At 49.4% G+C, this 121,896-nt stretch overlaps 1 protein-coding gene and 1 pseudogene across 1 annotated transcript; one reads left to right on the plus strand and one right to left on the minus strand.

Moving 5' to 3' along the window:
- Window positions 1-6,386: 6,386 nt before the first annotated feature.
- LOC143655489 (leukocyte surface antigen CD47-like) lies at window positions 6,387-7,896 on the minus strand (annotated as a pseudogene).
- A 38,147-nt stretch (window positions 7,897-46,043) lies between these two features.
- Window positions 46,044-121,682, plus strand: SMAD6 (SMAD family member 6). The gene is made up of 4 exons (XM_077128286.1): window positions 46,044-47,920; window positions 55,481-55,537; window positions 59,436-59,513; window positions 120,675-121,682. Exons 1-4 carry the CDS (start codon window positions 47,110-47,112, stop codon window positions 121,214-121,216), a joined length of 1,488 nt encoding a protein of 495 aa, XP_076984401.1. The 5' UTR covers window positions 46,044-47,109; the 3' UTR covers window positions 121,217-121,682.
- The last annotated feature ends 214 nt before the right edge of the window (window positions 121,683-121,896 follow it).

Genomic DNA, 121,896 nt, shown 5'->3' on the forward strand with positions numbered 1-121,896 from the left:
CTTCTGCCTTTTCTAATTGATTGTTGTAGGTTTCCATTGTTTTTTCCATCTCTTGCATTGTGCCTTTCATCCTCATAAGTTCTGCAATTTGTTTTTCCCGATTTTTGAGTTCTTTATGTTCACCCGATGTCTTTTTTATATCTTCTCTCAACTCATTGATTTGATTTTTTATGAGATTTCTGCATGTCTATTCAAACATCCCAAATTAGTTGTTTCACCTCATGTATCTCATTTGAAGCATTGACTGGGTCATATCTTCGATCTTCCTTCGACTTGTTATTTTCTGCTGGCATCTAGATTTTTATTTCCTTAATTAACTTATTCTGGAAGTTGCTTGCACTCTCTTCTCTAGGGTTTTCTTGCTGGGTGGCTTTGTTCTGTATCTGTAAATTGACATTTAGTTCAACTTATTCTGGACCTTTAACATAGGTTCTGTTTAACTGATCAGAATTTTTCAGTTCTTGTTTTTCTGTTTATTGTGCCTGAAGTCTTTTTTTTTTAAGAGAGTCTCCTCAGATATCATCAACCCCAGTCAGATTTTCCCAGACTGGACAGGCCCACTTCTCAGGAGGAGAGATTAGCCACTATCAATTTTCCCTGACAGTGAGATCCAGCAGGTTGTCAGACTTTCCTTTGGAGCCTTTAGACTCTGTGCTTTTCTTATTCTGCCCAGCATGTGGTGCTTGCCTGCCTGTGGCTTCCCACCAGTGTAAAGTGATGCAGTGCCTTTAATTCAGCAGATTTTCCCTGCCAGGAGCAGGGTTGAGACTCAGGCAGTCCCTGGGGCTTGAATTCCTTGAAGGAGGGATTCCACTTGAGCTGGGCCCCACCCCCCCCCTTTCTTGGGGAAGATATGCTCTTTAGGGAATTAACCATTTTCACCAGACTGGTTACTTTTGCTCTCAGACATGGCTTGAGTTCCACCCTTGCCTGGGGCAGTGCTGGAGCCTGACAGTGCTTGCAGTTCTATCTAATCAGCGTTCTGTGTACGATCGTGGCAATTCCACCTGGTCCAGACAGGTGTGTGTTGTGTGCTCAGTCACTGATATTGCTGCAGCAGTTGTTCTGTACCATTCCTGGCTATTTACTAGCTGCGCTCTCAAATTGCATTCTAACAAGTAATTATAGAATAGATTTCAGAGTTTCGTATGTGTTACAGTTGTACAATTTTAAGCATTTCCTTCTAGGTGCTCCAAGACACTGGAGACTAAAAGAAATATCAATATAATGATTCAGCAGTCATACTGATTTGTTAGATTCTATCTCCTCTGTGTAACTCCTCCTTCTCCTTTGATCCTTCTCCCAGTCTTTCAGGGTATTAGAATGGGCATAGCCCATTCTAATTTTTTCATGTTGGAAAGGGGTGTCAATAAGGATGGAACTAGTTGATGTTCTGGAGAGACTGGTTCTTCTGGGTTTCAGGATTGATCTGGTCTAGGAACCCATCTGGAGGTTGTAGGTTTCTGGAAAGTAATCATAGCACGTGGAACTTTCTTAGAATCTCAGATAGAGCCCTAGGTGTTCCTCTTCACTTTTTAAACAAGGTCCTTCAAAGTACAGAAGTATTTGATTTTGAGGAGTTCCCATCTATTTTTTTTCTTTGTTTGGGCTTTGAGTGTAAAGTTTCAGAAGTTACCTCCTATTACTAAGTCTGGAAGCTGTTTCCCTATATTTTCTTCTAGGTATTTTATGGTGGGGTCTTATATTTAGATCTTTGATCCACTTTGAGTTTCTTTTTTTTTTTATCATGAGCAGGCACCAGGAACTGAATGCGGGTCTGCAGTATGGTAGGTGAGAACTCTGCCACTGGGCCACCATTGCACACCCAAGTTCATTTTTGTATATGGTGTAAGGGAGGGTTCTGTTTCATTGGCTATTGACATCCAGTTCGCCAATGCCCATTTATCGAAAATACTATTCTATCCCAATTCAGTGGCTTTCATTGAGTTACCTCCTTGAAGATTAGTTGGCCATAGGCTTGGTGGTCTAGCTTTGCACTCTTGATTTGATTCCATTAGTCAATATTTCTATTTTTGTGCCAAGACCATGCTGTTTTGATCTCTGTGGCTTTATAATAAGCTTTAAAATTAGGAAGTGTTATTCCTCCAACTTCGTTGTTTCTTTTTAGAACATTTTTAGCTATTAGAGGTCTCTTTCCCTTCCAAATGAATTTGATAACCAGCTTTTCCAAAATTTCAAAGTAGGCTGTTGGAATTTTGATTGGAATTGCATTCAATCTGTAGATCAATTTGGGTAGAATTAACATCTTAACTACATTCAACCTTCTTATCCATGAGCATGGAATGTCTTTCCATGTATTTAGATTTTCTTTGATTTCTTCTAGCATTATTTTGTAGTTTTCCGTGCACAGGTCCTTTACATCCCTGGTTAAGTTTATTCATAGATACTTAATTCTTTTAGTTGCTATTTTGAATGACATTTTTTCCTAATTGTTGCCTCATTTAGGTCATTGCTTGTGTATAGAAATATTACTGATTTTTTCACATTAATCTTTTATCCCACCACTTTGCTCAATTTGTTTATTAGCTCAAGAAGCTCTGTGGTAGATTTCTCAAGTTATTTCAGGTATATATCATGTGATCTGCAAACAATGAAAGTTTTGCTTATTCCTTTCCAGTTTAGATGCCTTTTAATTATTTTTCGCACCTGACTGTTCTAGTAAGAACTTCTAGTACAACGATGAATAATAGTGGTGACTGAGGGAACTCTTGTCTTATTATTGATCTTAGGGGGAAGGCTTTCGGTCTGTTACCATTGAGTACGATGCTGCCTATGAGTTTTTTGTATATGCCCTTTATCATATTGAGGAAGTTTCCTTCCATTTCTATCTTTTGAAGTGTATTTATCTGAAAAGGATGCCAAATTTTGTCAAATGCTTTTTTCAGCATCAATTGAGATGGTCATGTGATTTCTCCCTTTTAAATTATTAATGTGCTGTATTACATTGATTTTCTTGTGTTGAACCATCCTTGAGTTCCTTATATAAAACCCATTTGGTCGTGGTGTAAAATTCTTTTAATGTGCTGTTGGATTCAGTTTGCTGGTATTTTGTTGAGAATTTTTGTGTCTATGTCCATTAGGGAGATTGATCTGTAGATTTCCTTTCTTGTAGCATCTTTATCTAGTTTTGGTTTTAAAGTGATGTCAGCTTCATAAAATGAGTTAGGCTGTGTTCCTTTTTCCTCAAATTTTTGGAAGAGTTTGAGCAGGATTGATGCTAGTTCATTTTGGAATGTTTGATAAAATTCCCCTGTGAAGTCATCTGGCCCTGGGCTTTTCTTGGTGGGAAGATTTTTGATGACTGATTGACTCTCTTTACTAGTGATTGTTTTGTTGAGATCTTCTATTTCTTCTCAAGTCAGAGTAGCTTGTTCATGTGTTTTTAGTTTTGTTTATTTGCATGCTCTTTCTTTTTTTCTTTGTCAGCCTAGGTAGGGGATCTATCAACTTTACTGATTTTTTTTAAAGAATCAACTTTTGGTTTTATTGATTCTTTCTATTGTTCTTTTGTTCTATAGTTCATTTAATTCTGCTTTAACCTTTGTTATTTCTCTTCTACTTGCTTTGGGGTTAGTTTGCTGTTCTTTCTCTAATTAAGTCCTTGGTTTTGCTCTTTCTTCCTTTGTTAACATAGGCAGTTAGGGCAATAAACTTCCCTCTCAGCACAGCCTTTGCTACATCTCATATGTTCTGATATGCTGCATTCTCATTTTCATTTGTCTTCAGATACTTCCCGATTTTTCTAGCCATTTCTTCTTTGACTCATTTGTGGTTTAAGAATGCATTATTTATTCTCCATATATTTGTGAACATTCCGGTTCTTTGGTGATTATTGATTTGCAGCTTCATTCCATTGTGATCAGAAACAGTGCTTTGAATAATTTCAATCTTTTTAAATGCATAAGGTCCTGTTTTGCGCCTCAGCATATGATCTATCTTGGAGAACATTCCATGAGCACTGGAGAAGAGTGTATATCCCGGTGTTTGGGGGTGTAACAATCTATATATGTCTGTTTGGTCTAATTCACTTATTAAATTGTTTAAGTTCCCTGTTTCCTGGTTGAGCCTCTGGTTGTTCTATCTATGGAGGAGAGTGTGTACTGAAGTCTCCCACTCTTACTGTTGAAACGTTGATTGCTCCCTTCAGTTTTGCCAAAGTTTGTCTCGTGTGCTTTGGAGCTCCTTGACTGGGAACATAAACAATTATGATTGTTATTTCTTTTTACTGAGTTTTCCCTTTTATTAATATTTAGTTTCCTTCCTTTTCTCATGACATCTTTACATTTAAATTCTATTTAACCTGATATTAGTATGGCCACTCCTGCTTTCCATTGGTTACAGCTCACATGGAACATCTTTTTTCATCCTTTCAATTTGTTTGTATCCTTGTGTCTAAGATGAGTCTCTCATAAGCAGCACAAGGTGGATCATATTTCTTAATCCATTCTGCCAATCTGTATCTTTTAATTTGCGAGCTTAGTCCATTAACATTCAAAGTTATTACTGTAAATGTATTCCTTGAACCTACTATCTTACCCTTTGGCTTTTATTTGTCATATCTATAAATGATATGACATATAAATGATATAAAATATATCATGTCATATTCTCCCCCCTCCCCCCATTCTCTTTTTATCCTTTAAACTACCCTCACTGGTACTCTTCAATTCTGTGTCTCCTCTGGACTTCCTCTCCTGCTTTTTTTTCCATCTAGCAGAACTCCCTTTCATATTTCTCATAGGGACAGTCTCTTGTTAAAAATCCTCTCAACCTTTGTCTGTCTGTGGACAGTTTAATCTCTGCCTTACTTTGAAAGGACAACCAATCTGGATAAGGAACACTTGGCTTGAAGTCTTTCTCTTTCAGGATCTTCACTGTATCATATTACTGCCTTCTCGCCTCCACAGTGCCCGGTGAGTAGTCTGAACTCAGTCTTATATGGGTCCTTTGTATATAGTGAGTTGCTTTTCTCTTGCCACTTTCAGGACCTCCTGCTTCTCTTCAACATTTGAGAGACTGTTTAGCATGTGTCTTGGGCTAGGCCTGTTTGGATTTATTCTGTTTGGGGTTCATTGGGATTCTCTGATTTGCATATATATGTCTTTATAAGGTTGGAATGTTCCCCCCATTACCTCCTCAACTAATCTTCCTAGCCCTTTACTCTTCTCTTCTCAGACCTTCTCAGTGTCCTGGGACACTGATAATTCCTATATTTGTGTGCTTTATGTTGCCCACCATTTCTCTGAGATCCAATTCAAATGTCTCCATCTTTTTTTCCCTTTATTCTTTTGTACATTTGAATTCAATTGTCTTGTTCTCTAGTTTGCTTATCTTTCTTCTGCTTTTTCAAAGCTGCTGTTGTGTGTCTCTAGTGTATTTTTAATTTGGTTTATAGTATCTTTCATCTTGGTGATATCTGCTATTTTTCTACTTACTCTTTCAAATTCTTCTTTATGCTCTCTAGTGTCTCCTTGATATCCTTTATGTCATTAGCCAACCCACTGAACTTATTTAGAAGATATGTACTGTGCTGGTTTGAAATGATGAATGTACCCTAGAAATGCCATGTTTTAATCCTAATCCCATTTTGTAAAGACAGCTGTTCCTTCTAATCCCTATTCAATACTGTATGTTTGAAACTGTAATCAGATCATCTCCGTGGAGATGTGATTTAATCAAGAGTGGTTGTTAAGCTGGATTAAGTGACGATATGTCTCCACCCATCCCGGTGGGTCCTGATTAGTTACTGGAGTCCTATAAAAGAGGACACATTTTGGAGGATGAGAGTGATTCAGAGAGAGCAGAGCAGAACAACATAGCCATGAGAAGCAGAGTCCACCAGTCAGTGACCTTTGGAGATGAAGAAAGAAATTGCTTTCTGGGGAGTTTCATGAAGCAGGAATCCAGGAGAGGACGCTAGCAGATGATGCCGTGTTGACCATGTGCCCTTCCAGATGAGAGAGAAACTCTGTGTTCACCATGTGCCCTTCTACTTGAGAGAGAAACCCTGAACTTCATTGGCCTTCTTGAACCAAGGTATCTTCCCCTGGATGCCTTTGACTGGACATTTCTATAGACTTGTTTTAACTGGGACATTTTCTCAGCCTTAGAACTGTAAACTAGCAACTTACTAAATTTCCTTTTTAAAAAGCCATTCCGTTCCTGGTATGTTGCATTCCAGCAACTACCAAACTAGAACATGTATGAACATCTTTGGTTAGTTGTTCCAAAGTCTGTGACTCCTCCACTGTTTTAATTTGGTCCTTTGGCTGGGCCATACCTGTCTGCATCTTCATATGCTTTGAGATTTTCTGTTGTCTTGGAGGCATTTATCTTGTTACGGTTATTTTGAAAGTTGATTTCCCTCAGTCGTCTAAGGTTCTGCATTTGCTTGGGTTGGTGCTGAAGGTCTCCTCTTGCTCTTGGTCTGTCAGTAATTCCCTGCCAAACCAAGGCCCAGACCTCAGGCAGGGGATGCAACTCTACTTGAGAATCTGTTTGAAGCTAGACAGATAGGCAGTTTGTGATAGTCCAATATTTCCATTTCTTCCCAGCAGATGGTGCTCTTGGGTCACTTCTTCCCCTCATGCTCACCTCTCCCTGACCGCAAGAGCCAGGTGAGCTGGATGGAGACCCGGTGTAACTCCAGCCAGGTCCACTGGTCCCGGTGCATGCTGAAAGCCAGACACCCTAGGGCTAGGGGTGGGCAGTTTGCACCTCAGTGGAGATTCTGCTTATGGGCCCAATGGGTCTGAGAAAGTAGAGAATGAACCACGTGGGAACAGTGCAGAAAATGAAGGTTTTGTGCTGGCTATTTAATAAAAAGAAAAAGAAAAACTTATAAAAATCTGCAATAAAGGTTCCTTGTCATCCTCAGGCCTGACCATCATCATTCCTTTTGACTCTTTAAATGTACTAAGGTGTCCCTCTAAAGCTTTCCTAGGAGGTTGTATAGTCTTCTGATTGGAAGCCACACATTTCACATAAACCAGTACAAGTAATTCTGCTAGGGGTATGATGCTCAAACCTGAAATCAGAAGAGGGCCCCACACAGAGGCTTAGTCCAACTAAAGGAAGTACATAACTCAGCACTTGAATCACCAACATATCAGTGACGAGGGAGGACATCCCCAAAGCTGCCATAAACACAGAGTACTACAATTTGTGTCACAGTAGGGATTACAACTAAACCAAGCCCAGACGCACTCTTTATTGAATATTCACTTTGTATGAAAAGACTGGTTTTAACAATGCAGATTTTGGTGAGCACTAGTCCAGCAACAATTAAAGGAATGGTTTTCTCATTCAGAAGAATGGATTTATATTTAAGTGTCACAATACCAAACTATTCCCAGGACAGAAGTATGGTAAAAAAATTGGGAAAGTAAAAAGGAGACTATTTTCTTTTGGAGAAAGCTGTGCTTTTTTATTTTAGTTCCATGATTGTTTTGCCAATGTTACTTATTTCTGTTACTTCACAATGTAGCTCCCAGAGGTGGCATCACTCTCTTTCATTCTCAAAGAGCAATTCCATTTAGTAATTCTAGTCATGTGATTTCGGCACTTTTAAATCACTGCTGGCAGGGGCCATTTGCAGAACTCCATCAGAGATGGAAATGCCTTTTCCTTTAAATTTTCATTTACTGTACATGTTTTTAATGTTTTTCAGCTCCACGTTATTATCGATGAAGGGGAAGGTAACAGTTGCAAGTGGTGACTTCTACAAATTAGTTACATGAAATGTTAGCTGAGTTGAGTAGCAGGTTGCCACCAGGAGCCACATCTCTGCACCTGTGGCGCGATCACCGCATGCCCCGCCCACCGCTGCAGGTGTCTGAAGCAGCCGCCACCGGTGTCACAAAGAAGGCTGGCCATTGAGGCTATTGCACATCTTTTATCAGATTTATCTGCGTTTAATATTTTTTGATGGCTTTATAAATGGTATTGCTTTTACTTTTAAATTTCAGTTTCTGATTGTCAACACTTCCATTTTCAGCCAAGATGAAGTATCAGGAACTGGATTTACCCTACTGATGGAAAAAAACTCACATACACATACAAAAAACTGTCAAAATATCAGCAATGATGGCTCAAGACGCTGGATACCAGGCACTGGTGGGCAGTGATCCCTAATTGATGGGGAACAAGTGATTTAAGCCCCAGTTGCCCCAGCTTACTGCTTGGAGACCCTTTCCCAGCCATGCAAAGGCAGAGTGAGCACAGGAAGAGTGCAGCAGTCACTTTGAGTTGAGGAGATGGAGGAGAGTCCAGAGAAGTCCAAGTGGCTAGAATTCACAGAGAGGAGTACTGGAGAAGAGATAGCTACACACAGAGAGAAAATCAGAAATCTGCAGAGAGCCCTTCAAGAATTCAATGAGTATATATCAGCACATGTGTGTGAGAAAACTATCTGAGGTTAGGAAAGAGCATCCCCAAAAGATTAGGGGTTACAGTGTCTGGAACTCTCACGGGGTTCAGAATATTACCTGTTCCCAATGACCATAGGGAATGCATCATAGCTTATAGGCCATTGGTTAGAGCACTATGGGAGGTCTCATCTTGGTAATGGGAAACTTGACTCAAGACTAAATACTATGCTAGTTCAGCCAAGTGAAGCTTACAATCAAGACCTAAAAGGAGCAGATTATTTCCAGGCAACTTTAACCATATCCTAGAACAAATCTCAAGAATAATTTTGGAAATACCCAACAGGCAAAATTTACAATCTCTAGCATCTGATAAGAATTACCAGGCATGCAAAGGAAAAGGAAAATACAATGCATAATGAAGAAACAGGACATTAAAACAGTTATTACTGTATTCCATAAGTTTGGAGAGCTAGAAGAAAGATGGGACATGTTAAGTAGAGCCATAAAGTATTTAAAAGGCCTAAATTAAACTTCTAAAGATGAAAACCACAAAGCCTGAGATGAAAAATACACTGAATGGGATTAATAGCAGATCTGACACTGAGGAAGAAAAGAATAATGAACTAGAAAATGTAGTAAAAGAAGCTACCCAAAATAAAATGCAGCAAAAAAAAAAAAAAAAGAAAAAAAAGAAAAATGAACAGAGAATCAGTGAGCTGTGGGACAAGTTCAAGGCATCAATTATATGTTTAACTGGAATTCCTGAAGGAAAGGAGAGAGAGAGGGAAGATAGGACAGATAAAAGATTTAAAGAAATAATGGCTTGAAAATTTCCAAACTTGATGGAAACTATATATCCACCGATCCAAGAAAGGCAACAAACTGCAGGCAAAGGAAACATGAAGATAACTATACCAAAATACATCATAATCAAATTGCATAAAACCAGTGATTAAGAGAAAGCTTTAGAAGCAGCTAGAGAATAAAGACACATTACATATAAATAAACAAAGCTAAGGATGACAGCAGATTTCCTATTAGAAACAATGCAAGCTAGAAGATAGTGGAGCAACTTCTAGCATTAAAAGAAGGAAAATGCATTAAAAGAAGGAAAAGAAGAACTGGAAATCTTTACCAAGTGAAAACATCTTTCAAAAATAAAGGTCAAATAAAGACTTCTTCACACACATAAAAGTGTAAAGAATTCATCACCAGCATGTCTGCCCTTTAAGAAATGTTAAAGGAAGTCCTTCAAGCAGTACGACTAGCCAAATTAATACATTAACTTAACCATCATAAATGACAATGGAAGTAATTGGAAATCAACAACAGAAGGATCTCTAGACACTTCCTGACTACGTGGAAACGAATCATGAGTCAAAAAAAAGTCAGGAAGTATTTTGAACAGAATTAGAGTGAAAATACAACATATTCAAATTTGCGGGGTACAGCTAAAGCAATACTTGGAAGAAAAATTATAGCATGAAATGCCTGTAGTAGAAAAGAAGAATAGCTCTAGCAACAAAAAAAGAATAGCCTCAAATCTATTACTTCAGTGTCCATCTTAAACCATAAAAGAAAAGCAAATAAAACCCGAAGAAAGTAAAAGGAAAAGAATGAAGATCAGAATGAAATAAAATAAAAAGCAAACCAAAATCCAGTAAATAAAAATGACCAATACTAGAATGAGAGGAGTGACATCTCTTCAGAGTCTATAGTTATTAAAAGAATAATAAAGAACTGTTGCGAACGATCAATGCCGATAAATTTGACAACGTAAGTGAAATGGATAAATCCCTTCAAAGACACAAACTTCTAAAACTCACTTAAAATGAAACAGATGACCTGAATACCTATCAAAGACACTTCCACAAAGAAAACTCTAGCTCTAGATGGGGAAGTCTAGCCGACATTTCAGGATGAAATCATACCAATTCTACATAAAATCTTCTAGAAAATTGAAGAGGAGGCATATTTCCTATCCCATTCTGAGGCAACCATTACTCTGATACCAAAACCAGACACAGACACTACAAGGAAACTACAGACCAATATCCTTCCCAAACAAAGATGCAAAAAGTAATAACAAAATTTTAGCAAATTAAATCCAGCAATATATGAAAAGTGTACTACATTATATCTGAGTGGAATTTATCCCAGGAATCTCCTTGGACATTTGGCAGACATGACCCCATGTCTGACCCCTAATCTCTCTTACATCCCAGGATCTTTCTTAACAATTCAAATGGCTTTTGCTCATTACTTCATAATATCTGTATTATTTCATAAATAAAGGATGTTTGGGGTAACTCGCCCCCAGGGAGAAGTCACTGCTGCGGAGCAGGGTTTCCAGGACCCTGATGATGTGCTTTTAGGCTGTGGGCAAGGTCTTGGGCAAGTGACCACACCTGTCCGAACTTGGTTCCCAGCACTTCGAAGTGGATGAGCATGTCTTCATGACCTCCTGGCCAGGGCTGGTGAAAACGCTGGGGCTGCTCCCCTCTTGCCAAGAGGTTTATGAGTCCTTGTCCGGCCATGTGTTCTCCTGTCGCTGGGTGGTGAGTGACCTCCCTGAGGTCATATGCTTCCCGCCCCCTGCCCCTGCCCTGGAGCCCTGGAGGAACTCAGCCTCAGGTTGTCCTACTGGGCAGGTCTTCAAGGCCACTCTAGTGATTTCACAGATGTTTAGGGATGGGGAGCTTGGAGGAAACAATCTGAAAAACTACCTGGATGCTGCAGCCCTGCCAACCCTCCCCATTGTCATGGTTGAATCGTGTCCCTTTTCTCCCAATACAACCTTATTTAGAAACAAGGCCTTTGCAGGTAAGATTAAGGTAAGGATCAGTATGAGATTACATTGGATAAGGGTGGGCCCTAAACCCAATGATATCCAACATGCATCCTTTTAAGAGACAGAAAAGAACACAGTGGCCTGGGGAAAAAGGCCATGTGAAAATGGAGGCAGAGCTGGAGCTCTGCTACCACAGTCAAGGGGTGCTGGGAACGCCCAGGCGTTGGAAGAGCAAGGAGGGATCGCTCCGATAGCCTTTGGAGGGAACTGCCAACACTGATTTTGGACTTCCGACCTCCAGAATGGTAAGAGGATAAATTCCTATTGTTTTAAGCCAGTTTTTGATGATTTATTATGGTAGCTCTAGGAAGCTAATATACCCATATCCTGGCGACTGCAGGGAAAGTCTCGCAACAGGGCTCCATGTGTTTGGCTTCTGGCCACTGATATTCCCTGCAAGCTTGCTGGCCCTGTGTCATCAGAAAGAGATGCTGGCCAGCCCATGGGGAGGCCAGAGTTAGGCCCAAACCCCAGCCCCACCTGGGGCCCCAGGGGGGTCACCAAGGAAGGAGGGCAGCAGAACCAACTCAGCCCTGCTTGCTGCTGCATGAGGAAAAGAGCAATGATTTTAGAGTCTGGAGAGCTTGAGTTCAAATGCTGAATTTGCCCTTTACTAGCTGTGTGGCTGTGCGCAAGTGACTTAACCTCTTTGTGCTTCAGTTTCCTTATCTGTAAAAATGGGGATAATGTTACACATCTCACAAGGTTAAATGAGTTCATACACATAAAGTGCTTAGAATAGTGCCCGATGTGAATTATTATTAGTATTGTATGTATTAACATGACCGTGACAGAGTCGCTGTCTTTAGATGGCAAACAGTATACAGTACTGTGTGCATGGCAGCGGGGAGGGGGCGAGAAGCGCATGCTCGTGCTGGCAAATGTGCAGGGAGGGGGGTGGGGACACAACGCAGAAGGAGGGGTCCTTTCTCTTGGGATTGGGTATTTAGGACAGAATATAGAACAGGTAGGAGTGAGTCTTGAAAGGTGAGCGGGTCTTTGTTGGACAGATGAGGGTAGGGTGGGGGCAGGTACTCTTGGCAGAGACTGCTGCTCCAGCAAATGTCTGGAGGTGAGAATGTGCCTGGTCCGTCAGCAGGGGAGCACTGCTGGAAGTCGCGGTGTATGTGTGGGGCGCAGGGTCTTGCAGGAGAAAAGTAAGGCGTGGGGCTGCAACCAGCTCATAAGGTAGCTAGTAAGCCCATTAAGGACGTGGAGACCACGGAGCCCTCTGGAAGTCCCCTTGGAGGCAGAGTGGGCGGCGGATTGGAGTGGACAGACTGGAAGCAGGAGGGTCCGTGAGAAAGCTGAGGTTACAAGCAGGGATTGGAGGAGGGGGCCTGGATGTGGGGAGTTGGGATATGAGATGGGACAGATTTAAGGCTATTTAGGAGGGAGACTCAGCAGGTCTTGGTGGCGGCTTGGATGGGACTGGGGTGTGGCAGGGAGGATTCTGAGTGCCTCCTGATTGCCCGCCCTTGCCCAGCAAAGGAGACGGTACTTAATCCCATGAGAATCTCTCAGGGCTGAGATGGTCTGGTCTGCCTTCCAGATTCCAGCCCCACACCCTCCCTCTAAGGCTGATATGCAGCCAGACCCCATCTCATGCCTGCATTCTCATTCATTTATAAGTCATTCCATGAACCTTTATGGGTGCCTACCATGTGCCAGGCATTATGCTGGTTGGTAGGGCTATAGCTGTGAACAAGACAAAGTCCTGCCCTCATGGAGCTCACAACCTGGGGGGCAACTCTGATAACAGAGACCAAGAGAGAAATACAAAATGCCAAGGAACGACAAATGCTGTGATAAAAATCACAAGGGCAGATGGTGGTGGGAAATGCAGGTAGGGAGGCATTTAATAACGGGTGAGGAAGTGAGGGGCAAGCCATTCCACCCCTGCTCTGCCACTTACTGTGAGGCCCTGGGCAATCATTTCCCTTTATGTATTCCTCAGCTTGCCCATCTGCACAATGGGGATAATAGTAGTATCTCTGTAAGATTGTGGAGAGGAGTGAATGAATTAATATATTAGCAGTGCTTAGACAGGGCGTGGCACGTTGGTAGGTGCTAGAAGTGTCTGCTTCTGCTTTTATTTTTCTAGCAAAAGAAACAGCGAGGGTAAAGGCCCAGGTTGGAAGGGGCTTGGCATGTTCCAGAAAGGGCAAAAAGGCCAGGGGTAAACATGGGGAGTGTGACAAGAGGGGAAATTAGAGAGGGAATTAGGGGTCTGGGCAGGCTAAGGCCATTTCCTGCCTGCCCCGCTGTGGCTATGGGAGGGTCCACGGGCCACCCTCACCCCTCATAGCCAGTCACCTTCCACACGTTGGTTTGTTGATTCTTCCACAGCTCATAAGCCTACCATGGCTCCCTACTGCCTGCCCCAGCAACTCCCAGCTCTCTGGCATGGTTCTCAGGAATCTCTCCTGTCCAGCTGCTTCTCTCCCCTCCAGTCTGCTCTCCGTGCTGCGCCCGGCACCATCTGCCCCTGGTCAGTCTGAACCTTGCACCTTTCTCCAGAACTGCTTGGTGGTCTGCTCTGCTCATCCGGGCCCTTCCTTTCACAGGGGACCACACAGCCCCGGAGAGGAGTGAGACTAAACCAGGCCCACACAGCAGGTTAGAGGACAAGCTAGGAGCTCAGGTTTATGGGATCAGTGTTGCTTGTATCACATTGTGCCTTGAGGTGGGGGAAGGGGAAAGAGGCAGGGTACGAGGGTGGGTGGAATCCATTCACTGGAAATGACTTCTGTGATGCAGAGGCGCCTGCGCCCTTTGGATGCTAAGCACACTTCAGAGAGAAACCAACTGCAAGGCGGGGCACGGGGGAGTAGGTGGGGTCCAGCTGCCTTGGCGGGTGTCTGCCCATGCCTACCCTGGAGAGCAGAAGAGCTCCTCTGATAAGGGCCCAGGGTCACACTGGGGAGCAGGGTGAAGCCTGCACAGGGGCCCCAGGAGGAGCGAGATTCAGAAAGAGGAAGTAGAGATGCCAGGAAAAATCCAATTAACCCCTAGGAAACCAAACATCAATGAATGCTTAGTCCTGGCAGGAGTGCAGAGACTCTGAGCTCCCAGGAGGCAGGCATCTTCATGGCCTGGAATAACCTGGGAAGGAGGAGAGAAATGTGAAGTTTGGGTCACCAGGGAATTAGAAGGAAGGACACTCCAGGCAAAGGGAGCGGCATTAATGGAAGCAAACAGGCTGTGTTTTGGGGAAGAAAAGTTATTTAGTCGTCTAGAAGAGTCACGGGGGATCGTTGCTCTGGGGAGCAGACTGAAAGCGGGAGTTACCTAGAAAGGCCTTGGATGGCAGAAGGACTCGGGCTTGATTCTTTGGCAGTAGGGAGCCATTGATGGTATGTGAGCATAAGAAAGATGGCACCAGAGGCAGGGAAATTAGATTAGCGCCGTGGCTCTCAAAGTTGAGCTGGCGCATACCAGTGTTCACAATTTGGCTATTATTCACAATAGCCAAAAGGTGGAAGCAACCCAGCTGTCCATTACCGATGACCGTCTAAACAACGTGTTGTATACATGCAAAGGAATACTACTCAACCGTAAGAATGAAGCTCTGATATATGCCACTACATGGGTGACTCTTGAAGACATCCTGCTGAATGGACTCAGTCAGACACAAAGGGACAGGGTATGAATTCGCTTATATAAAATGGCTAGACTATGCAAATTCATAGAGGCAGAAAGCACAGAACACGTTTGGGGGAGGGGAATGGGGAGCTAATGCACGGCGAGTGTAGGGTTTCTGTTGGAGTGATGGGAAAAAGGTGGAAAGGGCAGCACAAAACTGAATGCGAATAACCCCATCGCAGGGCACGCCTGGCCGTGGGTGAGAGAGGAGCTCTCACGTGGTGTACGTGTCCACAACCTAGAAAACAAAATGAGCAACTTAAGAGACAAATGACAATTAAATGCAACACACGACCGGAACATAGGCTGTAAGCTTTATATCAAAATTAAAGTTCTTGCACTTGATAACTCTATTTAAGAACATATGTGAATAACCTTGGTCCTAAGAAATGTGCATGGAAGTATTAAGAGTTCAAGGAACTTGATGTATAAAACCCACTCTCAAATGTTTACAAAATAGACGGGATTCAGAAAATGGGGCAAATATTAAAAGTTGGTGGATCTGGGTATGTGGGGCAAGGTTATGTTGGAGTTCTCTCTATAGGTTTTGTATTATTTTTACACCTGTCCTATCAGTTTGAAATTACTTCAGAATAAGTGTAAGAAAACAAAACTGACATCTGGTGGAGGTTACATGGATTAATACCTGAATTAAAATGCACATAACTTCATCGTATGGTAAGATAAAAAATGTCAAAACACACACAAAAAATCATCCCTGAGCCTGCATCAAAATCGCCTGGAGAGCCTGTTAAACCATTCAGCGAGGCCTCAACTCCAGATCTCCTAGCTGAGTGGGACAGGGTGGGCTGCGGGATTTGCCTCTCCGACGCAGGCAGCTGTTCCTTATCTCGCCGGCGAACCCACTGCGGGCTGCGCCGGAGGGTAGGAGAGCGCGGGGCGCGGGCGGGGAGTAGAATGTGCGCGCTCCCGGCAGCCTCGAAGCACCAGCAGTGGGGAGACCCCGGCTCCATGCTTCACACCAGGAAACTGAAGCCGGCCAGGCGAGGGCCGCAGCAGAGGGGCCTAGAGCCCAGAATCTCGGGTCCCGGTTGCCACGGCGGTCAGCGCAGGGAGGCTGATCCGGCTCCTTCGGGCCTCTTGGGCCACCCGTCCCGGAGCCTTGCGAGGGCACTGCCATTTTTAGTTGGTAAAGCAGGCCCCACGGGGCCAGGCCTCTCGGAGGGAGCAGGGGCCGGCGAGGATGGGCAGGCTGAGAGCCGCTCTGCATGCGGGCAGCCCTAGGGGCCCTGCGGCCGCTGCCACCCCCGCCCCGCCCCGCCCCGCCCCGCCCCCGGCGCAGGCCACGCCCCCACGCTCCCACGCTCCCCTCCACTCCCGACCGCAGCCCCGCCCCTCGCGGCTCCGCCCCTCCTCCCCGCGGGGGAGCGCCCTGCGCCGCTGGGCTCCGAGGGTGGCCGCCAGCCTGGCTCCGCTGGTCTGGCTGAGTCAGGCCCCGGCTGCCGGCAGAGTGACCCGAGAAGCTGGGAATGGAGCCGGCGAGGAGCTAGGGAGGGAGGAAGGGGTGCGGCCAGGTTGGGGAAGGAACGCCGGAGCAGGAGCCGGCCGTCCTGGCTCGGGTTGGCGCCAGCCTCGTCGCGAAGGGCTGTGTGACCTTAAGGAGCTCACCGAACGTCTCTGAGCTGCACTGATTCAACGAGGACTCAGTGTGAGCCTAGCTTGTGCCAGGGATGTGCGCGTGAACAGGACCCACCAGACAGTACAACTCCCGTGTAATCCCAGCTCCACTTGTTACTGACTGGGTGACTTTGGGCAGGACACTCAGCTTCTCTGTATTTTATTACCCGCACCTGTCATTTGGTGAAAACACGCTCCTTATAGGGTTGTTTTGTGAATTAAATGAATTTATATATATATGACTTTCCTAGGAATGGTGCCTAGTGCATAATAAGCTTCTAAGTTAGTCTTGGAGTTTATATTGACTCCATCTTTCTTAAAATTTCCTTTCCTTATGCCCCAGTTCAGACATATTAAAAAGAAACTAACATAAATACTGTGTCCCTGCCACCCAGTTTAAGAAATAAAGCCTTATAAATATATTCTCTCTGCTTGACTTTAGTCAGGCCCTGATATACTGTGTCCTTAAAGCCTCTAGAATCTCCTGGCCACAACCCAACCTCTGCACTGCTCATAGGCTGTGAGGAATCTTGATCAAACACAAATTGGATCCTACTATAACTCTGCTTGGAAAAGTTCACCCAGAAGATAAAGTTCAAATACATCTCTTTGACATCTAGGCCTTTCACCTCTGACCCCACTTTGCCCTTCCTGTTTGGTTTCTGCCACTAGAGACCAAAATCTCTTTTAACATTTCTTAAGCATCCCCTGCTCTTTTCATATGTTGGCCCCTCCACTTAGGGTCCACTTTCCTCCACTCTATCCAGGAGCAGCAACTTTGGCCTGCCAAGATGTAATGGTAGGTGGGTAAGTGTGCGTCTCCTTTCCTAGAGTGTGAGCCCTGAGGTCATGCCCACAGCTGACTCATCTTAATCTGCTCCTGGTAAAGGGAACGCATGCACTGTACTACACAGGGGTACTCGAATGTGTTTGGGGCACCCTGCAGAGGTGTAGTAGGGGCTGATCATCTAGAGTGGCTCAAACCCCATTCTTTCCTTGGGGGATTTATAGTCTATCAGCTATAAATATAGGGGTCATTAAATGGGGTCCTTATTTTAAAAAAAGTCTGGCAAAGCCTGATTTCCTCTACATTTCCCAGCTCCCCAATCCCAGGCCCCTTCTTCCTCATTTCGCCTTCCCCCACCCCTGTTTCCTCTCTCTAAGGCTGGTGGTTCCTCATGATGAGTGACTCTTCTCCAGGGACTAATGTGTGGGGCATACGGTGACCACATCATGGACCTTAGGTGCTTGGGATTTGGGGGAAACCAAGTGGATGCAAAGCCTGGCTCCAAACATCCTAAGCTCTGGGACCAAAGAGCAGAGGCCCCTGGCTTATTTCCATCCACTCAGACTTATTCGCGAAGCAGAACTTCACCGAGACAGGGGAGCCAAAGTCTCTATCTAGGTGAAGTGGAAATAAACTGATAAGCACACTCATACTCTGGGGAGAAAGCTGGGTACCTGGGGGAGAGAAGGAGACGGGTGCTCACCTCTGTGGACATTTTGAATTTTGTTCTATGTTCACATCTGACCTATTTTTGAAAACCGGAAACAAAACATTGCATGGGAATCAAAAGAGCTGGGTTCTAGTATAGCAAGTACCAATTACCAGCCTGTTCGCCCTGGTCTCTCTAAGCCTCATTTTTATAATAACTACCCAGTTCTCAAGGGAAATAGGCACAAGGGAGACCTTTGTCAACTAGATGGGCCTGGACTCACTTAATTATTATTTACTCTTCCTTCAGTTCATCTCAGTAAGCAATAACTGTGGCCTTCTCTGTTGGGGCTAGTGTGTGTGAGTGAACATGTGCATGGTTCTGCACATGGCTGGGTGTTCCCAGGTGGATATGAGTGTGAAGTTGACCATTACAGGTCCCCGCCCAGTGCTTGGTGCAGCAGAAAAGGTGGCCTTCCAACACTCTTGAATTCTGATAAGGGTCAGAATAAAGGGGATGGAAAACAGGGGTGCACAGAAGACATGCCTCCGAACAGGCACCTTCGCACTGACTGTTCCCTCTGCCGCCGTGCTGTTCTGCCGGAACAACAAGGGCCCCTCCCTCGCCTCCCTCAACTCTTTGAGCAAATGTCCCCTCCTCAAGGCAGCCTTGTGGAGCATGCCGTTTAAAATAGCAACTTTGCCTCACAGCCCCATTCCCACCCTTACTTTATTATTATCCAAAGCACTTTCAGTGATAGTAAAGTGACCTAAAATAAAACTAACATAAAATGCTATCTGAGGGTGGTGCAACGGTGGCAGAGTTCTTGCCTGCCGTGTCAGAGACCTGGGTTCGATTTCCGGTACCTGCTCATGCAAAAAAAAAAAAAAAGATGCTATCTGACTCATTCATTTATTTGTTTTATTGTCTGTTTTCCTCAATAGAATATAAGCGCCATGAGGGCAGGTCCATGTCTGTTTTGCTCACCATTGGGTCCTCAGTGCCTAGAACAGTTTTTGGCTCATAGTAGGTGCTCAGGAGGTATTGTGGCTGTGGTGGGGATGGGGCGGGTGGTGGGGAGTGGGTGGCAGCAAGGGCCATTGCCGGGCTCTGCGGCTGTGGTGGTGGACTGAAGGGACATCCATGATGTGGCATAGGATGGTGATGTGGATGATGGGGCAGGGACACTTCAGAGGGGACAGGGAAGGAGATGTGGCCTGGAGAAAAGCGAAGACATTTTGGAGGGCCATTCTGTATGTCCCAAAGGGCACAGTTGAAGGTCTGATGTCCCGTGGACGTGTTTGGAGGCTGAGCCCTGCTGGTTTGTGGGGGAAGGTGATGGTGAATCCGATAGCCATACCCCAAGGGCCATCTGGAAGTCCCTGGGTTAGGAGAGAGGACCTGAGAGGGCACTTAGAAGGGAGGAGGCAACAGAAGTTTCTGGAGTGGTGTCTGGAGTGTGGACTCAGCGAGGGCAGAGATGTTTCTCTGAGCATTGGAGAACAGAAAGCAAGGCCGAGGGTGCTCATGGGACCAGGATGCAGGGAAAAGGCTGGGCAGGCATTGGGACCGGGCTGGGAAGGGCCTGGAAGGAATCACATCAGATTCGGAGGGCCCCAGGGAGCACGGGAGGATCTGGAGCTGAGAGTAGGAGGCAGCAAAGGAAGGAAGTTGTATTCAGGAAGAATTCCCACTCAGGGGCCTGTCCCAGTGTGAGCAGCGTCAAGGGGAAGGCTCTCTAAGGCTTCCTGTGGACACAGAAGGGGAAGCAGAGGCACCATGTCACTTGAATAGTTTATTCATTTACTCATTCCAGTTATTAAGCACAGCCAGGTCTCAGTCCTGTCTTTGGTCCATGCCAGGGAGAGGTGCTGCAGGAAAGGCGCGGCAGCTCCGAGGAGGCTGGGTGGTGCCCAGCTGGGAGAGCAGGGAGGGCTTCCAGAAGAAGATGCATCTGCGCCAGGCCCTGAGTGATGGTCAGGAATTTGAAAATCAGCTGGTCAGGAAGAGAGCATGGTCGACTCAGGAGCTCTGAACCAGGGGCAGTTAACATTTACTATTTCATTTAATTCAATCTGAGCAATCTGAGGTAGCCAAGGCTGAGGAGGCGGTTTGTTTTATAAGTAAGAAAATAAGGAGTTGGGGACTAGGCCCAGAGAGGGTAAGTGCCCAGCCCAAGATCACCAGCCTGGAAGCAGCAGAGTCAGGACTGGAACCCAGGACTGTGAGTCTCCCAGCCAAATGCTTGTCCTGCAGGTTCAAGCTGCCGGTGGTTATTTCAGAGTTCCATCCATTGCCACTTTCCAGGGCACTGGGGAGAAGCTGTCAGCCAAACCTCGACATCAAGGACCTTGCCCTGCCCCCTCCCTGACTCCAGAGAGGCTCCAGGACGTGGACTGGTCCAGACTCCTCCTAGGTGGTCGGCCCCCAGCAGGCAGTGACCCGCATGGACTTTGAGTCCGAGGAGTGGGTGCTGGTCCCCGCTCTGCCACGTCCTGACTTTGCAGTTTGGGGCAGAACGCTTTACCTCTCCGGATGCTTCAGTTTCCTTCTCTGACAAATGGGGTTGCTCTTCAGTCCAGTATTCCCCACCTCGGGGAAGTGGAGAAACTGAGGACCTAGTGGGCATGGCCTTACCAATCAAAGTTGGCTATTGTTATTTCTGAGGAGCTGGGGGTTGTCCTTTCCACGAGATGATGACATAGGACAAGTACTGTGGTGCTCCCCTACCACAGGCTACCTTTCACTGAGCCCTCCCCAGCCTAGTGCTAAGTGCTTTACGTGCACTAACTCATTCAATGGAGTGTGAACCTGAAAAAATTGGAGGGAAAACCATCATCAATATGCATGGTCCGTAAATATGACGATGATAGAATTATCCTGCAGAGCAGTGCAACTAATGGATGCACACGTCTCAGAGCAATTGGGGAGCTTTACAGACTGCACCCTTTGGCACAACCCTGGGCCTTTGCTGCCTTCATCTGAGTGGCTAGTACTTAGAGCACAGTTCCGATTTGGATTCTGGGGCAACTCAGCTGCAGTCCCAGGAGAGCAGCCAGCAAGGGGCTGGAGCAGCTTATCGCTCTGCAGTGACTCCCCAGCAGGCAGACTGTCTCCACTGCCACTGAGCAAAGCTGATAAAGAGGACAGACCCTCGTGTTTACTGTGGCCGAGGCTGGGGAGAGTGGGGCCTCCCCGGGGCAGCCCAGTCTCCTCTGGGAACAGACTGTCTGTTTGCCGAGATACCATCGCATTCCTGCAGCCGCAGTCACCCCGGGATGGATGGGTTGGAGTGGGGGAGGCGTAGAAAGAGGAGGGAAGGGTGAAATATGACAACTGCAGCCTGCCTGGTCAGTCTCCACTGCCTCTGCTCTCTTGGAGCGCCACCGAGGAGGTCCACGTAGGGTCCTCGAGGGGTCTGTGATTTCAGGGCCTGATGGTTGAGCATTTCATAAAGTTCGTTACTAGCCAACATGGGCTCGGCACTCTACAGTTTACAAAGCATTTTCTCAATGTTTATCTTTTTTTTGATCTTCCAGATAACCTTTGATTTATCTGGAAATAAATCAAAGGGAGATCCAGCGAGGCTCAAGGTGAGCTAATGACCTGGCCAGATGTTGGGGCTGGAACCCTGAGTAGCCTTTAGCTGGCCATGTCAACTCGCATTTAATACTTATCAAGTGTTTCTCACACGGCAATGACTGTTCTAAGCACTCTAATCTTCACAAGACTTGTCATTTTTTCCATTTTACAGATAGGAAAATTGAGGCAGACACAGGTAAGTAAACTTGCCCCAGTTCACACGGGCAGAAAATGGGAGGGTTGATATTCGAACCCAGGAGTGCAGCTCCAAAATTTCTTTTGCCAAAGTCATTTGGTGAGCATGCAACCCCCTTCTGGCAAATGAGATTTGGAGGGGAAATTTGCTAGGGAGTTTCTTGGAAAAGGTTCTTTAGTATGAAGAAAGAGAAAGCAGGAGAGCTGTTCTTCATTATATCTGATGTGACACCCGGACTGTGGCAGCCATTTTGCAACAATGAGGGCAGCCAGCTGGAGGCAATACTGTCTCACTGAGGATGGGAAAGCAAAGAGATGAAAAGAACTGGGTCCTTTATGACTTTGTAGAGATGCTCCAAAAGGCTGTTCTACCTGTGGATTTCTTTCTCTTTTTTTTTCATGAAATAATAAATGTTCTTATTGTTTTAACAAGTTTGAGATGGGTTTTCAGCTACTTGCAACCCAAAGCTTCCTAAAGAATGCAGCTACTATCCACTGTCTCCAAGCCCATCCTCCCTCTTAGAGCTTTAGAAAGCACCCTCATAGAGATCAGCTCAGGCTATGGTGCTGACCAACAAAAGCTCAGAGGAGAGGGCTGGGAACAATGCTGCTGGGAGAGCCTGCCTTTGTAGGGTAGAAGGTGAAAGAGAATCAATTGAAATAGTCAGAGATAAGGTACTTACACCCCAATTTTGATCAGATTAGATATTTGGGACCAACTGTTGAACTTGACATTCAATTCATCCCAAACTTATCTTTCATTTTCTCAAACATTCAAAAAATTTTCTCTGCACACCTGTTGCTAGCACCAACCACTGGTTTTCCTTTAGGGCCATTTCCATCAAAGAAACCGTTCTTATCTTTCCATGAGAGATGTTGCATTAACTAGTAGAGAATGATGGATTGATGTTGGGATGTGAATGCTGGGCAGTAGGTAAATCTCCTTCACCAGCTCTGCTGTACAATGATTCCAATTCACACCTTAGCAGATCTATAAACAATGTGATGTGAAAGACTAGGGTGGCTTGTCAATGGTTTAAAGACAGATTTATCCAGGGATAATACGCAATAGTCAAACACACTTTTTAGGTATATAATTCTGTGAGTTTGGACAATTGGTAGATAAACCATGTGCCCACCCACAATCAAGATATGGGTTATTTTTTACCATCTCCAAAAGTTTCCTCCTGCCCCTTTGTAATCAGTCCTCTTCCTTCCCTGACAACCATAGATGTGATTTTATAGTTTTGCCTTTTCCAGAATGTCATATAAACGGAACCATCGTGGATGTGAATCTGGCTTCTTTCACTCAGCATAATGTATTTGACATTCATCCATGTTTTTGCCTGTGTCAGCAATTCAATCCTTTTATTGCGAAGAAGAATGTCATTGTATGGATATGCCAGAGTTTGGTTATTTATTCAGCAATTTATGCTGTTATTGTTGTTTGCTATTTATGAGTGAAGCAATAGAAGCATTCACATAAAAGTCTTTGTTGGGGGGTGCAAGGGTAGTTCAGTGGTAGAATTCTCACCCCCCATGCAGGAGACCCGGGTCCATGCACCTTCCCCCACCCCCAAAACAAAGCAACAAACAAAAAACAAACAAGCAAACAAACATTCAACAAATGATGCTGCAATAACGGGATACTCACATGCAAAAATAATGAAATGTGACCCTGCCATACACCATACAAAAAAAAAAGTCTTTGCGTGGTCATATGTTTTAATTTCTCTTAGGTAAATGTCTAGGAGTAGGATTGCTTGGTTGTATATGTTGAACTTTGTAAGGAATTGCCAAACTGTTTTCTGTTTTCCAAAGTGACTGTATCATTTTGCATTCCCTTCAGCAAAGAGTCAGGATTCCTGATTGTTGAGCCTTTTACTTTTTTTTTTTTTTGCCACTTAATAGCTGTGTAATGGTATCTCACTATGGGTTCCCCTCTTCCTCCTCTTTTTTTTTTCTGCATGGGCAGGCACCGGGAATCGAACCTGGGTCTCTGGGATGGCAGGCAAGAATTCTACCATTGAGCCATCCTCACACAGCCCTCACTGTGGTTTTAATTTGCATTTCCTTAATACCTACTGATGTTGAGTAGTTTTTCATGTACTTAATTGCTATTAGTATATCTTTGGTGAAGTATCCAAATCTTTTGTCCATCTTTAATGTTTCAGGTTGTTTATTTTCTCATTAATGAGTTCAAAGGTACTTTACATATTTATTCTGAATACTCCTTTTTCAGATACATGTTTTGCAAATATTTTCTCTTGGTCCGTGGCATGTCCTTTCATTCTCTTATCAGTGTCTTTTGAAGAGGAAAAGTTTTTTATTTTTAAGTCTGATTTTTCATTTTATTTTCTTTTATGGTTTGTGTGCTTTTCATGTCCAAACTAAGAAATTTCAGCCTAACTCAAGGTCACAATAATTTTCTCATCTTTTTTCCTAGATGTTTTATAGCTTTGGGTTTTACAGTTAGGTTTATGATTCATTTCAAGTTAATTTTTGCATAAGGTGAAAGGTATGGGTCAGGTTTTGTGGTTTTTTCTTTTTTTTTTTTTTGCATGTGGATGATATCCAATTGCTCTGCATTTTACTGAAAACATTATTCTTTCTACAATGAATTGCCTCTGCTCCTTTGTTGAAAATCAGCTGAAGTGTGGACAACCAAAGCTATAGGCTGAGCCCCCAGTCTTGGGGTTTGTTTACATGAAACTTAAACCCACAAAAGATAGGTCAAGTCTACTTAAAATTTAGGCCTAAGAGTCACCCCCAAGAGAGCCTCTTTTGTTGCTCAGATGTGGCCTCTCTCTCTAGCCAATATGATGAGCAGTCTCACCACCCTCCCCCTCTCTGCATGGGACATGACTCCCAGGGGTGTGGACCTTCCTGGCAACGTGGGACAAAGATCCTGGAATGAGCTGAGACTCAGCATCAAGGGACTGAGAAAAACCCTAGAATGAGCTGAGAATTAACATCAAGAGACTGAGAGAACCTTCTCGACCAAAAGGGGGAAGAGTAAAATGAGGCAAAGTGTCAATGGCTGAGAGATTCCAAACAGAGTGGAGAGGTTATCCTGGAGGTTATTCTTACGCATTAAGTAGATATCACCTTATTGTTCAAGATGTAGTGGAGAGGCTGGAGGGAATTGCCTGAAAATGTAGTGCTATGTTCCAGTAGCCATGTTTCCTGATGATGATTGAACAATGATATAGCTTTCACAATGAGACTCTGTGAATGTGAAAACCTTATGTCTGATGCTCCTTTTAGCTACTATATCGACAGAAGAATAGAACATATGGAATAAAAATAAATAACAGGGGGAACATATGTTAAAATAAATTCAGTTTGAAATAGTGGTAGGTGAAGGCGAGGGGTAAGGGGTATGGTACGTATAGTTTTTTTTCTTTTTTTTTTCTCTCTATTATCGTTTTATTTCTTTTTCTGTTGTTTTTTTATTTCTTTTTCTAAATTGATGCAAAAATACTAAGAGGGCGGGCCGCGGTGGCTCAGCGGGCAAGAGTGCTTGCCTGCCATGCCGGAGGACCCCGGTTCGATTCCCGGCCCCAGCCCATGTAAAAAAAACAAACAAACAAACAAAATATAATAAAACAAGAAAATGTTTAAAGATGTTTCCCTTTCTTCCTTCCTTCCATCCTTCCTTCCTTCTCTCTGTCTTTCCTTCCCTTCCTCCCTAAAAAAAAAAAAAAAAAAAAAATACTAAGAAATGATGAATATGTAACTATGTGATGATATTAAGAATTACTGATTGTATATGTAGAATGGAATGATTTCTAAATGTTTTGTTAGTTAATTTTTTTTTTAATTAATAAAAAAAAAAAATCAGCTGACCCTATCTGTGTGGCTCTATTTCTTGGCTCTTTATTCTGGAACTGTGACTGTTTTATCTTCAAACCCTGGTGGGCCCCTGTCCTTAGGTGTCAGCAAAGCCAACACATTTCCTCCTACAGAGAGAAATTCTCTAGTGTGCGGGTCAGTGGTGACGGTGGACCTGGCTTCAGGCCTTGGCTCTGCCAGCTGCCACTGGAAGGCCTCAGTTTACCTCCCTAAATCTCAGACCCTGGGAGTAAAGACCCTAGCTTCCTCACTGGGTTGTGGGAAGGGTTGAATGGGGCCTTTTGCATCGTCTCCTGCAGGGCTGTGGTGAGCACGTGCAGATCCTGGGGCGACAGAAGCCCTCCCTGCCCCCTTTGTTTAAAGCACTGATTCCTTCCTGGCTGGGTGCGGGGAGGTGGGAAAGTGCAGGGAGATGAAAAATGCGGGGAGAGGACTGCCTGTTTCTAGCAGCTGATCAGAATTGGGGAGATGCACATAGTTTGAGAAAAATATGCATTTCGTGTTGTCATGTAATTTCACATTTGGGAAAGAAAGCAAAATGGATTCTTGTTTTTGCGTTGTAAAAACCCTGGAGTGGGCGGGCAACAGTGGCTCAGTGGCAGACTTCTCACCTGGCATACTGGGGACCTGGGTTTGATTCCTGGTGCCTGCCCATGCAAAAAACAAACACACAAACCAACAAAAAACCCTGGAGCTTAGTATGAGGAGAAGGACATCGGTCCCCTGGAGACAGGAGAAGCAGGGCTCAGTCAGGTTTGCACAATCAGAATCCCAATTCCAGTGCATTTCGGGGGGGGCTAGGGTTTGAAGGCTGATCTCAGAAGCCCTTGAATGCCAAATTGAGAGGCTTAGACCTCATCTTGGGTGGAGGGTGTGTGGGATGTTGTCAGATTAAAGTGCTCAAAACCCTCTGATGGCAGAACTCACTCGCCTCAGCTGTCTCTTCCACCCGTATCGTCCACTGCTGCCTTTGCATCACCGTCTAGCATAGGTTTGCAAATATTTGCTGGATGAATTCATGTCTGAAAGCACGTCATATCCAAATGGGAACTTCGAGTGGACTGTGGACAGAGCACTGGATTTAGAGTGTCTGAAGACTTGGGTTCAATTTTGGTTCCACAGGAGCAAGTTAATTCCTCTCTGCAGACCCAGGGTCCTTCCTTCTAAGTAAAATAAGAGGGACAGTCCTCCTGGAATATGACACTTGAGAAATACTGGGTTGGGCCAGCGTGAGACTACCGCAGGTCATTTCTTAGGGAAGTCACCCATTTCCTCTTGACAGAGGCTTGGAAACATCACATTTCATTTATTCAACAGATGTGAGAATAATTTCATTATGACTCTCATTGGGTGCTACTCATGTTCAGGCCCTGTATAGGTGCTATCTGCTGATGTAACCCTCACAACCACCCTGTAAAGCAGAGGGGGGAAAACTGGGGCCCGGAGAGGTAAAGACCCTTGTCAAGGGGATTTTACCCAGTTATGCCTCAGTCTAGACCAGGGGTCAGCAAATTCTTTATCTGTAAAGGGCCAGACGGTAAATATTTTAGTCTTTGTAAGCTATACAGTCTCCGACATAACTACGCAACTCTGCTGCTGCTGGGAGAGAGCCACAGATGACACATTCGGTATGAGCGGGGCTGCTGTGTTCCAGTAAAACGTTACATATGGACACGCGACTTTAAATTTCATAAAATTTTGAACAGCTTTATTGAGATATAATTAGCATAGCATCTGATTCACCCATCTAAAGTATACAGTTTATCCATTTAAAGTGTACAATTCAATGGCTTTTAGTATATTCACAGATATGTACAACCAACACCATTTTCATTACCCCTGAAAGAAACTCAGTTCTCTTCAGCAGTCACTACCATATTTCCCCATTCTTTCTCTTCCACCCCCCCAGCTCTACGTAACCATTCATTTTTTTTTGCCTCCATGGATTTGCCTATTCTGGGTATTTCATGTAAATGGAATCATACACTATCTGGCTTTTGGGGGTTGGCTTCTTTCACTGGGCAAAATGTTTTCCAGGTTCATCCATGTTGTGGCATGTCTCAGTACTTCATTCCTTTCTGTGAATGAACCACGTTTTGTTCATCCATTCATCAGCTGACGGACTTCTGTGGTTTCTACTTTTTGGCCATAATGAATCGTGCTGCTATGAACATTTGTGGATGTGTGTTTTCATTGGTATGCGCCTAGGAGCGGAATTGCTGAGTCATACGGTCACTCTGTATTTAACCTGTTAGAGAACTACCAGGCTGTTTAACAAAACCATTTCACATTCCCACCAGAATTTCATATGATTTTCATATGTCCTAAAATAGTACCCTTCCTTTGCTTTTTTCAACCATTTGTCAACATAAAAACCATCCTTAGCTTGTGGGTCATACATACAAAGGTGGTGGGCCAGACCCTGTCTGAAACCCACACCTACCCATTCCTCTGCTTTGCCAGGAGCTTGGAGAACAGAGGAGGGAGAGAGAATGGAGCCAGGTAGTGTTGGGGCCTGCGGAGAGGTGAAGATCTTTGTGCTTCCAAAACACCTGCAATAGGCCCGGGACAGGGTGGACTCCAAGTCGGGGCCCAGAAGTTCCCGGATGTATATAAACTCCCAGTATGAACCGAGGAGGGTTGCACCAGGCAACAGCGATGCAAGGGGCCCAGTTGCAGCCGGGTGAAGTTGAGCAGGCAGGCGGGCAGATGTGTAAGTTCTCTTCTTTTCCACGGATCGCACACCAAGCCTACTTGTTTTCTTCTGCTGCCCACAGATTTGCAGCCGTTGCATCAGATTCAGTGTGAAATTTCAAATGCCTTTTCAGTCTGTGACAAAAGAAAGAGAAGTAGGAGATGGTGGTACTCCCTCCTCAACTGAGAAGAAATCCAGCGAAGAGGCAGTGGGGGAGAGTAAGGGCATTCATCTGGGTCTCTAGGCATGCGGGAGAGAGATTAGAGGTACAAGACTTGTTCCCATTATCTCCACTTCCCTTGAAGATGTGGTGCATTAAGAGTGATGTGAGTTCGCAGCCTCAGTTTCCCCATTCATCCGTTAGAGTGGGAAGTGAGCCTCACACAGTCTGGACATGACCCATTCACACAGACTGCCCACATAAGAGAGGTGAAAAGGCCCCTAGTTTTTCAGCTTGGACTTCCCAGCTTCGGTGCTGTTGTATTTTCCCCATTCCAGCTTTTTGTTCCAGAATGAGCTCAGGGAAGGCGGGTCATCACAGGGGCCCTCAGAGAGAGCCAGATGGGAACAGGAGAGGGAATTGCTATCCCATTGACTACACCTGGCTCCACAGAGGCAAAGCTTGCTTGGTGTCCACAGCTGCCGTGGGGGGTTCAGCTCACTCCTTTTGCCCACCATGGAGCCCCCAAAGTTGACCATTGTGGAATGACTGCACCCTTAGCCTTCAGAGTTTCCCCCTCTCCTCTGGCTATCCCTGGCCTGGCATATATTTGCCCAAAACCCATCAGACTCTTTTCCAACCATATTGTGTCATGGAAGCTCCCCCAGAGCTTGAGATCAAGAGACCCAGCTCCCAACCTCCCTGCCATTGCCCCTTAGGTAGAAGGCAAGGGACTGGTTAGCCTCTGCGCTTTGCTTTCCTTCTCCAAAAGCAATTTTGGGTACTAGTTATTTGAGTAAAGTTATTGTGAGCTTCTAATGAGATAACGGCAAAGATCTTCAAAGCTTACTCATCTGGTGTCCCATTCTCTCAATATCTGTCTCTCCACTAGAGGTCAGCGAGGCCAGCAATATGACAACGTCATCCAATGATGGTGCATAAAGATAATAGAAAGAAAGCTAAAATTTGGTGAACAGATACTGTGCACCAGGCCCTATTCTGAGCATTTTATGGCTATTAGCTCAAATAGGTTCAAGTATCATTTCCGTTCTATTGATGAGGAAATGGAAGTTAACTTGCTACAGGTCACGCAGGTGAGAAGGAGCTGAGATGGGTTTTGAACCCGGGCAGCTTGGCTCCAGGCCCTGGGCTCTTGTCTGCTGTGCTGCTCTGGAGCTACCAATACCTTCTGGTGATGGACTGACCCCTGCACAGAGAACTGTGTGGAGGCGAGCAGCACAGGGGCTCAGGTCTCGCTTGTTGCCAGACTTGGTTTCAAGTCCAGCTCTGCTTCTCTCCAGCCCTGTGTATTTGGGCAAGTTCGTTAACCTCTCTGAGCCTTGCATTTCTCATCAGAGGTGGCATTCTAGTTTGCCAGCTGCCGGAATGCTATACACATGAAATGGAACGGCTTTTCAAAGGAGAAGTTATTAAGTTGTTAGGTTACAGTTCTAAGACTATGAAAATGTCCAAATTAAAGCAAGGTTATAGAAATGTTCAATCTAAGGCATCCAGGGAAAGATACCTTGGTTCAAGAAGGCCGATGATGTTCAGGGTTTCTCTCTCAACTGGAAAGGCACATGGTGGAAATGGCGATGCCTGCCAGCTTTCTCTCCAGGCTTCTTGTTTCATGAAGCTGTCCCGGGGGCGTTTTCCTTTCTCATTTCCAAAGGTCTCTGGCTGCATAGGCTCTCATGGTTCTTGAGGCTCTCTCGTGGCTTTCCAAAATGCTTCTCTTTTAAAGGATTCCAGTAAAGTAATCAAGACCCACCTGGAATGGGTGAATTCACATCTCCGTCTAATCAAGGTTAATACCCACAACTGGGCAAGTCACATCTCTGTGGATATGATCTAATCAAGTTTCCAACCTACAGTGCTGAATAGGGATTAAAAGATGGATCAGGATTAAAATATGGCTTTTCTACGGTGCATAATCCTTTCAAACCAGCACATTTGGTATGGGGTGAATTTGATAAAGGAGAAACGCAACGCAACAAAAAACCTGACGCAACCCAGCCCTAAGAGGCTTCGCTTAAAGGACTTCACCCCTCTTTCCCTCTGTTCCCTTTCCACTGCTGGATTGTATGGAGAAAGGTTGGGAAGGGTCCAGAGGGATTTTGGCGGAAGAAACAACCCAATCAGAGGAAGGATGTGAGGTCCCTGAAAGCAGTGACTTGGCTTGACCTATAGGAGACAACCCTCCACGTATCTAAAATATGAATGCACAAATGGGAAAAAAAAGAGAGAGAGAAATGAATGGAGAGCTAATAAAAATGGGGAAATTAGATCCCCATGACCAGACAGACAATCAAGCTCGGGGAGCAGATGGCAAATTCATCTGAATCGGTCAGGTAATACCTTTGTAGCAAACACCCCCTAAGTCCCAGTGCTTTTACAACTACCATGCTTATTACTTGTTCATGTGCTACACGGTGGGTTGGCAGAGTGCTCTGCTGTTTGGAGTCACTCAAAAATCCAGCAGAAGGAAGCTCAGTCCTGCTGTGCTTTTGCAATGACAGAGGCAGGGAAAAGAGCATGTCACAACCCCCACACTGGCTCTTACATCTTCTTCCCAGAAGGGTCACACATCGCTTCTGCTCATATTTGATTGGCCAGAGCAAGTCCAATGGTCACATCCGAGTTCAAGTGTGTGCAAAGGTGGAATCCTATTATGTTCCCAGAAACAAGAAGACTGGAAATTTGTCAACAGCCCTAGATGGTATAGGCCAGAGGGCGGCACACTGGGGGCTTGGGCTGAACACAGCTCACAGACATGGTTTGTTTGGCCTGGTCAGTGTTTAAAATATTTTCATATGGATTCCAACATTTAAAAATCCAGATGTCATGTACACAGGCAAGATGTTGTGTGTATGTGTTAGGCAAGTTGGGAAATGATTTCTGTAACCACTGTTTGAATTGGAAATATGGATATGAGCATTGGGCCACGGTTAATCCAACTTACTGCCCATGTTACATTCCCCTTGATTGTTCTTATTAGGCTGTTTTGTGAACGTGTAGAAAACATGTGCTTTTTTATCTTGGAGTTTCAACAAACGGAAAGACTATGCATAGAATAATGCGTTCTATGTAGCTATGTCACTTTGAATAACAATTTCTTGCATATTTACCCATTTTGATTCCTATATTTTCTTTTTTCATTTCTCTGTTGCTGAGCAAAACTGATCAAAGTTAAGTAAACTTCAGTTTTACAATCCGTACTCCTGAAAGCGGGTACTATCGTTTATTTTACTGACTTGTTGAAATGGTTAGCTTTTGTAAGAATCAGATAGCATTATGCTTGTTGTACAATGCCATATTGGTAAATGACATAACAGGAAACGGTATTGTATGATATATTTATAAATACTATAAAGAAATTATTGTGTTTCACGCACTCAGAAATGATTGTTAAAACTCTCACAGCTGGTTTGAACATTGCAGTTGTTCAGTACAGAACAACTTGTTTGAACCTTGCTTATCAGTACAGAATATTTTTAATAGTGGATATCTAATTCTAAATTCTGTTCCAATGGAAACAATTGGCAAGTCTTTACAGTACTGACTTTTCTCTGGGAATACATGTTGACTCTTAAATTTTATTGTTGCAGTAAAGAAAAATTTAACCATGGAATATGGAAATAATATGTTCATTTTTCACGGGTTATGATGGAATTAATGGGTTTTAAAAATGCACATTTATCATTATAATTCTAAAACAAACATTTAAATATTCCAGCAATTTGCTAGAGGAAGGAATTTTACCAAAAATTATTTTAATAGTTGGTAGAGCAGTAATTTCAAATTTAAGGCTTACTTTAACAATCATAAACAATGGTCATATGCCTTATCCATAATATTTGGAAATAGAAGCAATTTATTATGAGCTTCTATAGTTTTTTATTTTTAAACAGAGTGAGCATGTTGAATTTAAAATATAAATAGCCCCAATAATTTTCAGTTTGTGTTTTGCTTTGGTTGAACTTTGGTGTGTGTTCATCACTCAATTATTTGTGAGGGTGTTCCTTCTATATGAATATTGTTTCACATTTGCTTGAGGAAAATTGTAACTAAACATTTCATTGTCCCCAGTCTGCAAAAGAAGCACAATTCTATTGCTTTATCTTGCTTATAGTTATTAAGTCATTACTTTCACACACACACACACACACACATATATATATATATGATATGTCATATATAAATCTGTATATCTGGTTAAATTTGAAAAGTTGGACTGTCTGGCAGCAGGAATCTCAGTTGTGTTAATTAGGGTTGAGCTTGGCAGATTATAACAGAAAAATCAAAACAAGAGTAGCTTAAATAAGACAGATATCTCTTTCTTTTTCATATAAAAGAAGCCTGGAGATAAATAGGCAGTCCAGGCCTACCATGGTAGATCCAAGAAGTCATCAGGAGTTTTGAATTCTCTTCCTTTCTTCTCTGTTGTCTTCAGTATATGGTTTCCATCTGCAACAGCCACCTCCTGATCTATGAGGATTTGTAGGGTTCCAACCATCACGTCCATACTGTGGGCCAGAGAAGAAGCAGAAGGCAAAAAAAAAGATGCCTCTCGGTTGAATCAGCTCCATTTATGCAGACTCTCTGAAAGTCTGACACAAGGTTTTCATTTACATATTATTGGCTAGAAAGTCACAATTTGCCGCAGCCCCCACCACTCCCTAATGTCTCCCCAACACTCAATGTCAGTTGCTATTTATCACTGGGCTTGTGCTATTCTGTTTCTTCTTCTTCTTCTTCTCTTCCTCCTCCTCCTCCTCTTTCTCCTCCTTCATCTCCTCCTTTTCTTTCTCTTTCCTTTAGTGGAATTAAGAGGAGAAAGAAATATTTCCTATACTCATGTCTCTATTAAAATCAAAAGAGTAAAATATGTACTGAGAGAATCATGTGTTTCAAGAAAGATGAGAGAGGAGGCATATTTCTTTGGGAAGGAGACAAATGTTTCTATCTGTGTATCATGCCAAAAGGTGTGTTGAAAAACTACAACTTAACACACCATTATGAAACAGCTGGCTTGCTTTACTTGTTGCTATGGCCTGGCGGGGATCTGAGTGGGTGTGCAGTTCCCTGGGCAAACAGGGGGCCTCAGCCTTGCAGATTCCACATGAGGCTCACCCCTCTTCCAGGGACGAAATCAGTCTTATTTTGTCTAACCCCTCTTACCCCTCATTTGGAAAGACCTCACCCTTCTTTGTATCCACGGCTTCTTTTGAGCAAATTCAAAATTGCTTTGCAAAGTTCAAGACCATTATGGCAGGCAAAAATGCAGTAAAATAGCACACCACTGTCAGTTAATGACTAAAAATCCTTTAATAGCTGACATTATTATAAATTATATATCCATTATAACTGGGACAATTGTGCTCTCTGTTTTCCTTGCCCTGCATTGGAAACCCAAACAATGCTGTCTTGTTGGGGAGAATGACCTGGCTATGTTTGGAGGCGAGATGGGAGTTTACATGGGCACCTATGCTGACCACGCAGCCGTGGGCCTCTGAGGACTCCCTATTCTTGGGTGGGGATGAGACTGCTGTCTGAGGAGGCCTCAGAACTGAACCTCTCTCATCCCCTCCCGCCTCCTCCACTACTTTAGCTACAAAATGTCTTCCCCACGGGACTCCCAACTTGCTCTGCCCTTCCCATCAGGACCCAGCTCACAGGGCCCTTCTTGCAGGCACACTCTCCTGATTCTCTCCCCTAAATCTCCACACATATGATTGGTTTATTTCCTTTTCTTTGGTTTTTTTTTTTTTTGAGCGGTGCATGAAGTGCACATATCTTAAGCATAAAGCTTGCTGAACTTTTTTTGCATATGTGTACTCCATGGATATATACATCCCTTCCAGAGCAAGATGTAGAGAGCATGGGTCCTCTCTTAACTCAAAAATGTTACTTTACATGAGAATCCCCTTGGGAGTGTGTGGAAATGGTCTAACCTAGAGATGCTGTCTCAGTGGATCTGAGGATGCCCAGGAGGCTGCAGGTAAGCTGCATCCCAGCTGTCAGGTAGAGGGGCCCTGTAGCACACTCTTGGAGAAATGCACTCTTTTTTTTTACTTCCTCATGCAAAAACATTTATTAATTTGTATATTTAGTCACTATCATTGTACACCGGAAGCATTCCTAGATTATACCATCTCAGTATTTATCTTCCATCTTTCCTTCTGATTTCATTTGTGCCTCAGGCCTCCTCCCTCTATCATTCTCACATTCAGCTTCATTCAGTGTACTAGCATTATTGTATTACAGTTAGGTGGTATCGTGCTATTCATTTCTGAATTGTTACAATCAGTCCTGTTGCACAGTCTGTATCCCTTCAGCTCCAATTACCCAATATCTACCCTATTTCTACCTCCGGATGGTCTCTGTTCTTAACTGAAAATCTCCAAGTTCATTCACTAATGTTAGTTCATATCAGTCAGACCATACAGTATTTGTCCTTTTGTTTCTGGCCAATCTCACTTAGCATAATGTCCTTAAGGTCCATTCATGTTGTTACATACTTCATATCTTTACTCTGTCTTACAGCTGCATAATAGTCCATTGTATGTATATACCACAGCTTGTTTAGCCACTTGTCTGTTGATGGACATTTGGGCTGTTTCCATCTCTTGGCTATTGTAAATAATGCTGGGAAATGCACTCTTAAAGCTTGCTGTAGGTCCCGTGCCTTTAGTCTTCCCTCCACTAGGCAGGGACATGCCCTGGTCCCCTTAATCTCGGGGCCCAGCAAGGCTCTGGGCCTAGAGTGGCACCCACAGGGGTGGATTCAGGCTGAATCAGGCTTGCAGCTGGAGGGTGTCTCTATGAGAAAGAATAGTCTGTTAGCTGCAGGGCCTTAGAAAGGTCCCCTGCGAGTGAGGGGCTGCCAAGGTGCAGCTCCATTTCGGCCTCTGGCAGCCACTAAGGGTTTGTGGTCTTAGAAGCTGTCAGGGTGAGACGGCATTTGCTGGAGGAGACAGATCAGCTCCCAGCTGGCTCCTTCCACCCACAGGAACAGTTAATACTCCAAGGGAGTTTCAAAAGCAACCCCCACCCCTACCCCCATCAGTTATTCTGATTAGATTGATCTGAGATGAGGTTCAGGCTTTGGTATTTTTGAGAGCTCCCAGTGAGTCTAACACAGAGCCAGGGCTTGGAAGCCCCGAGTCCAGGCCTGACTCCAAATGTTAACCTTTCTTTATCTGCTCCTGACTTCTGCTAAGAGGAAGCCAGGTGACTGCACCTCCCACTGCCACCTTCCATCTCCCCTTTGGAGGGGCCAGGAGTCCTGATCGTGGGCAGTGCCCACAACACCAACCACCTACTTGGCCTGCCTCCAGGACACCTCTTCCAACCTAGGGACGAATCAACCCACAATGATGGCCATTTGGTATGCACCATACATTATTTCCAATCCTCTTAGCATCACTGCATTTTCTCAGGGAGGAAACAGGAGCTCAGAAAGTCTAAGTGATTGGCTCAAGATCCCCAGTGGGTACGTGTTGGAGCTGGGATTAAACCCAGGTCTTATGGCCCCACAGCCCCATGCGTGTTTCCCTGAGCCAGGCTGCTTCTAGAAGCAGTGCCTGTTTGTTTGTTGAATGCCAACCACGTCCAGGAAAGAGGCCCAGGGCTGCTCTGCCCGTTAGGCTCAGCAGGCACAGCGCCTAAGGCCACTATAATTCTAAGCCCCCCACCCCAAATAATTTAATTTAAGTTTCATTTGAAATTAGAAGAAAAATGAATTTAATGATAATAATGAATATGTAATAATGACTCCAACCTGGGTTGGATTTGCCTTTATGTCAATAGACTTGTAAAATAATTTCCTTTTCTTTTTTTCCTTTTTTATGGAAGAGGAAACCCTTGAAAACAAAAGCATCTAGGGTCCATGGAAGTCATAATGTGATTCTGCATAACACCCTGCGTCCTGGAAGGCCCTGGAGACTACGCCCCACCCTTACTGCCTGCCCCATCCCAGAGCACGGGGAGAGGGGGCCTTGGGGATGAGGCAAGAAATGTTTATTCCACGCCTTGTGCAGGCCTGGCCCTGGGGAAGGAAACAAGGGCATAAAGCCTGGCCTGGCCTGGCTGGGAAAAGAAGCTGTACACACAGGAAACCAAGAGCAAGACAAGACCCCTGCACTCTCCTTCTGTCGTCGGTTCTCATATCTCATCTTGTTGTTGTCATTTCGTTTGTCACTTAGTCATGCCCTGCCTTGCAAGGGTCAATGAATGGCTTCATATATTCAATTCCCCAATCAACTATTCTTTGGTTGGTTTATTCCTTCCTTCGACAAATGTTTATCATTTTCTATTTATTATTTTAAAATATTTTATTTCATTTTCCCTGCATGTGTTGTCCAGCCTGTGGTGCAAAAATGCAGGAGGTATGGAAGGGGGGTTTATGCCAAGGAAGGCGGTGGGCTGGAGAAGGAGGGAGGGTCTTTTGTATTGAACCCTCTGTGGCACTGTTTCGATGGCGTACCATATGCATGGTACGTATGACCTATATACGGGAATGAATTAGAACAAGAACGCAAACAAACAAACAAAAAAACCCAAGTGAATGTGGGTTAAAGTTCATTTCCTTCTCACCCTTCCAGCCTTCTCCCCAAAGACAGCCACCTTTACCACTTACTGTGAGTGTGCATAGCAGGCGCATATGCTTTTTAGAAAACAAATGACACAAATTGCAGCCTAGTGTACATATTGTCGGTTAATTTTTGTCCCTTAACGTCTTGAAGATCTTTTCATACTTAGGGGTACCTCTTTCTTTTTCATCAGCTGGATGGTATACTAAGATTTATTTAACTAGACCTTCTACTGATAAAATTATTTTATTTTCAATCTCTTTCCTTTTATTATAAAGTGGCAATAAGTCACCCTTCAAATGCATCACTTCACTCACGAGCAAGCAGAAGGTATAGTATATGTGGAAAGTGGAATTGCCGCGTCAATAGGTGTGGGCATTGCTGCAGGGAGGGAGGTTGGTGCAGCTTCCATGGCGACGCCAGTCTGGTGATGTCTATAAGAAGTTGCTGAGGTACCTCTGGGGAGCTGAGCTAGGGGTGCGGAGATGAGGAGGACTCAGCTTCTGCTCTCCGAGGTGGACACATCATTCCCAGCTCTGGGAAGGATGCCAGGTAGTGCCAGGAAGATAGCTAAGGGCCAATCGCTGGATAGAGAGAGTAAAAACATTTGCTCAGAGGAAAAGGAGGGAGGGCTTTGAGAGCTGATCAGGTAGGGTGCTTTGGAGTGTCTCAGAGAGCAGGTGTTCTCACTCAGGGTTCACGAGCTGGGAGGGGGGACGAGTGTGTGCCACCCCTAGCCGGGTTGGGAAGCAGCATCCTAACCTGTTGGCCAAGAGGATGCTAAGTCTGAGAGTGTCAGGGTCAGAGAGGCATGTTAGAAGGCTCTCTCTGGCCATGGGGGAAGGAATGCTTGAATGCACATGCTTCTACAACTAAACCCTAGGCTCCTTGCATCGAGTGTGTTTGGCCCACTGTAAGAATGTAGTAGAAACAGGCTGTTGAATTACAGTTAAGCACCCAAAGTGTGCCATATCCTTGTGGGCTGGGGGGAGCCAGCCTGTTGGGGTTGTGGCCTGACAAGGCTCATGGCGACTATGACATTCTTCGGATGTCCCTGTCTCTGTTCAAATATCCATGGGAATTTTCCATTTCACCCCCTAATATAGGTAGTTTTAATACTACAAGTAGAAAATAGTACAAATACATAATAATATAAAATTAGATTTCCCCAGCAACTTTGAGTCATTACTCTTCAGGAAGATCAATTCACTGAGAGACCCCACATAACCCCGGGCTAGGTGCTGCAAACCCACAGTTCTCATCTGACCTCTCTGCACTTCCCTCCACCCCTCGGAACAGCCACGAGACTCGCCGCACTGCACTCACCCCCGCCTCTCTTCATTCATTCGTTCGTTGGTTCACTCGCTGGTATTTCTGAGAGCACTCCCTGGAGCACCCACACAGCAGGAGGACAGCAGCATCTGGGTATTTCTGAGAGCACTCCCTGGAGCACCCAAGCAGCAGAATGACTGCAGCAGCTCTAACGGCCTTGCATGGGTCTCAGTCAGCACTCACAAGACCCCATGAAGTAGGCACTGTTATTATTAAACTCATTTCCAGATAGGGAAACTGAGGCTCAGAGAAGATAGGTCAAGTAATGCCTTTGTAAGGGCTGGAGGCAGGATTGGGATTGCTTAGTCTGACCCTAGAACCTAGCCTCTTCCCTACTGCCCTTCACTGCCCAGTTGGGGTGAGAAACCTTAAGAACCGTGGTAACCAAACTGTTGAGCTGTAATCCAATCGCTTTGACTCTTGATGACCGTGTCACTATATGCCTCTCGCGGTGTGACCGTGTGATCGTGAAAACCTTGAGACTTACCCCCTCTATCCAGTGTATGGGCAGAGAAATAAGAAAATAAAGACTAAGTAAATAAACAAATAATGGGGGGTGGGAGATAGGTATGGGATGTGTTGGGTGTTCTTTTTAATTTTTATTTGAAGTAGTGAAAATGTTCTAAAATTGACTGTGGTGATGAATGCACAGCTATGTGATGATACTGCGAGCCATTGATTATAGACTTTGGGTGATTATATGGCATATGATATATCTCAATAAAATTGCATTTAAAGAAAAAAAAGAACTGTACTAAGGGGTGAGGAGCCCTGGGAACCAGGAAACTTCCACCCAATTCCCAACTTTGTGTGCAGCTGACCTGGTGACTGGGGCAAGTCACCCTCCATTCCTGGTACTCAAATCTCCCCAGGCTCCCTCTGGTCACCCCATTCTGCTCTGACTCATGAAAGGCTGTTTAGTTAGTGGATGGGGCTGTATAGCCTGAAGGCTATGACCAGCAGTACAGGGAAAAGAAGTTTCTCTTGGCTCCATTGCCCAGGTCCCCTTACTTCTCAGAGTCTCTTGCGATGATGACCTGCTGAGTCTTACAGTGTGCCAGGACTTTGTCCCATTTAATCCCTACCTCTGTCAAATAGACCCATTTTATAGATGAGGAAATCGAGTCTCCAAGAGGCTAAGTAGTTTGCAAGGTTGTAGTTAGTTAAGAAAGGCTTAACCTGGTAATCACTGACTCCATTCTCATTTCGCTAATAATAGCTGCCATTATTGGGTGCTTACTAGATGCCGGAAGCTGTGCTAAGCATTTTGATGTTCAAAACAACCTCCCAACATCAGTCCCAGTTCCGTCTCAGGCTCCCCATCGGCAATCTATAACTTGGGAATAATAGCGCCCCATTGGGGGTTGTTGCAGCGGGTAGAGGAAGCTGAGGCCACACAGCTGAGAGGTGGCTGCGCAGGACTTGAGCTCAGGTCTGCTGGACGCTGCGGTCCTAGTTCCTAACCAGTACTCTGTCCCACCCAAGTGTGGACTGCCAGGAGTGGCTTTCGGAAAAGCAGTAGGCAGTGCAGAGGGCCTACGGTAAGACCGCCCATCATTTAGGGGCAGGACCAAGATAGGGTCATTTTCTCTGAGAGAAAATAATAAAACTAAAAGGGGGGAGGTTAGTAATTGGTCAAATCCACCATCCCATATATCCTGCTGGTCCCCAGGATAAATTTAGATGATAAAGCAGATAAACATTTCTTGTTTTAAGTTATATATATATATATATATATATATATATAACTATATATAACTTAAAATGCAAGTTATATAACTTGCAGTTTCATCTCATGTTGTTGCTGCCAGCTCTACTTATTTCCCTCTCCCTTCACCATCCTGGAAACTAATCCTATATCACGACAAGAGAGAAAAAGCAGTCAGTGAAACAACTTCAACATTTTCCCAATTTCCAGTGCCCTAAGGCTCTGGGATCAGTCCCTACATGTCCAATACTGGTGCACCCCAAAACAGGCCAAGCCTAGCGAGGGTACCCAGAAGAGGAAGTGCCTCCTGCCCACAGGTCTGTTGCTAGATGGGACATAGGTGAACAAAACAATTAGTAAACTAGCTGGGATGCTGTGTATTAGCTTTATATGCTGATAAAGTTATTATCTCTCAAAGCTCTCATTCCCCCTCAACTTCATTACCATGTTGGACAGAGATGCTGTCTCAGCATACATTCTGCCATCACTTCCTGTGTTCTAGACTTCCCTATTGGCTGTGGGGTCAAGGGCGAGTCGCCCCTCCTGGCCTCGGGTACCTGTGGGCGTACTTAGTAAGAAAGACGTCTGGTTTATTGAATCCATCCCATGCCCTGCCCTTCTTGGAGTGACCCCTAAACTGCAGAGCAGCCGCTGCATATTTCACATATGAGAAAATGGTCTCATAGAGGCTAACTGTGCAGGCTCACTCGGTGAGCCAGGAAGGGGCCAAGCTGGGATTCCAACACCCTGGCTCTCATGTCCCACCTTTCCAGTTCCAGGGCCGCCCACCCCCTCCGTCCTCCCTGGGAGCAGACCACGGCTGGCGCCTAGTCTGGCGCCCCGCTCCCTGCCCCTGGAGCCCTGGCACGGTGTGTTGGTCGCCAGCCCCGCAGAGGCCCTCTGCCCCCACCCGACTCACTGTGTAGCCCTTGGGTCCGGCCTTGGCCGTGCGTCCTCCAGAAAACTGCCCCTGGTCCCCTCCCCTGGGCTTGTAGAGCAATCGCAACCCTCCCCCCCCCCACCATCCTGGCATTTGTCACATGCTGGTTCTGTATTTATTTTAATGTGATAAAAAGAACTGGCACACTTATGACTTTATGGATATTACTGTTTATGACAAAGCTTAAAAAAAAAGGTCATGAGTTGATTTAAAAGATTAAGTAAATAAACTCAATAACATGTGAACACTGTTCAGATGTTCTCTCACGCTCTCAAAGATGTGACAACAAATCCTGCTGGTTCTATCCTGAAATATGTCCAGGATCTGAGCACTTCTCCCCTGTCCGCTGCTGCTGCCCTGGCCTGAGTCACTGCTGTATCTGGGCTGGACTGGCTCCCTGCTGCCACCCCACGCCCTGAGGCTGTTCTCCACAGAGCAGCTAGAGGGAGTTTGTTAAAACAGAAGACAGACCAATGGCCCTGCCTTGCTCTGAACCCACCAGAGGCTCCTGACTCACTCTAGAGTACAGCCAAAGAGTCAGAGAAGGCCTGTACGACCTTATACAATCTGTCCTCTAGTATTCCTTGGATGTCATTGCCTCACTCACTCTGCTTCAGCCAAGTGGTCTTTCAGATGATCCTGGAACATGCCAGGCAAAGTCCTACCTCAGGGCCTTTGCACTTGCTGTTCTCAGTACCCGAAACACTCTTTCCCCAGGTAGCATCCCAGCTACTTTCCTCACCACCTTCTAGACCTTGTTTAAACTTCACCTTCGTTTTTCTCTGAACCACAACCTACTTTCTCCTAGCATTCCTTTCTCCCTTCTGTTTTATTTTTGACCTTGGTCCCTTTAAATTCCAATACACTGTACACCCTGATTACTTTATTTATGGTCTGTCTCTCCTACCACTATACTCCTTGAGCATAGGAAGTTTTGTGTTTTGCTTACGGTCGGAGCTGCTTTATCCATCAGTCTCCTGTAAAGTGAGTTAGAATGAGCCAGGTGTCCTTCCAATCCATCTGACCATGTGGGAAGTGGCCCCGCCTCCCTCCCTGATGCCTCCCTTCGTGAGCAGTGGCCCTTAGAGTCCATCCTGTTCCCATGGCCCAGAAGCAATCTCTGCCTTGCATGATTTCTGCGGCGTCTGATGCTTTATGTCTCCCAGCTAGTGTTGAAAACTTCTGAAGGGCAAAGGACCATGTTTTCTTTTGTAGGACTAGGTGTTAAGAAGATGCTCACCTCAAACAGTCCTGGGTTCAAGGTCCAACCTCTGGCAGTGTGACCAGAGAATTACTGGTCACACTGAGCCTCTCTGTTTCCTCTGAAAACAAAACACACACACACACAGGTCTGAGAAGTATACCTTCTTTATTGTGTTGTTGGGGGAGGGATTTGACGAGTTAGTGTACAGAAATGCTTGCTAAGAGCTCTGTATTATCATCTGGACACTTTTCTCATCTCTTGGCACGGGGATGAGCACAGAGCTTGGTGAATTGAGTGGTTTTAATTCAAGTATTTATTGAGTGCCAACTCTGTGTGACATACATTGTGGTGGGTAGAAGAGATGGGGAGGTACTGTTTCACGTGACTTAACTTCTCCAATGGCACAGACAGAATGGCATCACATGGGCCTGTTTCTGACTCTGTTCCCTCAGCACTGGTGTGTGTGGTCTGAGACCAGATAATTTCACCATCTCTGTCCCACTGGCACTGACATTCCAGAGGCAGAGGAGAATGGACATGAAATTGTATGGTTATAAATTATTATGAATGCTTTAAAGGGAAAGCATGGGGTACTTTGGAGGGAATAATGGAATCATGGGGAAAACAGGGAAACAATGGAATTTGAGTCTGAGGGCTTGGAGAAGGCCTGTGTGAGAGTGAGGCTGCTGAGACCTGACAATGAGCAGTGGGGCCTGACCTGTCACTCCAGTGAGTCCCTACCTGCCTCAAGGCCCCAGCCCCAAGTAACTAGGGTTTGTTCTCCATAATGGCAGCCTAGGAGGGAGGATGCCCTCAGGCTGAAGCGCCATGGCCCTGCCCCCTGGGTCCCGCCACACACACCCTCTAGTGGCCACAGAGCCTGCTGGTACCGGACTGGACCCGGGCCAGGAACCCAAAGACAGGGGGACAGCCACCGGCCTTCCCTCTCGAGTACTGTCTCCACCCAGATGCAATCTTCTGTAATGAGGGTTAACTCTGGGCCCTTGGGTCATCTAATCTTGTCAACCACCCCAGAATCATTCCCATTTTTCAGATAAGAAGCCTGGGGCTTAAAAGAGATGAAAGAAGGGTTAGAACTCAGGCCCACTGGACTTTGGTTTCTTCAAGTGTCAATCAGCTGAGGTTTAATGACATCATCCCTCTCCTCCAAATCTCCAAGTGAGCAGGAGCCTGTGTTACTGCCCAGGGAAGAAGGCACCCCTCCCTGGGAAGGTCACTGCTTCACTCTCTCCTTGGCCTGAGGCCCTGGAAGCATAACTCCGGACTCAGGGAGCTCCGGCAGGAATCCTGCAGAAAGGGATGCCCTAGTACCTCAGAGCCTGAGGGAAGCATGCTGGGGAGGCAGGAGCCACAGCTTGCATACAGCTTGTCCCCAGGGGCATGCACTGAGCACTTGGGGAAGCACATACATCCCTGCCCTGGTAGGAGGCCCTGCTTGTAAGCCCTCTCTCGTCTGCTGTCCCATTTCCTTTGCTTCCCATTACACACACATACCCCTTCCCCTAGCCCAACTGGTGGGATTCAAATTCCACTGCTGCCACTAACTGCAAGCTTGAGCAAGTTACTTAGTATCTGGTGCCTCAGCATCCTTATCTGTAAAATGGTGGGAACAACGAAATCTACCCCAAAGTGTTGTTGTGGGGAATCTGGGGACTCACCATATAACACTTTGATTTAGCAGGTTCAATGCAAATGATCCCCTGGAACACATTTTCAGTCATTCTCTGAAATGCACTGGGGACAGAGAGCTACACACCACTTTTAGCTGTTTGGGGTGAGTATTTAAGCCACCTGGTTCATGCCAGTCGTTCTTGTGCCTCCTCTGGGTTAGCATTATAGTACTCTCAAAATCATCCTCTTCCCAATGGTAAGTTATTGTGCCTCAGTTTCTTCATCCGTAAATTGAAGATGATAATACCCATCAGGGTTGTGAGAATTAAATGATTAAAGCCCATGTAATGCTTGGAACATTGTCTTGTGCATGGCAGCGACTCTGTGAGAACTATTACTACTGTAGTCCATAGCCAAGCCAGCACATACCCCGATTTAAAAAACAAAACTTAACACTTTACACCGAGTTTCTCTTTGTATTTAAAAATGCATTTTTTCCCCCTAAGGACAAGAAAGGGGCCACAAGGAGGACTTCTGGGGCACGGGTCATGTTGTTTTCTGAGCTGGGCGCTGTTTATGCGGTGTGTTCACTTTGTGAAAATTCATCCTGTTTACTTGCGATTTGTGCACAAAATGCGCCATCTCCTAAAATCGTCGTGGCTCTGAAGTATGCAGGGCAGGCATCACCGACCCCATTTTTCAGAGAAGCAGTTGAGGACAGGAGCGCTGTTTTAATTCGACTAAGTAGATGGGGGAGGAGGCTTTTCCATCGGGTCCTCCATCCGGGAGAGCGACAGCCTTTTCCAGAGAGCGCGGCGCCAACAGTACCTGGCTTCAGGTAAAGCTCAGCAAATGGTTTGAGTCCTTCCTGCAAATGTCGCCCTTCCCCCAGTGCACACACAAACTCGGGGCCGGGGCCTCGTACCGCCGCCGACTCACAGGGTCGGTCGCACACGTGGGCACCCCCGAGGGAGACCCGCGCGCCGGCGCCCCCGGGCCCCCGCCGGGGAATGGCGCCCAGCCCCCGGCCAATGAGAGTAGTGGAATTTCTTTCATTCAGCGCAGGGCCGAGCTATTGCCCGGAAAGGGGCGGGGCGCCGCGTGGGGGGCGGGGCCACCGAGCACGGGAGAGAGGGCGGTGCCCGCCCCGCGGCCCGGCCAATCGGCGCCGCGCCCGGGGGGGAGGGGGGGCCAGGCCTTTTTTCCCTCCGCGCGGGACCAATCCCGACTTTACAAGCTTGAACTTTTGCCACCCTCGGACGAGCGAGCGCGCCCGAGGAGGTACCCCGCCGCGCCGGCTCCAGGGGTAGGAGCGGCCTTAACCCTTCCCGCGCCGCGCGGCCGGTTGCTGCGTCGCACCCCCCACCCCAGCCCAGCTTTGCATCCTGCCGCAGGGGATCTTGCTTCCCACCTCACTCCCATTTTCATGATGAAACTTCGCTGGGGAAAGCGTGGCCCCTACCCTCAACCCTCTCCGCGCTGCAGAGAGGAAATTGGGGAAGGGAGAAGAGGAAGCACCCCATCTCTAGGAGTCCCGGGGTGGCAGGCGGCCCGCCTAGCTCCCAGGCAGTGCTGTAGCGACCGAGCCGAGCCGGGGAGAAGGACAAACTCCCCGCCTCTACCTCACCCTCTTTTAACTCCCTGAGTTTGGCCCAGCAGAGCCGCCCCCGACTTTGCACAGGGGTGTGGAGTTCTGGCGCGGTCACGGAAGATCTCGCTACCCCAACATATCTGCCGCCCCCTGTCCCCCAGAGGCCCAAGCCAGGAAGGCACACACGCACACCCATTTTTATTAGCCTTCCCTGGGTCGGGGGTTTAGATCAACTCGAAAGTGCACTGTGTGTTTCTAAGTTTTGTGCACATGCCAGAGAGAGGCAAAGTGCTCCGTTCGCGTCCGAGTTTCAGTGGGTCCGCCGAGCCCTCGTGCGCCCGCTCGTGGTTTGTGTAACCGGGCTGTGTGTGTGTGTGTGTTCGCATCCGTGCCCGGGGCGCAACGCGAGCCAGAGAACGGGCCTCGAGCCCTGTCAGGACCCCGGCGGGGGCGCCGAGGAGGGCGGGGCGCGGGGGGCGGGGGTTGGGGCTCGGCCCGCCCCGCCCCGGGAGCCGGCCCCTCGGAGTCTCCGGGCCCAGCAATGGGACGTGTTCTCCTTTAAGAGTTAAGAAACTTGAAACCTTGTTTGCGCAACAATCAGCGCCGCGGAGCCGCCAAAGTGTCTAGACTGGCATATGATGGGAGGCAGCCAATGACTCCGCGGCGCTCCTCCGGGGGCCCTCAGTGTGCGTTTGAGGAGAACAAAAAAGAGAGAGAGAACCGAGCGGGGAGCGAGCGAGGGAGCCCGGCCGAGAAAAAGAGCCGCCGGGCGCTGCCTCGGCAGACCTCGCAGGGACCGCGGGGCCACCGGGAGGCACTTTTTGTGGAGGGGGGAGGGGGGCGACCTCGGCCAGCCGCGGCGCCGGGAGCGTCCGAGCGCAGCGTGGGGCGGGCTGCGACCTCTACCTCGGTGGATTGCATTTTTAATTAAGGATTCCCAGCAGCTCTTTGGGATTTTTAGTTTCCACTCCTGTGTTGACAGCCGCGTACCGGAGAAACTCGCTCCGAGTGCATCTAGAGCCTGGGACCTGAGACGCAGTTGGACTTTCGTGCATGCAAATCCAGGGATTTGAGTTTTGTTATTGTTTTTTTTCCCCCCACTTTCTTTTTTCTTGCAGGGGGTAAGAAGGGAACTGAGGGTACCAACAAGCCTGTCCTTCGGATTCTGCAGGAAAAGGCCACGTAGTTGAGCGTTTGGGTTTTAAACGCTGGGCTTCTCAGACACATTTGGAGGCTTGGCGCTAGCGCTTTGTGCTCATGAACCAGCCGCGCAACTTTTGAAGGCTCGCCGGCCCATGCGGGTTCTTTCAATCGGCGCGGCGCCTGCAGCTCCCCTAAAGCGCGGGGGCTGGAGTTGCTGAGCACCTCGGCCGCCAGGGTCCATGTAGCCGCTGGCCGGGCACGGACCGCGGTTCCGCGAGCGCGGGTTTCGGCCGCCCCCTGCCCAGCGCAACCTGCTCGGCCGTCCCGCCCCGGCGAGCTCCCTCATGTTGCAGCCCTGCGGCGCCCCTTCGACCACAGGCTGTGCGCGGTCTGCACGGCACCCTGCGGCGGAGCTTCATGTGGGGCTGCGGCCCGCGCAGCCGGCGCCTCGCTGAGGGAACGGACCCCCGGTAACCGGAGACCGCCTCCCTCCCACCCCTGGCGCCAAAGGATATCGTATGTTCAGGTCCAAACGCTCGGGGCTGGTGCGGCGACTTTGGCGAAGTCGTGTGGTCCCCGACCGGGAGGAAGGCGGCGGCAGCGGCGGCGGAGGCGACGAGGATGGGAGCCTGGGCAGCCGAGCTGAGCCGGCCCCGCGGGCACGAGAAGGCGAAGGCTGCGGCCGCTACGAAGTGCGCCCGGTAGCCCCGCGGCGGCCCCGGGACGCGGTCGGACAGCGAGGCGCCCAGGGCGCGGGGAGGCGCCGGCGCGCAGGGGGCCCCCCGAGGCCCATGTCGGAGCCGGGGGCCGGCGCTGGGGGCTCCCCTCTGGACGTGGCCGAGCCGGGAGGCCCGGGCTGGCTGCCCGAGAGTGACTGCGAGACGGTGACCTGCTGTCTCTTCTCGGAACGGGACGCGGCCTGCGCGCCTCGGGACGCCGGCGACCCCCTGGCCGGGGCAGCCCTGGAGCCAGCGGGTGGCGGGCGGAGTCGCGAAGCCCGCTCGCGGCTGCTGCTGCTCGAGCAGGAGCTCAAGACGGTCACGTACTCGCTGCTGAAGCGACTCAAGGAGCGTTCGCTGGACACGCTGCTGGAGGCGGTGGAGTCCCGCGGTGGCGTGCCGGGCGGCTGCGTGCTGGTGCCGCGCGCCGACCTCCGCCTGGGCGGCCAGCCCGCGCCGCCGCAGCTGCTGCTCGGCCGCCTCTTCCGCTGGCCCGACCTGCAGCACGACGTGGAGCTGAAGCCCCTGTGCGGCTGCCACAGCTTCGCCGCCGCTGACGGCCCCACCGTGTGCTGCAACCCCTACCACTTCAGTCGGCTCTGCGGGCCAGGTGAGCGTGCGGCGCCCAGCAGGGTGTCGCCCCTCCCCGCCCCCCGCCCTTTTCCCTGGCCTCTCTACGCCCTAGGAGAGGTGACTCGACCTGGCCAAGGGGAGTAGGAAGGCGACCCGGGGAGTGAATGCCTGAGCCCACGCATCAAATGGCAACTTCATCTTAAGGCAAACTTAGAAGTGTGTATGTTGGAGTTCCCTCAGTGCAGCTTCAGGGATGTAATGCAGGATCCAACTTCATAGTGAAAGCCGAAGCCAGACCCAGAAGAGGCCCAAGACATGGGTGTTACCTGCCATGCATTTAGCCCCAGTCCGTGCCCAGGGCCACATTTGTGTGCAAAAGTCTGTATGCCTGTGTGCTTTCCTGCGTTCAAGCAGATAAAAGTGGTGGAATTGGGTGTAGACAAATCAGGGTTAGAGTTGAAAGTGTTTGTAAATTGTTCACTTGTTCCTTTGCACACTGAGGAGAAAAGTTTTTCACGGGGTGACCCTCTCGCAAAGTAGCTACGCTTTTGGCCTTCTTTTCTTCCAGGAGCCCTTGGGTGTCAAATAGCAGGGTCTTCCATCATTTTCTTTCTCAATTCATGTTTCTTGCTGTTTTTTTTTTTTTTTTTTAAAGGAGTCAGGGGTACCCCTGTGCCCCCAAGGGCCTGGAGGCGCCTCTGAGTGGGACAGAGGGCAGATATTTTGTTACCTCTCAGAACACTACCCTCACCCCACCCCTGCTTTCTTTGTTCTCCTTCTGGGATTTCCTGCACACACTTCGCCCTCAGCCTTGCTTACCTGGGCAGGCCTTCGGTGCCGGAACAGAGGTGAGAACAGGCAGAGATCGCTACTCTGATGTCTGCATTGCAGGTAGGACTCATTTTAGCCTGTAACAACTGAGGTGTGTATGTGAGTCCGTTGGACAGCCTAGGGGCTTCTGCAGGACTGGGACTGTCATAGTATTACCTGGGAAGGCTCAGTGGGTCTGATCAGCGTTCTCTGACTCCCGAAGGGGAGGGTGGGCCTGCCATTTGTCCCAGATGTCTTTTGTCTGTATTGGGGGTGGTGGTGTTAGTGTTGGAGTGGAGATCTCGTAGGTGCTTCAGTGAAGGCTCCTGAAGAAAGGGCATTGATGGGGATGGGTGGAGAAGGCGGCACTGATGAAGGCTGCCCTGCTCCCCCCACCCATTTGTTACTCCAGGCCTGGTTTAGGGGTTTTGACAGTCCCTGACCTGTAGCCCAGGCCAGGCTGGCTGTGCACCTTGCTCCTCTGTCTGCAGCTCCCCCTGCAAGTGGCTTCCTGCCACCACCTCTGTCTTCTCCCCGACTCTGGGGAAGGGTCCCTATTTCTGACTGGCTTGTCCTTGGTAATTTTCTTTTAGTGGGAAAGGGATGGTGCCCCCACTGCACTATTTTTATTTATTTATTTATTTATTATTTTTTTAAATACCAAAAAAACCCACCAAATAAACACAAACATCCCTATTTTGATCATTCTGTTCTACATATATAATCAATAATTCACAATATCATCACATAGTCCCACTGCACTCTTTTAGAAAGCCTTGGCAGGTTATTTTCTCTCTTGTCACTTCAGTCTGCCAGCAAATATTTGTGAAGCACTGACCCTGTGCCAGGCACTGTGCTTTAGGTGCAGAGAGGAAATGTGAGTAGGCTCGGACCCCTTAGGAAATTTAATCCCACAAGGGGAGATTGGGCAGAGATGAGGGGAAAAGGGAAGTGGGTCTGAACTAGCAGAAGTGCTCTGGAGTGTGTGCTAGGATCATCAGGAGATGACCCCTGGAGCTGAGCCTTGGAGGATGAGTCAGGGGAGGTAGGGTTTGAGGCGGAGAGGAGGGCCAGCTGAGAGTAAAGGTGCCAGGCGACTCAGGTGGGTGGGCCAGAAGGGGAGGAGTGAGAAAGTTGGAGGCAAAAAAGGCAGGACCCATCCCCATCACTTCTCTTTGGATTAGAAGTTGGTTTGGGTGTTGGTGTGAATTTGAGGGCTTTGGAGAGAGGTTGAGGAAGGCATGGCATTCCACTGCAGTGGAACAGTTTCTAGCTGCGGGTCTGTTTCTAGGGTCTGCTTGGTCCGTACCTGGCAGCGGCAGCTTAACCTCTTGGATCAGTTACCTCCCTTCTCAGTGCCCCCACCCGTCAGTGGGGGGTGGCTCTAGGAACCCTCCTCATTGCATTCTAGACTAAGCATTGAGGCTCTCTCCTCCCGCCCAGAAGGAGGCGCTATTGCAGGGCTTGCAGCGCTCTGAGTCTATTCCCCTACCTCTTTACCAGCCCCCATGGGGCCCCCATTCAAGCCTCCCTGGGGCCACTGAGAGGACTGATGGTCTGGGAAGAGTTTCCAGCAGGCGCCAGGTTGACTTTCTTGCTTCATCCCCTGCCTGATGGCTTGGGCCGCCGGGACCGAGAACTGGGGCACCCTTTGCTCCCCACCCCGCCCCCGCCGCCTGGCCGCCAGCCTGGCTCCCGTAGCTGCGCCGGCGCATAGCTGGCGCTCAGCCGTGCGCGTCCTGATAAGGAGACTGCGCCTTCCAGGGCTCTCGGGGAGAGGGCTGGGGTACCGGGGCAGACAGACAGACACAGCTAGAGAGTACACTGGGTCACCAAGCAGGCCAATCGCGGGACACCCACCTGGCACCCGTCACCCCAGTGCCCCCAGCCCAGTGACAGGTGGCCCCTTGCTAGGCACCGTGGACCCCTGCGCTGGCCCTGCTCCCTTCAGCAACTTGCTTTGGGTCCTTGGGGGCAAGTTTCCCCTCCCGGGGCTTCTTTTCCCATTGGTAAAGTTGAGGGGATTGGACAGAATGAAGTCTGACAGGCGAGATTCCAGGCAACAGAGACCCCCACGCTAGCCTCAGAAACTGGGGTCGTCAGCAGAGCACCCTCTCTGTGTGCCAGACTCTGCCCTGGGCACTGCCCCGCGGGCTCCTGGCCTCCCTGCCCCGTGGGAGTCTGGCCCCAGCTCTGCCTTCCTCTTATGTGTCGTTCCGTCCTGGGAAAAGTCCGTTCCCTGAGCTCGGTGGGTGCCTGTGTGGACGGAATTGTGGAGAAATACTTTAATCACAGCTCTAACCTGTGTTTATAGAGCTCCTTTTCCCTAAAAGTATCCATTAACTTTGGAATAAATCTCCTGCTCTTTGGTTCACCACTTTTTTTTTCTTCTGTAATTATATTCAGTAAATTACTATTATCCAAATTGCACCAGGGAAAGAGAGACCTAGCGAGAGAGAAAACTTATAAACGACTGGCGGAGGCCGCCTAGGAAAACACAGGGTTCCCAGGCCAGGACTGTAGGAATTAGAACGGGCTAGAAAGTTTTCCTTTTATTTGGCCTGGCATTATCCCTTTGAAATGAGATCAATTTCAAGTTGGGTTTCCCAGACCCCGCCCCACCCCTCGGAGGCCCCTCGGCCCGCCTGCCCTGCCCCTCCCCGCCTCTCCTCGCTCCTCCTTGGAGGTGAGGAAGGGGTGATAATGTGCAGTTTGCCTCTTGCTGGCGCCAGCCGGCGCGCTGTTTATCTGGCTGCCGGGGGGAATCTGGGCAATTAGGCTCCGCCGGCCTTAAAGCGCCAGGGGCTCCTTTTGGAGCTTGAGCCTTCAGGTTCTGGCCGTAGAGGGGGTGCGTGCCCGGAGGCCCCCTCTCTACCCTCGGCCACCCCTTGGGAGGTGGGAAACTTGGAGGCTCTGCGAGGTATGCCTGTCCTTTCCTAAACTCGATGCTGGGCTGCAAAGATGGGGGTGGAGGGTAACCTCCCAAACTGAAACTTGGCCAGGCGCTGGGAGAGGCTGTGAGCTCTCTCCTGGCTTTTGAATTAGGGTCTAGATCCCAGAAGATGGCTGAAATGCCCCCCTGGGGGCTAACCAGAGACATGTCTGGGCTGAACTGAGCCTAGAGCTTGCCTTCTGGTACCCTTGGCCCCTGGCTGACTGCTCAGCCTCTGAAGGCAGTTGGAGGAGAGTACTGAGAGGTTGATGCCTGAAGGGCCAGAGTTTCTGTGTGTCTCAGTCTCTCTCTCTCTCTCTCTCTCTCTTTGCTGCATCCTGTTCTTTCAGAGGATCCTGCCCAGCTCTAGGAATTCTCCCCCTTAAGTTTAAAGGATGTAAGTTATTTAAAAAGTCCACATAGCTTTTCCAAATACTGACTGAGACAACTTCTGGGAGGGGAGTGACTAAGGGCAGCTCTCTCCCTTGGTATCTCTTCTGACCTTCGTCTGTCCCATCTTGCCCACCTGAGTCAGTGTCCTGGACCTCCATCCTCCCAGGTCCATGCCTGCCATGGGGGAGCAGGGGTGGGGGTTAAGGTTACTGGTTACAGGTTACCGGTTACCGGTATATAACCTGTATACTGTTATTCATATCCTCAAAGTAGAGACAGCCCACATGGCCATTAGCTGATGAAGGGATAAATGAAATGTGGTCTGCTATACAATAGAAAACTGTTAACCCTTAAAAAGGAATGAAGTACTGATCTATGCTATGGGTGGGCCTTAAAAACATTATCCTGAGTGACAGAAGTGATTCCATTTGTGTGAGATGTCCAGAAAAGGCAAATCCATAGAGTCAGAAAGCAGGTTCCAGGGCTGTGGGGTGGGGGTGGGGGGGTGAGCGGGGTTGGGGGGCAGAGGGAGGAATGAGGACTGACTGCTAAATGGGTACAGGTTTCTTTTAGGGATGATGAAAGTTTGTTTTCTGGTATTAGAAGTGATGATTGTATAACCTTGTAAATATACTAAAAACCACTGAATTGTATGCTTTAAAAGGGTAAATCTTAAGATATGTGAATTTTAGCTTAATTTTTTAAAAAAAATGTTATCTGGTATTGGTCTGTATTGGCTCCCCAAATTGCTTAAGGTAGAATAACACCTGGTGCTACTGATGTGGGGCCTGGGGGTGGGGGGGGCACCTCTCCCTGTCTGGACTTCCATTGCCCCATCAGTTAAAAGAAGTTAAAAGAAGGAGTTGAGTTGGGTTATATCCAGGGTGCCTTCTACCTCTGACTTTCCCAATCTCCGTGTCAAGGGGTGGAGTCTCTAGACCCTCATACTTTTTGACTTGCCTGGAATGGAATTAACGATTAGCTTCCAGTCTCTATAGTTATTGAATGGTTCTGTGCAAACCGTTTGCTGGAGCAGATGGGGAAGGCCTTCTGGAATGCTTTGCAGCTCCTCATTAGTGCTCACTAGTAGCTGTGTTTGATGTTTCAAGTTGGTAGGTTTTCTTTCTGTCTCACTCACATTAGCTGGCCATCCCCCACCCCCAGCTCAGGTGTGGCCATGGGTGAGGGGCGCCATGGCTTACAGGTGGCTCCTGTGAGGGGGCTTCAGGGAGAGCCCTTCCTGCCCTCCACCCTTTGGGACCCAGGTAACTAGTCCCTGAGACAGATGCTGGGATTGAGTATATAGTGGCTTGGCTTGAGCCACCCATCACTGCCAAGTTCCACCTTTGGGAACAGATCTGTGGGCAGATGTCCAGTGCTGCCCTTCACATGTTGTCTGGTCCTCACCCCCTCAGGAGTTTGGGGGAAACTCACCCTAATACAGGAATTGCAGGCTTTCTGTTAAATGAGTGGATTATGGGAAGGTCGTGAGGCTGGCATCAGGTCCTATCGGGTCCCAAGTGTATCTCCCCAGGCCTCAGTTTCCTCCTCTGTACAGTGGGAGCCCCACCCTCCAGTTCTCTTTTCCTTTGGAGTGCCAGTCCATCCTTCATCCTGCCTCTTGTGCTGAGAGGCTGGTCCTCTCTGGGTCTGGCTTCCCTCCCCTCGTAGGCCTGAGGGCCACGGATAACGCGGCGTCTGCTGAAGCCAAGCAGCTGCCCTCCTTGAGTCTTACTTGAGTCCCCTCTTGGCCCCCTGGTCCTCCACACATCTTTCCCCACAGATAGCCGACTTGACTGTTAGCCCAGTCTGTGTTACCTTTGTCCACAGACAAAGTGAGCACTTCCTGTGCACAGGATGTGCTGGGCCTGGTGGCGAGGCGGGTATGTCAGATGGGGTATCTTTTCATTGCTTCCTCATTGGGATGTAGGCAGTTGGGTAGGCACGTGTTCAAGTTCCAGCTCCGCCATGGCCGGGGCAGGGGTGCGGCGCTAGGCTAGTCAGTTTTCTCATCTGTAAAATGGAGGTCATGATGACCATCTTATTTTTGAGAGCGGAGGAAATAAAAATAAATGCCGGAGGAGCATGATTACCCACTCAGCACCTGAGGTCAAAAAATAAAATACAATAGACAGTACTAAAAGTGCCTGGACAGGGTTAGGCATTCAGCAAATGTTCACTTCTCCCCAGTGGCGGCTCGATTTACTTTTCCTTCTCCCTAATTTCTGCCTACAGAACATTCCTTCTTGTTAGACCTCAGGGTCTTCACTTTGGGAAGGAACTTGTGGCTGGAAAGGCTGGAGTGGGCAGCAGTGAAGCCTCATTGGGTATTTGGAGCAAAACAAATGCTCCTACAACTAATTGTGCCTTCATATAATTGCAAAAAACACTTAGTACCCTTTGTGTAGTTACTGATAGCCGCTTAATAATAGTTATTACCACTTTATTACTACTGAGGGTTTGTTTTAGTTTGCGATTTGATGGGGTTTAGTTTCATATATGGAAAATGAAGGGTCATTGCATTCATGCAAATTGCTACTTAGTTTAGCAAATTGTTACTTCCCGTAAAGCAAGAGGCTAAAGAATTCTTCTGAAGGCAAAGTATATGTTTTTAAGGAGGAGTATTTCAGGCAAATGAAAGGAAACCAAAGGAAAAATATCATAAGCAATAAAGAATCAGAGGGTCTGAGCCCAGAGCCTGAGTGACTTGAGGAAGTTGAGCTGGGTTTGGTTTCTGGGTCCCAACAGTCTGTCTCTTGCCTGCACTGAAGAACATTGTTTCTAATGCAGCTTGTTTGGGAATGAGTTTCAGCATCTAGGCCTCTGTACTCACACTCAGCTCTGACTAGGGTTGCCAAATTTAGCAAATGAAAAAACAGGATGCCCAGTTAAATTAGAATGTCATAAAAACAATGCACAATGTTTTAGTGTAAGTATGTCCCAAATATTACAAGGGACATACTTATACTAAGAAAATATGTATGATTCATCTATAATTCAGATTTAACTGGCCCCCTGTATTTTATCTGGCAACCCTAGATCTGATTTCCCCTGCACCCAAGTTTCTCTTATTATCATAATAATAGTGTTTATGGAGGTATTTTTCCATAGTGCTAAGAGCTCTATTAAGCACTTTATATGCTTGATCGCCTTTTGGCCTCCCAGCAAGCTTGGGAGGTCAGTACAATTCTTATTCCCATTTTGGAGCTGAGGAAATAAGCTCAGAGAGATGAAGTGACTGCCCTGAGGTCACACAGCCAAAGGTTGGCTGGGTGGGTTGGAGCCCAGGTCTGTCTACACCCTAAGCAATCCTGTTCCAGTGGATTTGGGCAGCAGAAGTTGGGGGCAGATAAGGAGGGCGTCTTGGGGGCTGGGTTTATTGCTTGAGGAAATCAGTAATTCAATGCATGTAGACCCCACAGTTGTGAACCTGGGTGTGATACGTTGTCTTCTCTCTTCCAGAATCACCGCCACCCCCCTACTCTCGGCTGTCTCCTCGCGACGAGTACAAGCCACTGGGTAAGTGTGTCCCTGGGAGCTGTGTGCATCTGGGGCTCCCCTCCAGTTGCAGCATCAGCCTCAGAGCTGGAGGGCGGCGAAAGCTGGGCTGGGCTTCTTTGAAATGGAGTGAAGTCTTACAAACACATAGGCTGTTGGGCCACCCTTTGCAGCAGGCTATTTATTTCTTGAAATTCCGCTGCCCATCGTTAACCTCTCTGTGACCTTTAAACATGGGCTTGTGGGAGATGGATGGGTTTTGACCTAAGCCAGGCATAGAAGGTGGGTTGATATTTCTGCATCTCTTTTATTCTCTCTCTCCTCCCCCAGCCTTGGGTTATTCTCCTTTTAGTGTGTTTTAATTAGTAGTGTGACAAATGGGTTGGGCATAAGCTCTTTGGGGAGCTGTGTGTTTCCCTTTTCAAGCCAAGAAGTTCACCTGGAGAGAGACAACAGCGGAAACATCTAGAGAGAATGTGCATTGGTCCATAAAACCCCTGGCGGGGACTGTCCCCTAGGTGGACTTAGCGGAGGTGGTGATGTCATTTTGCATAATCTCTATTCAGAGAAGGAACATGTTTTCTCTACGATCACAGAGTTAAGACGTCAAACCACATTGTAGGGTAGGTGCACGTGGTTTTAACAGTAGAGCTTTCATGTTTCCCAGGCCTCTGTTTCCACTGCAGATCTGTCTCTAGTGGGGATTCAGAGCACGGTCTCTGAGCCAGAGAAGTGATGGAACCTGGAAATCCAAGTGTGGGGCGAGTTAGTTTGGCCTTAAAAGAACCAGGAGAGCAAGCGCATGACCAGGCAGTTCCCGTGGGACTCGAGCTTTAGAAGTCAGATGGCGTGGCAGTGGTGCTAGCACATTCCACTTGGCGACCGCAAAAAGTGGACTTTGTTTTGTTTTTGGTAAAGGCCTCCTCCCAGTGGAGTATGTCAGCGTCATCTGACACACTTCTCAGTGTTACTTCTTAGTGTCGTGGACTCTCAGGCATCCAGTCCAGTTTTCCTTCCAGGCCCCCCTGGCAAGTTGGCAGTGCCCACTGAGTCCCTTCGGGAGTTTGACCTCCTCAGGCAGGCGGGTTAGAGGATGGCCCACGAGGATGTGTGAGTCAGAGGCTGAATCGTGGATTATTCTAGAAGTAAGGCTATCCTCCCATGATGGGGGCACTTTGTTCAGTTCTTTGGGGAACTGGAGAGGTCATCTGGTGGGACCCTGCCACTTAATACACAAGGAATCAGGCTGAGTGAGGGGAAAGCGCTGTCTGGGCACTGAGATGTGGGGCATAGGCGGTTACTCAGGGCAGCCCCAGATTCAGGTCTGTGGTTCCACCCCTCTTTCCCTCGCAGGCCTGTCTTAGCGTTTTCTAAGTCAACATTTAGAGGAAAAACATATTCAAAAGTTCTTAGCAAGTGTAGCTCCTTGTTTGAATACCAGGGCTCATTGCCTTGAGGAATAGTGGGTCAGCCTGGGATAAAGCTGCGAAAGTCTGGACGCTGCTCAGACCTTCAGTGACCACCTAGGAACCAACAGGTGTCCCTATTATTTTACAAATGGGACAACTGAGGCCCAGAAAGAGGAAATGACAGGTGCTTGTGGTTACATACTCAGGGGGTCTGCAAACTACAGCTCGACTGCCCCCCCTTTTTTGTATGCTGTCTGGCAGGGGTCGCATTTCATTCTTTTTCCATGTGACTGTCCCGTTATTACAACACCATTTGGTGAATTTTTTTTTTTTTTTTGGGAAGTGCACAGGCTGGGAATCGAACCTGGGTCTCCCACATGGCAGACGAGAGTTCTACCATTCAACTTCCCTCGTGCCCTGCGACTGCCCGTTTTTGTATGACCCTTGAGCTAAGAATGGTATTTACATTTTTAAATGGCTAGGAAAAAAATCCTATGTCTTATTTTGTGATATGTGAACATTATTTGAAATTCTAATTCCAGTGTCTGGCAGAGTTGTACCAGAGCAGAGCCACTCTCATTCGTGTATGTTCTGTTGGTGGATGCTTTTGCCTTACAGTGGCAGAGTTGAGTAGTTGCAAGAGAGTGTATGCTTCCCATGGTCGAAAGTATTTCCTATCTGGCCCTTTACAGAAGAAGTTTGCCAATCCCTGATAACAGCTGATGGTGGAGGTGGGACTTGAATCTGGGGCTCCAGCTTCCAGACTGGGGTCCCTCACTGGGGCTTCAACAGCAACCGAGGTCGGGATTGATCTATTTCTACAACAGCCACCCTGGCATTTCACACTCTGAGGGTGTGTGTGTGACAGCCATGAAAAGTGGGGAAATGACCCAGAAATCTCCCAGCAATTTCTGTGTTGGTTCCATGATGGTTCACTAAGAAGTAAGGTTCAGCCTGGGTTGTTGCTACTTTAAACAACAAGCGACAGCAAGGCTTGGGGCACTGAGCACTGCGGGCATGTTAGGTAGGAAAAGTAAAACTCTTTTAAGAAGTTCCTACTTAGGCATTGAGGTTATTATTCTTTTAAAAAGATTTTCCATACATCCGTATTTCCCTCTTAACGTATTTACCAGCAGATAACTTTTCCATGCCCTGATAAATAGCTGGAGTTATTTTTTGAATTATTTTCTTTTTCTTGCATTGTTGCTTTTTCATAAACAAAAAGTCAGTTCACTTCTAAGCCTCTGTGATCACATGAGACCAAAAAAACAAAATAAAACCCAGAACACCCAGTCAGCATCTGGCAAGTGGGAAACGAAAAAAAAAAAAAAAGGCCAAATTGGTTAATGTTTCATCTTCCCGCTCCCCAAGCCATGTGGTAAAAGGAAAAAATTCCTGCAGGATTGAATGGAATTCTAGCCAGCTAGGGCCGAGGCTAGTGGTTTTGTCCCGGAAATCCTCAGCCTGGAATGGCTCTGCCTGGCCAGGTGGGACTGACCAAGCCAGACCTGGGTGCTGCTGGGGGAGAAGATAAAAGTGCTGCAGGTATCAGAGAACATGCTTTGGACTCCTGGACAGATCTCTCCCTAAAGGGGGGCAGCCTCCCATTGCTGGTAGCAGAGGCACAGACCTAGGAAAACTCTTCCAAGTGTACCCACCACAGAAGACATTGGCTTGTCAGGCTGGCAGCTCAGTGTTCAAGAGAAAACCGAGCCTCCGTGCAAAAGAATTTCCCTTCCTGATCTGACTACACTGCCGACAGGGGAAAGCAATGCTTTATGAAGTAGTAAGTGCTTAAAAAAAATATGAGCGCCTTAAAAAAGCAGTCCAGGCATTAAAACCTGCTCTGTGAGGTTTGAACCTCTGTGAGCAGTTTTGGGTGATAGGGGTGGGGGAGGGTTGAGAGAAAAAAAGTTAATCTGGGAGCAAATGCTTGAGCCCTTAATTAGAGGGGTGTACCCAAGACAGAGTGAGGATGGCTGGTAACTTGTTAAAACAAAGTTTCCTCAGCTTCAGCGGGGAGGAAGGAAGGAAGGAAGGAAGGAAGGAAGCAAGAAGGAACAACTCCAAGAATTTTAATGGTTGTAATTAAGTACAGCAACTATGAATTGTTTAGGGGCTTAATTTAACCTTACCCCAGGAGGCTCCAAGTTGCTACTTGCTTGGTCCCCTGAACTTGGGTTATTTCTGTGGTCAGGACAGTTGAAACTTTTTCAGGTGCCAGGGGCAGGGCAGCCAGGGAGGCAGCACTTTCCAGCAGATTTCCAGGGCGGACTGGCCTGGTCTCGGGCCACTGAGGGATGGGGTTCCTGCGCCGCTTCAGGAAGTCGGGAGGGCCATGCTACCCTCTGCAAGCACACAAATGCACACATACACACATATATATACACACATGCACACACAGGCACACATATGTACACGGAGACACAGGCAAATGCACGAGAAAGAGAAGAAAAGAGAAGGGAATGCCCTGCAGCCAACTGAGTTCTCTTTCTCTTTTCCTCCCACAGATCTGTCTGATTCCACATTGTCTTACACTGAAACGGAGGCCACCAGCTCCCTTATCACTGCTCCGGGGCAATTCTCAGGTTGGCATTTTTTCTCCTTGCATGTCGCTGTTGTGTGAAACTTACAAAAAGGGGACAGGTGGTCCGGGCCGCTGGAAGTTCCCACCCCCTTTTCCTTTTCCTTCGGCTCCTTAGGTGGGAGGATGGCCAGGGTTTTAATCCCTGGTGTTCTTGGGGTTAAGGAGAGTCTGAGTGAATGAAATCTGAAGATGATGATTTTTAAGTTGTCTTTCAACCTTTATTTTCAATCGTCTCTACCTCATCTCTCATGGAAATTATAAAAGCCCGGCACAATTCTCACTTCCTCGTTTTAGCTAAGGACCCTCCTCTCCCAGTTGCCAAGAACAGCAAAATGGATGAGCTATACAGTTATCTTTGTGGGTTTTTCTTCCTGTCCCAGGTGTGGGGGAGGGACCGATGTGAGGGGTCAGAAGAGAGAGAGGAAGAAGAGTGGGAGAGATGAGCTGGCGGAGAGGGTCTGGCAAGTGAAGGCTTTGCCAAGGGCCAGTGACCTGAGCAGGGTTTGCTGAAGTAGGAAGCAGAGAGGACCCTGGTTTGGGGCCTGCTTTCCCCGCAGTTTTGAGTTTGCCATAGGCACACTCCCACGTTTGGGGGAAGGCGCGTTAGTCAAGGTTTCCTGAAGAAGTGACAGGCTGGTGGTAGATTGGGGGACATGTGAGTGCCCCAAAGGCACAGGTGGCAAGGTCTGTGGAACCTTTGGGATGATGGGGGGGACTGCGGCGTGCACAGTGGAGATGGGGCTTGGGTGGAGCAGATGATCTTTCAGGTGGGGCTGCATCCCAGGTGAGCATGTCTTCATCTCTGTGGGTATCTCTTTCTCTCTTTGTCTGCTTCTGACTTGTCTTTCCTGAACCCCACGCATCTTATAGCAGTAACTGCAACCATAATCCTAGCTGTATATTGAGGGTTTTTCTATGGCTGTACCCTCATTTAATCTCCTTTAATGTGTTATCCCAGAACAGCCCCAATCTGAGACAGTGGAGAGTCTGAGAGGCAAAATGACTTGCTCAAGTTCACACAGTGGCAGGGCTGTTTGCCTTCAGGGTCTTAGGCACTGTGCTGTCCGCTACTTTTCTGCAAGGGTTGAATAATCCTTTCATACATTTATTTCCCACCAAGTTCCATCATTCTTGGCCATCCTTCACCCATGACTTTAAGGGTGACATGGTGCTGGCTGCTCATAGCTTTCCTGTTTCCAGAGCCCTTGCCTACCCATCCCCTGTTGTCCCCTTGACCATGGGAGATAATTGAGAGTAAGTCATTTCAGAGATGGAGAAATTGGACGTAGGAGCAGAAGCATGACTTGCCAAGGGTCACAGGGTCATAGGATGGGCTCATGGCATAGCTGGCACTGGGGTCCAGATCTCCTGGGTCCCACTCTTGTCTGCACAGGGCCCAAAGGTGGGAAAACCTAATGACCCCAAGGTCTGCATCTCAGACCTTGTCTGCCCTGTGGTCTCTGATGGCCCCTCTGTAATCAGGCCACTTCCCTACCTTTTTCGTACAATTTAAAAAAATTTTTTTTTGGCGTGGGCATGCTCCAGGACTCTTTCCTGCTTTTTGGCCCTTTCTGATTATAAGCTCAAAGTCCCAGCCAGATGAACACAAGAAGTTAACATTTCAATACCTTCTTTTTCCACTGTATTTTTGTAGATGAAAGCCACATATAATTTTGAAGCAAGGGGCTTAAGGAATGTTTGGATGTCTGAATCTACATCACTGATAGTGCTCAGAGTGTACTGAATTTAGGTGGATTGCATTGGGATTAGTTGTCTGGATGGGGAGGTGGGTTTTTGACATCCCCTCTCCTTTCCCCCAGTGTTAATGGTGGGAACTCCTGTGCGCAGAGATGCTTCCAGTTCCGGCGTGTTTGCAGAGCGGGTCTCATTTGAGCCCAGAGGGGCCTGGTGTGCCGCTTGGGCTGGAGGGAGCAGACCCCAGAGCAGCTGCAAGAGACCCCCCCCCCCAATCTGGTTCCCAGGAGAAAACCCCCTCGTTTGTGCCCTCTAAAGACCTTGGGGTCATTAGGTTTTCCCACCTTTGGGCCCTAGAGGGCCGGTGTTGGGAATTTCCTTCTAGGTATCTCAGAGCGGAGTCTGCTACTGGACGAGGAGACCGTCCTTGCTGCTCTTGACAGTGGACGGAGTCTATGTGGCTCTTCGTAAGACTTCATGTCCGGTGACCTGGGGTTCTAAGAAGCTGGAGGACGTGGGAAAAATTGAGAGGTTGCCAGCAGCAGGGAGATTGGTGTGAGTGCTGGGTAACCCTTGGTAGGCAAGTGGAGTATTCTCCATCATGGCCCTCCAGACACCCCCAGGGACAACGTGCATCCCCCCTCCCTCTGGGGGCTCGCTGTTTAGTTTCTCCAGCAAACCTTGATTGAGGCCCAATGGGCCAGAGCTGACCCCTGCCTTCTAGGAGCCCCACTAGAGCTCAGGGAGGGATGTCCTGGAGGGCAGGGAGAGGGCCTGGAGGGATGGTATGTCTCAGTGGATGGTGAAGAACAAGATGGGATGCAGGAGGTTAGGGTGGGAGGTGAGGTGCAGAGAGGGGCGGATGTTTTGGGCCAGGCCATTTGATGTTCACGGACAGAAGATGATGATGATGATGACAGCAGGCATTCATTCCGTGTCAGAGACTTTGCTGAGTACTGTCCATCCTCCATCTCACTGACTCCTTACCCCAACCCAGATGTGAACGCTGGGGCTCAGAGCTGAGCTGACACCTTGGAGGGAGTTGAGTCAAGATGGGGCAATCAGAAAGAGTCTGGGGGCCACCTGCCTGATTTAAGTACCCGGGATCTGGGCCTGGGGTTGGTTGACAAGGGTCCTAGCATTCCATGCTCACCCAGGCCACCACCGGGCAAACCTTGTGGACTACACCATGCCACCAGCTGCCCCTGGACCTCTCTGCCTCCCGCTTCCAGAGGGGCTGCTGTCCCTGAGAGCCTGGCCGCTCTCTGTCCTTTGGGATGGGCGTCCTGCTCATGCAGGGTGCCGGCTGGCATAAGGCAGAGACCGCCCTTGTTAGTCTCGCACAGTGACAGTCCCAGCACCCAGCCTGCTGGAGTTTCCTGTTTTCACCCGGCACCAAGGTCTCTCCTTCACTTTGCTGACCTGTTGTTGGAAGCCACATGGGGGAACGATAAAGATTTGGGGGCTCAGGCATAGGCCTAGGGGCAGTGGCACAATAATGGGCAGGGTGGGGGGTAGTAGGAGAGGAAACAATCTTATTTCAGCTCTCTGCTGAATAACAGCACACTCCAATCCAATCGCTACATCAAATCCAAACTTAAGACATGTGAGTCCCACTAAGCAGAAGAGAAAACTGGAGCTCAGAAGGGTCAAGTGACTTGATCAAGGTGCCTCTTCCTTCAGAACCCGGATGCTCTTTTTTTTTCTTTCCGTCTAACTGAGGGCCTTTTGGGTATGGCCCTCAGGGCATCCTCTTCCTCTCTGCAGCATCTCCACCCTCTCCCATTTCCTCGGAGGAAAGCAAGAAGACTAGCTAGTTATCGAAATTCATACTAAGGTGTGAATGGCAGACACTTCTTTGCCATTTTAAAATAGAATATGCTGTAACTCAAAGAGGTGTGGGATGGAAGGCTGCACCAGAAAGGTGGTTCTGAGAAGGACAGGGGCCCTCCTCTACCAGCAGAATGAGCATGAGACAAGAGTGCCAGCCAGGCCACGCTCCATACTGGGTGAGTTCTGGGTCATTTAAAGAGTGTCTGAAGTGGGGCCTGCATTAGAACCCAGGCCTGCCTGACTCCATGCTGTAGGACTGGGCAATGGGGCACTGGATAGGCTTCCCCAGAAAGCAACGGCTCCCATGTGATACCTGATTCTAGTGCCTGTTGGGTAACTGCTCAAGTGCTTTATTAAGCACCTTCTCTCTGCAAGCTGGGATATAGACTGCATATCGTGGGGACCAGGCAGTCCTTTCTGGTGATTTTGGCTGTGTAAGGTGCTAGTTTCTCATTCCTGAGAGCATGGTTCCTTTAGAACTATGTTAGTGAGGGTGAGCCCTTCGCTTTACCGAGAAGGTCCGCCGAAGGGAGCTATCCAAGGCTCTGTGGAGGGTTGGGGGTTAAGCTGGATGTGGGTGGTTTTCCCCCACCGCCCCACACTGTAAGCTCCTTGAAGACACAGATCATTCTATAGGATGACAAGTTTTGGAAAAGGAGGCTCAGAGAGGTTAGGAGGCTGGTTGAGGGCTGCATGGCAAGTATAAGCCCAGGTCAGCCCTTACTGCCTCCCACCTGACACCCAATGGGAATGTGCTGTCCTTTTACCGTTTCCTCTCATTGGTTCCTCAAGAGGTGGCCTGGGTTCAGGACTGTCTGATTTTCATCATCTGTGCCTGAAGAAGCCGGGAGGGGCATGCATCTGTATCATTTCTTGCTGCACTCTGGATTATAGGACCCGAGCGTTTCTCCTCCGACGTGCTCATCTAATACAGACTCTACAGCTCTGCTTTCTCCCAGGCACTCGTTTCAGTGCAGGCTGTGTGCCCTGAGCCTCTATAGCGGCGGCGGGCAGAAGAGCATGGCCTCTGCACACTGGGACCTGAGTTAAAGACCCGGCTCTGCATTTACTAGTCATGTGACCTTGGGACAGTCACTTAACCTCTCTGTACCTCAGTCTTCCTGCCTGTAAAGTGGGGATGATAATAACAACACATTCCTTGAGCTAAAGGTTAAATGTGGTGATGCCTGTGAATCAACCAAGGCCTATCATACGGCAAGTGGCAGGTGTGCCAGGTACTGTGCCTAGGACAGAGGGCCCAGGGATAAAAGTTGTATCCTCTACCCTCAAGGTAGTCACAAGCAGGTGAAGTTGCAAACAGGAGTATTAAGGAGAGAAGTGGTCAAGGGCAGTCTAGAGCAAAGAGAGAGATTAGTGTTTGACCCTTGGGGTGGTGGGAGGCTACCTGGGAAAGCTTCCTGAAAGGTGTTATCCAGGTTGGGGTTGAAGGACAAAAGGAGTCTACAGAACAGTAAGATTTAGAGGTGGGAGAGACATTCGGAGTGGAAGGAATGGCGCATGCTAAGGCCTGGATGTGTGACGACAGCCTGATGTGGTTGAGAAACCAAAGGAATTTAGAGGGATTTGGGATGTGAAGTGCCAGGTGTTGGTGGGAGATGCTGCAGAGGGGAGGCTGGGGCCTGGGCCATGTGTTTCTAAAACTTTTCCAACAGAACCATAACATACCTACAGAGCGTACATGTAAGAGTCCTGCTCAGTGACTATTCACGGACTTGTCGTGACTGGGTAACAAGCAGGGACTGCGTAACTGGTCCTGTCTCATGACCAGGCTCTTTGCCTGTGGGTCCCGGGGCTGCTGCGGCTGAGTGGTTTAGAATGGGCAGGGGGCTAGTGTTTTCACTGAAAAGAGGGTTTCATTTTGCTTCGGAGAGCAGGAAGGAAATCTTACCTGGAGCTTGGGGAAAGGGCATCCTGACACAATCAAACTTGTACTCAGGTTGGGCCCGTGCCTAGAAGAGGTAACCCTTGTGTGTTGCCTGTGTCCACTTCCCAATCCCCTGAGGTCAGGCTCCAAGTCAGAGCTGAGCAGAGCAGGGCCTGGAGGTGGTGGACAGACCGAGTTCCCAGGGCCAGGGCCAGTCTGCCACTTCCAGTTCAGAAATTCAGTCCTCTCCTTTGCTCAACATGGCGGGGAGGGAAGAGGGGAGCACTCACCTCCCCTTCCAAAATGGGCCGCCTTTGACACTCACATTTAGCCTCTGCCGTGTTCTTGCTTTTAGTTTTGACCATCTGAAGAAAAAAAAAGTCTTCTTCCTTCCTTAAACCCACCCCACCCCCACTCCACCCCAGGAACCTCACAAAGGAACACGTTCTTCCTGGGCTGGTTGCTTGAGGCTTGAGCAGAGGTGGGAGGGGGTGAAGAGGGACAGTCCTGGGAAGACCATGTGGTTGTAGGCGGCTGCTGTGAGGCAGTGTGGGGCGGTGGGCAGCACACCAGGGCCGATGCTAGACTTGGCTTTGCCTTCACCCCAGGCAAGAGCTCGGGGTACTCAGCTGTACATTGGGGCCCTTGGACCTCTGATCTCAGGGAGCCCCATTGATGCTGTTGTTTTCCGAGTTGTGAGTTGAGCCAGGGCTTCTGGCCTGCAGCATCTCAACTTCTCAGCATTGTCCGAAAGCAGAACTCTGGCCTGGAACAAGGCCAAGGTGGGGGGAAGGTGGATCAGTGTCCTGGACCCCCTCTACCCCAGAGCACCGGAGCCTAGAGGCTGGGGTGGGGTACACTCGACGGATGAGAAGCCAGAGGCCCAGAGAGGGTGACTTGCCAGAGGTTGCACAGGGGCCCCTGAAGAAAGATCCAGGGCTGGTGTATTTCCTGGCAGTAGGCTTTTAGGTGACAAGTCAATGTATTAAACATTTATTGAGAACTGCATGCCAGTGGCGGGTGATGAAAAGCAGAGAAAGCCTGAGTCTTCCCCTCTAGGAGCTGAAGGTTGAGAAGGGGAGGCAGACAGCAAGCAAAGAATGGTGAACAATTGTGCCACATACTTCCCTGGAGATGAGGGCAAGTCTTCGTCACCAGGACAGGAACAACAGGAATGGGGAACTGTGTTGGGGGTGGGAACGAGGGTATTCAGGGGAAAGCCTCAAGGAGATGATTCTGAGTGAGGTTTTGCAGGACGACTAGGAGTTTACCAAGGAGATGACAGAGTATAGACAATATGTCAGGTAGAAGGAGGGGCTTGTGCAGAAGCAAATTGTGCAGTAGTACTGTGTATTCCAAGAATTTGGTCACGGCTAGAATGTTAATCTTTGAGAGATGGGCAAGTGGGGCGAGACAAACCAGAAAGGTGGTTGTCTGAATACTGGAGGAATGGGTGGGATAGAGACAAAAAACCTAGACACACGTTCAATATCACGGCAGCCAACGCAGAGCTCTGGTGCTGGCACTGAGTCCTCCCAACAGTCTTAGGAGGTAGCCACTTTTATTAGCCAGATAAAAGAAGAAGGAACGGAGTCTCCGAGAGGTTGAATCACCTGCCCAAGGTCACCCAGCTAGAAAGTGGTAGGACTGGAATTGGAACCCAGGCAGGCTGGCCCCTGTTGAGTTCCCCCCAGTGTGTCTGGCACAGAGCCTTCCCCGCTGCCTGCATCATGCTGGACTCAGACAGCCCCTTGGCTGCTGGGGCCTCTGTGTCCCTGGTACTTGAGATAATGCATCAGCAACTTCCATCCAGGTCCCAGTGCAGCTGTGCTCATTGAAGGGCTGCTGAAGGAGTAAATGAATGAAAGAATGCAAGGAAGCAAGTTTGCTTCAGACCTGTGGACTGGTACATGTGTGTGTGTGTGCGTGCGCGCGTGCGTGCGTGTATGGTGGCGGTGGGAGTGGGGTGGTGTAGGGGGTGGGGGTGGGGGCTTCTGAGAGGAGGGGCTGAGTACCTGACCAGGGCTGCTGGACTCTGAGCTGGAGACAGATGCCCCCCACCCCTTCTGGGGGGACAGGCAGGTTTTCTGAGGAGACCTGAAATTCCGGAAAATGCACTTGGTTGCATCCAGCCTAATCACAACCATGTGTCTGCCGGGCCCCGTGGCCTGCCCCCCTCCTGTCCCAGTGACTCCAGCCCTACTGGCATGCTTTCCTCGGGCGTCGCTCACAATCGGGAGCTGCGCTCGAAAGTTCTCTTGTCAGGGTAGAGTGGCTGTTGCCAAGAGCTACTTCTTTGATGCAGAAAATATATCCTGAAGGTACTTTGTCAGATGTTTTTATATTAAACATTTTCCCTCCATGGCCCTTAGCCACCGAGGGAAGCAGAGACGCATCGCTTTTCCAGTCGTCCTTTGTGGAAAGAATTCCTGATATTCATGGGCCCTTCCCCATGCCCCCCCAGCCGGAGAGGGCAGGCTTTGGGAGCTGGCACCTCCACGAAGCTGGGGCCGCCCTGGCCTGAGGGGTGGACGCTGCCCTCGCCGCCTGGTAGAAGTTTCTGGATTTGGAGCAACAGAGGTCCTGTGTCTGGGGCGGACATCAAAGCCACTGCCCCAGACTGCAAGGTGAAAATTGCCGCGACTTTAATTGAGTTTTGAAAGGAGAAGTAGGGAGCTCAGAGATAGGAGCCTGGAAGTCATTTTAATCTCTGAGTAGGCCTGTAGAGCCGGCACTGGAAAGAGTAGGGGGAAGCTTGGCTGCCAGACCTTGTGTGCTGAGGGGGAGGTGGCAGGCAGGCTTGCTCTGTCACACAAGCTGAGACTGGGCTGGGCTGGGGTCCCTGAGTGGCTCCTCGGCAGCTCTAGGAAGCAGCTAAGGGTGAGGGGCTTTTCTGGGCACCAGAAGACTCTGCAGATGGGGTCCATGAGGAGAGGGCCCCCGGCGGGCACGACGGGGCTGGCTCCCACCTCCTTCCTTGGCTGAATGGAGTGAAACGTCCACGTTAGCCCGTCCAGGGTGTGTGTGCTTGGGAAGTCTCAGGACTGCTTCTCCCCCACCCCTCCCACCTTTGTCCATTCCCCAAGTTCCCTGTCCCCACTCGCCTTTCTCCTGGGCCCTCCTGTCCACTGTCTTATGTCCAGAGATGGGGAGAAATCTTCTCAGACTGGGTGTCAAGGCCTGGTCGTACCACCTACGTGCTGTGTGGTTTTCTGCACATCACCGCCCCCCCCCCCTCCGTAGGCCTCAGGTTCCATCCTGAGGACCGAGGGGGCTGCAAGTCCGAGGATTCTGAGCCAGGGGAGCCTTGAGGATTTGCCCCTGCAGGTTCTCTGCAGAAGAGGAGAGGCCGATTCTAAAGCAAAGGCTGCAGGCTGCCCTCAGAGGGCAGGTGCTGGGAATGGGCACTGGGGGCCTGATGCTGAGGGCAGGGCCTGAGTCTTCCCCACCTCGCCCCCAGCTCAGGGCCTGGCGTGCCCTGGATGTTGAGAGTATGTTTATGATTCACAGAAGGGCTTTTTCCTCTCGCCCAGAGCATTCAAAACCAAACAGAACAGATTTCACATGCTTCTCCATAAACCCCCAAGCTCAGATTATCTGTCTCGGGCCCAAGGAGTCTCTGCTTTGGGTTGGAGGAGCTGGGGTGAGATGAGATCTCTGGGGCCTCCACTGCTGTCTGGTCTGAGAGAGGAGAGGGAGTGTGTGTTGGGGGGCGCAGGCCCAGGTTTTTGGGGAGGGGTCCTATTCTGTTCTTTCTCACTGCCCAGCTGCCTCAGCACCCCACCCTCAGCTTCACGTGGTGGAGGTCAGAGAGAGCCTCAGGAGAGCCTTAAAGTAGCAGCACCCCTGCCCTGAAGGCCAGGAGACCTGGGCCCTTTCCTGGCTCTGTGTCCCACTCCTCCTGGAGGTCCCAAACTATTTCCTCTTGGTCTTTCTGTTGGCCTAATGCACCCATTAGAGTCCCCTGAAGAGCTTTCCAAAAGCTCAGACACTGTTCCCAGAAATGCAGATTTTTTAAAAACTCCCCAAGTGATTGTAATACGCAGCCAGGGCTGAGAACCCCAGGTCTCATGGGGCTGGAAGGGACCTGGAGCCTCCAGGACACCTCTCCCTCGTGCCAGAGTCCGTGCTCTGCCTCGTGCTCTGGACGGGCACCCAGCCTGTCCCTGATTCCTTCCAGGGGTGGAGGTGTGTGGCATCTTAGGGCAGCCTGCTCCACCTGTGGCCTGCCCTGTGTATCGCCCCTCCAGCTGTACCACATGCCGTCGGGGATTAGGGTGCTGAGGGTGGCATGGGGTCTGCCCTCTGCACTTCCCGCTGAGCATCCCCAGGCCCTTGTGCATCTGCTCCTCGCCCCAGCCAGGTGAAGGGGTGGTCATAACTGCCTAATTTCAGGTGAGAAACCTGCGCTCAAGAGCTGGTTAAAGTGATTTGCTTAGAGACCCTCAGCTAGAGCTGAGCAGCCGAGCAGCTCCTGAGTAGTGCGCTGTAACTTCCATCTCCTGCAGGTGGGTGGGTGTTCTGTGACTTGGGGAAGGCTGGGAGCAGCTCTGCCGGAGCCACGAGACCCTCCTTGCGCCTCTGATGCCTCCCTTGTGTCTGAATAGCTTTGTCACCCCCCCAAATAAAATGAGCAATGCATCTCTGCCCAGACCTGCTTCTGGACCTCGGTGTAGGGTGGGGAGTTCAGATGACACAGGGATATGAAGAGGATGCAAGGGGACCAGAGTTGGACGCCCAGACTTTGGGGCCACAGACCTGTGACCTAAATCTCTTAGTCTTAATTTAACCCTGCAAACAATAGGCTAAGCCTACTTAAAATGAGGCCTAAGAGTCACCCCCAGAGAACCTCTTTTGTTGCTCAGATGTGGCCTCTCTCTCAGCCAACACAGGACAAACTCACCACCCTCCCCCTCTCTACATGGGACATGACTCCCAGGGGTGTGGACCTTCCTGGCAACGTGGGACAGAAATCCTAGAATGAGCTGGGACTCAGCATCAAGGGATTGAGAAAATCTTCTCGACCAAAAGAGGGAAGAGCAAAATGAGACAAAATAAAAAATCAGTGGCTGAGAGATTCTGAACAGAGTTGAAAGGTTATCCTGGAGATTATTCTTATGTATTATATAGATATCACTTTTTTAGTTAAGGTGTAGTAGAGAGGCTGGAGGGAACTGCCTAAAAATGTGGAGCTGTGTTCCGGTAGCCTTGCTTCTTGAAGATGATTGTATAATGATATAGCTTTTGCAGTGTGACTGTGTGATTGTGAAAACCTTGTGTCTGATGCTCCTTTTATCTACCTTATCGACAGATGAGTAAAACATATGGATTAAAAATAAATAAATAATGGGGGGAACAAATGTTAAAATAAATTTAGTAGATTGAAATGCTAGTGATTGGTGAGGGGGAGGGGTAAAGGGTTTGGGATGTATGAGTTTTTTCCTTTTTCTTTTTTTTTCTGGATTGATGCAAATATTCTGAGAGGTGATCATGGTGATGAATACACAACTATGTGATGACATTGTGAGTTACTGATTATATACCAAGAATGGAATGATCGTATGGTAAGAATGTTCGTGTTTGTATGTTGTTATGTATAAAAAAACAAATCTCTTAGCCAATGGGCTGGCTTGGCAATAACTCACAGGATGCCACAGAGATCACACATGTGCGGCAGGGAGCAGGGGGCCTGGCACTCATTTAAGTTTCAGGAAATGGCAATTAAGTGAATTGGTGATCAAGTGTTAGCTTGTGGGTGGGATAGGATTGTATGAGGAAGTGAAAACTGTCAGTGAGCAAATCTTGACCTCTCAGAGCCTGCTATGTTTGTGGGGTGAGGAGAGGAGACCAGGCATTGTCAGGAAACCTAGAATCTAATTTAAAAGTTGGGGGAAAATCCCCTCCTGGAGTAGAAGGGTAAGTGTTGCTTCCTAACCAGGCAGTGTGGGCTGGGAGAGAGCAGTTACCCAGGGCAGCTGCGAAGGCTTGAAAGGGTCTCCTTGGCTAGAGAACGGCTGGGCAAAGGCACGGAGGGGTGAAGATGCTTGTTCTGGGAAGGGGAGGTGTCCCAGCCCGGCAGCGGGGACCCCTCCTCTACAGCATGTCAGGGAAGGGGATCCCGCAGATATTTTTCAGTAGATGGATTAGAGACTGAGTTAGCATGGCCCAAGAGTAGAGCACTTTTTCTTTTTAATGTAAACTTTTGAAATTGATGTGTAAGATGTGTCCGGGAAACTGCACACTTATCACAGATGTGCAGTGGGATGTGTAGTTTTCACAAACGAATGCATCCGTGCAACAAAAACCCAGATAAGAGATAAGATACAGCCCCCTCAGGCCCCCTTCCCTTCACCACCCCTCTGTCCCATCTTCTCACACCATAGACTAGTTTTCCTGCTTTGGAACCTGATAGAGATGGAAGCACACCCCGTGGGCTCTTTGGGGTCTGGCTTCATTAACTCAACGGAATGTTGGTGAGGTTCGCCCATATTGTTGGGTGACATTGCACGTTCATTCTCAACGTTGAATGACATTCCACTGTGTGAATACAGCGCAGTTCTCCTAGCTGGGAATATCTTGTCTGCAACGGCAGGGCACTTGGGTGGTTTCCCAGCTTGGGCTCATGTGTGTGATGTTTCCTTGAGTATTCTTGCAGAAGCTAGTTGGTGGACCTAAGGACACATTCCTCTTGGGTATTTCCCTGGGAGAGGAATTGCCAGGTTATACATTTTATGTGTGTTCATCTCTGCCAGAGAGTTTCCCACGACCACCGCATTTCAGCCAGAGGCACTTGTCGGGGAATTCTGGTTCATTCCACCCATTTTGCTGATGAGACCCTGAGGAGGGGGCAGTGCCTGTCCTTGGTCCCCCTGTTCCCGAGGGGCAGAGCTCGGCCCAGACCTGGGGTCTCCGCTCTCCGTATTCAGATCCTTTACCCATAATGTGAGGGGCTGCCCCTTTTCTAAGGATTTAGGTCGTGCACACTGGGGAAAACAAAAAAAGGAGAAAAGAGTGAAAGGAAAAGAAACATTGGAAAAGAAGTGTGTTTCCAATAAACTAGGCCTTTCACCAGTAGCCAAAACATTACATTCCGATACCCGGGAGCAGCCGCCCGGGTTTGCCTGTCCGGGCCGTAAATCTTGCTGGGCGCTGGGTTGGGACCCTTGCACCGCCTGCGGGACACACAGACAGGCAGTGTCCTTTGGGGCTTTGAGTCTGTGGGTTTGGGGGTGACATCGTAATTTTTCCAGCGGGTTGGCCTAGCTGCTGCGGGCGGAGGGAACCGGGGGGGGGGGCTCCCATAAAAGCGCGGGGTCCCCAGGCCTTCAGAGGGAGAGCTGTGCGCGACTTACCGTAAGAGGTTTCCTTCGCCTGCCCGCCCCCTCCCTTTCTTGGGTGCTTTGATGGGTTTGAGGTGTTTATAGGCTTGATTCACGACCGAGTTACCAGGGTTTTCCACGGAAATAACTTATTAAAGGGGCCGTGCACACAGCGACATTGAAGTCTGCAGGGCGGCGCGCATCAAAGGCAGGCACCGGGCGGCCCGGCAGCGTTTCACGCGGGCCAGGCCGGCCGGAGGGGGCGGGACTGGGCTTGGAGGAAAAACACTTGGGCTTAAGAAAACACTCCTCAGACAAACCCAAATTCAGGTCCATGGAAAAAAAAAAAAAACAAACCCAGGGGGTGGGGGTGGGGAGGAAAGTTAAAGGCCAAGATCCCGGGCCAGCCCCCCCCCACCCCTGTCAGACCCTCCTGCCCAGATGGTGGGGACACATGTGGGTGCGCAGCTGACGCCTGGTGCCTGCCCCTCCCCTCGAGTGGAGCTGTTCTTTGGAAGGAAATGCCAAGGACAGGGCTGCCCGCTGCCTTTCTGCCAGGCATGGGTGGAGGGATGGGCTGGGCCGTAGGGAAGAAGAAGTTGGTAGAGGGATTTTCTGGATTTCCCCTCCCCGATAGTTGTTTTCTTTCAGTTTAACTATATCTGATCTGTCCTTCGATGCCCTTGAAGAGCCTTCCTTTTCCAGGAAGCCTTCCCAGATTGCTGCAGCCCCTGGAGGCCTCTCTTTTTGAACTTTCTATGGGTTTCTTCTCTGTACTGCCTGCTCCCCTTGCAGGGGTTCGACCTCCCATTGAGTTAATTCTCCATCCTCACCAGACTGTGAATGCCTTCTGGGCAGCACCTGGGTGTACCTCTGTCCCTTGGGGTTGTGACCAGGAAACTGGGGTGGCTCTGGTCACAGGAGGACGGAGTTTGGAGGCATCCCCCACAGCTCGGGCTGGCTCCTTCACAGAAAGAACAACAGCAGCAGGAGAGGCGGTAATAATAATCATGGCCAACATTTGAGTACAAAGCATGTGGCAGGCGCTTTACTGCTTCCCGTGCTTGAAGCTCATTCATTCCCTTTCAGGTGGATTCTGTTCCTTTGTATTCCCATTCTAAGATGAGAAAACTGAGGCTCAGAAGGGAGCAGTAATTTACCCAGGGACTCCAAACTAGTAAGTGGCAGAGCTGGAGTTTGAACCTAGGTTGGCCTGACTCCAGACCTTGAGTCTTTGGATAAGTTGCTTTACCTCTCTGGGCTGGAATTGTACCTTCACACTGATGTCACTGGGTTCACATACCTTGTGCAGCTTGCTGTGGTTGTTAGTTTTGGTTTATTAAGATACAGCCTACATATAGTAAAGTTTTTTGAAAATATATTCAGTTTTATGTATTTTGACAGACTTCAACAGTCTTGTATCTGCCCTTATGCAATTAAGATATAAAGCATTTCCATCCTTCCCAGAAGTTCCTAATGCCCACTGTCTATCCCCACACCTTCTCCCTACCCCCACCTGTTGGCTATCACTGATCTGATTGCTGTCCTTATAGTTTTGCCTCTTCCAGAATGTCCTATAAATGGAATTGTAAAGTGAGTAGCTTTGTGTGTCTTTTTCCTTAACTCAGCATAATGCTTTGAGAGTCATCCATGCTGTGGCATGTTTCAGTAGTCTGTTCCTTGTTATTGCTGAATAGTATTCCATTGTATGAACGTACCGCAGGCTGTTTATCCAGGTACCATTTGATGGACATTTGTTTTCTTCCCCAATTTTTTTTCCTTACTGTTAGCACTTGCGTTTAAGTTTTTGTGTGAACTTAAGTTTTCAGTTCACTTGGGTAAATACCTAGGAGTAGGGTTCCTGGGTTGTGTGGTTAAGGGTATGTTTAACTTTGTAAGAAACTGCCAAACTATTTTCCAAAGTGGCTTTACCATTTTAAGATCCCATCAGCAGTGTGTGAGAGTTCCAGTTACTCTCCATCCTTGCCAGCACTTGGTGTGGTCAGTTTATTTTTATTTGAGTTATTCTCATAGATATATCATAGTATTTCATTGTGGTTTTCGTTTGCATTTTCCTAATGGCTAATGAAGTTGCACATATTTTCGGTGTGCTTATTTGGCATCTATATCTCTTCTTTGGTGAAACATCTATTCCTATCTTTGTGTATTTTAAAATTGTGTTGTTTGTCTTATTATTGAGTTTCAAGAATTCTTTATTCTGCTTAAGAGTCCTTCATCAAATACGTTTTGCAGATAGTTTCTTCTAGTTTATAGCTATGCATTTTCTTAACAGTCTTGAAGAACACAGGTTTTAGATTTTGCTGAAGTACAATTTATCAGTATTTTGTTTTCATGCTTTTTGAGTCATATTAAGAACTCTTTACCTAACTCAGGGTCACATATTTATTCCTGTTCTAGATGTTTTATAGTTTTAGCTTTTACGTTTAGGTTTATAACCCATGTTGAGTTAAATTTTGTATGTGTTGTGAAGTATTAGTTTAGCTTTTTTTTGTTTTGTATATGACTATCTAGTACCATTTGTTGCAAAGACTCTTCTTGTTGACCCCTTTGTCAAAAATAATTGACCATGTGTGTGTGGGTCCCTCTCTGTAGTGTTTATTCTGTTCTGTTGATTTTGAATCTATCCTTTCACCAATAACTACCCTGTCTTGTTTACTGTAGGTTTATGGTAACTCCTGAAATTGATTAGCATGAGTCTTCCAACTTTATTCTATTAAAAAATTGTTTTGGCTATGCTATATCATTTGCATTCTCATATAAATTTTAAGATTAGCTCATTGATTTCTACAAAAAGTCTGCTGGAATTTTGATGGGGATTGCATTGACTCTGTAGATCAATCTGGTCAGAATTGACATCTTGACAATGAGTCCTCCAATCAGTGAATATGGTATATCTCTCCATATAGTTATTTCTCTCATCAGCGTTTTATAGTTTTCATCATACAGATCTTGCACATATATTGTTAAATTTATCCCTAAGTAATTCACTTATCTTTTTAAATATTTTTATTGAGAAATCTTTACATACATGTATTCCAGACATGGTGTACAATCTGTGACTCACAATATCATCACATAGTTGTGTATTCATCACCATGATCATTTTTTTTAGAACATTTGCATCACTTCAGGAAAAGAAATGAAGAGAAAAAAGAAACTTGTACATACCATACACCTTACCCCACCCTCTCATTGGCCGCTAGTGTTTCCATCTACTCAATTACCCTTTTTCTCCCTATTATTTACTTATTTTTTTCTCCATGTATTTTTTTACTCATCTGTCCATACCCTGGATAAAAGGAGCAGTCAGACACAAGGTTTTCACAGTCACACAGCCACACTGTAAAAACTTTGGCGGGCCATGGTGGCTCAGCAGGCAGAGTTCTCGCCTGCCATGCCGGAGACCTGGGTTCGAGTCCTGGTGCCTGCCCATGCAAGAAAAAAAAAGCTTTATCATACAATCATCTTCAAGAATTAAGGCTACTGGAACACAGCTCAGCAGTTTCAGGTACTTCCCTCCAGCCATTCTACTCCACCATAAGCTAAAAAACAGTACCTTATATATTGAATAAGAATAACCTCTAGTATAATTGCTTGACTCTCTGTTTGAAACCTCTCAGCCACTGATACTTTATTTTGTCTCATTTCTCTCTTCCCCCTTTTGGTCAGGAAGGCTTTCTCAGTCCTGTGATGTTGTATCCCTATCCCACTTTGCCAGGGAGATTTACACCCCTGGAAGTCATGTCCCACATGGTGGGGACAGTGAGTTCACCTTCTGAGTTGATTATAGAGAGAAGCCACATCTGAGCAACAGAAGAGGTTCTCTAGGGGTGACTTTTGGGCATAATTATAAGTAGGCTTAGCTTATCCTTTGCAGAAATAGGTTTCATGGGGGCGAACCCCAAGATCGAGGGCTCAGCCTTTTGATTTGGTTGTCCCCACTGCTTGTGAGAATATCAGAAGTTCTCTGGATGGGGAATATTTTCTCATTTCTCCCCAGGCCCCCAGGGGGACTTCACAAAGACTTCTTTATTCACTGCCCAAATTACTCTGGGATATATAGGGGCACCACACTAACCTGGACAAACCAACAAAATCTCATGCCCTATTCAAGATTCAACTATGTGCTTATGGTGTTCAACTAAACTGACCGTACGAGTTAAATTAGGAAATGTATTATCCAAAATATAAATTTTGTGCCAAATAAACTAATCTCTCCTTTTAGTCGCACACAGAAGTTGAAGTTTTAAAATATGGACAACATCATCCTTTACCCAGTCTTCTGATATACCTTAGTCCTATCCAGATCAGCTTCATTCATATCTTTAGTAAATGTCTGATCCCTTTTTCAGCTTCTTAAATAGTTTTCTTATGGGGTACTGCTGATTTTCATACCTTTAGAACTCCAATTCTGAGTCTCAGGTGGCATATAAATACCCAGTTTCGATGACCGTGTTATATACACACAGTTCAGTATCTCAGAATTAAGTAATTTATTTTTCTTGGTGCTATTGTGACTTAAACTTTTTTCCAATTATTGATTACTAGTATATAGAAATACAGTGAAGTTTTTTATTGCCAGTTTGTTTGCATAGGATTTTATGCTTGCGTGCTAGTGTTTGGTACTGAGTTTCAGAGGAAGAGTTGTAAAGTGGAGAATTTTTTTCTCCTGGATTTTCAAAAACATCACTTCTGCTTATGTTGTTCCCGAAGATAGCGTGTTAGTTTTTCTGACTGAGACAGATGTGACATCTTGGGCATGTCACCTCATCGCTGTACTATAAAATGGAATACAATGTAAAATGGAAGAGAACTGGGCTAGATGACCTGGTGAGGTCCCTTCCAGCCCCGTGCCTGTGTTGAGTTCTCCTGATGCTCCCATAAACTTCAGGATGGGAGCTTTGGAAGTCACAGGAGCCCTTTCCTTATTTCACAGAATTGGCAGGATATGTGCTCACCCAGGGTTGCACAGTGGCTGACTAGAGGGCAGGTCTTGTTTCCAGACCCTGGACCCTGCACCCCTGCCCTGGACTGGGAAAGGTGGCCCGGCATGGTGACTGGGAAGTGACGCCTCAGCTGGGAAGGAGGGAAGGAGAGGTTGGAGAGGTGGCCTTTGGTGCCAGCAGCCAGGAGGGCTCCAGGCTTGTCTGGGAGCCGGGACCCTCTGAAGTAGCTACAGCTGTTGTCCAGGTATAAACACACTGTGCCTGGGAGTTCAGGTTTTGGAGAACCTTGCCCTGAGCTACCGAGTATGGAGTTTAAAAGTGTTTTGTACCTCTTTGGTTTGAAATCAGGTTCTGAGCATGGCTTGGGAAAACCCTGGAATCCATATGTGCTTGTTCCATTTACTGTGACTGGCAGAGGGAAGGAACCTCCAACCTGCTAAGTCACTGCGGGCTGCCCAGGAACCTGCAGTGGGCCCAGAGCAGAGGGGAGAGGATGGAGGGCAGGGGAGAGCCTCATCAGTCACAGAGGCCCTGGCCTTGTCCTTATACAATTGGAGCAGCGCTAAGCACTTTATACCCATTAGCTTTGCTTTTTAGAACACCCCTGTGAGTTATCTTTCCATTTCACTGAGTTTCAATGAGGTTTCACTTATCTGCCAAAGTTACACAGGAAACAAGTGAAGGAGCTGTGATTTGAAGACCCGTTTTCTCTGCACTCCAACCCTGGTGTGCCCTCTCCACCATTCTGCTGTAGAAGGCTGCTTGCGTGGGACCCAGTGGTCTTGGTGGCACTGCCTTCTGGTTGATGGGTGCTGCCAGGGTGTCAGCAGAGTGCGGGGCCTTGGCTGGCAGGATCCCCACAGCCGAGTTGGCCTTTCCAATCTTTAAGGATAGAAAGAAATGTAGACCCTGGCAGGATCCCCAACAGGATGCTGGAACACCATTCCAGAGCTCTTGATCCACACGGAAGAGTTGGGCCTGAGTTGACCACAGCCTCCTGGCCACCAAAGCCACACCACGGTCCAGGGCTGGGCTGGAGCCAGGTGGATGGTGTCGGGCTAGCTTGGATGTCTTGGCCTCTGGTCTCTGCCCCTTGTCACTGCTGGAAGTTATGACTCTCTCTCCCCCACAAGAGCCTTCTTCCCCTTTGGGAGGGAAATTGGAGAAGGAATAGAAAACCTGACTGCATTTCTTATAGAGATATAAAGTGAAGGGCGTAGGGGAAATGATGTGAGGTACTTCAGCCAGAGTGAACAAGCAGATCCTAAATAAAAGGGAGCTAGTGGAGGCAAGTGCGGCAAAATCTTGATAATGGTTGAATCTGGATGGGGATTATTTTATCTTAGAGAGCTATTCTTAGAAGCAGAGCCTGAGACCAGGATTCGGATGCATGTGATGGATGGGGGGTGTGCTCTCTAGAGGGGAGGGAAGCAGGATAGGGCAGCCGGGGTGTCATCTCAGCTGGAGTCCAGCTTCAGCCTGATCCCACGGGGAGCCCTGGAGCTGCACCTTGAGGCAAGGGGGTAAGTCTTTTGTTCCCCATGTCGGTCAGTCATTGGCTGGAGGGTGTGTGTGCACACACGTGAGGTGGAGGGAGCTATGCTCACCTGGCCTGAGCAGGATGAGTCTCTGGATAAAGGGACATCTGTGAACCATCAGCAGCCCCAGACTCCCAATAGCTGGAGATAAAGGGATCAGGGTGGTGCAGGTAACGGCATCCACTACATGGATAGATGTATGCTTGGAAATTTTCATAGGGGAAAAAAAAAAATGAAACTGCTGAATCAAGGTGCTGAGAAGGAAGGAAGAAAGAAAAAGGCAACTCATGCCCACTGAGGGCTGGCCATCTGCCATGCATCCCATGCCCCTCTTTCACCTGGGTTATTTCGCTAATACAGGTGGGGAAATTAAGATGCACAGAAGTTACGTAACTAGCCCAGATTTAGCAAATCAAAATACTGTATAAACCAGTTATATTTGAATTTCAGATGAACAGAGAAGAAATTTTAGTCCAAGTATATCCTATGCAATATTTGTGACATACTGATACTAAAAGGTTACTCATTGCTTATCTGAAATTCAAATTTAACTTGGCGTCCTGTAGTTTACCTGACACAACCTGGACGAGAGTACAGTAGTAACAAAATGTGTTCAGAAGCATTATCTTGCCAGGTCCTCACAAGGATGCTGCTGCCTTACAGCAGAGACCTTTAGAATCACCTGGGCAGCTTTGAAAAAAGTACCGATGCCCAGGTTTCACCCCAGACCAATTAAATGGAAATCTCTGTTGGCGTTGTTGTTATAGTGTCCTACCTACACACACACACACACCCGCCCCCCCAACATCAATACATTTTTAAAACTCTGCAAGTGAATCTAACATGCAACCAGGGCCAAGAATTATTGGCCTGGGTGTCCAGCTCTCGTTGCACTTGAGTGTGGGGAGGAATAAACCAGAAACAAAGAGGGAGCCTTCTGGCCCCTAGAGTGTGCAGAGCTGGCTTAGGCCTAGAAATGTGCTGGGGAGAGGCAGGGAGCCCGTGCTCTCTTTAGGAGCTTTCTTCACCCTCCCCAGTTCAGCATCCTCCCAATAGCTCCCTGCTCCCAGCAGGCGGAAGTTCAGCCTGGCACACAGACCCTGCCCCAGACCTTGTCCTAGCTCCTCCCTCTCCTCGGAATGCCCTGCCCGTCTGTTCTTCGTCCATCTGGCACACTCCTGTTCCTTCTGAGGGTCCAACTTATATGTCACTTCCTCCCTGGACCTGCCCTGACATCCCCCTGGCAGAGCTGGTCACTCCATCCTCCATCAGCTCCTGGCACAGTCTTCGGCGATAGCACTTCACTTCTTGGCACAAGTAAGAGAGCCGCTTGCCCCTTTCACTAGCGCCTATTCCCTTACATGTCACCAGCACCCGGCCCGGGGCTTGGCATGCTGTGAGCACTTGGGTTGGAGGGAGAGAAAGGATTTAGTTAGGAGGGCAGGGTCCAGTCTGTCCCCTTGGCCTCATTATCCCCAGGAGGGTCCCTTCTCCCCCCACTTCTTTTCCTGGCTGGCACTTAAGTCGTTTGCCTGGAGCCTTAGGCCCTATGCAGCCCAAAGGTAAACAGGTTTATAACAACCTGGAAAAAAAACGGCAAGTGAGCGAGCCAGGAAGTTGCACAGTGCCAGCACTGGGCCTGGGTAGGTGGAAAAAGGCCCTTTTGGCAAATGCAGACCTTGCAGCCAAGCCCCTGCCGGCCCGGGTTGAGCCTCTGCTTCCCAGAACTCCTCTGGATAAACACGGAAGTGGGGAGCGCAGCCTCCCACCTCTCTGAAATGGGCCACGGCTGGCTGAGAAGAAGACAGGGGCTGCAGGGTTGGGGAGGGGAGTGTGGACTCCAGCTAGGAGAGGGAGCTCATTTGCTCTTTTGGTATTAAGAGAATAATGGTTTTCCACAGCCCTCTGTTTAATTGTGCTGAAAACATACGCTGAGCCACCCACCAGCTCTGTTTACATCAGTGGCTGGGGGTGCAGGCGTCGACAAAGGAACCGCTGTCCGTCAGGGGCTGTCTCGTGGGGCAGACAGTTCCAGGACAAGGGCATTAAGGAGCCAGGGAAGGCTGGGGATGGCGAGGGCACGGGCTAGGTGTGTGGCAGGTGGACATCGCCGGCCTCTGGCTCTGGCTGCTGGTGTATGTCGTCACTCCTCAGCGTGTCTGTTCATTTCATCAGCCTGAAAATCTAGAGGCATGCATAAAACGAGTCTCCCAGTCATCCAGAATGTTTGGAAAACAGAAACGTTGCCTGGTACGGCACCATCCCACTCCGTTTCCTTTGTGTCCCTTCAACATTTTGTCTCATCGACCCATTTTCACACTATTAAAGGACAGTGGCAGAGAAGATAACATTTTCCTTTCTGCCCACTTCACCTAACGTCATTTTGGAAGCACTTTGTCTGTGGGGCAGGTCTGCCGTTAAATCGGGTGGGTGGGATGTGAGGTGCTGGCTGCATTTGGGGTCATGGGACAGGTTCTGGTGGAGCTTCCCTGTGAGGGGACCGAGGCAGGCCCTCTCCTGTTTGAGCAGGGTCATGGAGGGTGGAAGCTGAGCAGATCTCCTGGAGTCTTCGAGTCCTTGAAGTGCATACATGGGTATCCCGTGCTTGGTTCTGTGTTGCTGGTGGGTGACTGAGTCCCCCACCCACTGCAGATGGAACCAGGTGGAACTCACTCAAGTCTGCAGCCTTCTGGGCACTAGAGGTGACCAGCGAGTGGCATGACATGTCCATCTCCTGGAGAGAGCCCCACCTGGCCCTCTAATTCCCAGCAGTGTCCTCCTGTCCTACATAGAGGATGGGGCGGGTTGGGCAGGCAGGATCCACTGGACCAAGGTGTGAAGGAAGGGGCTAAGTAGGGGCCAGCAATGGCACCTCTTTTGTTTGCTTAAAACATGTCTCTTTGCTTTTGTTTTTCAAACTAGCACATGGCTCACTGTTCGGAAAGTTGGAAAGCATAGAAAGGAGATGGGGAGACTCCACTCTCCAGAGATAACTGCTAACATTTTAGCCTATTCTGTTAAAATTTTTTTTTTTCTGTTAAAAATACAATTTTGCATCCTGCCTTTCCCAAACCCTTGGTGTTACATAAATATTTTCCTGTGTCATTAACACTCTTTATAAACACTGTGTTGATGGCTGTGTTCTATTCCTGCCTGCGAATCTGCCAGGGCTGACGTATTAGCTTGTAATTGAACACCTGGCCTCCCAGGTGGGGGGACCAGCAGGCACCTCCGTGGGAGGTGGGGGTTTGGGTTTGCCGGCGGTGCATGTTGGGGCTCTCTCTCTCCATCAGTGCCCCCCTAAATCACTCCTTGAGGGTGTTGTCCACCTGCACTGGCCTGGCCCCGGGGAGGTGGACACCCAGTATGGTGGCATTAATCACTCCCTTCTTTGGGCTTCTGCAGCTCTGAGCAGTGGCGTGTGGCTCCTCTAGGATGCCTCCTCTGGTCACCCCAGCTCTCTCGGGGGTGCCGAGTGGACATTACCCTCCTCTCTGGACTTCCAATGAGAAGGAGCATTTGGCCCTTTGCTTACAGGGTGACATTGTCCAAGCCACGTCTTGGCTCCTTTGGCTGGCTTTGCAGAGGATGGCTTTGGAGTCAGGCAACCCGAGCCCTGCTGTTCAGTAGCGTTGTGGCCTTGGGCAGGTTCCTTAACCTTTCAGCCTTGGTTTCTTCTATAGAATAAGGGCCACCCTGTTTGCCAGGTGGTTGTGAAAATGAAAAGAGATAGTGTATACCAGGTGTCTTGGACTGTGCCAGGGACTCAGTGGGGCTGTTAGGGGCATCCCTGCCGGCTTGTTCTGTCTTCTCGTCCCCCCTTTAACCCGCTTCAAGGTGAACAGAGATGAGCAGACCTGTGGGTCATGGTCGACTGGAGTTGAATGAACTGTATTTGCCCCCTGTGCTTCTGCCCACACCCTGGTTGGGGAAACTGAGGCCACCCTGAAGTTCCACCTACACCCCATGTAGCAGATCCCTGAGGGTGGCTTAGGAAATGCCTTTGGTGATTCAGGAACACACTGGAGACATCAGCTGGTGAGCCAGGGAAATTAGCACGAACGAGCTCATTTCGATAGCAATGAGCTGAGTCTCCCTCCAGCTGCCAGACATTTATGAGGCTGGCCCGGTGCCGACGGCCGGAGGCCTCCAGTGGCCCTCATCCCTCTGCCTTCCGGCTGGAAATAATTCGTATTTAAAAAATAACAATAATTAAAAAAAAAATCTCCATGTCCTCTGGCCTTCTGGTTCCTCTGGTCCCAGGTGGGGAGAAGGTGGACATGATTGCCCTGTAAACTCTGTGCGGGGCAGACAAGAAGGGCTCCTGTTTTCCCCCCTTCTCCCTGGCCTCTCCCGGGTCAGGCCACTTGCCACTCCACACTGTGTTGAACAGTTGGCCCAGGGGCTTGGCCTGGGAGACCCTCTGTAGCAGCCTGTGCTCTCAGAAGGGGAGAGTTTGCTTGCATTTCAGTAGGATCCTTCAAGAACTCTGGGTCCTTTTCCTGCTCTGAGTGTATTTCCCCATCTATAAAATGTGTGTGTGTGTGGGGGGGTGGATGGAAGAATTTATAACTTTCAGACCAGCATTATATGGAAATGAGGGTTCCTGGATCTGAGCAGGAACCAGCCTCATCTGGAGCAGGTATTAAACGGTGGTGCCCAGGTCCAGGCTTGCTAAGTCAGAATGTCCATGATGAGTCCTAGGGACATAGTGTTTTTTTTTTTGAGTTTTTAAAATATTAAGATCAAGTTCACATTGCATAAAATTCATCATTTTAATGTGTACAATTCGGTGTTTTTTAGTATATTCGCATTGTGCAGCCATCACCATTATCTAACTCCACAGGGGCATATGTTTTTAGCAAGTGTCCGAGCAGGTCTGATGCCATTACGCTCTGCAAGGCTGTGTTCCTTAGGCGTGGATTTGGACCTTTGGGTGCCGGGTGGCAAGGCTGCTGGTCTGCTGGGGTTTTGTGCTGAGGGACTCAGGTTTTTGGTACCATCAGGCACTAAGGTGCAGCGTCTCTGAGCCGAGCCCAGACAGGGGAAGAGGTCACTCACAGTTTTCGAGGGAAGCAGAGGCCCTGCCTTTTTCCCTGCCTCCTCCCCCATCCCTGTCCAGAATTCCCCACACTCTGTGACGGATGAGCGGTGGCTTCCTTGGGGCTGTGTGATCCTTTAGCCCGGGGTTCTTGGGGCGGCCTGTGGGTTGGCTCACAGCCAGGACAGGGGCACAGTGATGGCCTGTGGGGTCACCCCGGGGCCACCCTTTGCCCCCATCTCAGCCCTCCCCTGCCTGCTTGAGTTCCCCCACCCCACCCTACTCCTGGACCAGTGCTGTGATCGCACCGATGCCGCACCCCTGTCCTCCGAGCACGGTGGGGAAACCGCCCCTCATGGGCCTCTGTGAGGGGCTCAGAGCCACGGACACGGGGTGGGGGCGGCAGTGACTTTAGTTCCCACGGGTTCTTTCCCCACTCGCTCTCAGCTCACTGCAGATGGCGCAGGGGCTCCCACCCTGGCTGGGTGTGTCTCGGCTGCGCCTCGGGTCTCCCCTGCAGTGCGGTAGTTGACAGACCTTTCCGATGGTGCTCTGCAGCTTGGTGATTGTGGTGGTGGGGCCTCGTGGGTCAGCCACCTGGGACAGGAACCGCAGGTCCCAGGAGTATGACTCAGCCGCAGGGCTCTTGCTGAGTGACCTTCCCCTGGGAGGCCAGCTCCATGTCCCCATCCTGGTGAAACTCATGACCATGGGGTCACCACCAACCTGTCTGATCCTGTCCACAGTCAGTGGCCCTTCCCAAGCCAACTGGGTGGGTGTCGACAGACATGGCCTTGGCTTTGGACTGCCCACTGGATTCTCTTGCCCGCGACCTGGCTTGGTTTCTCAACCTGGGTGCTTTAATTGGTTCTTTCCCAAATCCTGGCACCTGTAATCCTTTTCCTTAGACCCCGGCACTGGGGGTTGGGCACCTGTATTGGCCTGCATCCCCTGACTGTGCGATTTCCCTCTCTGGGCCTCAATTTCCACATTTGAGAACTAACAAGTCCTTCCTAGCTCTGCCCTGGATGTGACATCTGCTCTAGGAAGGCTGAGTGGGTGGACATGCCCACCAGCCAGAGACCCTGCATTGTGTGTCTCGTTGCAGGTGAAACTCTGAGCATCCCCTGTGGTCTGCGGTGTCCATGGTGAGAGAGGGGCAGCGGAGAGTTTCTTAGAGGGGTTGGTGGCTGCATGGTGGAGCAGTTTTCTCCCAGGGCTCCACCAGGCCCCACCAGCCTCAACCTATCCCACAAGGCTGACTTGAGCTTGTTCTCTTATTGGGGTGTGTGTGTGGGGTCTGGTAAGGGCTCAGATGGTGAGCAGGAGATTCTGGCTGGCATGGAGTCACTTTTTGCCTCTGTAAAATGGACCTCCACCAGATAGGGCTATTGTGTGATGTGAGAGATAATGTGCACCGCACCTGGGCAGGTGTTATTTCCCTTCCTAGCTGTCATCATCTCCGATGCCCTCGTGATACAAATGAGTAAAGGAGGCCCCCAAAGGCATTAAGTGACTTGTCTGAGTTGGTGAGGGAGCCGGGGCCTGAATGCCACCTCAATAATATTTCCTTTTTCTTTTTTTTTCCTTAAAGTAATGCCTCATTAATGCAGACCATTTAGAAAACAAAAAAAGCGCAAAGGAAAAGAAATTACCCTTAATTCCACCACCTTGAAAGAAAGTCATTGTATTATTATATTTTATTAGTTTGGATGTTATTTTTCTTGTTTTCTCTGTTAACGAAAAATGGGAAGTAGCAATGTATCTCTCTATATATACACCCAAGCAATGCTGGGGATACTGTCGTACTTCAGCAGTTATTCTCCTGCATGATTTTTGATGGCTGCTTAGCATTCCTTTCTAGGGATTTGCCAGTTTATGTAACCAGTCCCCCAGGGTTGGACATCCAGGTTGCTGCAGCAGTTGTCACTACTATCAAAAACGGTGTTGCTTGGCGAGCATCTAGTGTGCAGTCCCCGTGTGCGTCCCTGGTTATTTCCTTAGGATCAATTCCTAGAAGTGGAGTCGCCAGGTCAAAGGCCGTGTGTGGGGAAGGTCAGCGTGCCCTCTGGGAAGGCTGCATCGGCTTACTGTCCCAGCAGCAGCGGGGGAAGAGAGGGCCTGGATCTTCCAAATTGCAGCTCTTTGCTATTTCCAAACCACGAGCCCAGAATGAGTTGAAAAAAAATAAAAACCAGTGCTCTGGGAGCAACTTCCTGCCAGAGGAAGGGAGGCATTTGGTAAATAGTCCACTCCCATTTTTTGAGGGAATGCTCTGTGGCCTGCCTTGGACCAGGCTGTTTGGGAACCAGCAGAAGAACTAAGAGTTGGTCTTTTGTCTTCCAGCAGCTGCTCATCCCCTGGGACAGGGAAGAGGGGTTCATCGGGGCAGCCAGCAGACACTCTCAGGGCAGCGGGGCAGCAAGCACAAGCCCAGGGAAAGACCGAGTCCAGGCTGGGGCAGGGGTCCTGCCCACCCCCGCCACCTCCTCCCCCAGTATCTGCTGCATGCTGGTGCACAGTAGGTATTTGCTGAATGGCCCAAAGCAGTTTATTACCAGTGCAGCTGATCGTGAGCTCTTTGAGGTCAGGTTTGTGTCCTGTTCACTGCTGGCCACGCCCCAGGGCCTGGAACCGTGTCAGTACTCCATGAGTACTTGCTGAGCGAATGAAGGCCTCGTGGGAGAACTGAGTCCTTCGGCGGGCCTCTGAGAAAGTGGGCAACGAGTGGTCCAGAGCTCAGCAGGAAGATGGGAAAGCCATCCCAGTTGCTCTCTCAGGGTGGTCGAGAGGCCCTGGGCTCAGCAGGCTCTGGGCTCTGGTTGGTGTCATGCTCCCAATTCCTGTGTCATCTGGGCCAGCTGCTTCTCTGTCTGGGCCTCAGTTTTCTTAACAGAATAGATTTTGCTCCCAGGGCCCCTTTGTGGCTCTCAGGCCAAGAATCCGGGTGCCTGTGGTGAGGACAGGGGTGCAGAGGGCACTGGCTGGCAAGGTTCCGGCCCTAACGGTCCAGCGAGACTGAGCCTCCTCCTGGCGGAGGGCAGCTGCTGCCCAGCCCTGGTCCCTGCCCCCCCAAGTAGGGTCCTCCGAGGTGGCTGGTGGAACTCCCCTGGCAGGGGACACGGAATGAGGTGCTGCAGCACTTCCCCAGTGGTGCCCCTCTGTTTTGAATAAGGTTGCGGATTGTTTATTTGAGAGAAGAGAGGCCCCAGCCAAACATCCTGCTTTTAAAATCCAGAGTTTCATCCTGTCCTGCAGGTTCTCCACCCCCCATCCGGGTGGCCCCTTTTGCAGCCCCCAGGCTGGCACACCTTCTGTCCCCTCAGCTCCAGACACACCCCAAAGCTGGGCCTCTCCTACACCTCCCCTCTTCCTGGGCCCCGCAATAAAGAGTTTCCCTCCACTTGTTTCCCTAAACATTCCCTCCACTTAGGCCGAGATAAGGGTTTCCTACACAAGGAGGGCACCTTTACTTGGGCAAAACACTTTCCCATCTTGGACTTTACTTGTATCCTCAAGATCTGAGTGCTGACTCCATTTCCCTGGTGGAAACACAAAGAGCCAGAAAAGCAAAGCTATTTGCTGAGAGCCCACAGCCTGATTGTGTGACCTCAGACAAGTCCCCTTCCCTCTCTGGGCCTCAGCTTGCTCATCCACAGAGTGAGGTGGTGGATGGTCTCTGGGTTCCTTTCCACTCTGCCTCTCTGTCTCTAGGTGAGGATCACATGTCATCGGGTGGGGAGCCCCCTTCAGTCCCTCCACAGTCCTGTGGCACACCCCCACCCTTCCCCTGCACCTCACTTCCTGCAGCCAGTTTGGAGCCAGAGACAAAGGCCTGTTCTGGGCAGAAGGGTATAACCAGTGGGAATGTGTGCTGGTGCCTGGCTGGCGGGCCCTGATAATAGGCGGGCGCTCCCCAGGAATCAGCCTCAGGGTGCTGTGGAGGGGAGGGGAGGCAGGGGGAGCAGGCTGGCACCCGTCTGGCCAGCAGCCTCTGCTCACCCCCTGCAGGGGCCCTCCCTGCAGAGCCCTCTGGGCAGGTGGGAGAGGGTTTCAAAATATTTCCCAAATGCTGATCTTGTGGAGAAAAAGGGACCTAGCAGCCTCTGCAACTTCCGTGACTCCTGTCCTATTACGTGTTCACAAGGCTGGGGGATTTCTGGCCCGGACGCACTTGGAATGTTCAAAAGCCCATGTGATCACGTGCTCTCCCTCGCCTGTGGGACAGTGTGTGGTTTCTGGAAGTTAAACTTCTCCCCCTGGGCGAGCCAGCTTTTTGTTCTACATCCTCCAGGACCCTGACTTAAGCCTATTGGTTCGCTGCTGCTGCAGAGGCTCCAGAGTTCCTCTCTGAATGTGCACTGGGGTGGGGGATCCCAGATCGGCGCTGGGAGGCGGGGGTTGGGATCTTTGCATACCTGCTTATTAAAACTCATTCACTCATTTGGAGGAAATGCCTTTTCGGGACCCCCCTTACCTGTGGAGGCTGAGACAGCAGCTGTGCCGGGTTTTGTGTCCCGTTTTGTTAAACAGAGACACAGCTCTTTCTGGCTGCAACCGGTTTCGTGCCCTTGGTAGGCGTGATAATTAACCTGCTCAGGTGGCGGGTGCAGGACAAGGTTCAGTTTGAGAAGAGCTCAGAGCTGTGCAGACGGGCTCCCTTCTGGGGCTAAACATCGTAGCGGCCGGAGCATGGCCCTCATGCACTCGTGATCCTGGCCAGCCCGGACTCAGAGCACGTTTACATCAGAGCAGAGGGCGAAAAACTCCTGCAGAGCTGGGGGCTATGATCCAGGGATGAGAAGACACTGGCTCTGACAGCGTGGTCTTGCATAGTTTTAAAGTTTATGTTAGGAAAGGGCATATTTAAGCCTCTTTCCAGGAAACTGTGTGTTGGACAGTTAGTATGTCTTCTTCATGGAACAGTACTACGACACAAAATTCCTTTTGGTCTGATTTTCAGTTTGCAAAGAGCAATCCAATGGATCCCATTGATCTCCCTGGGGAGAATCTGTTCAGGAAGACAGAAATTCTCATTCCCACTTGGCAAGCGGGGAGACCGAGGCTTGGCCAGAGGTTGCCTGGTTTGCCAAGGTCGCCCTGCCAGCGCGGGGGTGTGTGGATGGACTTGGGGGGGGTCTCCAGCTGCCAAGGCGTGGCCCCCCCCACCACGCCTGCACTTCGCTTGCAGCTCTGGCCAGACTCCTCTGCTTCCCCGTGGGGAATGGAGCTTGCTTGTCCCCTGGTGGTGTTGGAGGGGCCCCGGCCCTGTCTTCCTCTGGATGTGCTCCCGGGGTGGGGATGCTTCCTTGTCAGCAGGCCGGAGGTGCTGTTTGCAGAGGCCACCTTAGGCCAAAGATGTCTCTCCGTCTGTCTCCCAAGATTACTGCTTCTCACCTGAAGATTATTCACAGGTAGTTTTTAATTCCAGGTTAGCCTCCCCTGACACATTCCAGAGTTTCCCTTTAGTCAAAAATTCTTATTAAAAATTGAAAAATGAGATAACATAGGGGCAAATCATTTTGACTGGGATTCGGCAATGGATTCTTGTATATGATACCAAAAGCACAAACAACAAATGACACAATAGCTACGTTTGATTTCATCAAAATCAAAATTTTTGTGCTTTGAAGGAAATTACCAAGAAAGTGAAAAGACAACCTACAGTATGGGGGAAAATAGTTGCAAACTATATATCAGATATGGGTTTACTATCCACAATGTATAAAGAACGTTTACAATGCCACAACAAAAAGACAGCTCAATTAAAAAATGGGCAAAGGACTTGAACAGACATTCCTCCAAATGAGGTATACAAATATCAATAAACACATGAAAAGATGTTTAACATCATTAGCCCTTAGGGAAATGCACATTCAAATCACAATTAGATACCACTTCACAGCCAAAAGGATGGCTATTATTTTTTTAAAAAAATGGAAAATGGCAAGTATTGGAGAGGATGTGGAGATATTGGGACCCTAGTGCATTGTTGTTTGGAATGTAAAATGGTGCAGCCACTGAGGAAAGCAATGTGGTGTTTCCTAAATAGTTAAGTACAGAATGACTATTTGACCTGGCAGTCTCGCTTCAAGGTATATACCCAAACAGAGTGAAAATAGGGTCACAAACAGATGCTGACATTTGTAGCAGCATTATTCACAATAGCCAAAAGTAGGAAGCAAGCCCAGTGTCCCTCAACAGATAAACGGTTAAATAAAATGTGGTTTGTACATACAATGGGGTATTATTTGGCCGTAAGAGAAAATGAAGTGATGAGACAGGCCACAATGTGGAAGAAGTTTGAAAACAAGCTCAGTGAAACCAGCAAGGCACATAAGGACAGAAATGGTATAATACCCCTTTTTAAGAGATGACTGGAAATAGCAAATTTGCAGAATAGAAAGCAGATTAGAGGTTACTGGGGAGAAGGAATGTTTCTTTGTAAAAATTTTTTTTAATTGGAAAAAAAACGAAAAACAAAGCCTGACAGCGGTTGAACAAAATACAGGGCAAATGGGGGTAACCTAGGGATCATCTGGAATTAGGGTTACCTGTGCTAATTTGATTGCCCTTGCTCTAGTCCCTTTTGGTCAGAGGGCTGACTGCAGATGTCTGTCCCTTATGAAAACCCTAACCCTAAATTGACAGCCATCCTTTCACCCTTCCCCCCACTGTGGGAATGGCCTAAGGTTTTCCCTGGGAGCTCCTGGGGTCCCCCGACCCTTTGCTCTAGTGTGAGGGGGTAGTAGGGGGGTACACACAGCCACCCCCATGTCTGTCTCCTGACTTGCCTTCTTCAGCCAGACCTACCCCCACCCCAACCCCCAGCCAACTTGTCCCTGGGCTCCATAAATCACCCTAAGAGCACATTCCTTGGGGGATTTGTAAAATAATCAAAATATTTGGGGGAAAGACCTTAAGATTACTTATGGCTATTAGTAGGGATCCATATATTTTGGCACCAAGCATGGCTTAATTGAAAAAGTATGCTTGCTTGGTGATTTCTTTCTTTCCATTTTATTTATTTATTTATTTTATTTTTTATAAGAAGTTAGGCCCAGAGAGAAGAGTGATTAGGAAAAAAATAAGGAGGAATTGAATATCAGAAGAGTTTTCGCGGAGGAGCTGTTTTACAGAATTGTGGAAAATATAATGCTAAATGGAAAGTAAGGCCTGTCCATATAGGCTGGGATTATTCGTAGAGCTGAGTTACCATGTTCATAATGAACCTTTTAAGAGACCTGGGACAACTTTCCCCTTTGCAAAACAAGTTTTCTTCGAATAGCACCATTCAGGCTGCTAAGGGCATTGGGTTACAACAATAAATAAAAATGAACAGTGCCCTTAGAAATGCAAGGAATGCACAAACGTTTCAGTGATTTAGTATGAGAAAACACTATTTAAACATTTAATTGAATCTCATGCTTTCATCTTTAAAACGTTAGCGTTTGAACTGCCACCTGAATCTTTCTCTTCACTTCATTTGATTGCAGGCCTCTTTTAGGGGCAGGGGGTTCCTCTCCTGCCCCAGGTTTTCCACCTTCCCTGCTGCTCCTTTTTTTTTTTTTTTTTTTTAACATGGGCAGGCACCTGATCGAACCTGGGTCTCTGGAATGGCAGGCAAGAAAAACTCTACCTGCTGAGCCACTGTGGCCCACCTTGCTCCCTAACTTTTGCCCAAGATTTATCAAGAAAAGGAAACTCGACTCTAGAGGGAGTTTGCCTTTAAAGCGCTAGGGAGAAGCTTGGGTGAGATGTGCTTTTAAACTGCTTTATTTGCTGGACTTGCCTGGCTCACTCCCCCCTGGAGAGTGTCATCTGTGAGGCCCCTGGTTTCTCCTCTGTGAAGTGAGGGGAGGGATTTGGAGTAGAGCCCCTAGAGAACTGAGTCACCATGCACATGCCTGGTGCCCAGTCTTTTTCAGCGGGGTTCCCAGGTACCTCTAGGGAGCCTTCCTAATTAAAAGTTACTGGAGTAGAAGCTTTCCCAGGGCCCTTCTGGGGACGTGATGATTGTTGGCACTTCCTGTGGGCCAGGCCATGTGCCGCGGGCTCAGGGGCAGTTGCCTCTTTGGATTCAGGGACTTGGCAATTCTGAAGTCGGGACGTTGTCTGAGCTGGTACCTGCCCCTCGCGAGCTGGACTTCGGCGTGTGCGTGTGGGCAGTTGTTCAAAGTTGCCGGGGCGGCGGAGCAGGCGAGGGCCTGCTGACAGGTTTGGCTTGGCTCCTGAGGGAGAAAGGGAAAACTGTGTCCGCAGCACATTTTCCAAACTTGGCCAGGTTTTGTCCTTCGGGGTTAATGTGTACGCAAGGGAAGCACGCAGGGGCTCACGCGCCGCTGGCTGCAGCCAGCCTTCTAGATCTTTCTCAGAGATTTCCCCAGTGGCCCTTTATCGATTGCCTGCCACATCCAGGGCACCGCGTGAGCTGCTGTGGGGAGACACAAGGGGCTTTTGCTGGACCCTGCCCCAGTGGCGCTTGTAATCGTTTTGACTGATAAGACGGAAAAGCTGTGTGACCTTGGGCTGGTCACCTTTCGGTAAGACAAAAGATGTCAGAACACAGAACCTTTATGTAGACACCAAGAAAAAGCTCCTCACCATTGTATCTTTGTGGGTGGCTCTGTGAACTGTATTATGTCTCATGCCCCAGCTAGACGGGTGACGCCTTGAGGACAGGGACACGTGTTCTGTGTGCTCAGAATAGGGGACAGTCCAGGCGCCTGGGAATGGCCACTCCGAGAATCCTCTCTTCACTTTGCTCCATGTACGGTCACCTCCTAAGAGGTGACCCTGTGCCAGGGACCAACGCCTGTCTTTGGGTGCCTTCCTCCTCTCTAAGAGCCTGGGCTTCTAACAGCTACCATGTGGTGTAATTTGATTGGTCCTGAGTAGAGGTTCCCTTAGCCTGGGTTTCCCCAGAAGCAGACCCTGAGAGGGAAATTGAAGTGCCGGTGGTTTACTGGGAGGGGAGTGGGGTGACCCAGGAGACAGAAGGAGCAGCGTGGGGAGGCGAGGCAGGGAAGGGCGGGAGCCCCTGCGCAGGCTGTTATCAAGCCTGTCACCACCGTGGGCACTGGAGTTTAAATCTGCTGGGGATTGCAGGGAACCGTCTAGAACTCGCCTCGGAGTTAGCCCACCCTTGGGGCAAGGGAGCTGGCATTTATGCCCCACCCCAGCCGGGGCATCCCCTCCTGGGACTTCCCAGTCCTCAGGCAGCGCAGGCCCCAGCAGCCAGGACAGACAGTCACCTTTTATAGTGTCCCGTGGCCGCGCGTGGAAGCCTTGCGGGCTTATCGTGAGTCTTAGGGGACAGTCCCAGTACAGTGCTTAGCCTGGTGCACGGCACAGGGTAGACGCTCAAGAAGCATTTATGCTTTGCTCCCGTCCAGCGTGGCATGGCAGCACCTGCCCGTCCATGGCCCTCCCAGAAGCCTCCCAGGAAAGGCCTTTTCCCTGCTGCTTTCACCACAGGAGACCGAGGCCCTCAGGAACTGAGACTTAAACCCAGGTCTCCTAAGCCCTCGGGCCACGTGGCTCTCTGTGCCCAGGTCAAAGCTAATGCACAGCCAGCCACTGTGGAGGGGCCTGTGGGGTGGCCGTCACCTGGCCACCTTCCGTGGCTGTGGCGCTCACTCCGTCTTGACCGAGCTCACCCCACTTGAGATATTCAGAACTACTAGAAGGCAGGCTTTCGAGGTCTGGGGTCTTGATGTGTCTCAGCACCTACGTGGTGCTGGGCATAGAACAGGATGTGGGAGCTGGAGGGGTATTGGCGTCAGCTGGTCCAAACCCTGTTTCTGTTGAGAAGTGGAAATGGTTCCAGAGACAGTAGTGACTTTCCCAAGGTCACATAGCACTGGGGTCGGACCTCACATGGCCGGGCTGTTTTTCCTCACCTCCTCCTGCAGGAAGCTGCCCCGTTAAGCATGTTTTATTATAGCTGTCTATAACAGTCCCTGGGTTTGATGGTGCCTCTCAAGGCAGTTTTCAACCCTGCTGAATGCTTTGTTCCTAAAGTTCAATTAAACATTTTCTGATTTAAGATAAAAAATTGAATTATAAATGACAGTTCTGCCATCTGTACTGAGCACACACTCCGGTCAGGTGCGCAGTGTTCTAATGAGTAGTTAGGCAGAATTACTCCAGTGAAAGCAGAAATTTTAATGTTTAGCATTTTATGTCATTGCTCCTCACACTGTCATGATTTTGCTAAAATTGAAATAGTCTAATACGGAAGCACTAACCTGGGACTCTGTATACTCCCAGTGGGATGACTGTCTTGGCTGGCAATTAGTTTGATCATACACTTATTTTTAAAAACGCTTTTGATTGTATAATATAACATATATACAAAACAAAGAAAGAAAAAAGCAATGGTTTTCAAAGTGATCGTATACTTTTTAAATGCTCTAAGTCAGATTATCCAATGATTCCGCATTACATGGCATGAGGATCCAAAAGTATGGCTCTGGTGCCCCTCGATGGGTTTCACTCGCCCCTCAGGAAAGCCGTGGAGGGAAGCCACATGGAAACGCTCTGATTTCAAGCTGGGGTACCTGGGAACCAGCGAGCTCACACAGGTCTCCTGAGTCCAGGTCATGTCGGCTCTTTCTGCTGGGTTAGGGGGACTGAAACCCTCACAATATCTGATTTAAAAATAAGTAGACATGGTGTATGAATATAGTCAGTAAAATTGCATTAAAAAAATTGTGGTGAAAGGGTAGTTCCATGTAGAATTCTCGCCTCCCATGCGGGAGACCTGGGTTTGATTGCTGGACCATGCACCCCACCCCCCCAAAAAAAATTGCATTAAAAAACTACAAAATAAAAAACAATTAGAGAAATCTGTGGTAATGGTCTGAATAAGTTGTATGGGATCCCAGAGTGGGATCTGCCTAGGGGAGCATGGGAAGGCTTCATGGAGGAGGTGACATTCAGCCAGGGCAGAGAAAAGTGAGGGGCACTCCAGGGAGAAGGTGCAGAGGCAGTGGTAGTAATATTTGTCAAGCATGAACCATGTCCTGGTGCCTTATGTGTGTTGTCTTATTGAATTTTCAGGACTGACCACCCTGGGAAGGTTGTTTAATTATAGCCATTTTGCAGATAAGGTCACTGAGTCCCAGAGAGGGGCAAAAAAGTTCGGCTGGGATCTCGTGGGTCGGGTTTTAAAGCCCTCATCTTCTTGCCACAAAGACCCCTGAGGCCTCTTCAGACCTTCCCAGCACTTTTAGGATTTGGGGTCTATAAAAGGTGCCAAGGCTGGAGCAGGGTCCTATGAGCGGTTGTACCCAGGCTAGGGGCAGAGGCCAGGGACGGTCCTCTCTCCCTGGCTGGCCCTTGGTGCCAGCCCAGCTATCATGAGAGGTTTCGCTTGGCAGCTGTGGGCAGATTTGGGCCTTCTGTGAATCAGGCCATGCCTGGGGGCCTCCCGGTGCCCAGAACCCCTCAGCGCTGCTCCTCTGGGCACTGTCTCACCAGCTCGAGTGGCCAGACCAGCCCTGGTGTAGCTGCTCCTCTGCCTGGTCCCTGGGTGGCCTTCCTGAGGCCCCGAGAAGGTAGGTGACTTGCCCAGCGTGGGCAGATTCCTGGCCCTCAGGAGTTAGGAGCTCTGTGGACCCCAGCCAGCCCTCGGTATGACAGGGTGGGTAACAGGGTCCAGCACTTGCATCCTAGCTGTGCAACTCATACCCCCTGTCCCACTCTAACAGAACTGGAGGAGGAAACATAAAACAAACGTCCCCTCCTCTTGCGGGCATCACTATTCTTTTGGAGATTTGTAGGGACAGGTTCTTGCTGAGGGGAAGGAGCGCCAACTGGGAGCCAGTATCTCGGGGTCCCACTGCCTCTTTCACATGCTGCCCCCCGGCGGGGTGACTCCAAGGCTTTGTCTCTCCTCCATTTCCCAGGGACTGCTGATCTGGGAGCTGAAGCTCTGAGTTCAAGTCTCGCACACGCTCTCCTCTTCCTGGTGGTCACCCGCTCTTCCTCCCTCATCTGTAAAAGAGGGGAATAAGGAGAGCCCCTACGTCAGGGAATGCGTTCACCACACACAGTGAATGCTCCGTAAGTGGGTGCCACCTGGTCCCTTGACATGAGAAGGTAGTTCCTGTCCCTCCTCTCTCGCCACCTGACGGTTGTGTGCTCTGGGCTCCCTCCGCCACTGCCATCCCCACTGAGTGGGCTGGCCTCTTGCTTCTGCTGTCCATGAACTTTAAAGGCAGAGGTCGAGCTAAAGTTCATACTTGCAAAAAAAGGTCAGCGTTCACCTTGATTTTTACCCAGTGAGACCCGGGTCAGACTTTCAGTCTTATAGAACTGTAAGATAATACATATGCATTGTCTTAAGCAAAACAAAACAAAATAGAAACATGGTACAATACGTTGTTTTGAAAATGGTCAGAGTTTTGCCAGGCTCCAGGTTATGCTGCCTGGGGAGTGGGCCGTGTGGGGAGTAGGCCTGCTCTGCTTATGCTGCAGAAAGATTTGACTGTATACAGGAATGCAGGGGGTCACACTCACTTCTTCCAAGCAGCCCTCCTGGATCAGCTCCGCTGGCACATGTGTATAGACACAGTCCACGTAAGTCCTTTCAGTGGTACAAATGGTGGCGCTAGGAAGAGGCTCAGTAAATGCATTTGCTGAATGCATTTTGCCAGTGTTAGTTTCTGGGAGTTCTCTCAGTAGTGATGTTCCCTGGTGAGTGGCGTTATTGGTTCTTGTTTTCATACCATTTAGCGCTCTCTCTCAAGTGCCTTCTGGGCAGAGTGTAGAAGGGTTGTACACAGGAAGCATCTATTAATTGCTCAGCATGGAGTTGGCATTTACACAGATTATTCCCTATAATCCTTACAGCCCTGATGGGATATGATCAATTATAATCCCCATTTTTTTCAGATAGGTTCACTGAGGTGCAGAGAGAAGGCACACTTCAAATTTGAGTAACAGTATAGAGGTCATGAGTGCGAGACACAGAGCAAGGACAAGGAGGGACTTTGTGGCTCCTTGCAGAGATGATAGAGGGGAGCTGGGGATGGAAGGCTCTGTGTACTGGGGTGCAGTGTGTGTCACCTCGCCCAGGTGAGACTCCGGTAGGCTGAGGGATGCACTGCTTTATTCTTGTCCCCGATTGCTCATCCTCCACCTGCTTGCTGTGAGACCTTGGACAAGACCACTTCCCCCTCTGGGCTCATAAAACTGCACCCTCACACGGTTTGTCCTTGGATTTTCTGGACACTCCAGCAGCTGATCTCACCTGGGTACAGAAAGAAGGGGTTGTTTGTCTCTTGATTCCAGTGCTGCCCTTACCTCCCAAGGCCAAGGCTCCTTAGGGGTGTCAGGAGTCATCACCCCATCTCGGAGACTCACTGTCAGGCTGGTCCCCCATGGACTCAGAGGCCCATCCGCATGGGCACAGGGCCACTCTCCCCAGAGACCCCACCCTGCGGTGAAACCAACTAACCACAGGGTATGACCTAGGCCATTCCCCAGTGCTAGGCCTCAGTTTTCCCATTTGTCACGAGAGGAGAGGTGACAACCTGGATCTGTATTTTTTAAACTCTTTCACGTGCTGCTACAGAGCATGAGGGATGAGATGGTTCTTCTTTGATCTGTTTGAGATATTGGGGTTAACAGCAAGATGCTATTTGGAGGGCTGGGGGGAGGGGCGGTCCACTGCTGAATAAGGCCACCCAGCAGGTGAGTGCTTCCTTCTCCAGTCTCCTTTATGATGGGGGCATTCTAGGTGTCAAGTCATCCTCAGGTGACACCCCAGGGGATGGCATAGGGAACCCTGGATTATAGCTGTAAGGGGAGGATGGGGTCCGGGGTCGAGGATGTCACCCAGGACCCTAAGCATTGAGGGCTTAGTTCTGCCAGTCCATGAAATCGCCACGGCACCCACGTGCTTACCTGCAGGAACAGCCCTGCCTCGCTTCCAGGTAGAAGTGCGTGCAGCTTGGCCTCAGGTTTAGCAGGTTCTCTCCCATTAGCCGGCCATGATGTCCCAGGACTTCAGGGACTGGGCAGGGTGGCTATTGTTATCACCCCATTTTAGGGATGAGGAACTGAGGCTCAGGAAAGGAGGGGCCTTGCCCGAGGTGATGGGTGGGCTGGCTGAGTTACAGATTCATCCCGGCAGGTCAGGGGGGCAGTCTCCTCCTGGCTGGGGAGAGCTTGGCCCACCCTCCTGGGAAACCACAGTGGGGTTAAATAGAAAGGCCTCCGAAAGGAAGGAAAGGATCCCCAGAGCTCTGTGCTTCAAGCCATTTTGGTAAAAAACAAACAAACAAACAAAAAAACACACAAAAACCTAATTAGAGGTGACAATGGTGACTTTGTCTGTGTATTCACTTTTTCCTCCCTCTTCGCCACACCTCCCCCTCCTCTCTGTCCCTCATTTGTTATATCCATGGGAAAACTAGGTAGCATTATAATTACTCAAAATACTGTGGGCCTGTGGAAGCCAGGGGGAGAGGGTGCCTGGGAGTGCTGGAGGCCCTTTTTAAATTTTTTTTTTTTTTTTAGGTTTTATTTTTTTTCCTTTCGTTTGGAAATGGAGCCCTTTGCAGTCATGCTGTCACAGTTAAAATAAGGTTTAAATTACAGGCCAGCCCGTGGCTTTTCCCCTTTCTTTCAGAATTTTTGCCAACTTGCAATTTACTTAATGAAATCCTGCTATTCCGTTTAACAGGGATATTTTTTGCAGATGTTGATTTAACTTAGCTTTGCAAAATATGTGAATTGTACCGTTTCTTCTCCTATTTTTAACGGTTTCAGGATTCTCGTTTAGCCACTCCACCGGCTCTGCCATGCCAACAGCAGTGTTTACTCCCGTCCCTTGAAAATATTTGTTTTCCATTGCTCTGTCTGCCCTCGCCTCCGCCCCACATACACACAAGGGGAGGGGTCCCAAACAGACGGCAAGTCAGGTTTGGTTGTCGGGAGAATTGGACTGATGTAGCTGGAAGGGACTCCAGAGTATGTTATAGTCCAGAACCCTTGTTTTCAGGAATCAGAGGCCTAGAGTAGGGAAGTGATTTGCCTAAAGTCACACAGTAAGGAGCAGAGTGGCTTGAGGCACAGAGTCGAGGGGAGGGAGTGGGGGCACTTGCCTGGGGCTGCTTTGTCTCTTCCTCCTCCCTCTTCCCCAGGGAGCTTTGGGCTTCACCTTTGCGGGTGGGGAGGGAAGCTGTGTTTCATGTCCACCTGATGGCAGCTGTGGGGTATGGGGGAAAACCCTGACTCGGGGTCCTGAGATGTAGGATGGGGGGCTTTCGGCTGCTTACTAGCTTCTGTGACCCCTGGTACATTGCTCAGTGTCCCCGACCTCAGGGTCCCCGCCTGCCTGTGCTGTGGTGAAGGTGGAAAGGGGGCAGCTCATGTGAGAAGCTCCAGCACCACACCCAGCGAGTGTCCAGCCAGTCAGGCTTTTTAAAAATGTCCCCAGATGCCGACTCCTGGACCCAGGCTGGCATGCGTCCAGGACCCAGGGTGGCATGCGTCCTGGCCTGTCCCCGAAGGGTGACTCTGATGTGCTTGGGTGTCCAGCATCCACGTCAGACATGGCAGGAAGTGCCCTTCGCCCTCTGATTCGGAAGCTCCTCTGGCCACTCATGACTTGAGGAACTTACCCAGAAGAGCAGGGGAGGCAGCGCCCCGAAGATGGTGTGGGACTGGCCACGGCAGGGCCCCTTGGGCCTGTCTCTCCCCAGCTCTCCCTGGCGTCGGGTTGCAGCCCCTTTCAGAGCTTCCTCCCCCAGCCTGTTGAGGGTCTTGCCTGGCTCTGACATTCTGGAGGGGCTGATGGAAATTAGAGGGATGGGGCTGGCAGCTGGGGTGGGGCAGCAGCTCAAGCCTGGGGCCCGCCCCAGCACCGTGTTCTGCACACGTGCCCTGGACCCCGGAAGGTCCGCTGGCAGGACAACAGAGCTACGGGGGCACTGGGACCAGCCTGAGCGCCTGGGGGTGGGGGGGGTGGGGAGGGCGGGGGGGGGGTGGGGAGGCGGGGGGGGTGGGGAGGGCGGGGGGGGTGGGGAGGGGGGGGGGGGTGGGGAGGGCGGGGGGGGTGGGGAGGGTGGGGGGGTGGGGGGGGGTGGGCTATATAAACATGATGCTACCTGGTGGGGCTTGCTTACCTCGGAGAGCAGCTTACCTCGGGAGCTGGCCCTGCCTCAGGTGTTTGCTTGTTATTCTGCCCCAGAGGGGTGTGGGACCCTCCTTTGGGCAAACTCCACATTGGCTGCATGTTTATAAAGTTGTTGTCAGTGTGGGTTTTCGGTTTCTGTGGGTGGAGGGTGTGGGTGGGAAAGTGTGACTGGAACTCTTGTTTACTGCAGAATTCACCATGGGGGAGCCCTGTGTATTCATGACTCTTGGTTCTTTTAAAACTGATATTTTATTCTTAAATATGAAGTAAAATGTGATTATATGTCATCTTATAGTCTCTTTATATGAAGTTCAAGAAATACTGATAAAGCCAAAGTCTTCCATTCTTCCCCATCCTGCTTTTCTCCTGAGCATTAACTACTCCAAAGCTTGGCAGGAAGGAAACCACAAAACATGGAGAATTAAAAAGAGAAACAATAAAAAGAGAAACAACAAGTCTAAAACGCTAGTAACAATAAATGTGAATGTGTTAAAATAATCTATTAAAAGACAAAAGCTCCTAGATCGTGTTTTTTAAAATTAGCTACATGCTATCTAGAAGAGACACGTCCATGCAAAAATCATATAGAAAGATTGAAACTAAAGGCAATGGGAAAAATATTATATATATATTTTTATTTATTATATTTATATATTGTTAGTCAGTGATAAACAAAAGCAAAGCAAGTTTAGCAGTTTTAATAAGAGGTAATGTAATTCGGGGGTGTGTGAGTAGAAAGCATTAAAAGGGAAACAGAGGCATACTTTAGAGCAGGAGCGAGTTGGCAAACTTTCGGTAAACGTTCTGAAAAGGATAGCGAGTATTTTAGGCTTTGCAGGCCATACAGTCTCTGTCACAACTACTCCACACTGCATGAGAAGCAGTCACGGGCAATACATTAAAAAATGACCGTGACCATGTCCCAGTAAACCTTTATTTACAAAACCAGGTGGTGGGCCAGTTCGGCCTTTGCAGACTCCTTACATAGCCCAGCGCTAAAATAGATATAAAAATTAAGAATCATAATGCACTGAACAACAGAGTTTTGCTATATCAAAATCAGAGATGGATGAAAGTAAAAGAAGAATTCTACAAGCCCCCAGATGGGAGTTTATCGCATGGTGCTTTCAGAAGTTAGATCCTGTGGACAGATGTGGGTTGGAGTTGGGGGGGGGGGGGCGTACCAGGGAGCGATTATGAACAACACAGTAAACTTACTGGTCTAAATAGATATATTTATAGATGTTCTTCCTACTGTACTACTTTGAATCTCTTTTGGATTTTTGTAGCTAGGGTAGATTCACCGTCTTATCTCCAAATGAGTTTACATAGGTAAAGACCAGGGAGAAGAAAGCTCTGTTATCTTCAGCTTTGGATGCATTGTACAGTCCTACAATTCCCACTTATAAAATCCACATCCGGTTGTTGGCTCCAGAGGGGGTGAGAGGCAGGGTGACCGTCCTTCCCGGGCTAACAGTCTGTTGGGGTGTGTGCACACCTGCAAAGGTAGAGACCTGTTTGGGCTCTGCCCCTGCTTTGCTCCATGTCTTGCCATGGCTCCTTGCGTGCCCAGTAACACGTGTTCACTCCTGGTCACACAGTCTAGGTTTGGCATGACCTGGCCCATGCAGCCTCCACAGACTCTCCTTTCTCCACCCAGTTCTCTGTCTGATCCTACAAGGCTCTTTGCCCATCTCCTCCTGCCTCTGGGCCTTTGCACATCGGGAATGCCGCTCCCCACCCCCATCCCTTCCATTCCCTCTGCACTCACCCTTGGCCTCCAAGCCCTGGATCAGCCTCCCCACTTCCCCTTGGTGGACGTGGGTTTCTGCCACTTGTTGCCTTGTGGAGACCCCTCATTTTGAACACCTGGCTCATTTTTCTTCCCTCTTGGACTTTGAGCAGAGATTGTGTCTTTGTCTCCTTGCACCCCGTCCAGAACAGTGTTTTGCACAGAGTAGGCATACGGCAGTGCCTGTGGAATTAGGATGGGGAAGGAAATCAGAGGGGGTCCCTGCGTGCTGCACGTGGTCTGAGCAGAGGGTGACACTGAATGTGTGCAGAGCCCAACACCACCTCTGTAACAGGAAGGCCTTGGATTAGTCAGAGGCCCCCGTTACCGCCTCTGTAAATTATCCTTGTCTATAAAGAACCCCAGTGAATAAAAGCATCTGCCTCAGGGTTGTTGTGAGAATGAGGTGTGCCCTGGCTTCGGAGGGCTCGTGGTACATGCTGCTGTTAGTACAGTAGTCCGCTGGCAGTGATTCTTTGTCAGAGTCACTCTTGATCCCATTTTACAGATGGGGAACCTGTGGCCCAGAGAGGTTCAGGCCATTCCTTCCAGATCCACAGCTCAGAAGTGGCAGAGCCGGGATTTGAACCGAGGCCCTTGCATTAGAATCCCACGCGGAGACGTCCCAAGGGCCTGTCCAGACACTGAGTCAGAGCTGTCCGCGGTGGCTCCGCAGTGTCGCCTTCCCTACAGAGCTCCCACTTGGCGCTGAGACCGGCCACGTCTGTCTGATGCTGGGAAGTCAGTTTGGTTTGGTCTCTTTCCTGCCCCTGTCATTCCTCCCTCGAGGAAGCCAGCTCTCCCACCACCGGGCCAGGCTGTCGAACTCTCAACTCGCAGGATCATGAGAAATCAGAGCCAGCAAAGGGACCTCTTAAATCTTGTTAGAAACATGGATTCCCGGGCTCCACCCAAGAGCCATGAATCAGAATCTCCAGGGGTGGGGCCTGGGAATCTGGACACGAGGGGCCTACAGAGGAGAAACATCGGCTTTTTATTTTTTTAACCCTTTTATTTTTCAATCGAGGAAGCTGGGGCCCAGAGAGGGGGTCTGAGTCACCAGGAGGCCCAGTGAGGCTGGGGTCAGGGAGGACCCCTGTGGACGCTCACCTGGGTATGCCCTGCCCCTTCCCAGCCACCCCCCACCCCTCCCTCCCTCCTCCCCCAGCCACAGAACCTCTAGAAACCCTGTACAATGGAAGTGGTTGCGAACGGGTGTGCAGAGGCCTTCTGGAAACGCAGGCTCTGCTCGTGGACTTCCTGTGTCTTACAATGTTATCTTCAGAATAGGAAACTTTGCCCCATTTTTGCAACGCACATCCTTTGCCTGAGAGTTGGTGGCGGTGCCGGAGTCGGGGCGGGTCGCTTCTCAGGCAGAGGCAGGGAGTTGTTCTTACAGTGATGCGAGGAAGGACTCCTTCCCTGCTACCCACAAAAACAAACAAACAGACCCTTTTGCAAAAATAATTCATCTTGGCTGGACTCGTCAGGATTGTTTGACTCAGTGCCTAGGGCCTGCTGGTTTTGAGGACAGGATCCTTTCCCAGAGACAGGCACTCTACCCTTGAGACCTGGTCCTGTTAACATGGCCTCAGGCAAGAGATTTCTGCTCTCTGAGCCTCAGTTTCCTCTTCTGTAAAGGGAGAAAGGTGGGCTAACTGTGCTGTAGCCCTGACATTCAGCAGTTCTCCAGGAATCCTTCAGATGCCTCTAACTCGCTCTAGGTTTCTCTTTGAAATAAGCTTGATTTGCTATTAGACAGTGGGTTCCACAACTACTCTATAATTTTAAGAGTTTCTATCAATCTGAGGTTGGTCTGCCCCCTCATCCTCAACTCTGAAACATTTATATGACCCACTAGGGGTAGCAAGCAGATTTTCCCCAAGCGACAGAGTCCATTTTGAATTGGAAACAGAAAGGAACTTCAGAAGTCACAAGAAGTGGGATTTTCTACAGGCTTGCAGTTAGCTACAGGCCTGGGTTAGGAAGTGCTCATTTCTTATAGGCCAACAGTGAAGAATGTTTATGTTATTTCTTTTATTCCCTTCAGACTGCACATCTTAGGGAGGGCTGTTTTAGTCTGGGGAGGGAAATGTGTGTGTATCCCACTAAATAACTTGGAACTGACCAGAAGGAATGGTGTTTGCAAAAAACAGGATTCTTCCTGATTCCCTTTGACATTCCTACTCACTTCTCCTCACCTCAGCCTCTAGCATTTCCCTTGCCTTGGAATTATTCATTCCTCTGTGTTGGTGCCTCCTTGCACACAGTAGGCACTTTAGGAGCAAGAGTGAGGGGACGGCTAGAATCTTAAGTGAACGCTTTCCTTGCATCTCTGTGGCACTTCTGTTGGCGGAAGCCCAAACCCACAATGAGTGGTTCTTGAAAACATCCTACCCACTCTTTCCCCTCTGGGAATTTGCTTCCAGGGTTTCAGGGTGGTTCCATGTGCCTGAGGCCTGGGCAGAGCAGCTCCCAGTGTCGGGGTGAGAGTGGTTGGGGACAGCTAGAGAGGGTAGGACACTGGCACGAAGGACCTGCTAGGATGTGGTTCTGAGTGGGTTTTTACAAATAATCTTGAGTCTGCCTGCTTCGGGTAAATGCTGTGAGGTGGAGGGAGAAGGTTGAAACAAGTAGATGCTCAGATTCCCAGCCTATGGGAAGAAGCCTTCTGCCATACTACGTAGGGGAGGTAGGGCCCAGGACTGAGCCCCGGGTGGCCAGGGCCGAACGCCCATCTGGTGGCAGGATGCACGTGTGGTGGTGAGCCTCCATCGCCAGCCTCAGTGTTTTTGTTGGTTTACCTTATGGCGGTATTTGAAACCTGGGGCAGGGAGCCAAGGATTTGGTAGGTGAAGGGAGAAGAAGCGTCTGTCAATTCACCTGGCTGCCCTGCCCCAAGAGATGAGTCATCCCCAAGGGACATGGCAGAGGGGTCCCTGCCAGCTTTGGGGTCCCCCTCTGAAACTGGTCCCCTCACCCAATGGGGTGCGCTCAGGGATTGGTGACCCAGGAATTGTCTGCCATGCCCATGAGGGAATATGGCAGGGTCCAGCAGTGGACAGCGGGTGCAGAGGGCTCTCTGAACCCCTCTGCAACCAGGAGAGCCACCCCCTTCCACCTGGAGGCTGGGCCTGACTCCCTGCCATATCAGCAAGCCTTTCGGAGGGGCTCTGCCTTCTTCGGGGGGCCTTATGCTGGCTGGCCGTGGAGTAGCCCCGGGACACCCCAGGGAGACTGGCGGCTCTGGGTCTCCCTGGCCCGGCTCCAGCCCCCACGTGTCCAGAGACACAGGCAGTTACTCCTGACTCGGTGCCCTTGGGGATCCGCCCGGCCGGAACCTGCCATTCCCCATCAGCGCTGCCTCCCGGACTTGGCACGGCGTCTCCCCGAGCTGGAGCAGCCCTCGGTATTTCCAGCTTGGCCCACTGCCCGCCTCTCTGGGGCCGCGGAGTCTGTCCCTCGCGGGCCAGGACCACCACCCTCCCTGCCTGCCGGCTTCACAGCCTCGCCCGGGGCCTCTTCCTGCTGCCCCCACACTCCGGGATGCTTATCTTTGGGCCCCTACCCCCACCCCATCCGCTCTTCTGAAAAATGACTGACCCTCGGAGGTGGAAATGCTGCCACCTCCCAAGGAGAAAGCAGGGGAACCCGGCTCATTTGTGCATCATCCAAGAGGCCATGAACGGCTCTCCTTGGTTCACCTACTGCAGTTGACACCTGAGGGGTCTCCACGCAGGGTGAGGGGCCCTCCTTGCCAGCCTGCTCTCACATGGAGGCCCCCGAGTTGGCAGGGTCCCCTCACCGAGCGCCCCAGGGAAGGCTGCTGCTCTCAGGTGGGCCGAGATAACCAGGCAACATGTTGGCATGTCAGAGCCAAGGGCTTCAGCACCTCCTTGCCAGGGACTCGAGTCCCCGCAGTGTCCCTGGCATGCAGTGGTCCAGAGGGTCTCCTCTCCAGGTTCTCAGAAAGGGAACTCTTGCAAATTCTGACTGGTGGCGGGGGTAGGTCACTGGGAAGGATGCTGTCTGAGAAACCAAGTTTTGTGATTTTCAGGTACCGTGGACTGACGCTGATGGGATAATGCTTCCTGTGGGAGGTCATTAGATCTGCTGTAGTGGACGTATCAGAACGATTTGTAGGTGGTATACCCATTGTTTATACAGCGCTAGCCAGATAAACAGTCCTTCTGAGCCTTATTTATATTTTGCATTTGTTTATCGAACTTTTTTTTTTCTTTTTAAACTTCAACCCAGCTGCTTTCGGAATTCGTACAAACTCTGGATTTATGAGTCCTAATTCATGGTACTCTATTGTATGTGCACGATAATTTATCTTGGCAGCGTGCATGTTTTATCCCAAAGCCTCAGAGCTCAGGGTACGGGAAGCCAAAAGACAAAGTGTCCCTTCCTTCCCTGACGATTTGGGGGACACATCATTTGTCTTATCGGATGAAATGCAGACATGTTATGGAGGAGATAAAGCATGAGATTCCAAAGATATTTCTTAGACTATATATACCCTAAGGTCATCTGGCTCACACTCCAGATGAGGTTGAGATACCGTGAGGTGTGCTGGGGGCTGGTGGAGGAGGGAGGGGAGGACAAAGGGAATGAAAAAGACAAGTGTTTTGCCCTTGTTTATGATCAGATATGTTCCCTCTATTTCTTTATGTCCTTCCCTGGTCCTGTGGCTTAATCTTGGCAATTAATTTTGGCAATCACCCAACTAGCTTTGACATTAACCTTTCAGCTTTACTGCTTACATGAGGTGCCCATTCTAATGTGTAATTTGTGGGAGGGAAAGACATTTAGCACATTTAGGAATTAAAGACACTGCTTAGCCCAAGGAGTCAGCACTCATCTGACCTCATAACTGAATTCTATCGTTTATAAAGCTGCATTTCATACAAGGTCTGGTTGTCTTGTTCTGTGGATTCCCAAACTTCTTTAAGTCTTGGTCTCTCCCTCTCTGGCTAGTGAGAATTACAGAGGGGAGGACCCATCGATGACCCCACCACCACCACCACCACAAGCACAGCAGCCCTCTGTGATGGGGGGATGTGTCCCCATTTCACAGATGGGAAACTGAGGCCTTCATGTGGCTCTAGGACTGCCAGTTGCCTGCAGGTTGGGTTGGTGCTGTGGGAGGGAGTTGGAAAAGGAGATTCTGGGGTTTGGGTTTTTGGCTGTTATTTTTAACTCTGCTTTTAAATGTCCTTTCTTGCAGTTATGGCCACAAGATAGGGCTTGAGGTGTTGTGAGATGCTAGATGTAACTCAGAGGGCCTGGCCTGCAAGTTCCCGGCCAAGGAGGAAGTGGTTAGGTGGCCAGGAATGCAACCTGCACCTTCTAGATTAATTAATAATTGAGAGCTGGCCCCTTGCCAGGCGGAGCCGCAGAGATACAGTGAACAAAGAGTGGTTAACTACAGTGGGGGAAGGAAAGTTTGACTTTGCCTGTGGCTAAAAGGGAAATTCACAGTGGCCATGATTTATGGGGAGAATTACCCGGGATCCTCCTCTGGGGACCCAGCTGGGGCCTGAGCTCGGGGGAGGCTGGCGCTGGCCGCTGGCGGCTGCAGGACAGGGCGGCAGGCACCAGCCTCCGTGGGGAGGTGTGGGTCACACCCGGGGGAGACGCTGGCAGAGGGGATGGCGCTGGCCACCTCCTGGAACCAGGAATAGGCAAGAAATTGACTGGCAGCCCTCCAGGGCACACTCTGGGAGGAGGAGTGAAGAAAGAGTGACCGTGGAGTCCAGCTGCTCTGCGTTCAAATTCTGCCCTACTGACTGTGTGACCAGGGGGCAGGGAGCTTAACCCCCAAACCTCCTTTTCTTCCTCTGTGAAATGATACCTACCTCCTCAGACTGTTCTCAGGATGTGTGCACTGGAGGTGCTCTGTAGCAGCTGGGTTCAAATGGGCACGGCTGGAGGAAAGAGCCAGCTATGGCAAAGGATGCCCGTGGCAACTCTCAGCAAATCTCTGCTAGTGTTTGCAGGGCCTGTGCATGCCCCCTAAATGCTGCTTGCTAGGGTAGGCACAAGTTGCCCGCCTTCCCCAAGGCCCCTCGAGTTTCCCAGTGGTTTAAGAAGGGCACCCCTTGCTCCCACCTATTACACAGGTCCCTGGGGTTGCAAACAGCCCTCCGGAGGGGGAGGCATTTCTAGAAGGCATTTGGACATTGCTGTCTGGTGTGTGTGGCAGGCAGCTGGCAGCCTGGTTCGGCCCAGAGGTCTTCTAGATCCTTTTGCCTTTGCTAGGAGAAATCAAGTTTTATGACCTAGATCAAGGAAAACAAGGCAGATGTCCTCTCTTAAATGAAAATTCAGCTTTGGGCGGAGAAACTCAATTGACTGTTGTAGAACTGGAAAACCCTACATCCCACTATCACTGTTGATGGAGATGAAGCCACCTTGGCTTAGGGGTTCCATAGAAGCTGTGGAGCTAAGCTGGGTCTCTTCCTGCCTTGGAAACCGGTCTTGGACACAGGGTTGCGGCAAAGGGCTCTATCTGCCTGCCAGCCCGGTGGATCAGGGTTTGATCCACCCCCTGATCAAACAAACTCAGACGCTCGGGCATGGTGGTGCTGGTGCAGCTTTACCCTGCGTGCACAGTAGCATGGCCACAAACAGACCTGGTCGCTGTGCCGGTGCCATGAGCTTCTGCCAAGCCAGTGGGTCATTTTGCAACATTTTTGTAGGGAACATTTAAATCTCACGTTACTGCGTTCTCTCTGCAAATATTAGATTTTAAATGTGGATTAATGATCTCTCCAGTCAATATTAGCTTTTTGCTTGTTATAAAAGCAACCCCCACTTTAAGAAAGCCGGGTAGGTAGGACTCTACATTCACTAAAGAAGTGTGGATTATGTATATTTTGTTACAAAAGAGTATTTTAAAGGAAAGGATTTAAGGCAAAGATTATTTTTAAATTGGGCTGCCCTCCCCCACCTGTGGTGCTTTGATTTTGACATGTTTATCCCTACCTGCATCTTTTCTGTAAACCAAAGCAAGTATATTTGGTTTGCAAAGGTCACACGATGTTTCTAGCTGGTAAATAACAACAGGCTGGTGTGAGATGAGGCCTATTTCTGAGAGCTTGGCAAATAAGACCCGACCCCACCCCCACCCTGCCCTGTTCTTTGGCGCTTCCATTGAAAGCCAGAGTCCCTGTTCCCTTCACCCTCATAAGACCTAACAAGCCAGAGAAATTAAATCCACCCCCATTGCCAGACAAGATGACGGTAGGCTTTAGGCGATGTTTGTGAGCCACCAAACAAGCTTTACACACAGTGAGCTCATTTGGCATCCATTGACCTGGCTGCGTCAAGAGGGATTAGCAAGTAGGGACAGTGCTTCTCACTCCTCACCCTCATTTGCTGGCTTCTTAGCATCAGTGGTGTCATCTGTTAAATGGGAACAGTATTGCCACTGCACCTTTTTCAAACCAGGGGAAGACCCGAAGACTTCTCAAGAGCCCTCCCAGCCCTTGAATGTAAGATTCCATACTGCACCCGGTTGCCGAGAGCACCTCTCTCAGGCTGGATCCCAGGGCAGGGGGTGCAGAGATGAGTCCAGGGTGGAAACACGTATCCTCTGATGACACCCACAGAGGAGTAGGCTCGTGGTTCAGACCCAGGGACTGAGGACTCCCCAAAGGAGGAGACATCAAATGTTGGGAATGAAAAATGAAAAATGTTGGGAAGTGGGGCAGGAAACTCATATTCATTGAGTGTCAGTTTGGGTACCATCTTGGAATTCTTAATTTTTTTTTTAAACCTGGGCCCACATTTTCATTTTGCGCTGAGCCCTGCAAATTATGTAGCCGGTCCTGGTGCTCAGAGAGGTAAAGTCACCTGCCCACAGTAACACAGCAGTTAGGATTTGCACCAGGTCACCTCTGTACCACATTAGCCCAAGTGGTCCCTGGGAACCTTCTAGATCAACAGAGACCAGCATGGACAAGGCACTCCTGGAGGGGGGCATTCAAGGCACAGGTTGATGAGCGGCCCAGTGGCAGGCAGCGCTGAGGCCAGGGATTTGAGGGGGCTGGGGCTGTGAGTGTCCCACCTGGTGTTTCCCTGGCATGTTTCTACATCCCTGAGAGCCGTGACAGGGTGACTGAGCGTCTAACTAGAAGTCTGAGGCAGGAGGTTAGCAGATAAACTCAGATTTGGGAAGTGAAAGAAAAAATGGAAGTCCTCCGACTTCTCCAAGAGTGGGCTTCCTGCCACAGACCAGCGTCCTGCCCTCTGAAGCGCACCCAGGCCGTCCTGGCTGAACCTCCGAGGGCCACTTTCATTCTCTGCCATCTTGGATTCACCAAGGAAGTCAGGGTCAGGTTGAATTTGGCGAATTTGGACACGTCCGGCCAGAAATGGATGTCGGGGCAAGGGGCCTGGTTTGTGTGTGAATTTGGGAATCGGGTCATCAGCAGGCCAGACCTGCAGGCCAGGAGGACTTGGGGGCCCTTCTCCTTTTCACCGCTGCCTTCTCTGTCCAGGGGACCTAGGTGCCCAGCTCCCCATTTTCCTGCACAGCCGGTGTTATTCTAGAATCTTTCCAGGGGCAATAATAAAAGCCAGGCTTTCTCACCCCCAGGTAGGATCTAGGCTAAGAAAACAAACAAACCTGCTCCAGTCTAACTTTGTGATAAGCCAGAGATGCCTTGGAATGGGAGCAAAGTTCAGAGCCTTTTGCTGGAGTAACTAGTTCCTTTTTGAAAACGTGGGCTGATTTTATAAGCTGCTTATCAACTTCACTTGCTCTCTTCAGACATTTCTTGCCATCCTTCCCTCCCCACCCAGAACTCTCCCGCTTGGACTCACCTCCCCTGGCTGCAGGGGTCTGAGAGGGTTCCCTGCCTTGTTTCCTATTTGGGTTTCCTTTCGGAGGGACCGGTCACCTGCAGAGGGCCAGGCAGGAGGCCGAGCCAGGCAGGCACCAGCTTTTCTGGTGTGGAGTCTGATCGATCAACACTTTGATGAAGGAGATAGCTCTGACGCCAGCTCACTGTGGCTCAGAGAAAGTTGTAGCTGTCTGCACAGAGGCTGTTAAAAAGGTAGCTTGTTCCATGGAGCATGGGGCCTGGGGAACCAACCTCCTGCTCTCTGGGCCGCAGGAGCCCGGAACAGCCTTGCCCAGCAGAACGCCATCTCTTGGCAGGGCGAGGGGGGGCTTGGTGGCAGAGGTGGGGGTGCTGCGAGCCCAGGGATGCTGAGGGAAGCTGCTGGGAGCAGGACTTCCTCCGGTGGGTCCCCCTGCCTGCCAGAGTGGTAGGGCCTAATAGCTCCTGGGGAATCTGTCTGTGGAGGAGACACTGAGCAGGCCTGTGTGTTAGGGCCCGGAGAAAGCTTGTTTTATGTCAGGCCTGCAAGATGACTTCATCTTTTGGGGATTTCTTTGAATACCACTTAAGATGAAAGAATGGAAACCTTACCCGTCTCAGCCCAGGCCTCCACTTTGTCCACCGGAGACCTGGGGCCAAGGAGGCGCCGGGGTGGGGACACTGAGGCTGAAAGTAAGGCCTTCCTGCAGGGCTCCGGACCTACGTCCAGAGAAGGCCCCATACTACCCAGCCTGGCGGCCGCTGCCCTTCACCCCACCCCCTTCCCCTCTAAACCCCTCCTGGACAGGCACCTCCGAGAACTACTCCAAAAGAGCGGAGGTGGCTTATGAGGCAGGCGAAGGGCCCAGCGGAGAGGAGGCTGGGCCTAGGGTCAGGCCAGGCTGGAGCAGATTCCCACGCTGCCCTGCTGTGTAGCCCCTCAGATCCTGGGACAGTCCTCTGAGGATGGGGATGATTCCATCTCCTGGACTCGGGAAGTTCAAAAGAAGTGAAGCCCCATGCGGGAACACAAGCAAAACAAAAAAGGAGCGAAGCACCCCTTCCAGGTGCTCGGCCAGGCTTAGCAGCCCTCTCGCAAGGTCAGTGGTCAGTACTGTAGCGCACCTAGAAGACGGCTGTTTTTGTGTTTTGGAGGGAGGGAAGATTTGAGTGTGCAGGAAGAACTATACTCAAAACCCAAAAATAGATATTTTGCAGAGCTGTGTGGGGTGAGGACAGAGGTGGGGCAGGGGCACAGACAGCTACGATAAGACGTGTTATTTGAAAAAACCCACTGCCCTCCCGGGAAAGTGAGCAGTGGCACCAACCCTGCCACGTCTGAGGACCCCTTTTAACATCTGACCTTACAGAGAGCCCTACTTGGCAGCTTGTAGTGGATGCGGCTGGATTGCAACAGCCCAGCCCCTTTGCGGTTACCCTGCACTCGCTCCGGGGTTTTGGATCCAAATGTTGCAACCGTGGGAGTGATGCAGAGGGCACCCCATTTCTCCCTCTGTTTCTAAAACTACAGAGATTGTGGGTTTACAGAACCGTCATGCATGAAATACAGGCTTCCCACACACCACCCTGCCACCACCTTGCATTGGTGTGGAACATCTGTTACATTTGATGATAGCACAGTATTATTAATTAAAGTCCACGGTTTAACTTAGGGTTCATTATTTGTGCAGTGTAGTTCCATGGATTTAAAATTCTATTCTGTTACCATATGTACAATCTAACACTTCCCCCTTTTAATCATACTGATATATATTTCAGATTATGTTTACTTGCATTCACAGGGTTGTGCTAACATCACCACCATCCGTTACCAAAACATTTCCATCATTCCAAATGCCCTGTACATTTTAACTTCCCACTCCCTCTTCCCACCCTGTCCCCTGGTAACCTGTGTTCTAGATTCTGACTCAATGAGTTTGCTTATTCTAATTGTTTCAAAACAATGAGATCATACATCTGTCCTTTTGGATCTGGCTTATTTCACTCAACATAATGTCTTCAAGATTCCTCCAGGTTGTCACATGCTTCAGGGCGCCGTTCCTTTTTTACGGCTGAATAATATTCCATTGTATCTATATACCACATTTTGTTTATCCATTCTTTGGTTGATGGACGCACAGGGTTGCTTCCATCTTTCAGCAATTGGGAATAATGCCACTTGGAAAATCGGTGTGAAAATATTTGTTTGAGTCCCTACTTTCAGTTCTTTTGGGTACATACCTAATAGTGAGATTGCTGGGTCAGATGGTACTTCTGAGGAACTTTCTGAACTCCCTTTCTAAGGAACCCCGTAGACTGTCTTTCACAGTGGCTGCACCATTTTACATTCCCACCAGCAGTGAATGAGTGTTCCTGTATCTCCGCAGCTTCTCCAACACTTACTTTTCACTTTTTTAATAACAGCCATTCTAATGGATGTGGTTTGCATTTCGCTGATGGCTAATGAATGTTGAGCATCTTTTTATGTGCTTTCCAGCTTTTCTTTGTATATCTTCTTTAGAGAGATTCCTATTCAAGTATTTTGCCCAATTTTTAATTGGGCTGTCTTTTTGTGAAGTTGAAGAATTTCTTTATATAATCTGAATATTAAACCTTTATTGGATGTGTGGTTTCCAAATATTTTCTCCCATTGTGTTGGTAGTCATTTTACTTTCATGATAAAGTTCTTTGAGGCCCAAAAGTTTTTAATCTTGATGAGGTCCCATTTATTTTTCTTTTTTTGCTTGTGCTTTAAGTGTCAAGTCTAAGAAACCAAGGTCCCGAATACATTTTCTTCTAGGAGTTTGATAGTTCTGGCTCTTAGATGAAGGTCTTTGATCCATTTTGAATTGAGTTTTGTATATGGTGCGAAGAGTAGGGGCTTCCTTTTTTTGCAAATGGAGATCGAGTGCTCCCAGTACCGTTTCCAGTTTGCTGAGCACCACTGAAGGACCCCTGTCTCTTATCCTAGAGGGACATGGATTCAAATCCTAGCTAAAGCCTTTGGACAAGTGAGGTGACTTTTCAGGCTTCAGCTCTCTCATCTACACATGGGAACGACTGAAAGGATTAACAGTGTGTGTGGAGGTAGTGCATTTAAAGTGCTTTATACTCTTTCTGCCATTTGGTTCACTAAATGTGACATTTATTTCTGCATGTGTTATCTGATATGAATACAGGAATGAAATATACAGGATGAAGCTGTCAAAGAATTTATAAGACTACTACGTTGGAGATAAGATTAACTTATGCATGGTAGTAATAATAATCATAGCTGTTGTATGGAGTGCTTATTTTGAGCAGCATTATATGACATACTTTAAAGTAATCCCAGCAGCTCTAAAGAGGTAGTTACGAATTGCATCTCCATTTCACAGGTTAGGAAACTGAGGCCCAGGGGGGCGAGGTCACTTGCCGAGGACTTCACAGCTGCCAAGTGACTGAGCTGTGGGACTCACATCCAGGCAGCCTGGTGCCAAAGCTCGTGCACGTGCTCTTAACCCCTCCCTGTCTGGAGGCTGCAGACCAGTCTGGACCGGTCCCACGGGTCCTGTCGCTGACTTCCACTGCCACTGCAGCAAATCACTTCATCTCTTTGGGCCTCAGTTAAACCATGAATTTAGGCCACATGGACTGCGTGTTTCCTGGCCTCCCTCCTCCTCTCTTGCTGCCATGCTCCCTTCCCGCTCCCATCACACTCCCTTTCTTGGAAGTAAAAAACCTGAGCAGAGCAGCTGAAGGCTGGGAGGGTGGGGAGCGCAGCCGAAAGAGCCCCTGAGGTTGGCCCTGTGCAGGCGGCGGTGGTGGCCAGACCGCCCGTGATGCAATGACCGATTAGGAACTTCCTCTTGGAAGCCCGGCTTCCTCTAGGAGCCAAAGGTGCTGGGGTGGAGGTGGGGGTGGGGAGGGGCGGGGGGGTAGCGAATGAGAGGAAACTCCTGTCAGCTGGGCCCTGCTTTTGGAAAGAGTTCAGCCGTGAGAGGCTCATTCTAGGCTGTTGACCATTAACATGGCCCTGTGCACATTCCTTCCCTGCTTTTACTGCCGGAGACCAGTGGATAAAGGAATGGTCTCCCCTCCCTTGCCAAAGGAAAAAAAAAAAAAAACCTCTAATTAATGCTGCATCTCTGGACTTGCTGCAAAACCTGAAGCCATTTCTGTAGCTTAAGTGACAAAGGGAGGGTTAAGTGGAAACTCCTTTTTTTGCCCCTAAGATTGATAACAAAAACTACTTATCTAATGGGCAAACAAGGCTTTTAAAGGGGTGTTAGGTTAACCAGATGCAGGACCACGTAATTATTCCCAGGCCTGGGACCCACAGATGAAAAAGCTGTTGGTTGGACAGGAACTTAAAGCCACAGGCACGACACGGGATGAGAAAGGACTTTTCCAGAGGGGCAGGAGGATCCAGCACAGCTCTGGGGAAAGGTGATTGGAAAAGCCAGCTCCAGGTTCCTCTCTGGCTTTGCCACCAACTTGCTGGGTGACTCTGGGCAAGTCACTTTACCTCTCTGGCCTCTGAGTCTCTCTTCCCAGTTTTCTGAACTTTGGGTCTTTGTGCCCCTCCTTTGCGCTCATTGATGGGTGGCTGTGAGGAGGCTTGGGGCTCTGCCACCCGTTCCCCAGGGGGTAAGAAGCAGCAGGAAAGCTACTACACAGAGGGGAGCATGGGGGAGGGCCCGCTGGGCCCCTGGAGACCAAGAAGGCTGGTGACGGCTCCAAGTCTTCAAGTCTAGAGCCCTTAGAGTCTAAGGAACCCGAGACTTTCCGGAGACTTCGGTTTGGGCATGCTTCTGGTTCCCCTCCTGGGGTGGCTGCGTCCAGGACAGTTTTGGCCCGAGGGAAAGGGGAGAAGCAGCCGGAGGACAACAGGCTGCAGCCCGTGGGCTCAGGGAGCATGCCGGAAGGCTCCTGCTACTATGTTGGCACAGAATTGCTGATGCGCAGAAGCCAGGGCCTTTTCTTGGGAGCTTGGCTCCCTCAGACGGCACTCGGCCGCCTTGGTGCCCCAGCAGCCCCACAAAATTACACGTTAGGTTCCCAGCACCCCGCGCTGGGCGGAGAAGCCCAGAGGAAGGAATTCCGGCCGTTGGCGAGCCGGGGGAGAGCGCCTATTGTGGGGGCCGGCGCCGCGGCGCCCTCTGGTGGCAGGAATGTGGGCGCCGCCGGGAGCTCGGCGGGGGCCACGCCAGGGTGGCCGGGAGGGCTGCACCCCCCCCCCCGCAGCACCTCCCCACTTTCTTCTCTTTAATTTCTTTGATCTCTGCTACATTCAGTGAAATGCACAGCTCCCAAATGTATAACAGGTCGTGACTCTTGTCACACATTACCTGAGTAACCATCATCCCCTCAAGATGGCAAGCATCTTCATCACCCCAGAAGCTTCCCCCGTGCCCCTTCCCCACTCCCTGGAGGTAACCGCAGTTCTGCTGTTTATCACGGAAGGTGAGGTTTTGCCTATTGAAGCATTCCGTAGAAAGGGAAACAGTTTATCTTCTTCCCTGTCTGGCTGCTTTCGCTCAGAGTGAGGCACTTGAGATTCACCCGCATTGTTGTAGGTTTCAGCAGACTGTTCCTTTTTATTGGTACCTAGTATTCCACCCTATGGATGTACCTTATTTTTGTTCATCCTTTTTCCTGCTGAGGTACACTGTCTCCAAGTTTGGATGATGAAGGCTAGAGCTGCCGGGAGCATTCACCAAATCGCAAAATGCAGAGCTGGGGAAATGCTCGTGGTTCAGGAAGGCTGAGGCTAGGAGAGGGGCGGTGACTTGCCTCATTAGGGCCGGGAGGCAGGACTCCTGGGCTGATGCAGCTCTGTCTGCTCCACCGGCTGCAGCGCGAGACCGTGTCCCTCCTCCTCCCCCCGGAGCCCTCCCAGCCGGGACCAGAGTCTGGCTGGGAACTAAGCCAGGCCCTGCGCAGGGGGTAGTAAGCAGGAGTTTCGGTCAGAGCACGGTCATCTTTGAAGTTGTGCACTCGGGTCTGATTCCCCAGTATTTATTTGCAATTAAGAACCTGGTTCTTAATTAGGCTGATGGCTGCAGGAGATGGCGGGACCGCAGCCTCAGAGCCACCAGGAAAAAAGATCTGCAAGAGACAGTCCCCTTGGCCTCTGAGTGACAGTCCAGGCGACAGACAAGAGGCAGGGGGAGCAGGGTAGGGGCTTTGCCCAGCAGTGGGAAGTGCAGAGGGGACCCAGGGACTGTGGGTACTTGCCTGGGTCTTGGGCTTCTTGGCTTCTCACTGTACTACAACGAGCGTGTCCACTGGTGCTGTCTATACTGCATGATATCCTAATGTACAGGCATATATGTGCATGAAAATGAACCACGGGGCAGCACTCACCTTTTATTCTAGATATTCCATTTTTCATCCTTTCATCTCTTCATTTACTGAGCACCTCCTTTGTATTTGTAAAGCACTTTCCAGTTTGCAAAGGCTGTTGCCATCCACTATCCTACTGAAACTGCCCATGGCGGTGACCCTCCGAGCTGGGCTGTGACTCCCAACACCCTAAGAAGTCCTGGCCTCTGAAGGGTGGGACAGTGCAGGAACCAATAAACAGACTGCTCCTTCTTTCTCCAATTGATCTGTTGCCAGAGTTTCCAGAAAAGAGACTGGGGTGAGTGAGGTATTCATTTCCTAATGAGTCCATTTTACAGATGAGGGGACTGAGGCTTGGGGCCATTTAGGGGCTTGTCTGGCTCCATACACACAATCAGTGGTGGCAGCCATAGGTCTGCTTTCTCTGAAACCATTTAGATCTTGCAATGGCGCAGGATTAGAATTCTGGCATCCTGAGTTCTGGTCCCAGCTTCACTGCCTACTGCTGTGTATTCTTGGAAAGATCACTTCACACCCCTGGGTGCCATCTTTGGCACATAAAGACATTGGACTCAATTAGTGTTTCTTACGGGCCAGTCCCAGGACAAAGTTTTCATGGGTCCATGATGAAAGAAACAGACAATGTAGAAAACTTTGTTCAATCTAAATTTATTATTTTACATTTCTAATGTAGGGCTTATCTTTTTTGGGGGGGAGGTCTCAAATTACCCTTTCTTGTATGGTGGTGATAGTAACTGGTATTGCAGTTTTAAATAAATCCATGCATGACAAAATAAACAGTGGTAACCCTGTGTTATTCCCAACCCCCTTTAAAGAATGCATTGGCTTGTGAAAGCCCAAAGTGTTGGGGCACCCTAGACAAAATGATTTCAGGGGGTCCTTTGAGCTCTGGAACCGCAAGACTCTGAAAGTAGGGTGGGGAGTCCATGAGCATGGGGGTGAGGTCCACCCGCTTGCCGTCTGGGTCAGATTGGAGACCTACCTAAGTCCTTGCCTACCACCACTTCACTGCCCTTGGGAGACCAGTTTCAAGGGGCACAGCCAAGGGTTCCTTGAGCCATTAGTGCCACTTGCCTGGCAGATAGAAGTTTGGGGGGCACTGTACAGGCACTTGTGGAGTAATTATTTCCTCCCTTCTTCCCTTTAAGCATGTTCCAAGAGTTTCCTAGGGTTATGCAGGCTTGGGACAGACACAGTGGGAACTGAGGATACCTTCTCCTCTTCCTACTCAAGTAAAGTTGAGACTAGCCTAGGGCACTGGCCAGTAGCTGACACCTGCTCAGGCCAAGGGAGGGGACTGCAGTTAAGGCCATAGGCACTCAGGAGAGAGAGGTCAGAGAGGGCTTCCCGGAGGAGGCAGTCTTTCTCCTTGAATGTAGAAAACTTGGCTGGCTAGGCGTAATGAGGTGTTGTCTACTCTGCTCAGCCAGAGGGGTTGCAGGGGATGGGTCCTGGCCTGGGTACAGTCCCTGAGTCCCACAGTTGGAAGAAGCTGGGCTCTGTGGGGTTCTCCTCCATCATAGGGCACCGTTCCCATGAGGGACACCGGGGGCCAAGGCCAAGAGTGTGGAGAAGAGCTCCCTCCTGAAGTGTGGCCTGGCACCAAGGCTGGTTCCAACACTCAATAGGGGGTTCCCTAGGCCAGCTATGGCACCCTCTGGGCCTCAGTTTCCTGTCCTGTTACATGGGTGGTAACAATGCCTTCCTCACAAGGCTGTCCTGAGGAAGTTCTCCTGGCGATGCCTGCTGCCCATCCTGGCTCCCATCCTTCTCCAAGCACAGCTTCTTTGCGCCTCTTTGCTGTGCCCTGCACATAGCTGGTGACCACTAAAGGAATTCTCAAGGGTGGCAAAAAGCAATGGTGCTGGAATATTATGGCCAGGCTAGCACGATGCTGCTTCCCTGGCCCTGCCTTCCTGGAAGCACGTGGGGTGCAGGGGCTCAGGGCCGGGCTGTTCTTGGCTGCCCACTGGCTGGGCCTGGTGTGCTGACAGCCTCGTCACTCCCCATGGGCTACTACTGAGGGCAGGGAGCAGGGCCTCTTCCTCTCCCCTCCTGACCATAAGCAGCAGCCACGAGGGACCTGGATGGAAACTGAGGCAAACAATATCTCTTCTCATTTGGCGTGCAGGCTTGAATTCCCCCAGCGGGCCTGGGGACCTGTGGCTAGGATCTCGATGCTGGCAGAAGGCGAGGGGCATGCCCATCGCTTCCGTAGAGCAGGCAGCGTGTGGGAGGCTCCTCAGAGCACACCTTTTCCTGCTGGGTGGGCCTCAGTCTCCCCGTGTGTGAGAGGATGCCAGGGGTCTGTCAGCATGCTCCTGTGGGGCTCCGAGGCGGGGCTGGGCTGAAGGCACAGGTGCCCCACGTGGATGTGTTTGAAGTGGTCTCCTTCCTGCCTCATGTTTGGCTGATTGTGATCAGTTTCCCTGGGAGAAACTGAGCCATCCAGTGCCTTGCCTTGTTCTCTCTGGAGCCCCAGCAGGGCGTCTCTGGCTGTGCAAAGGCCCCGACCAGGGGCCCTTGTGGGAGGGGTGTTGGTGAGTCACGTCACCTTGCCTGGCAGTTGTGGGCACCGGCCTGCCTCTCTCAGACCTGTGGACCCAAGGGAAAGTTGGGATGTCCAGAGGCTTCAGACTCTGAAAAGCTGGCCACACAAGAGTGGCAGGGAGGGCCTCCCCCTCCAGAGGGGCCTGACCTGTAATTTGGTTTTATGTCTAGTCTCAGAAAATTGTTCAGCTCCTCCAGACACGTGGAGTTGTGCCAAGCTGGGGTGGGAAGGGGTTTCAGTCGCCATCCAGGCCACCCCTTTTCCTGTACAGTGGGGAAACTGAGGCCCAGACTTGGGCAGCACACACCTCAGAGAGCTGGCTCAGTCCAGAGCCCCTTAGGGCATGATTGCCTTAAGCACTTAAGGACCCTCTATCTCAGAGATTACTGCATTGCTGGTGAAAACCTGCAATTCCTGCCAAGAGAGAGAGAATTTGGGGGGTACCAGGAAAGTCCCTGAAATGTAGGAGGCTGAGACTTGGAGCACTCAGGCAGCCTTATTTACAAGGCCACGGCAGGAAGCCCACAATCCAGGCTAGAAGGGGCCTGGGGGCCAACACCCCCCACCCCTCCTCACCCCCACTCCCTGCCTTCCTAACCTTGAGTCACCACCATGTGGCTTTACCCTCCTCTGCTCGGGTTGAGGCTTGAAGGAGCTGGGTCTGAATCCGGGCTGGCTCTGCTGCTCACTGGCCATGTGGCCTGAGGCAGGGTCTCGGGCTCTCACCTGTAAAACTAGGGGAAGGAGGCCTGCTTGCAGGCAATCCCGAGGGCTTGGTGAGAGCGCCTTGGTAAAGAGGAAGAAACACGGTGCAGAGGTCTGGACAGCTCCTGGTACACTGTTGGTGCTCAATGTTTGGTCCCTTCTTTAATGCATGTATGTTTGTCTGTCTTTCCTGTTAGCTTATGAAATTCTCGTGGGGAGGATGGGCTGGGTGTAGCTCACATCTGTGTGTCCCCTGGGACCCGAGCACACAGTAGTGCCTTGCCTCGGTTTGCACTCTGTAGGTCCCAACCTTTGTCTCCCACTCTGTGTGTGTGTGTGTGCGCGCGCGCGCGCGCGTGCACCTGCTGCGTGTTACTTTTCGAGAGGAGCACGCAGCACGCGGCAGGGGCTCGCCAGAAGCCCCGCCCAGCCCGGCCCTGGGGCCACGGCCCCCACCGCCTCCTCCCCACCGCACTAACCCGCCCCGTGCGCTGTGCTTCCCCGCAGACGCCAGCATGTCCCCGGACGCCACGAAGCCGAGCCACTGGTGCAGCGTGGCGTACTGGGAGCACCGGACGCGGGTGGGCCGCCTCTATGCGGTGTACGACCAGGCCGTGAGCATCTTCTACGACCTACCTCAGGGCAGCGGCTTCTGCCTGGGCCAGCTCAACCTGGAGCAGCGCAGCGAGTCGGTGCGGCGGACGCGCAGCAAGATCGGCTTCGGCATCCTGCTCAGCAAGGAGCCCGACGGCGTCTGGGCCTACAACCGCGGCGAGCACCCCATCTTCGTCAACTCCCCGACGCTGGACGCCCCCGGCGGCCGCGCCCTGGTGGTGCGCAAGGTGCCGCCCGGCTACTCCATCAAGGTGTTCGACTTCGAGCGCTCGGGCCTGCGCCAGCACGCACCGGAGTCCGACGCGGCCGATGGCCCCTACGACCCCAACAGCGTCCGCATCAGCTTCGCCAAGGGCTGGGGGCCCTGCTACTCCCGGCAGTTCATCACCTCGTGCCCGTGCTGGCTCGAGGTGCTCCTCAACATCCACAGATAGCGGCGGCCGCGCGGGGACGGGCCGGCAGGGAGGCCACGGCGCCGCCACGTGCCCGGCCGCGGGAGGGGCCGGCGCCCCGGAGACACAGCCCCCCACGGACGAACCCCCCCAAATATCATCTACCTAGATTTAATATAAAGTTTTATATATTATATGGAAATATATATTATACTTGTAATTATGGAGTCATTTTTACAATGTAATTATTTATGTATGGTGCAATGTGTGTATATGGACAAAACAAGGAAGACGCACTTTGGCTTATAATTCTTTCAATACAGATATATTTTCTTTCTTTCCCTCCTCCTTCTTTATGTTTTGTTTCTGGATTTTTTTTTTAAAGAAAATGATACAGCAGAGCTAGGTGGGAAAAGCCTGGGTTTGGTGTATGGTTTTTGAAATATTAATACCCAGACAAAAAGCTGATACCAGTCACTCGTTGATAATAAAGTATTCGCATTATAGATTTTTTTTTAAAGCTGTCTTCTTTTGGACAAAGAGGGGCACGCAGGGTTTCGTTGGGTTTCTGGCCCATCAGGGAACCTGAACTTGACCTCTGTCTATAACTGGATAAGGAGTAGAAGAAATGGGGCGGGCGATGGTGGCTCAGTGGCAGAGTTCTCGCCTGCCATGCCGGAGACCCGGGTTCGGCTCCCGGAGCCTGCCCATCCCACCCCCCC

This window comes from Tamandua tetradactyla, chromosome 14 (genome assembly GCF_023851605.1).
Source record: "Tamandua tetradactyla isolate mTamTet1 chromosome 14, mTamTet1.pri, whole genome shotgun sequence".
Classification (NCBI taxonomy): Eukaryota; Metazoa; Chordata; class Mammalia; order Pilosa; family Myrmecophagidae; genus Tamandua; species Tamandua tetradactyla.

Coding starts and splice junctions, on each gene's coding strand:
- SMAD6 (XM_077128286.1), top strand. CDS start 47,110: ATGTTCAGGTCCAAACGCTCGGGGCTGGTGCGGCGACTTTGGCGAAGT. Junction 47,921..55,480: donor CAGTCGGCTCTGCGGGCCAG/GTGAGCGTGCGG, acceptor TCTCTCTTCCAG/AATCACCGCCACCCCCCTAC. Junction 55,538..59,435: donor CGACGAGTACAAGCCACTGG/GTAAGTGTGTCC, acceptor TTCCTCCCACAG/ATCTGTCTGATTCCACATTG.